Source organism: Ascidiella aspersa, chromosome 4 (assembly GCF_963924565.1).
Source record: "Ascidiella aspersa chromosome 4, kaAscAspe10.2, whole genome shotgun sequence".
Taxonomy (NCBI): Eukaryota; Metazoa; Chordata; class Ascidiacea; order Phlebobranchia; family Ascidiidae; genus Ascidiella; species Ascidiella aspersa.
This window is the reverse complement of record NC_139450.1, coordinates 25854891-25978254: the sequence shown is the minus strand read 5'-3', so window position 1 is coordinate 25978254 and position 123364 is coordinate 25854891. Positions and strand designations below refer to the sequence as shown.

Sequence of the window (123364 nt, the reverse complement as noted above, 5' to 3'; positions counted from 1 at the left end):
TCTGTTTTAATTTCAAGCAATACTGAAATGTCAAAAAGCTACCAAAATATTATACTATCGAATTGATAGTACAGTATTCCTCAGCCTTTTCTAGGTGGCTACCCGAATACCCGTAAAATAAGTAATTTTGTAATGAGTTAAGTTCCAGTCAAGTTGCAAAATGAATTGGGTCATAGACAAGTCATTTGCTAAATAACTCGCATTCACGTTAAGTCATTTGCAACAAATAGCAAGTCCAAGTACAAACCATTATATTCATTAATTTACCCAAGTCAGGGGTAGGCACTTATTTTTGACAGCGGGCCGCATGAGACGCAGCAAATTTCATTGCGGGCCGGAAAAAAAAAACTGGGGTCTGAAATGCACATAATAGAAAGCGTGATGCCTCTTAAAATATTCTTCTAAAATCTTTGTTTTGCAAGCTGGTAAGAGTAGGAATACGTTAAGATGCTTTACAAGAGTATTGTTTTAAACAAAATATTCTGAAATATAAAACAAATGCTAAGGCCTAATATTATCTTAAAAAGTTGTATTAAAATGAGCCGCGGGCAGAATATATTTCTTGGCGGGCCTCAGGCAAATCCAAGTCATAGCATTGTGATAAAAATAATACTAACGCATAAATTTTTTTCAAGGCGAGTGTTTCGCATAGCAAACCCCCAAAAATGTAACAAATAACAAATTAACTTTTATTACATATAAAATTTGGATTAAATAATCTAACTTTACTGAATGTTTCCAGTTAAAGCGTTTATATCTAAGTCAAGTCGTTTGCGTAAATGACTTACGTCCAAGTCGAGGCATTTCCATTAAGACTTAGTCAAGTCAAGTCAATCGAAAAGAGTGTACAAGACTACCAAATACTAAGCGTAGGAATGACAGCGAAGCTTTAGCGACCCAATTGTTTTCACTGAAGTTTTCTTAAACGTCTTCGTACTGCTCACACCATATTCTAAAATTTGGAAACAAATCTTAATAAATCTTGTGGGGCACGAGATTAGTTTGGTTGAACTTCTGACTCTCGTTTTAAGGTTGCTTGAAGGTTGCGTGCGTATAACTCATTAGCCAACCACAATACCTCTGGTGATTATTAATTGTATTATCTGATAAGCGAAACACCCAGTTGAAACTATAGAAGGCGGACAATCAACACTGTTAACAACACAGCGCTGTGAACAACACAGCGCTGTCAACCGCACAACACGTTAACTGAGAAGAGGCCTTGTTTACAAGCGGATAGCGGCCTTAACTAGCCACAGACAATCGAACTGCTAACCGCCGAGATAATCGCGGAAGAGCACATTTAGCATTTACACTTTGGTGCGAGTAGACAATAAATCTGTGGCATAAGCCGTTACAGCGTAAATTGCACAATAAACACAAAATCTCTTAGTCGGTAAATAGCCGTGCGCTACAATCTAACCATTTTCCAACCCAACCAATCAAATATCTGACCGGCTCTCAACCAGTGGGTCATGGCTCACTGGTGGGCCATAGGAACATTTTAAGTGGGCCACAGACCAATTTGAAAAGCTAGATTTACTGAATAATTCATTTGTGTCACTATACTTAATTTTACAGGAATAATGGCTTGGGGAGGAATTTAGAAGGAATGTAAATTTATTGTTCAGCAGATAGTATCTCACTAATGCCAATTAAAGAAGTAATCTATTTTGAAACATGGTCTGTTGTGTTTTGTTCTAAACCTACTTTATAGTTTAAGAGACACAGAATTTTTGTGCAACGAAAATGGGCCACGGAAGAAAAAAGGTTGAGAACCAGTGAAATAGATCGAAAAACGCTGTGATAGGATGTGTATTCGTTCTTAACAAATAAGTTGTGCTGTGTTCAGAATAAAACGGTTACTTTCGACAGTTATACTGACCAGGCGCGGATCTAGGATTTCAGTTTGTGGAGGGCCATGCATTTTTTTCAGATATGACGTCATAATTTTTTGAGATATGACGTCACAAAAGTATACCATTGCGTGACGTCATAATTCAGGTAAAAATAACATCGGATGGCCGAATAAACTAACCCCTGCAAAATAACAGAACTTTTAAAAGCACGAAAAAGTAATAAGGTTAGCCTCTACAGTGGGCCGGTTTCCTAGTTTGACCCGGTATGAAGAATGTCGCTGAAAGACGCTGCTATGTCTATTGTCTACACATCTTGCTTTTTCCCGAAAAGGCGAGAGCAACCTCACATGCCACCGAAAAAGCGCCGAGGCCACGTCGCAATAACACCATAGCGTTGTCTGCTGCGGTCAGCTGTGGTTCTTTCATGACCCTTCTCTCAATTTTCAAGTTACTGTAGTTGTTTTTTGCCAAATAAGGTTGCTGAAATGAGCAAAACTCTATATTCAAATCCTTACACAAGGGTCGGCAACCTTTGTGTAGTAGTCGCGGGCCAAAACCAAACTCAGAAAGGTCTCTGCGGGCCGCACAACATATGTTAAATGAGATTTTGTGTTATTACAACTTTATAACAATTGTGAATCAGGTGGGCCTCGGATTTTTTGCACTTAAAAAACGTGTTTATAATTACTTTTAAGGAGGCAGGAAAGTCTTGGCGCAAATTCGCTAAAAAAAGCGTATACTTGGTTTAAAATTCGAGTCCACACGTCGTCATCCCCTATTACTATTAAAAAGTGTAATAAAACTACTTTGAGAAAAGGCGATAAATTTTATAGTTGAACTATTTTAGTGTTTGTTAACCATTTGGGGCAAACCTGGCGAGCGAAACGAGCGCGATTTTTTTGGTATACCGGTATTTCTTTTAAATTTCTTGTTTTTGTTACATTTAAAAAAAATGGTTAAAAAATGGGGGGGGGGGGGGCATGGCCATATCGACCCACCTAGATCCGCCCCTGATACTGACCTTTTATCGAAATCCCCAAACAGATGATAGCACCATCATCATCTTTTATTGAAACCCAGTAAAGCGGTCTGCACAAATCAAAACGATACAAGGGCCGCAACGTGCCAAAATTTCGCGGGACTTATACTAAGGTGGATAGAACCCTTGTAACGTGCACATAAAGTTAGCCTTTATCAGGGGTCGGCAACCCCTGGCAGGCCTGCCAAAAGTGGCACGCGAGATGATTTTTCAGGGCACGCCAAATGATTTAACGGGCACGACCCCCACGTAAAAGAAAGTGAAACCATTACATCACTATCACATCATTAACAATATTATTACATTACTTACACTAGCGCTTACTAATTGGTGGCTCACATTTCCAATTCTGAATGGTTGCACACATTTCCAAGTGTCACAAATTAGTGTCTTATTGTGGGCGTTAAACTTGCTGTTTACGACTAACCATTCGTATTACTTCACAATGCCCTAAAATTGGCGTGATGTTTATAGCGGGCATTCTACATTAAAAGTAAGCACGTGTGTTAATTTGCGACTAGGAAACAAGCTGAAAGCGAAACTGACAGTAAACACTTCTAGGTATCGGCCGGCGCTGGTCTACAATCCTACCACAATGCAAATTATTTGGGTTAGGGTGCGGGGTTAGCGTTTGGGTTAGGGTGGGTCAAGTATTATTATTAAATAATGAATATATTAATAGTTGACCCACCCTTACCCAAACACTAACCGACACCCTAACTCAAATATTGTGTGTTGTTTTAATAATGTGGTAGGATTCTAGACCAGCGCCCAGTATTGTGTTCAGTTCGTTTTTTTAGCAGGGTTTGGATATCTTTACAGAATTTAACTTTTAATGGCGTCTTCCAAGATACGTAAATTAGATGTCAGATCATTCGTAAATTAGATGTCAGATCACAGCAGGTCTGCGAAGTCGGTCTCGGGACTCGAGTAAGACTAGGTAAAACTACCCGAGTCCGACGTGTGTGCAGCAGGGCTGCGGAGTCGGTTAAAATCAACCCGAGTCCGACTCCGGACAAAAAAATACACCCGAGTCCGACTCCCGAGTCCCGAGTCCGACTCCGGCCAAATGTAAGATTTTATCGAGTCCCGAGTCGAGCTCTGACTCTACAGCCTGTAATTTACCCATTTACGCAACTAAATTAAGGTGGATTTTCTGTAATCCACTCATATTGGTGTCATAATTGATCCACCCGCATTAAATGGTTTAAAAATATTTCACATTTGCTATTACACTTTTACAACTTACATTTTGCCGCCTTAACAGTTTTAAAATTCGATACTGCGCATGCGCACGTCGGACTCGGGACTCGGGTAGTTTTACGCGATCTTACCCGAGTCCCGAGTCCGACTCCGGCAATACAAACCGACTACGTCGAGTCCCGAGTCCGACTCCGACTCCGCAGCCCTGGTGTGCAGTACCAAATTTCGAAACTGTAAATCGTTAAGGTGGAATAGCATATGGTGGCATATTTTCCATGACCTCTACGAGTGGATTGCTGAATATCCATCTTATTTACGTAAATCGGTGAAATACAGGTTGTACAGTCTGAGCCGGTCTCGGGACTAGATGAAGTTGCACACTTTTTAGTCGGGGTTGTTTTTAACCTACTCCGGGGTTGCCAGTGCAAAACCCACGCGAGTTTTTGATGTATTAAGAATATTCAAAAACTGGCACACGGCATACGAAAGGTCGCCGACCCCCTGGCCTATATACTTCAACAGGATATCGCCGAGTTAAAAAAAAAAAATTAACTGCTCTGTGTTACTAAAATGGTTGGAGTAGTATTGTATTTTATAGGCTAATTTCGCACTGACGAAGGATTGTCAACACACTGTATTGTAGCATTTTCTTGCGTCTTATAGCCAAAGCAGGATAATGCACGTTTGTGTGTTACACTTGAGTTGAAGGGCAAGGTTTATATAAACCTCAAATAATATTATCGATTAATTATTTTTGAGACAGGCGCGGTTCCAAGATTTTTATATAAAATAAATTCGTATTTTGCTCGAAATAACACCATTTAAAGTTTGTTAAAAATAACTGCACTTTGTGCCTACAGCTTATCAGTCAGGCGTCGCCATATGCCATATTATGAATAGCGCATTTGGGCTAAATATATTTCCTTAAACTAGCAAAAACAGTTAAAAATATATTACCACAGTTTAAAGCTGGTTTACAATGGCCCTGCTAGATCTATCTTTACAACCTAACAACAGACTACTCCATGTACTCTACTGTAGCAAACTTTCTTCACACGTTTTTAGTATAAATGCAGTGATTTTAAAATACGGTAACCTGTTAGCAACACTAGGCAGCGATTGGTTTTCCTAACAACTATTAAGTTTTATCCGTGGTCTAGTCGGGCCGTAACTCATGTTTATATTTTGAGGAAAGTAACAAACTTACACAAGTAGACTTAATGCATAGCATGTGCGATTGCAGGGTGAACAAACTGAACAAACCTAGTACTTTAATTAAACCTGTTTAAAAAACAGCGAACCAAATTGGTTTGATAAACCTGCTATATGAGTGATTCTCAAGCATTTTCCGAACCCTACTTTTGTTTTCAAAAAACGTCAAGTCCAACCAGACCTAATAGGTTTGGTATATGTCTTTGCTCCGTCGCAAGTAAATATCCATACCCCAAAGTTTGCTATGCCCCACATTGAGAGCCACTGAGCCATACAAAGTTTAGCTTTTCAAAATCAAATTGACGATATATTGACGAACGTAACAATTGATCGTGACTTTGACGCGAATACCTTTCTTTAACAACATTGTGGGTTTGACTTGCTACAACAGCATTCAGCTGTGACGGTTTGGTCGCAAAATGAACTGACGTGCAAACGAGCATTAAGCTTACGCCCGCCCCACAATGTAGTCAATCAATAGACTAAAGAGTTCATAAAAACGCACTGCCTACAAGTGTAAGTGCGTGTTACAACTCGTCATTTGGTGCAGTCATCACAAAATGCACGTTCCGGATATTGCAAGCTATCTAGCTTCGTTCATGCTCTGTCTAATGCAGCTAGTGCTTAGCTTTTGTGTACACTGAGCCTTTAACAGCGGTAGTAGTCTGTCAACCAATTAGATTGTACGTACGCAGTCACGTGATGTTTTGGTAATCAGCTGATATGTGTAAACACTTCTAAACAGTCTTCAAGGTTGCATTTAAGTTTGAGTGCAATTTAACCTTGGAAAAATTCAGCGTTAGTTTACAATTTACAAAGATGATTTATTGGTGACAAAACCTTTCTGATGCACGCAAGTTCTGTTACATGGTTGCATCGGCATTCTGTTGGAATCAATGCGTGGTGTAAACTGATTGACGAAACTTGAAGTATTTGAGGCAGATTGATCCTTTAATTAGAGATTGATAGCTAGTTACTCGCTTTATATGCTATACAATACTTTAGCTGAAAGATGGAGATGAAATTGTGGATCATTTATGGTTTATTGCTGTTGCCATTGTTATAGTAGATAGATCAAGCTGCCACATTTGAATATGTTTTTACTTTAAATTATGTTTAAACTGTTAATTTCAAACGGGCATTTTACCTTATATTATTTTTCAAAAAGGCAGTTAGATATATCAGGGTATTTATTTCATTTCTTGATATACAAACTGTAACAGCTTGAAGTAAAATTATACATAGCCTACAGGTAAAACTACAATTGCAAAGTTTACACAGAATTTTACAATATTTATATTTGTTTAGGTGCTGGTCTAGAATCCTACCACTTTTTTGTAGACTAACGAAACGAGATTGTCAAAATTGAAATTGCGAAAAGAAATAATTATGTTAGTATTAATATCAATGAAAGTAGCTATTTGACTGGACGGCCCTTTTATGCTTGCACCAATGTGTAATTATTTATTGATTTGGGTTTGGGTGGTGGTAGTATTAAATTTAAAATTCAGATTTTTGCATAATTAAAATCACTTTGTTATCTGGTAAATAGTCTCACGAGTGTCTGGCCAGCCTGAAAAGTATGGCAGATCTTGACGAGATCTTGCAGGTGCACGACGAAAAAATCCGGATGAACTGGTGCAACAAAGGTCAAAAAAGTTCACCTCGGGTGAACTTTATGATTTTTTGATGTACTCTGTATTGCATACCTTGCACTGTGCACGTATGCCACACAAGCATTTTACATATTTTGGGTACAGTTCAGATTTTTTTCGGGGTGCAATTTTACAAGTTGAAAAAAATTTGCTGATGCACTTGCTATACTTTCCACAGTGACCTACAGGTTATTTGACCAGATCGCTCTTTTATGCTTGCAAATTCTGTTAGTGATTTTATGTCAATTTGAATTACTTCGGTGGCTGGGTAGGGGCATTTAACTCTATTTTTCCTAATTTTACCATTGAATGTTTTTTTAGAGAGAATAAACTCTGTATGGCTCTTCTGACATTGAATTTCTGTATCTTAAAATCGACTGGGCACCTGTTTTCCCAAAGTAAAAGGCAGTCAACTAATCAAAATGACAAGTTACCAACATTCACTTTTCTTGTGCTGTAAAAGTGGCGATTTGCAACAGTTGAAGTAAGTGAAAAAAATACTTTTATAGTGTAACGATTGTCACTTTATTTTCCAACATTAATTTTTTAATATTAAAACACTTCATACAATAATTTATATAAAACTAAATCATACTGAAGTGGTGTGGCCAGTAACATTTGTATTTAATTGTGATAGTTTGAATTGAAATCCTGTAATGTTTGGATTTTTTGTATGTAATTTTAGTGTGAAAGCTTGTTTGTTACCATACCACCAATGTATTGCCAAAACATTGTTTAATTTTAGGAACCTCTATGAGGAAAAAAATGTTGAGTTGAATGTTCATGATCATTGGGACACCTCACCATTGTAAGTAAAACACTGCAAATGTTACATTTCCCTGTTGTTTTACTGAAACCTGACACATGTGTCATTGTGTTTAGGGTTACTCTCCAGGAAATTCTCGGGATTTCCCGTGAAATAACGATCCCGAATCCCGGGAAATTTTTTTTACAATCCCGGTTATTCGGCAACAAAGCGAAACTTAAAAAAAACATTGTCATTTTTGACTAATATAAAGAAAAAAATATTACCAAACCTATTAAAGTTGTTGCCTAAGTTTCTTTAGTTGCGATTACCAGCGGAAAAATCCTAATTAAATTTATTTTACTGATAAAAATGCGCCCTGCATGCTTGTGTTTTTTAAATAAAAGCAAATAAGGGTCCAGCCTTCAATACGACAAAGTCTTGTAAGATTGCAGAAGCAATACTACAGAACATAAACGAGCTTAATTAAATGTTTAGAGCTAATATAAAGTAATTTTAAACATCATAATGACGTAAATAGGACACGAAAATTGCGTCAAGATTTCCGGGAATTTTTATTTTTCCCGTTTCCCGGGAGTGAAAAAATCTGAGAAAAAGAGGAACCCTAATTGTGTTACGGTGAAGTAGTAATTGGATATCAATTTTTTAACAGCCTATGTTGCTTATATGATGTCAGCTCATTTCTGGTCTCCAGTGAGGGCCATTTTAAGTGATTTCAAGGTCAAATGACAATTATTTGTTTTATTTTAATAGATATGTTGTTTGCAAACTTTCAAACAGTCATAATATTTTCCCTAAGTCAAATATTGGACTTAGAATAGCCTGGTCATAAAATTGAGTGCAATAACTCATTACTGAATTTGTTTGCAGATATTACGCTTGTCTATGTGGGCACTACAAAATAGTGGAGTATCTGCTGCAGAATGGTTTGTCATTTTTTATGTTTTGGTGTAATTCCTTTGCTTGCATGCTTATAATCTATGAACCATTATTTCTACAATAAAATATCATTACTCTCTCTATAACTAAACTATTAACTTTGGAAATTTGAATCTAGGATTGCACAGTTTTAAACAATACATTATTGGTAGTCATTACTGTCTAGTTTTCCTAAAAAAACTTGAGTGGGCAAATGATCTAATGTATTACTCAAACAGTCCATCTTTATTATGATATTCGGTTTAGGTCATAGTGGTGTAATATGACTGTGGAATGTTTAAGCCTCTGCAATTGAGTAATACTTTGTGCGTAAAGTATGTCTCATTGAGTTAACATTGCAAATTTAATATTTTGTTGTAGTTGTTAGATAGTGAAAGATTTATACACATGCACATACAACAACTATTTCCTAACCTTCTAAAGTAGCATTTAGATTCGCAGTAATAGCTTTTGTATACTAGTACAACAGAAATATTCAATAGACTAACCGAATCAGTCATCAATGATGCAAGCAAGAATTGCTAGAAAAAAACACCACCATGTGGTGAGGTTCGAACTCACAACCACCGGAATTGTAACTCGACAAACTGAGCTATACAGGTTCAGAGGAAAGAGAGCTGACAAACAACCATGACACCATTGCTTGCTGCATCCTGTTAGTACAAACAATTTCATATTGAAGGGAATCTACAGTACCTGTTGTTAGATAATAACATTATATACTATTCGTTTTAGGTGCAAAGTGCCCTGAAAATACTTTTGATGGGGAAAGGTGTATATACGGTGCATTGACAAATGAAATCAAAAATCTGCTCAAAAATTGGAAGCAGTTTAATACCTCGGGGTCAAACAATAAGCATTATGAAATGCTCACAATGTAAGAATTAATCTGAAACATAAGCTAGTTGGTTTTATTTATATGACGTATTTTGCATCATATTTAAGTTACAATATTTTTATTTGGCTGTTTTAATCTGTAACACACAAAGTGATTGTGTTAAACTTTATAATTTGAGAACTAGCGATAGAAGTTTGCTATTTTTAATTACAAAGACTTTAGCTATTACTATACTACTAGTGATGTCTAATAATGTCGTATCAGGACTGATTCTCGATCCCAAATTAATATAGAAATTTCAGCCATGATTTCCAATCCAACATAGCCATAATTCCCTTAAAGGTGAATTTTTTTATATAATTAATTAGATAACAACTGGAGGTAACTAAATTTCCTAATTCTAATGCAAATTTGAGCCTAATATCGGGTAAATATTGCATTGAAGTTTGATTTTTTCCAATTTGTTAGTTTGAGCATAGTAATGACATCATTTGGCACTTGATCGGACCATGTTACTTTTAATCCACAATATTGATATTGGACATCCCTAACGACTAATCGATTGTTGTTTTTTCTACCAACCTTAAAATTGTGTAGCACTGAATATGTGATATTGGAAATCACCTTGACCCTTGCAAGATAAATAAAAATTCCGAATTATTAACTTTGGTAGATTATTCTACTGTAATTCAGTGTACATTTATTATTTGTACGTAGCTTGTTGGAAAAAGGACATTTCAGCGATGTGACGATCATTGTTCACGGAAAGTCATTTAACTTGCATCGCTTCATCCTAGCAGCCCGTTCACCCTATTTCTCTGACGCATTTTGCAACAAGTGGAAAGGAAAATCTACAATCATAATAAACAATCCAATGGTATGCAGAAGAACATATCTGCCAAAATTCAGTCCAGATAATTTTAAATAATTAAAGAATAATAATTTCCAGTTTGAATGAACAGTAATATTTTTTATCGAAACTTTTAGATTAGATTTTATAACTTAGGCTAAAGATGAACAAAAAAGGTTAGGCTATATTTTCAGATTTTTATTTATTATTACCTCTGTAAATTGTCATAGTTAAGATGTACAGTGTTAGAAAATTAGCCAATCACTCCAATTTTTAGACAATTTTTTTGCCATTACAAAAAATGAACTTTATCATTTCAGCTTATTTTTTTAGAATTTAGTCTATAGATTTAACTAATTTAACAAATTGCTTTTTGTAATGCAGTGGTTTTTCAATTAGAGTCCATGGGCTCTTAGAGGTTATTGAGGAAGTTTAAAGCTTTTTTTTTTAATTCACTGCCCTGATAAATCTTATTAATAGAAGCACATATTTTTTTAAGTTAATATATTGACCGCCATTGCAATGTAGGAGTTTGTATAAATACTGATATAACATAGCCTAATAGGGGTAAATTGTGCCAGTTTGATACATCTACATCGAAAATGATTAGGACCCCTCCCAATGTAGAAACCTAAACGGGTGCGCCTCTAAAAATTTAGGAAGCCCAGTTGTATATTGGGATGTCCTGAATTAGGGGTGTCCTATAATTTCGGATTAGAGTAACACCCCATGGCAATTGACAGAATTGGTGTTTGTCTGGTACTGGGATGCTATTTAGAAAACTTGAGCCATAATTTGGAATCCAATGCAGCGATTCTATCTTGTAACTAAACTTCTCAACACTAATGAAGGTTTAATTGACCTAATAACTTGGAAAATATTTCCATTGGGTATGGGTATCACAAGTAAATGTCAAGTATTGGACAAGAGAAAAATTACGAATCATTTAAATTTATGTTGATAAATATGTATTTTTTCCAGGTTTCAGTGAATGGCTTTTCGTCGGTGGTACAATACATCTACACCGGACGAATGAGTATGCAGAGCAGTGCCGTAGCGGACGTACAACGATTAGCACGCAACTGTCAACTCACATTGCTTCTCCATGAAATCTCCCGAGTCTTGGGCACAGCTAAAGAGCTATGTAAGAAACTGGATATGGCCGACACTTAATTTATTTTTCCATAAAGTGTGGTATGCTATACGCTTCATAGTTTAGTTTACGCACGCATTATACACTCTGTGTCTTACCGGCAACAAAACCCCTGTCTTGAGGTGTGTTTACTATTTTATGTAAAAAAATTAAACCATAGTGGGAGTTTATTTCTGATAATTTAGTGACCATTTTACGCTTTGAGTATGTGTTGCTTTCTAATAATTTTAGTGACCTTTTTACAGTGTTGTAATGGTGTCAGTTCACTGCCTTCGAATGGCTTGACTTGACTTTCATATTTTGGACAAATGACTTAACTTGAATTAAATGGTTGAAGTTATATGTTTTTATTACGCATTTTTTTAAAATTTTTGCACATAAACAGGTTTCTTGGTATATGTTGTTCTTGTGTCATTTTTATTACTTCGGTTATTGCTCATAATTGAATGAGTATGCCAATTTTAAGAGTTTAAACTTCAAAGTTTTTCCTTTGTGACAAGGACTTGGCTGGAAATTGACTTGCACAACCGATGACTTGGACTGAATTAGTATTTAGTTGAATCGATTTACCTTGGACTTATACGATTTAAGTCAAGTCATTTGAAAACGGGACTTGAGCACACTTAGGTCGAGTCATGCAAAAAAAAAAAACACATCATTCACATATTTTTCAGCCATGCGGTTATACACAAAACTAACTATATAGGCTTATACATCGCAAAAACCAAAACATAACTTATGTGCGTTGTTCCGGTGCGCGACAGGGAACCTGAAGCCGACCTTCCGCAACCGCGTCAACGTGCTGACCGTAGAAAGCGAAGAGTGCCGTCGTCGCTTGCTGACCGACCTACGTCTGCTCGCCGACCACGTGGTACCCCCGGCGGTGCGAGATTGGGTTCCCGACGGCATCTTGCCCTTCACAAGAATGTGGCGCCTGGTCGATCTTTTTCCCGACGTCAGTTTCGTGGTAGAGGGCTACTACTTCTTGGCGCACCGGGTAAGGATTTTTTTGACGTGATTTTCGAGGGTGTCCTTTTCTGAGGTAGAACGTCACAATTTAAAGTTTCCCATTGCCGAACGAATTTTTTGTATTAATAAGTAGAACTCATAGTTAAAACATGAGTTAAAACAGACGTTTTTTATTCATTCTTTCGAATTAAAGAACGATGCCACTTGGCGAAATGTATTTACCTTCTAAACAAAACGTCTGAATCTGTTTTTACTCATGTTTGTAACTATGATTTTTACTTGTTAATATACGCGTTAGCGAGGCAGTGATTGACTGACTAAAACCTGCCGCCGATGGTCCTGGATTGTATAAAGATACACCATAATGTTATATTGTTTAGAACTTGGTACTATACCTCTATGATAACAGCCTAAATGCAGAAAGTTGGACTCCAACTTCTTGGCGCACCGGGTTAGGATTTTCTATATGATTTTTAAAGGTGTGTTTTTATAAAGGTTGAATGTCAAAATAGACAGTTGCCCGTTGCGGATCGAACAAACGTTTTTTTAAATTGAAAATAACTTGGTATACTATACTTCTATGATTACAGTCTAAATGCAGAATGTTGGGCTCCTACTTCTTGATACCCCCGGGTTAGGATTGTCGATGTGATTTTTGAGGGTGTGCTTTCTGAGTTAGAACGTCAAAATAGACAGTTTCCCTTTTCCGGTCGAACACAATATTTTTTTTTAATTAAAAAAAATTGGTACTATACTTCTATGATAACAACCTAAATGCAGAATGTTGGGAGAACAAATGAACCATAATAAACGGAAACGGTCCCAAAAGTTCATTTTTTAGATTTCTACTCATATTTAATGTTTTGTTTGCTTCGAGACCATGTTCTATTAAAAACCAGCCTTTGCTATATTTCTCGAAAGCGTGCAAAAATCAGCCCCTGGCTATATTTCTCAATAGCGTGCAATTGGCCGAGCAAAGAGTCACACCTTGTGCAATTGAATCCCACTTCGCTTCCATATCCTTGTTTGTTGCTGTTTGTGTCACGCTTTGTGAAGCCACGGCTAAACGAAGTATTCGTGTCCTTCCAAGCAATTCGGCGCAAGCTTTGTAGAGCCATTGGATCGTACGAGTATTGTAAAGGCAAAACGTACACGCCCAACCTTTTGAGATACATGCGCGCTCGCCATGAGGCTAATATAGATGGCTTTCAACACTTTGCAAGAAATTGTCTTTAGTATTTTACACAGTAAATTCACGACTTTTAAAATTGGCACGGGGTTTGGCAACTTATTTTTGGTACTACTCATTTATAAAGTTATTGTCAACAGGTATTTAAAAGAGCAAAAACATATAGGCAATTTTCAATCGGTGCTAAATTATAATTGCCAGAAGACTATACTATTGGTTTGAAGATGGTAATCTTTCCAAGAAAACTTTGCCTGTAGGCCACTAAGCAAAATTTTAGGTTAGTGTGACAGCCTTGAAAGAATTAGGCCATGAAAATACATAACTTCCAAAGAAGTTTGATAATCAGTCACAAAGCCAAAAGGAAAGGAAATCGACATCATATTGATAAAGACGTTTTGAAACGCAATTGTATCATCATCAGTTGATGAAACGTCTTGTTAACCGCTCAAAAATGATTACACTGTACACCAAATTCGCGTAGTTGAACAACGCCTTTACATTGCAGGCCTTCTTCTGTGTGGCCAGCGACTATTTCCGAGCCATCTTGGACGACCACTTCCATGAGAACCCAGATCCCGAGGACCCGAGTTCGATTCCCGTCTACGCAATCAAGCAGATCGGACACGAAGCTTTCGAGAACATTGTGATCTACATCTACACCGGGCAATTCGATGTGGGTTAAACGTGTTAAACCTTGTTAGAAATAGGCCTACGTACGCACAGTATATAACTAACAGTGTTGCAATGAATTGTTTTCAATTGACTTAACTTGAGTCTTATAATTTGACTGACTTAAGCCTATCAGACAAATAAATTGTAAAATTGGGTTATTTTCCTCAAATTGTCCACGCAAAAATATTAACTTACTGTATATTTCGCGTTTTTTGTTATTTTTCAGTTAAGTTATTGCTAATACAATGGTAACAATTTAGCATTCTATTTTTATGGATTGGAATTGACTTGGTCTAATTTATGAAATGACTGGGACTTGACTTGCTATTTATTCAAAAACTAGAACTTAACTTATTTTACAAATTACTTGACTGGGGCTGAAATCAATTAAAAAATGACTTGTCTACAACACTGATAGCTGGTATATGCCAATTGGAATTTGAATAATAGTACCAATTCTATTTGACCATGCTGTTAGAATAACTTAAAATTCATCGCCTTATCGCATTCAAAATATTATCTATTTGTTTGCACTTTATAATAGTGACTCAGCAAGAAAATGCTGTTTATTTTTATGTGTTTTGTATTTTGTACGTCTATAAAGAACGTACTGAAGGCCATTAGATGGAAAGTAATTTGTGTAGAATGGCATAACGTTGAAATTAAGTGTTCTAACCTGAGGTATGTTTGATAAAATTGCGGTTTATACTCAATTATTACGCGTAATACAGTTTGGTTGCTATCGCATGACTTGACTTGCCTTGCCATGACATTGACTTATACTATAGGACTTGACTTGGGGGAAACTTTAAGTGACACTTGTCTTGGAAATCACAGGACTTGGACTTAATTATTTTGCAACTTAATCCATTAAAAATGACTTGTTTACAACACTGCGACCACGTTGCATTTATTTTTTAATATATATCCAGTCAAACGACCAGTCAGTTGTTCTGGACACTCTCTGTACCTCTCACATGCTTCTACTAAACCAGCTGACCAGGAGATGTAGCCAGGTGCTGTCAAGGTATATGCTGTTATAATCGTTTTTTTTTTGTTGCATTTTCGGTCATTAGACAACACACAATGCCCGAATAAGTTTAACGTTAAAGCGTAGTGTAAATTTAAGAATCCACGCGACTTTACTGCCTTTCCATGTAAATATAGCGCTTATGTTATACTTATCCCCAAAAATGCACTTCAAACAACGACTATTCAGGTCGTAGTTTCGGTCTTTCTTGGACTTTTGTAGTTTTCTGTCATTGGTGATTGAACTTGAAACAAAATAATAATCAACTAACAGATACGAGAGTAGGTAAAATAGCATTACTAGTATTACACTGGTCAACAGAATTTTTTTGCACGGGGTTTTCCAACTTATTCTGGTGTATTTGGCCACTGATGAAATCTGTCTTTATTTTTTTCCTATTACATCAAGTTTTGGAGTTTAAACTATTTTAGCGAAAACTGCTATTTTACCCTCTGAATAAAAAAACTGCTTCTGGATACCAATATTGTAATTCTGAAATAATATATAATATATCAGCCTATTTCTCGTTGAATTTCCTGATCAGCATTAAATTCCTGTTTAAATATGTTTTGTAGCTATTATTCTTGCTTCATCCTGTATGCTATAGATACATGCTATAGATACACACCCTGGATGAAGTTGGCGTTGCTGCGTATTTGAGGTGCTTGAGTGATGACTCCGCCTCCCCCCACTGCGTTTTAACAGCTCACAATTTTTTAAGTTTGTCGAGCTCTATCATGGGCCTATTACAATCAATTTATAACGTCCTGCAAGGATAAAATCTTGTGTTGTAGTGGTAATATAGATTATTGTCCATTGCATTCCTAAACAAATTGGCGTACTTGAACTCTTAGAAGGTCAATTCCGTTACCATTTTGCAAAAATGGCACATACGAGTGCCAAAACTTTATGTAATAGAGAAAAGCTGACAACAGATTTAAAATGAGCTCTCCAAGCTTACCTTAAAACGCTTCTCAAAGTTTATGCAAGAACGAAAGATTACTTTTTTGTTGACCAGTGTTATCGGTTAAGGAACAGTAGGCCTATGGTGCAATATTGCTTATGGCGTAAATATTGAAAAGGTTTGACAAATGTTTATTAGATAAATACAATAAGATAATAAAGTGAATAAATCCAAATGTTTTTTATTTAGATGCGTTGTTTTTAAGACTACATATTTCATTGTAGATTCCTAGACGAAGGCAATGTGGTGGATTACTATACAATGGCGAAAAACTTAGATCTGGCCAAGCTCGAGTCGAACTGCGTGCAATATATGGCTCAGGTGAGTGGTGACTAAAGCTCCTAGCAGTGTTGTAAACAAGTATTTTTCGAAGACTTGAGGCCAAGACAATTTATTTGCTAAATAACTGTTGTCCAAGTCAAGACGTTTTCAACGAATAACGAGTCAAGTCCCAGTCAATTTATTTGCAAAATAGTTTTTGTCTAAGTCAAGTTACAGTCCAGATCATTGCCACAATCAATTATAATTTACACAATTGGCATACATTTTCTATTTATAAAACTGCTGAACGCGTTTAGTCATGAGCAATATTTCGCAAAAAACATCAAAAACGAAATATATAGCAAGTTAAGATTTTTACATTTACCAATTGACGTTAACGACAAAAGTCCAATTAAATATATGTTTCAACGTACTTAGTGTACGGTATATATCGGTCATGTTCAAATGGCTAATCGCGATCCGGTTCCGGATCTTTTCAGCGTTTTGTTCGGATCTTCCAATGTAGTCTTGAAAACATGAACTTTCTACAGTGTTTTCATGTGAATACCAATTGCCAGTGTTGATGAATTTTGTAAAAAATCAAGCATAGTGCGAGACTTCCAAATGCTAATCTTTGTGAGCGTTTGAGGATATCAGTAAGCCACGGAAAGTCCCAATTCGATGCTATTGTAAGACCTAAAGTCTAAAACAGGGGTCGGCAACCTACGGCCCGCGGGCCGGATGCGCCCCGCCAATGTAATTTATTAGGTCCGCCGCCTCTTTGACAAACTGGATACGAGTCCATTTCAAATACTTTTTGACTATTTTAACTACGTAAGTGCGAAAAAATTTCCCGCTTCGCGCGAATGATCTTTCTACGTCCAACTTGTTTACTTTTTGATGCGGTCTTTTGAACTAGATCAGCGCTTCTTTACCGTTAACGGAAAACGTATTATATTTTTAACCTATTTATTTTCGGCAATGTAATAAAAACTTGCCAGAAATTTAAAAGAAATGCTGGTATATCTAAAAAATCGCGCTCGCTTCGCTGGCCATGTGCGCCTGGAAGTTATCGCGTTTCTTAAAACTATTTTATTATATTTTTCATTTGTAGTATGGATAACAACGTTTGGGCTCGAATTTTAAATCAAACAACGCTTTTTTTCGCGTTGTGCGCCAATACTTACTGCCTTATTAAATGTATTTAAACACGTTTTTAAGTGAAAAAACACAATTTTTCTCAGTTAACATTTTGTGCGGCCCACAAAGACCTTTCTGAGTTTGGTTTTGGCCCGCGACTAGAAAAAGGTTGCCGACCTTGGTCTAAACCAACCTATCATTGTTCTCACTAAAACCTTAGTGCTGTATAGCACACTTCACTTATGGGTTTTACAAAGTTATCAATATTTTGTAGGGTACATTTACATAAATAAAGCACCATAATAATTAAAGCGTGTCCAATATGTTTACTATTCGTATTTGGTGGATCATCATGTTGTCAGGTTTGGCTGTGATGGATCATGGCAGAAATAATTTGAACACCCCTGGTATATATCATTGAGCTAAAAGTATCGCGATTCGATCGGATACCAAATGACGTCATTACAATAGTCTAACCTAACAAGCAAAAATTAACCAAATTGCGAAGTGCAATGGTAATGATTTATCTAAGTTGTATCGCAAAACATGACTGTAATGCGCAAATAAATTTGTTATCGGACCGGCATCGTTACCATCCTAGTATCGGACAAATACCGATGGCTCAGAGCCACACAATAGGGGCCAGCCCGAAGCAGCGCACCAAGAAGTAAAGGCAGCGAAAAATTTTGCATAATCTTTTAAAATAAAGATAGATTAGGATTCCTTGATATTTATTTCAAACTATTGATGAAATCTCTAGGTATTATACTCTCGTTTTACTTCGGGTCACATTGATGTTCATTCCACGGGTTACTATCTCACTTGTCATCGGGTAACGGCTCTGATCCGGTACCAACGGACATTCCCTATCAGTGAAAATCGGAAAACTCCGCACACTGCGGTTGGCCACCCCTGATGTACAGCAAACGAAACACAATCATCCGAAACAAAACAAAAACGCAAAACGATAAATCCCGCTTACCCCCAATGACCGATTTTCCGTCTCCCGCCAGGATCTAGAAAAGATGGCAACGCGAGAGGACTTCGCGGCCCTCGTGGAAGCTGACGCGAAGGCAGTGAACGATCGACAAGCAGTCGACTCCATCCCTCTAGTGGACGACATACGTCACCACGTGACCAACTCGGTCGGATCGATTTCGCAACTGGACGAAGCCAGCGACAAGATGGCGGCACTGGACGTACTATTGTCCAGACTTGGCTGCGAATGCTAGTTTTTTTTAGCTCTATCAACCCTAGCTGTCTATGCCCGATACGTTGCGAACGCAATACTGTGGTGTGTACCCCAGGATTATTACGCATCATGCCTTGCCGTTTTATTAAGTTGTGCCGATCAATCTACAAGCCTAATCGTGCCTTTTTTGTTGTAATGTTGTTTTACGAACCTAGCTAAAGCGATCAAATAAATTAAGCAAAATTAAGCGCCCTTTGCTCTTCTAAATTTTTTTGTGATTTACAAGAGCATAAGGGCGCTCTTAGCCACAATAAAAAATATTGTTGTGCTTCTGCCTAATCTAATTTTCACAAAACCGCCGTTTATCCACTTAAGTGAAAATTGCCGCTGTAACAATTCTTAAGTCATCCCAAATAATAACCGTTTATTTTAACCTTGGCGTGCGTAGTCTTTTATGCAAGTATCTTCGGAAAAAAAATGCTTTAAAAGCTTGGATAGTTTCTTTTGTGGTGTGGTCAACAGGGATTTCTAAATGTTTAGCTTTTTACATTTGCTCGCCCCTGAATCATTGTCGTCCATCAGCGTGTGTAAAATGGCATAGCGCAATACGGTTTCATAGCGCAATACGGTTTTGATATTTGTGAAACTTGATTTCGAAAAAAAAACGTTAAACAGATTAGCGTGGATATACGGCATTTAAATGTTCGTGAAATTTGATTTTGCAAGAATGTTGGCCGTTTGCTTTTGCAAATCCGGTGTTGAATATCTGTAAAATTGAAGTTTGCTTTTTTAAACAATTCTTTGCAAATAGGGTGTTTACTGACGGACCTGCCATTCACAAAAAAATCTTTAAAATTTGTTTCAGAAAACAAGTAAACTTTTATTTTTCTCATAATCTGCTATTCTGTCACACTTGCGTTTTCCTGACATTTTTGGGTAACAATAAATTATTTCGAATATTTGAGGGATCCTTTTGACTGCTGTTGGTATTGCGCCTTTGATACTCTGAGTCAAATTTAGCTAAAGTAACACTTTTGGCTTTAGATTTTGTTTCCAAATGAAACAAATTGTTGTATTTGGCGCATATTGTGTTTCTTCATTAAGATTGCGGAAAATTTGTTTTTCAACAAACTGTTAGTTTATGTACATTTATTCAAATCGAAATGCTTTTTTATTAGCAGGTTCTCGCAACATCTTGGTGGTTTTTTTTTCGAGAAATCTCTCAATTGTACCTAACCTCCCTTTTCATTAACTCAGAGTGGAATGTATTTACGTTGTTTGCACTTATATATTTTATTTTTATCAGTTATCACTTCATCCAACAGTTACAAACTCGTTCCCTTCCCTTATATTTGTTCCTTTTTGTACGTGTCGTTATTATTTGTAAAATAAACCTAGCGATACTATTAAGCACTTTTGTTCACCCCAAATAGGTTTCGTATTAATCCGTATTTAGTTAGTTGTTGTGTTATATATCATTCACTTTTTCGAAAGTCGATAAAAACTAAAAAGTTGATAAAAAACGCTTTGAAAATTGAAAAGTCAACCACGGTTTTAAACCTTAAAGTTATAGTCTTAACGTAGCTCAGAGCAAGCCTAGGTGTTTTTATCGTTGCTAAAGGTATTTAAAATGCCCATACCAAGATAGGTTACTCCCTATAAAATTTGCCATAAATTAGCCCATTTCGGGTAAAAGATCATTTCGACAATATTTCAAAAAAAATTTGAATTTTTTATACAAATAGTTAACGAAGGATTTTCAAATAAATTAAAACACACTACGGGCTTATCAAAGACAAAAAGTGATAGATAATTTAGCCCGTTTTATTTTACCATGCTTAGGCCTACCTAATATTCTTTCTTAAGCTTGTTTTCCTTTTTTTTACTGAAAAATGTAGAAATTCATTAAGGCAAATTTGACCTTATTCTTCAGCTCCTTGTTGTGGCGTAGCGGAAACGCACTCTGGTTAGAAACCGCTACGCCCGAGTTCGAACCCGGTTAAAGGTAAAATCTTTCCCCGGTAGCCGATAGAATTCTATGGGTTCGAACCTGATAAAGTAACTTTAACTTCTCAATCTCTGCTAAAAATAAAACTAACCAAAAATAATAGTAAGGAGTCGCCGAATCCCGTCCCAGCCTGTGGCGAGATTCGGTTAGCCCGGTAAAGTTTCTTGTATTTTACGTTAAACCCCCAAAATGCACACAGGTCAGAACACTGGTTAGGTAGCCACAAGGTTCCTATGTCAGCTTAGTCAGACAAGAAGTCACTCCCTCGGGCTGGCAACAGTGTTCGAAAAACTTGGGCCCCCAGAGGGCGTGGCTCAGAGCCACACAATAGGGGCCAGCCCGAAGCAGCGCACCAAGAAGTAAAGGCAGCGAAAAATTTTGCATAATTTTTCAAAATAAAGATAGATTAGGATTCCTTGATATTTTTTTCAAACTATTGATGAAATCTCTAGGTATTATACTCTCGTTTTACTTCGGGTCACATTGATGTTCATTCCACGGGTTAGGGCGTATTGCCACAAGCAATTAGGGGGTTTAATGATTTTATAGTTAAGTTTTTTTAATAGCATTCTGGTAATAGGCGTTTTGAATTCCGATTCAGTCAAGTTTGAATATATAATACCGAATGTAGAATACTTAATATCGATATATAGTTTGATATACTCATATGTCTAACAGTTAATCGGTTTGATGGCAGAGCAATGGATGAAATCGAACCATCTACCAATGAAACACAATGCCAAGAAGTTTACATGAAAGTTTGTATAATCACCTGACTTTGTGTTTGCCTTTTTTAGACATTTCCTATTGTTTAAGTTAATGTGAATGTTCCCCAGTTCGACAAATTTGATACCGGTACTAAAAAATAAAGTTCGATTCATCCTTCTCGAAAAACATGTTCTCCTTTGTTAATATTCTTTAAAAGCTTTTTCAGCCATCGTTCAGTCAGATGATTAAACGCCCTTTTTTAATTTCTTTTTACCCACGAATTTTCGGCGATTTTCGTTTGGAGCACATAAGGTTAACTCTTTTAAACAGTTTCATGTGCCTTTTCCCGAGAGCGGCATACCTTCTGTTTCCTTTTCAAATTTACTCATCTCGTTGTTTCACACCTAATGAAAAATTTAGTGACAACGCCTACGCCATTCTTGATGAACTGTTAAAATTTCAGACGAGACAAAATTATATTTTGTATAATGATCCTTTAACACCGACACACCTCAATAAATCTTAGTGATATTCGATTTCGAACAAGCCATACCATTTTAATAACGATTTCTACGGTACGCCAACTCGTATGTTGGGTTATGAGAATTGTCGAACGTCATCGATGTCTACCATCGGTAAATTGTTTTGCCTGTTAGCGGGGGTAAAGGTAGAAGAATATTCCTAGCGAAACGATAAAAAATTTTTACCTAAACGCTTGACATATGTTAAACCTTTTTTTATGAAGGCACAGCAGAACCCACTTAGTGGAATAGCTGCTTTTTAAAAAATCGAGGACCGCTTTAAAAACTTAAAGAATCATTATTTGTATCAGATTAAAGGGGCCCTTGCCGTTCTAAAACACAATTCCGCCCTATTGTATTTAGGGCTTCCAATTATCTACTCATACGTCTATTAGTCCAAGCATAGGAGGACAGTTTATCAACCTTTTTCATGTAGGGCCACTTTTTGATAACCTTTTTACGGGTTGTAGCCAAATTTTTGTTGTTGCATTCTAACAATCTGATATAAAAAAGATACAAGAAAAGACTCGAACTTGAAAAAAACGTAAATTTACGTAAAACAAATTAAATTCTTCGTTCTAAAATGTTGTTATTTTTGTTCCCCAACTAAAATTTAATTAGTTCAGTCAGAAGTGCATGCATGAACCATCTCAAAGAGCTTCGTGGTCCACCAGTTGCGAAGCTCTGTTAATAGAACGTTTAATCATTCTCGTTTATAGTTATTGTAGTCAAGAGTCCGAATCCGGCATAGGAAACAAGGTGGAGTCCTGAGTCTGACTTTAGCCACGTAATTTGACGTTGTCGAGTCCCGAATCCGGTTCAGACTTTCTCAGCCCTGTATTCCACATATAGGGGTGTCAAATACCTTACCCAACAACAATACGTGGGTTGAAAACATTCCAATCTATATGCTTTTCTACCTTTCGCTTTTTAGGTTCGAAATTTGCCATCGAAGAGCAAAAAAGTGTAAAAATAAAATTATAACGTATGATAATCGACTTTTATTGCAAAAATATAATCTAAAAAGAAATCTCAGTTAAACAAAAACGCCATCATCAGTGCGGACAATATCACTGGGTGAATCGGACAACGAAAAGTATTCAAGCTTTCTCGATAAAAGTCCAGTTTTTTTACCCTTCGTTGGAGTGACGTCATTCGTTGATGACGTAGACAGCGATGGAGACGACGTGACGTAAACAGCGCGCGATTTTTCCTCGCTTTTCGGCGACCTGCCCTTCGCTCTCCGACTTTTAACCGGATTAGTCTTGTCGCGATTCACCCTTTTGAGTTCGGAGGACAGTCGTGACATAACGCTGCTGATTGACGTCACGCCCGACGATGACGTTTCGTTCGAGGAGCTCTCGCAATCGGTCATGGTCCGTTCGGCGAAGCGCGCCGCTTCTTTGGCGCCGCGAAAATTTGATGAATCACGTTGAACGTGAAGCAAGACCACGTTCAGGTCGTGGTCACGTGTCCGCCAGCGCAGATCGCTGATTGGCTGGCAGGTGTGCGGCAACAGCGGCACCAGGTGGCCGACGTCGCGCACCTTGAACTGAACCACTGTCGTGTGGAGCGCGCGCGGGCGCAGGCTACGCGGCAGCTTCTTGAGCGCGAACTGTACCTCTGTGACGTCACTGACGTAGACGCGATAAAAGCAAAAGTCGTCGCGCACCGGCGTCTCGTCGCGACGCAAAATCAGGCGGTAGAGCGCGATCTGGTGCTCCCAGTTGGCGGCCGACACGAACAGGCTCACGCGAAGGATCTGCCGGCCGTAGTGCACCTTGCGCACGCCCCAGATCGGATATGAACCCGCGACCCCGGGAACTTGCTTGCGCGGAAGCGGCATCGGAGTGGCGCGGCCCTGATCCCGGGTCTGGGGCGTTGGCGCGTAGCTGAAGTAGTCCTGTGCATTGGAGTCGCACGACATTAGCTTGCCGCTGATTGCGACGCGGTGGTGAAACGTCCACGGTGGGCGCGTGAAGATTTGGCGGACTTGCGTGAAGTGTCCGCCCGACGTTCGGCGTTTTTGCGCCATGTCGTCGCTCTTGTCGCTCGAATCCGGCTCGTAAAAAAAGAGCAGGACGCCGACCGCCGGGACTTGCGGCTCGCCCTGTGAAGGAACAAATAACAGAGTGCGTTAGTTGTTTGTCCCATCAGATAGAAATGACGTTATGCTTTACAATTCTACTTAATTTCGAACACAAATATTTCGCAAAATTGCATCAAATAGATTAAACGAAAGTTGAACAAAACGTCGACGATTTTTCTAGGAATTAACCAGCGTAATTTGCTAGTCAACTACTCACGCCAAACATTGGTTCCTGCTTAACACCCTGTCGCTGACCTCGCGCAGAACACAACTTTATACAAAACTTTATTATAACAGGCCGTGTGGCGCAAACGCTTAGCACTTTCCTAAGCATATTAAGCTAGCGCACACGCCAGCACGCTTGCTTCTAACAATCGACAATCTCACAACACGCCAAAAAAAGACCGTCCTTCTGGCCTACCACCGTTTGTGTGTGCTTTGAATATTACTCCTCGAGGGCCAAAACAAAAGTGTAGAACGGTCATGTTCAAATGGCGGATCGCGATCCGGTTCCGGATCTTTTCAACGTTTTGTGCGGATCTTCTAATGTAGTCTTGAAAAAATATAATACTTACTTTTTGACTATTTTAACTATACGTAAGTGCAAAAAAATTTCCCGCTTCGCGCGACTGATCTTTCTACGTCCAACTTGTTTACATTTTAATGCTGTCTTTTGAACTTCATCGGCGCTTCGTTGCCGTTAACGGAAAACGTATTCAAAAATATTGGTTATATATTTTTTATTTTTGGCAATGTAATAAAAACTTACAGGAAATTCAAAAGAAATGCTGGTAGGCCTATACCTAAAAAAATCGCGCTCGCTTCGCTCGTCACGTGCGCCCTCACTTAGAAAGGTTAACAAAAACTAAACAAGATTAACTATTAAAGTTATCGCGTTTCTTCAAAGTAGTTTTATTACACTTTTCATTAGTAGTATGGATGACGACGTTTGGACTCGAATTTTAAACCAAACAAACGCATTTTTTCGCGCTTTGCGCCAACACTTCACTGCCTCCTTAAATGTAATTAAACACGCTTTTAAGTGAATAAAAAGATCCGAGGTCCGCCTGATTAAAAGTTGTTTTAACATTTTAATGACACAATTCTCAGTTAACATTTTGTGCGGCCCACAAAGACCTTTCTGAGTTAGGTGTTGGCCCGCGACTCGAAAAAGGTTGCCGACCCCTGGTCTACCCCAACTCATCATTTTTCTCACTGAAACAATCTTGGTGCTGTAGCACACTTCACTTTTGACTTTTACAAAGTTATCAATATGTTGTAGGGTACATTTACATAAATAAAGCACCATAAAAATTAAAGCTTGACCAATATGTTTACTATTCGCATTTGGTGGATCATGGCAGAAATCATTTGAACACCCCTGATGTAGAACAAGGAGTGATTACCTGAGAAAACGTAAATGTGTAAAGGCAATAAGCGAACTAAGGTGAAAACTGAACTGAAGCGAAGCATACTAAAAATCAAATCAAATCAAATCAAATGGTACAAGTAAAACCAACAAAACATTAACACAAAAAAACTTACAAAAAACACTGTACGTTTGGTTTGATGCGGCGAACTCAAATTATCGTTTAACACCAGTGTTTAGACAAAGAAAACGCCAATTTTCTCTCAAACGACGCACCAGACCAAAGGAATAAAAAGCAAAATTTTAAGAGAAAGTTTTTTAAGACAACTATAGAATAATAGGTCTTGCTGAACTAACAGATTACCACCATTTTTGTGCAATTTTTTTTTTTCAGAAACCTTTATTGATGATTCTTTAAGGGTATTTTTAAATTAATTATAAACGTTCAATTTGTGTTTTCTTGATTTTGTTCAGCGTTAGATGTTGTTTTTGTCAAAAGTGCTCATATAATTTAAAAAAAATACCCAATGTATTTCCTACTTCATATAAAGTAAAGCGACGACAAAATCAACTTTTGAAATCACTTTTAGGTTTTTGAAAAGCATTTTGAAAAATGAAATTTACCAATTGTGTTGTTTTCCTACATCGATTTCTAAAGTCATGGTTTTGGGTTTGCATTAAACTTGCTCGACAAGAGAAAATTAAACCGCTAAAGATCTGCATTTTTATTTTACCTTGGAAATAATCTCAAGGTAAATCCAAAACAATATATTTCTTGTGTGACCAAAACGATGGGGGTTGCATGGTAGTGAATTATGAAATTAATGTATTTCTGCAGCATGAATTCTTAATTGGCTGAATACGACAATTTAACACAAACATTTGGGTACACTACACGTAAGAATTTGTCATGTAGCTTGATAATGAATTGCAAAGCCAAAAAGGTCAAGTAAATCGACATCATCTTGTTTCAAAAGATTACAAAGTAACAGCCTATACTTACTTTTGTTTCGTTATTTTGGTCTAAACGACTCGGGTTCCCACTTTCCGAAACGCAAATGACGTCTTCGAGTTTCGGGTCCAGGCGACGAATCAGTCCCCGGAAGGAGGATTTCAAGGCTTCTGATTGGCCAGGTTCGGCGATCACGTGCAAAGTCAGGCAGCTATGATTGGCTGTCTCGGGATGTTGATTGTCGTCGCCTGTGTTTGTTTATGAACAGCGGTAAATGCTGAGAGATCGTTTTAAATAAGAATGATAAAAGTATAACCAGTGTTTTTAAACCTGTGGTTAATTACGACCAAGGGATAATAATTTGACAATTTTAAGGGCGTAAATTTGTACAATGATGTGAAATGGTATCTTTGAAAGGCAAAACGTAAAAAATTATAGCCAATCTAAAAATTGTTTTAATTTGCAAACAAAGATAACCATTTAAAAAACAACGCAACAATTTGACATCAAATGTTTTAGGTCTTTTAATGTTGTTTAATCATGAATCTTTGTCGCTCACAAGTTCATAAATTAAAAAAAAAAACAGGCAATTAAAATCTTATGAAGGTGTAATTTACTGGTTGAAACGAAAAAGTTGCCTTTATTTGGTTTAAATTGGTAATTTCAACGTTAAAAGGATACGTGACGCGGCTGACGCCTTAGACATGCCAAGTTTTAGTATTGGTGTTCGTCCAATACCAGGACGATATCGGTACCGACCGATACCCAATTAATATAGAATTTCAGTATTTGTGATCAAACGCAGCTATTTTCACTTTAAAAGATGAAGTGCCAAAAAAAGAACAGCAACCGAACAAAAATTACGTTTTAATTATTGAACATTTTAATTTCATCTATATTTTTGTTTAGGCATAGTGATGACGTCATTTGGTACCGGGTCAAGAGTCAAGACGCAATTCCTTTTTGTCCAAAATATCGTATATCGGAATAGAATGTTGAAGTATCGGACATCCCTATTGTGATGGATATAAAGAGCGTCAATATCAGATATCTAGTGGTACACACCATAATTCGAATATATTTGGTACACTTACTCTCTGTAGAACTTGCTGCCGAATTGCTAGCGCCAGAATGTAGGACCGAACGCACACCTGCCTTTTTTCTAAAAAAGAAGTCAGCATTTAAACAAATTTTTCGTTTTCCAGCCAGCTAGGTCTCACAAAAGCTTTTAGATGGCTATTTTTACGATACTCGGGGACCTTAGTATTCCTTAAGTAATTACTAACGGCTAAAGATGTTGCAAGACCGCAACAGCTATCTTGTAAATAATGTTGGTAGACAAAATTACCAAAAAAACTGTGGTGTTTTTTATTTGATCACTGCCATTATTCGATTACTGCAAAGTAACCTTTAATAAAGCACTTTACTTTAAGGGTGAGGGACAACAGACCCATTTCGCTTTCCGACAAAACCTGTTACAGATCTGGAACTAAACATTTGGGTAAACGGTTTTCAAACCTTAATTTAATTCAGGGTTCATAACTGGGATCCATGGACCCCTTGGGGGTCCGTTGACTAGTCTTATGATATCAATGAAGTGAGTGAAATATTAGTATATATTTAAAAAGTAATAATATTTTCAAAAACAGTGTTGAATTAAAAATAAAACGGTTTTGCACTGAATGCATTTAGACTCCATTTCGCTTTTACATTTATTTGGAGTAATATCAGCAGATATCTGAGATGTTTTTGTATTGTTACTTCAATTATAAAACGTCATCTAAAATTTCTTGCCTTCCGTTGTCCCGGCGAAGCCAAAAAATAGGGGTCTGCGATAAAAAAGTTTAATAACCCCTGATTTGATTAAATGCAGTACTTAAGCCTCCCAAAACTTCGAGAAATGCTTAAATCGATATTTTACCTTATGGTGCCTTGAAGGAAGATTGCCAAATCTATACCCCTTTAAATACTGGATAACAGGTAAAGCGATACACCACAACTAGCTGTGTAACGGCTCATATGTGTCTTCTCGCCTTTGTTTTACGTCATTCGAACTGTAGCCAAGCTTTACTCTGAGGCACTTTAATATAAAACAATACACACAAACGCAATGGTATAACGGGTTGGATACAATTACCAATTCAACTACTCGAAAATTCTAGAGTTATTGTGTGCTGATAAACATTTACACCGCACAGCTCATAGTATCGTGTGTCCCAAGTAGCAGTTCTACATTGTTTAGCAAGCATATGCGGCGCGTATTCATACGAATTCTTGTCACAATAAAGGGGAACGTTGCGTCACAATTCGGTTTGAACTTGTGTTTATATTTGAAAATATTTAAACCTAGCGCAAGCACTTTTCAAGTGTGCTCAGGGTCGTTCGCCAAGTCTGGCACAGTGAAGGTTAATATTGTCCTTGAAAGCTTGTCAATATCTACTTGTTGGCCGTTGGGTAAATATTGATTTAGAAGTTAAACAAGGTGTTGTCAGTTTATCCCTAACATCTGCCCCAACAGTCGACTGTCGACTGTACTACACCGTTTGCGGTAATTCCACAGCACTACAAACTGTAGCGGAATTACTTTTGATTCACAAACTTTAATAACCACTTTGCTTACAACTATACAGATAAATCGTTTTCTCTACAACAAATTGACGGAAATCTATTGTTTACCATGGCGTCTGTCTTTGTTAGAGAGTTATTAATAGATTTTATGTCTGAAGAAACGTCTTTAAAACACCAAGTGGTCCTTATCCGGTAAACATTCTTCGAAGCTAAAGAATCAGTTTAATACAAAATTCGCAGAGCATGAAATATGCACAAAGCCAAGTTTTCAATATAACTTATTTGTTGCGGATATCCTAGCGCAACCTGTAAGAATTACCTAGGATGGAATTTTAGTGGCAGGCGAAAAAGCTTTCGGAATATTTATTTAGCTTTTATAGTTTTTTGTGAGCCACCTAAAACGACAATCTGAAAAACAGCGTGTGGCCGCATCCTAGTTCAACGTTCTACCTCCTGTTTTGCACAACGTATTGATAAAAACAGCAGGGACGTGTTATTGTTGAAAATACACATTTCAACACGACAATGTCACGAAAAGTTGTCGAAACGTTATTGACGCGACAATAAATGAACAGACCTAACCCAGTGGACACACCGGAAGGCCAGTGTATACATAGTCGTTTTAGTTTTTTTATTGCTTCAAAGCAATCTTGTCAAATCGTGAAGAGCATATCAAAAGCCTATTATATTGCGATTTTTGCAACAGGCTTCTACAATCACACATGCTAGATTTAGTGACGGATTAAAATTTTGCAAACGTATATCGTTTGGAATTTATCGACCGATCAGACTATTAATAACGTTCCTAGTCTGACACGGTTTTGGCTCCCGCAGAGGTGTACACAACAGGGGCGCTGAGCGGACAATAGCAGAAAATAACAATCGGCACATAGCGAAATAATAACCAATAGCCGTAATATCGGGATAAATCGTTCCCTTTAAAATGCCAGCAGCCTATGCGACCTAAAATAGATACAAAAGAGAGAAAGTTACGTTGGCTGCATCTTACTTATATGGGTTTGTTAAAGTCCTTTTTTAAAATGGCAGTTTAAAATACAAACTACTGCACTCACTTCGTTAAAAATAAACACATTTTTATATGCACTAAGTTGGTATTTGATAGGCGCTGTTAGGATATGTATTGGATCAGTGTTTCACGAATAAACAAAAAACGACCAACAATATTAATATGGAAATATAAGACTAAACATTGTGGCCTAAAGAACGATAAGGTCCTCTGCAAACTGCATTATGGGTAATTGTATCAAATGAATCAGCATTCCACACCAGTGTTTCTTAATCAGGTGAATGTTTCACCCCAGGGTGAATAAAATTTTTGCAGTGGTGAACCAACCAAAAGGCGTGAATAAGGGTGAACCGTCAGAAATAGATGATAGCTTGCGAGCAGGGCAGATATTCCGTGTGTTAAATTTGTGCTGTTATATATAGACGAGATAGTTTTATCATATCATGTAACAGGGTGAATGAAATCTGGAGATAGATGCTAGGGGTGAACAAAACTAAAAGAGTTTAAGAAGAACTGTTCTACACCATGGTTTCCCGCAACCAAGTATCGACAAAAAAGCGCAAGACAGAAAAAAAACAGGCCAACGAGTTGGTAGCGCTATTCCAAGAGTCCATCCAACGTAATTACTCTTCATTTGAAGTCTGCAAACATTCCAGCACGCGAAGTGTTTTTGTCGAGGGTGGCCGCAAGCACCCCTCTTGTCGTTTTGCTGAATTCAAAATTGGACCGCGCGCTCACGGGTTGGAATTCGGCAAGTCTCATTAAAACAAGATTATTTAAATCCTTGGCCTATTAATGGCATTTAAGTTCACAATCTCGACCGAGATCCGTGCTTAACTGGACACGGCAAAACAAGAACTGCGACAATCAACTCATAAGACAAAAAAATAACTGACAGAACGAGCGAAAAACGGGTTAAAAGAAGATTTCGATTAACCATGATTAAACTGCGTAATTTCGCTACAAGTCGGCTAACAACTTAACATTGGTATAGGTAATGGTTTTAATGTACATATTCGTACAAGCAAAACTAATTTTAATAGAAACAACGGTTACTGCTCACTATATTATTAGTCAAAAATGCTATATTAAAAAACATACTTGATAAAAATAGAGGTTTGATGTTTTAAGGAAGATATAAATGCAAGTACGAATCTCTTTACAAACGGGAAAAGGCAAGCCAGGCTGATTCACTGCTTTGCAAAGCAATACTCGGTAGTAAAACGAATACAATAAAGTTAGTGGCCTTCATAGCTCGGGTAACGCATACACCCATTAGTAATTGTACATCGAGTTCGGATTTTTGCCCATCGTTTATATAATTCTAAAAACATTGCATCGTTTAGTTAAATTTAACATTTTCTAAGCCATTCAAATTACTTTTGTCAGCCGAAGCCGAAAAAACAACGTCTTCATAATGTAAATTTCTTGCGGCTTTCCATCTGCCAAGTAAATCGACGCAAAATCGTCGTAGTTTTCTGCGGGAGGTAGAAATTTTGCGGCTAGAACGATTTGTCGTCGCCTCGTGGTTGGGACAATGCAAGTGACGCGCGATTGCCGCTGGAAATGCCCCCTGGGGCGCGGAATGAAACGAAACCCGACAGGAGAATCGCTTCGGCTAAGGAGTGTATTAAATTCAGTACGACACCTGCTTTACTTGGCAACTAATGGGCGTTTTCGGGTATCATACAAAATCGCTTTCTCACGTTGTTAGAATAAAAAAAACACTTAAAAATTCTAGTGAAGAAATTGTGTTAATAACACTGCCTAATCCCAAAACAGACCTTTATATTTGGACACAAGGTTTTACGACAAACATAGTTACGTATCTAGCGACAAGCCAATATGCCTTACTATACTTATTTGATTCTAAACATTATGTTTCAATCGCTGACAAAATTTCTAAATAAATTAATAAATTTACTTAACCAACAGACGAACGCATACTACATGGCGGTTTCTAAACGCTTTCTTAAAAAGTTACAAGCTGACAGCAATTAAACCCAACAGATCATTAGGGATGGTTAAAGATGGATCAAAACCGATTATGGGGTTAAAAAAACTATTTTACATTTATTTGCCACCATATGCTAGGTTAAAGGCGGTATTATAAGTTAAGCGTCGCCACCTATCACTCTTGTGAGTCGTTAATGACATTGCCCTACAAAGTGAAAATTACGTAGAAGCTGAACAAACGAACCTGAACATAAAAAACACGATCGGCCTAGATCTCGCTTGACGGTGAACAATTTACGATTTCTTCAGATATAACCGACGCAGATTAAGTTTACAGAAAGCTACTCACGTCAACTAAAGCAACGTCACTCACCTGAAGTAGTACTTATTCGCGGCGGCCATTTCCAGACTTTTTGAGGCCGTCATTGCGGCACATTCACCTCAACTTAGCAGCAGCAACAGTAGTAGTTTGAGCCACACGCATAACTGGCAAGAGTCCGAAAGTCTGAACGCGCAGACGCGCAGACGCGCAAGGCGCAAGCCAAATAAGCGTCTCTACTTTCAATTCCACTCGCCCGGTCAAAAAAGCAAGCCGGAAAAAACAACAGCTGATCCCTTGTAGCGCCTAGGGCCAACGACGCGCTGCCAGTAACCCTAGAAAGCTCCGCTGTTTGTTTTTACAAGGGTCTCGACGTCGGCTTCCAAGTAAGCTTCTAGAGCGTCGGTCGCACAGCCTTCGCAATAGACACAGAAAGGCCTCCTGAGCTGGTGAATTGCCAGTCCGCTCTCTAAACGCGTGTTGTGAAATTCAAGCAGCCCGCCCCGGCACGCCGCGCTGACAATACCCGTTTGTTTCGCGCGTGTCTCATCCGAGCGCAAGCCGGCCAGTACTCAAGCACAATGGAACGCTGCTCGAGTGCTGGTTTCGAGCATTATGACGTCACTGCGGCGATGCGCGCGCGCTTGGCGTTAACGATTTGGTTTTGCTACTCGGATTTTTTCAATGCAGCATGGTTGTGTTTTCTTGTTCGCAATTGCCCGTGTTTTTGCTAAATATTCGTTTTTTAATAAGGTTTCTTTTTATTAATTTCCTTTAGAAACAAAAACAGCATTCGAAAATTTCTTAAAAAGTGATTTTCCGTTTCAATTGTAAAGTTGTTCTATTGGCAATTTTTTTTCTATTGTACCGATGTTTTCGATAACTTATACAGGAAATTCTTCATCAGGGATATTAATGCAACTGGGCTAAAAATATATATGTAAAACAATAGAAAAACACAATCGACACGGTTTATAATTTTCCGTTTATTTCTTAAACCAAACATGCACAGAGATCATTTCTGTGAAACATTTATATTCATATTGGTATGAAGTGTTGGAAATATTCTTCGCTGCGACAGAAAACATTACAAAACACACAAACAGTCGGTTATAAAAGGTGTAAATGGCTAGCCTACAGCAAACCGATGACGGCTTTTTTCGGCAGAGCAAATCTTTTTTTGCGAGATTAGGTATTCGAGCTGCGTAACTGGGCGTTTAATCCAGCTTGTGAAAGTAATCTCGATAAATCGTTATTATTACGGTATCATCCAGGATTGACCAAAATGCACCGGCAAAAATCTATAATCGCGATAATGCAATACGCAGTTGGTAGAATGCTGAACGAAACGGCCTGGTATTGTTACTTGAAACAAATAATATGGGTCTTGTAGATTCTGGTAAGACCGAAATTGTTTTAGTTTCTAAAACTGCTCAATAGTTACAAAACAAGGCTGCAACCGTTTGTGTAAGCTAAGATACTGTTTCGGACCCTCAAACCCATTAACAAAATTGTGCCATTTATGGCCAAAATGCTGCTCACAGAAATTAACAAGTACAGAAAAACAGTACAGAAACAAATCAAAATTATACCGAATTTATAACATTGCCTAAATTGCATTGGCCAAACAAGATAAGTTTGCAGCTCCGCAACAAATTATAACAATATTGCCCAAACAAGACAAGTTTGCTTAATTTAGGCTTGTTTTTAAATTTCAAGTTGTGTTTGCAGGCAACCATCCAGAAATACAAAAAATACATGTATGAAGATCATTAATAATTTATTGTTATAAACATAACGAGGACGGTATCAGGACCGACTCAACCTGGTATTTCACGCAAAACCTACTCCGCTATTGGTAGAAGATACGTATGAAAAATGTATGAACTTGCAGAGAAAACGGCATGTTTTGAACTGAAATGCATATCCTGATTATGACCCTGAACAATATTTCAAACATACGTTTTAAAAATACATTCTGAAGAGTATTAATAGTAATTTAACTGCTCATATAAAGCAATCAATTTCGCCTTGCTGCGAATTTGCATTTAGTGTTTGAAAAAGTTTTTCAAAAGGTGCCTTTATTTTTTGTTTGTACCTTGCCAGTGAAACAAAGTAATTCAAGTCTTTTAACCTGCGGTTACAACAATCCTTGGCCAGACTATGCAAAAAGTCACGTAAGGAACTACTGAAAGCACTCAATAAAATTAAAAAATGTTTACTTACAGCGATAGTTCGAGGGGTGTTGTTTAGTTCACTGGCTGTGCTTGAAATACATTGATTTCGACAAAGAACAATTAGGTTTGCAGTAATTTGTAGTGTTGTAATGGTTTAAGTCAATGCCTTGATTCAATTGCACTTAAGTCACTATGTCCAAAAGACTTCACACTTAGGGCTTTGGATTAAAATGACTTAAAATGACTCGACTTGTCGTCCTGCCAAATAACTTAAGTAAATTAAGTGATTTCATTAAATATTTTTGTAATAAAGCTTGGTTATTTATGTTAATTTTTGCACGCAAAACAATTTGCTTGCTGTAGATTGTGTTTTTGTTACTTTCAGTTTAGTTATTTTTCATAATCGCCAGATTTCACCAATTTTATTAGCCTTACTTTATATTTTTATGTCAATAGCTTGTTAGTTTTTGCAAACGACTTAACTGGGCTTAAGATTTTTTTTATCACTTGAGTGCGACTAAAGTCATTTCAAAATGACTCGCTTACAAAACTGGTGTTTAAAAAACTTCAATTTTGAAAAAAATTAAAGACTTACCTAAATACGTCCATATTCGATGATAAGTTCAACTTAGCCTTAGTTGGCGATGAAATCTTCCATACATTCGTCACGGATACATGAGGTACAACGCCCAGTATTGCTAATCCTTTCTAAATTTAAATAAACAAAACTAAAAACTACGATGGTATACATATAAATTACAACAAAATTGAGCAAAAACTTAACCGTCATAGTCTAATCTTCTATCAGTAATTATCAAGACGTCCCTTGTTAGGCATGTTAGACTAAACCACGGCCCAGCGCATTTCGAGCGCAAAGCCACATGTGAGGCCAATAGGCCATCCTGTACATGGCCGACTGGCCGTTGAAAAATAGCCAGCACTTTTTATTTCCACTTTTTTCCCCGCGGCACAACGGGGCGACAGGTGGAAAAAATTAGGCTTACTCGTTCAAAAGACGTTAACTGGCGAAAGGGTGAAAAAAGGGATAATGGGAACCTATTACATTGGTCTCGTAAACTGGATTGTGAAAGCTAAGTTTGGCGAGTGCCAAGGGTACTTATCACGCGCACTAAAGACTTAACGCGCACTTAAGACGCCTGCTGGTTTTATCTATCAATCTTCTTCGTTTTGTACCTAAGGTTTTACCCTTTTAGGGTGCTGGTGTTTTATTTAAGTATGGTAAATCATCAAATAACTAGTTTATTTTATGGCGTGGCATTGATTACCAGATGATATCAACTATTATATTCAAAGTTTAATTGATCACCAATCTCACAGGTACTTATGACCAGTGGTGGAATTCAAATTTTTTGTCAGACGGTTCTATCACAAAAGTCATATATTTCAGCCGGTTCTGTTACAAAAGCCATATTTTCCGGAAAATAATTAAAGTAGTTGCAAGAACAGGATGCAAGCCCAGGTCCACCGAATGTTGCGAACTGCGAACCGGCGGAATCCCATCACTTCTAACAGCCACACTAAAAAGCAGCAGTCGTCGCATGACTTGCACTTATAACAATTACATTTTCAGACAAACAGTCACTAAAGGAAAACTACTCAATTACAAAAATTAACACAGTGTATAACTGTTACGTGCGACCTTGGCCATTGCACATTTAAAAAAAAAAACTAACACGTGAGCTACTTGGATCTCAAAAATCAATGTATGAAATAAGAAGCAAAAATCTATTGACAGTAACCAGTAATGCTAACCGGTTCTCTGATCCTACAAAATTCCGTCAAAACGGTTCTATAGAACCGGTGCGAACCGGCTAAATCCCACCATTGCTTATGACTCAGCGTAGCGCAAACGAATTTCGATTTTTTTTAATTCTTTACACCTTCCTTTATATCTGTTTACATTAATTTATGTCAACAAAATATCGGGCATTATAACGTAAAGAAGGCTATTTGAGAAGCAGCTTCACGTTGTAAAAATACATAGGATTTGATTATATCGATGCTAGCGATTTCAAGGCAGGTTAGCTACATTTACTGCAAGGGCAATATATTTCATAAAAGCTTCACTATAGGCCTAATAGACAAGGGCAACACAGCTGTAGAGCAGACATTACTGTATTATTCCTATTTGTACGTAAACTTACCAGGTGTCCTGCACCGCGTAAAGCTACTGCAGTTCTTTCAGCCTTTTGTACTGTAACTCAGTATTTTTGAAAAAAATCGTTTTCACGGTACAAAAATATTGCTACAACATAAAAAGTAATAATAAATTGACAAAATGAATACCTATTTAAGTCATGACGATATGGAGCCAAGTTGTCCAATGACTACAAAAGCATGTATGTTTGTTTGTATTCGCTTGTGTAATTTGTTATGTTTTAGGTAAAAAGTAAACTTAGACAGAGTTACCAGGTTCTTTGAAAGGGACTTTAAAGGGTTAGATCGACAAAAGCACAAAAGCTTATGTTAAAACACTCAACTATTTGTTTCCTTTTTAACAATAGGATGTCAGATGCTTTGTATTTTGCTCCGTGACTGATGCATGATATTTGAAAAAAAGGAGGCTGTTCAATACGATATATATATCGTAAATCAATGCTCAAAAAAAGAATGCAATGGCTATTTTACCAAGTTGTTAATTTGTTTAGAAGAATAATAAACTTTTCGTAAACCTGCAATTTTCGATAGAAAATACTGCGTTTCGTCGGAAATGACGTAAATACGTAAATCAATTCGATCGCAAAAAAAGCTAGACAAAATCAAATTCCACAACGGCCCGCAAACAGCGGATCGCTTTTTAATCGAGTTTGTGCGACAAACTTTCGCAGCCAACTGCCAATGAAGCCACGGAAGTGTGAAAAAGTCGCCGCTGCCACAGTCTCGTGTCTCGAATAGATCCCAAACACTTGAAGAGAGCTCGCAAGATGGAACAAGCGGACTCGGGTAATTACGGTTTTGGTTTTACGGCAGATCGAAAGTGTTGGAATTCATGTTAGCGATTAGGTTCCTGTATACTTTTGAAGTGTGATCTGTTTTCTAGCAAAAATAATTTGGAATCGTGGACAATTACCTAATTCCATCATTTTTGCAGCTTTACTAAACTTGACTTGTTTACTTTTAATATCATGGGTGTAAGCTCTAGTCTAGCGCATTGTTTCCCAAACTGTGTGCCGCGGTACATTAATGTGCCTCGAGAGATTGTCAAGTGTGCCGCGAAACTTTTTGTAATTTCGGAAAAGAGATTATTTGTATTACCAATAGACACACACGCAAGTATTTAGACTTAAATACGCACTATTTATTTCAAATTAATAAGTTTGGGACATTTTCATATAGTTTTTGTGTGTTAAGGGCGATTGTAAAATTACTCTATTGGTGCTTTGTTAAAGCTGTGCCTCAAAAAAAAAAAAAAATTTTTTAGTGTGCGGCAAGCCAAAAAAGTTTGGGAACCACTGCTCTAGCGTATATGCAGGTTAACCATCGTAAAACCGATTTAGACTAAACATGTAAGGCATAAAATCCTAATGGTTAAGTCTTTATAGTCAATACAGTAAAGTATAGATACGTGTACCAGAAATCAAATAACTGATTTAGTAAACTTTTTTTTCTGAATTTTCTGTTTAGTTCAAAAAATCACTTCAAAGTTCGAAAAAATGAAGGAAAGCTCAGTGCCACAGGATTACAGTGAAGCGAATACACTCGTAATGAAGAAAGGTAACGTTTATTTACTTAAAATATTTTTCTTGTTTCAGCGGTAGCCCAAATAAATTTGTAGTTGCGTTTTGAGATCCGATGAAATTTAGTTGTCATACCTTATATTTTATGTTGAAATAGATCAATCTAACTCCATCCCAAATTATCTTTTATTCTCTCTATGTTGAAAATGAATAAAGACTTATTCGAAACGTTCAAAATGATACCTACTTCTGTATGGGATTTGATATTCTTATTACGTCTGACTACAACCTCCAACCATTATGCTCGAAACCTTTTAATGAAATTAGTATAAAGACGAAACTTGGCTCTTTACCTTTAACTGGTGGTTAAAGATTGAGTCAAATAAATGCACAAATAGATTTTTACTTTATTACTGTTATTACTCATCAAAATAGTTGATTTTATTTTAATTAACCCTTTTAGAAATGGACAAATTATGACCTTAAATTAATTAATAAAAGGGCATCTAAATATGGTGTTATGATTTGGATTAAAATGCCCGACAAATATTAAAAAAGGTATTGCCAAAACTATTTTTGCTAAGACTACGACACACATAGCATTTTATTTCCTTGTCAAAGTTGCCCTCTTAAAACATCGAATTTCATTTTGGGGTAATTAGCTACAGTTGAGGCAATTTAAAACAAACCTTCGCAAGGTAATAATTAAAAGTAAGTTATGAGCAAACTTAAAGCAAAAACGTATTAAGGCAACCCAGATTTACCATACTTAAAAAAAACTCATCTTCACGTCATAAGGCGTCTTACGTCCGATACGTGTGGCAGGAATTCAGGCCCGAACGTTGCCAATGACGTCATTACCGCCGGCTAGGTCGGATGAGTGGAGCTCGTCGGATGAGAGCGACTTCGAGGACGAGCTGTTCGCCGATGACGAGAACAACAGCGATCAGCTGGTCGGCTCGATGGCGGGCGCGATTCAGCGCGAATTCCTGCGAAGACTACCGAACAGCGGCTCGGGAATTGTCGGGCGGGCTGGCTCGGGACACACGTCATCGTCTGCCTTTCGAAACTTGCCGCTGCTCACCGCCGGGGTGGGCTGCAACAAGGAACAACGGGGCTTCCCCGAGGGCAGGGGACGCCTAGCTCGCCAGGAAGCAGTGTACGAGCCGATGGACTGTAAAGCTCCCTCAGGTTGTACTTGTTAAAGTGTTTCAACTAGTGTTATTGCTTCTACGGAGGTATTTCTTATATAGTTTTATCTTTGCCTTACATACCATTTAAGTGGTTATCAAACTTTAGAGAAATACGCTGTAGGCCCTTGGCATTTCTTTTTTATTTTCGCGGTCTCTTGCAAACAATATATTTTGTAAGGGAAAAACGTCACTATACAACTAAATTAAAAATAAATTCAAACACTACATAGCGCAATTTAAATTTTAATTAATGGCCATAATTTAGTTTTAGGATTGACATCACAAAGTTACGTCAAAACGTGGCGTCACAACGAAAAAGTTTTAAGAACACCACAGAGTGTGTTTAATTGCTACAATTTGGGTTACCATATAATAGGCTACGAAATTCATACTAAGTAGTTCGCGAAACTACGAACAAATTTCTCGCAGATGTGATCAAATTGCTTTATGGACAAATTCAGAAATTGCATTTTATAAAAAAAGTGAGAGAAAAATGTTATCATTTATCTAATTTAACCTGATAAAAAATGTAGTTTGAAAATGCCTGTTATTTAAAATTATATAATCGTTTACAAAACTGTGAACATAGACTCAATAAGAGGGTGCGAATAGACGCATAGCGATTTATCAATATGGGTTCTGGGGGTTCATGACCTCGTGCTCCCAATGGATCCCGGATAGTTTTCTTGCTTCTCTGCATTCTGTTTACTTGACACCAATTTGTCCGCGACCCCATTTGTGAAACACTGGTCTACCGTGATTTAAAGTTTGGCTGACATCTTTCGCCAACTCGCATGCAATTTACCATGTTTCATTGCATATTTTCCTAAACCATCTATTCATCAGTCTGCATCGCTCCAGCTCCCGTCTCGTCCTCTTCCGATCTTCCCGGCAACGCGCTGGTGGTCTTTCGCGGAGGAGTGCAGATGAGCGCCCAGGAGCTGCGCGAGCTCAACTTGGAGCAGTGCATCCGGAGGCTCTGCCACCAGGGTCCTCCATCTTCCAGGGGCTTCTCTCTCTTGCGGCTCCAAGCCAGCGCCTTCACCGTGTCCGACTGCGATCTTGGGTCCCCATCTGGAGGAGAGATCACGCAGAAGAAGAAGCGGAGCCCACGGAGGAACGGAAGGCTCCCTGCTCCCTTGACGACCATCCGGGAAGGCGAGGGCGATAAGGGAGGCAGGCAAGGGAAGAAGAGCGCTGGAAGCTGCCTCCTCTCCTGCGTCAAGTGCGCTCCTTCATCGTCATCCAATTACCAACAGCTGCTACAGCACAACGACTCCCTGAATCTCAAGTCCTACGACCAGATGCGCAAGAGTCGCAAACGTCTGCTCGAGTTCGAGTACAGCAGGGTAATTTTCAGCGGCAGCGAGGTGTCCGGTGCGCCGGACAACTACCTCTGGTGGATCTACCACGTGGTCAAGGGCAAGTTTAACGCTGTCGAGTGCTACGCGGCCGAGTGTGACGACCGACAGCACGCCAACCTGCTGGCGAGGTCGCTGGGAAGGAAAATCGTGCAGGCTTCCGGACGGTAGGAGCTGCGGTGGCTGTTTGACTCTCTTTTGTGTTTAGGTTTGTTGGCGATTCTTCGAGCAAAAGAAAAATCTGCAAAACTCACTTGGAATTTTTTTCTCTTGGACAAAATAACCTGCTTAGAATGGCGATAAATAATTTTGTTCTTAAACAAATAATTTGAAGTACGTGTTTCAACAATGAAGCTCAGTTGAGAAAAAAAAATGCTTGTAATGCGGCTTGGCATATATTATCATACGTTCTTGACATTGTACAGTGATAACCTAAACTGTTTATATTAAATAAACACTTTTACCCCAAATTTAAACAAAATTTGTGCTGATGGGCTTTTTGGTCGGCGTACAACATAGAGGCGGAAAGTTTATACACATAAATGTACAGAACCTGTCTGCTTTACTGTACAGTTTTATGCTTTAATTATTTCGATGTGGTTTTTTTATAAAGTGACCCAAAATGCGATGCTTGTTTATATTAGTAAAAAAGGCTGTTCACGAAACGTACGCCAGTACGGTTTCATAAGCGATGTATGATGTATTTTTTTGTAATGAATGACGCAACAAAAATGCAAATTATCTGCCGCGTAATGTATTTATTGAAACGGCACAAAAGAAACAATTAAAATTAACACACTAAACTTATAATTTGCAAAAGTGAAATGTTAAGAACAAACCGAACACATGCTCACAAATCTCACAGTGCAAACTATATAACTCTACTGTACAAAGTGTACAGTATCATAAAATATACAGAACTCTGGTAAGATGTTGCTAGAGTTGTTGCCAATTAGTGTTTCATTTACAAACGCAGTACGGTAAATGTCGCCTAATTAAGGCTACAACAAAAATGCAGCTAAAACAGGAAATTTCAAACGTGAAATTAACAACAAACGTGCAGAAACTAAGAAACGGACGCAACATAGACTGGTCAGTGTGATGAGAGTTAGAAAAACACTGATGGTCCCAAATCATCACATGGCTCCGAATATTGAACCGCAGAGAAGAAGTCACAAAACTTTTCGCATAAAGGGCCGGATGTACGATTTTGGCAGTGACCAATTGCACTTGTAATCATTTCAACTGTACTTTATCTTCATTAGGAAAATAGGTCGCGGGCCGGTAGAATTAATTTTAGGCCGGCGTCTGGCTCTATTGTCGTTGTTCGGTGACTCCCGCCTAAGGCCTGTTTACACTACAGCTGTACTGAGCTGAGCAAAGCGTAATTCGCATTTAAATTCTATTTTGGCGAGCTTTGCTAAACTAAACCCGTGCAGCTGAAAAAAATACGCTTTGGAGCGATTTTCACGCTTTGCTCAACTTAAGCCCAGTGCAGCTATAGAAAAACGTTATGTTTTGGAGCGATTTTTACGCCCAGCTCAGCTGTAGTGTAAAGAGGACCATTAGAGTCACGGATTCACTGCGACAGTCCAGGCCAGCGGGATATTTCGCTCCTCAATGTGACGGCTTCTCTTCTGTCCAGTATCTTCTGCACAGCCGAATAGGCCAGGCGCACGTCGTCTCAAGTCCGACTTACACCGACTGCACAGTCGTACAGCTGCGTAGTTTCGGGGCAAGTCACCAGAAGAATCAGCCTCTAAAAACGTAGCTTGAAGCGTGGAAAGGTCCTCTTGTTCTTCGCAGTAGGGAGCGATCTTCTTGGAGGAAGACAGCCTCTTGATCTTGGTGGACAGCGAACGGTTCTCCGCTGCTAGGCGCCTCTCAACATGTCGGTGCAGTTCGTCCAGTTGAGTGGCGAGGATATGAAGCGTTTCGGCTCGCTCACTGCCGCACCCCGAACACTTTGACGACTTTTCGGTAACCGGCAGCCGTGGCTGTCTGCCGGTTCCCGAAGCCGAGCGTTTTGCCTAAAAAGAATAACGGTTTCAATCACTAAACATTGTTTTTTGATTTGCTGTGGCGTCGAGTGTAAAACTATCACAACATCAACGCGAGTCTATGAATTTTAATTATTCCTTTCCCATTTTTGTTTAGTGGCTCCCGCATGAACTGGTTCTATATGTGAAAGTAGACTACACCCTAAGGATTTACAAGTGAACTTACTAGTAGAAAAAAACAAGCGTAGCTTTTTGATGTGGTCATGAATAGTTTAGGCCCCCCAACATATTTACAAAACCTCGTAAGTTTTTATAAGGCTCTAGCAATGACATTTTTAAATTTAAACTGTTGGTTTTGCTCCTAGAATATATGGCGTTTATTTATAAATTAGTAGCGTAAATAGGCCACTTTAAAATGACTGAAGCTGAAAGAGATTTTTAACAAATATTAAATCAAGTGCCAGTCCAAGTCAAGTTTAAAAAAATATGGCGCAATTCAATTACAAATATGGTCAATATTGGCAACGTTGAACACTACGCCGGCGACATTTTATCTAGAAACCTACCTTTAAAGCAATCCTTACGAGAAGAACTAAAACCGAAGCCATATCTGATTTATTTTTGCAAAAAAGCAAACATATTTAAGCAAATGCTCTTTTCAAACCAGCATCAACTAGCATCGTTATTAAATAACAAACGCCACGTATAAAACGAACAATGCGCCATTGTGACGGAGTTTATTGTGCTGTGCACCCGCTAACCAAAAACATGAAACTATTGCAAATCAATAAAGTTGTAAGATAAAACGAATAAAGTTCATACATGTACATAAAGAAACACCCTTTTAAGCAATGTAATTTAAGTTGTTTATAAAACAGAAATACTCTTGCGAAAAAAGGCACCAACACAATAAAACAGTAGCCTTATTTCTGAACAAGGTTAAAACAGGCTTTGCACCATAAATCATAAACCAGGTTTATCGATTTCACAGATAAAGTTTTTTAGTCAGCAATCCAGATACTTTGTACCTTGTACCGTGTTTAAGAGAAGAACACAAACACTCTGAATATGCACAAGTATCGCTATTTAAAATAATTGTGCAAATTATTCATTTTTTATAAAAAGGACTTCTTATTTGCATAAAAAGACCCCTTTTAAAACTGCAAAAACTTTGTGAAATTATGTTCAAGTTTAGTTTACAAAAAGGTAAAATGCTTTCCGCCTTGAAGGCCACTTAATAGTTTCTATTGCACTGGAACATTAAATCGCTAGTTGTCTCATAAAGTGGAAAGAAATGTCAAACAAGCAAATAAAAGGGAAAGTGTTAAGCGGAAAATAAGTAAAATACCATCACCAGCTTAAAAGCGCGAAGCAGCAACAGCAGAAACCAAACAGCTGTCGTAATTTCCTCTGACAAACCACATTTTAGCGATGACTGCACATGATGTCGTCGTGTCGTGACGTCAGCTTGACGTCAGAGCTGATGACGTAATGTCCTTGAAAATACTAACGAAGCCCTGGGCGTAGACGGGCGCGTGCAGGGTGCTGATCACTTGCCAGCTGTTGTTTAGTTGGTCGTAGACTTCAACTGTTCCGTTTATGAAACTGTTCCCGTGGAGACCTCCTAATATCAATAAGCAAATAGTGCTTCGCTACCAGACTTGGACAGTTAGATTTATTTTATCTTTCAAAAATTAGATTAGAATTGAACCTAGAGCATTTTATATATTTTTCAAATTTAATTATAATTGAAACTAAAGCATTTTCGTTTTGTTCAAACTAGAATTCACAAGTTTGATTATATTTAGCATTAGCCGTATTTTATCTTATTCTTTGATTTAGACAACTTGAATTATCTAGTTGTCCAAGTCTGCTCGCAAGTTTATGAAAACTAAACGTTTTTCGAACAAACCGCCAAATATATAGGCTACTAAGAAAAACAATTACACATATTTTGGTCGCGCCCCCACAGAAATATTTATGCCCCCTTCCTTTAGTTTAAAAATCAATGTTTTTTTAGACTGGTAACGTCAATATTGACCAAATTTGTTTCCCCTGACAATTAAAAATACTTACCTTGAAAAAACTAAATAACATTTATTGAGCATCAGAAAATTTTGCATTGTTTCCCAACTATTTTATTCTACAAAAAACTTTGTGCCAGTTGGTATTGTACAGAATACGCCACATTTGGGTTTTTGTAAGTTCAAGGTCTTACCGGCAATGTAGAGTTTTCCTTTGTGGACGGTAGCAGCTCCATGAAGATGGCCGCCTTGCGAAGGTCGCATCGAAACCCAAACGTTGCTTTTTCTGCAGATACATTGATCATTCATTAAATACCTTATCTGTCGCATGCTTCAGGCAGGATTGTGGGGTCGGTTAGAGATAACCTGAGTTTGACTCGGTCGAAAAATAAATTCGAGTTCGACCCCCGAGCCCGATTCTGACTCAAGTCTCAAGTCCGCAGCCGATTTTCATTCCTGTATTCCATCTATTCAAGTAACTAAACTATATATAGGGTGGATATATAGCAATCCACTCATAGGGGTATTATACAACTGACCAACACATAATGCGTGGTTAAAAAATATTCCACTATAAGGTATCCACCCTTTACAACTTACAGTTTGCGGCATTAACAGTTTTAAAATTTAGTACTGCACGCACAAGCACACGTTGAATTTGGAAGTCGGGTATAGTCTTACAAAAGTCCGACTTTGCAGCCCTGGTTTTGGAAGGCTGAAAATCCTAAAGCATTACTAACAGTCAAGTTAGCCGCCTTTCGTTGCAATCGCAACACACTTGATTTGGTGCACTATTATGAACTGCTATGATCCTGAACTGGCATACACATTCTGCAGCACTTTCTAACCGGTGTTCCATTAAAAGGTTGCTAAGTCAAAAAAATGTCTGTTTTATAATACTTACTCTTTCTGCTTAGGTAATTGGTCCGACAGTACTTTTAAGATAAGCAACTGAAGCCTACAGTAATTAAAACTCGCAGGCAACAAAAGTCCGGTATACCAAAAACACTCGCGCTAGCTTTGCTCGCCCGGTGCACAGCCAAATAGTTAGAGGTCTACAGGTGCGCCCTGATGTACAAAATGGAAACACTAATACCTTAGTGCGATAGCCAAGGGTTTTTTTTAATTAGGAGAATGCTGTATAAGACCGACAGATTTGAAGTCATGCGCTTAAACTTGTTTGATTACTGCATTTGTTTCACTAAAAAAAAAATGACAACATAATTATATGTTTCATCAGTCGGCCTATCAGCAATGTTTCAGTCTGTTAGCAAATGGATTTGTTTCAGTGCAACACGTTAAAGCAGTACAGACCAAGACTGGCGAAAGCACACCGTAACACTGAACAGACCGCCTCCACCAAAACGTCATGTCGGCTCCGATACCACAGACTTGCCCCGATCATCATTAATGCCACGCAGGACATAAAGGGCTTTTGAGTCCGAGCCTTACATGTGACTATATACAGAGTCGTTAATTTGGCTGATGGAGACTCAACTTTAGGTTTTGACCGTCGTCGTCTTGGGGTAGGCAGGGCTGCGGAGTCGGCTAAGAAGAACCGGAGTGCCGAGTCCCGAGCAGGACTCTGGCCAAATCTTGCGAATGACTCTACAGCCTGTTTTCCACCCACTTATGTAACTTAGTAAAGTTTTTTAATTACCAATCCACTCATAGGGGTGTAAAATAACTCGCCTACCCACGCTACTTTGTTTGAGAAAACACACTACGTGAACACTTGCTTTTCAAGCTTTACAATTTGCAGTTTTCGGCCTCGTCGAACTTGAGTTTGGTATTTCGTATGCGCACGTCGAACTCGGGACTCGGGTACTCCTACAAATTCTTACTCGAATCCCGAGTTCCAAGTCCAACTCCAGCCAATTAAATCGACCCCTTCGAGTAATTTTAGAAGTCATACTCGCGTTGTATTAAACCGACTTTGTTATAGGCTTCGAAAATTTGGCTCATCGTCATAAATATCTCATTTGCTGCCAATTAAAATAGATGGCTATGGCTCGGGACAAGGCAGTTTACTTCGACCAGAAAACGCTTGCCCCACAAAAGACTTGCGATCTCACCTGTTGTACGCGCTTACGCTGCACTGCTGGCCCATGACGTATATGGTTCCGTTCAGGTTGGCGGCCAGCGCACCCCTCTCGGGCTGGGGCAGGGAGGCTGCGGTTTTCCAGACGTTGGTCTTGGGACTGTACAGTTGTACGTCACACACGATGTCGTCGGGCAGTGACCCCTTGGCACCACCTGGATGCATAAATTTAAGGCAAATTTCAACAATGCAGGTTTCAAAGCAGAGGTCTTCAACCTTTTGGGGCTTACGGTTGTGGTCAATTTCGGATCAGAACACTTATGGCTGAAAACTGTTTTTGTTTTTCTAGGTAAAATTCTAACATGGGCCTACATATATTTAGGCTAGATAATTTGCACAAATATTCAAAAATTTAGCTACTGGTGTACTAAATAATAAATTAAATTAGATATATTAATAGCAATGGCGACCTAGTTAAAGAAAATAAACTTGTGTAAATAGGAAGAAAGTAAAGGTAAAATGTGGTGCTATTTACCCTGGCAAATGTAAACAACGATTTTAGTAATAGGCTTTATTGTTTACCTCTTCAATATAAGTACAACTCTTTTCATATTACGCACATGTTTACATATTTAACATTATTTACTTTCTACGTATTGAAAAGCTAAGGGTTTCGAAGGCTCATGCCGGAAAAAATATATTTTCGAAAACCCAACAATACCTTGCGTCCTACTCGCTTCACGCGACAAGCGACACGCCGATGTATCAACTAACGACATAAAACCTTAAAAGGGCTTTTCTGACAAAAAATCTTTACAGGAAACGCACGTGAAGCGTCGCGTTCATTTCCCGCAGCGCTTCACGCGACCGGCGACACGCGACACGCCGTATATATCAACTAACGACATAAAACCTGAAAATGCCTTTGTCTGACAAAAAAATATTTACAGGAAACGTACGTAAAGCATCGCTTCACGCGACTAGCGACACGCGACAAGCCATATACCAACCGATCACGTAGAGCAGTCCGTCGCAGGCGACCACACAAGGAGAGCTGAGCTCTTTGAGCATGGGCTCGACTGTTTTCCACGTGTTGGAATCGGGCTGGTACTTTTCCACACTTTTCAGCCTTGAGCTGCCGTCGTGCCCGCCCACCACGTACAAGTGCTGATCCAAACCAGTAGAGGCGTGCAGGTAGCGGGCCTCCAGCATCGGTGCCACCTGCGTCAAGAAGGGCAACGACCCCTGGGGTTAAACAATTTAGTATTGGAGACTAAATTAGATTATGAGGGAACGTTTAGCAAGTTTTAAACCATAAGTGGACAAAGCGATGATAAAGCTGCAAAACAAAAAAGATTTAAATGTAAAAAGTGTTTTTAGTAAAAACATATAACATATTTAATGATGACTTGGAATTAGACTTGACCTATTAATTTAACAAAAGACTGAGTTATTTTTCAAATGATTCGACTGGGACATAAATCATTTTAAATCGATTTATTTACAACACTGGAGGAATTAATCGGTATTTTTCGTCTCTTCCGGAATTCAATTTAACAATGAAATAGGCAAAAAATTCTCTCCGTTATACTTCCACTTGAAATTCAGCAGTATTTTGTTTTAAAAACACGTGATGGGGGCAAGTACAACAACACGCTCATTAACACCCCCTTCAAATAGGCATTAGGGTACACCTGATGTATATTTGACGCCTATTACTCGCGACCAAGGACCACTCGAGTATATGACCCGCACAGGACATCCTGTTAATCCAGCTTAATGCTTTAACACGGTATGCGAGTAGGAGGTGGATGACAGTTTCGAGAGATGTGACTGACAGCTTCGAGATGGTGGCAAATACAACATAAAGAACTACAAAAGTTGCGCAACTTGTGAAACATTTTGGAAGCAACGAATCACAACAAACCGACGTCTGTGTGTTTTTAGTCTCTCAAGTGCAACTTTCAAGTTGATTTGCTTTAGTCATGAACGTCGGCCTTATTAGTATTATTTTAAACGTGCAGCAATAGATTGCACAATTTTATTCGTTTGATTATGAGCAGTGAATACTAAAAACAAGGCACGAAGTAATTATTTTCTACTTGAAGTTGAAATTACACAAATACATAACAAATGGTGTACTCATTTATTTTGGTGTGGCATTTCAAGAGTCATCCCATTCAACTAGTTCTCATTGGCGATTTTTTTGGTTTAAAGAAAGGTTTTGAAACACACATTGCCATTTGGTAAGGATATTGTTAACTTTTTTTCGGTAGGAGTTAAACTATTTTCATTTGAAAAACGTATTTAATTTTTTAAATTATACACCAATATTTTTATTTGGCCTTGATGGATCCCCCAAAGCTTGTCCACGCACCTCAAGGCGTCAGCCAATTTTTAAGAAAAAGTTTAAGAAAATTCTGCCCTTAGTGGGACGTAAGCATCTTTCAGATTTTGAAGAGTTCTCAAACTTGACGTAAGGAGTGTTATTTTTTTGCTGCTGCATTTTGCACATTAAACCAACCTTATCATCACAATCCTGCCGCTGGCGATTGAGGCGAGGTTTTTAATTTATTTTTTGAATTTAATGAACTGGTTTAAAAGCTGCTAAAAATGAACCCTAGTCCGACTCCAGAGTCCTGAGAGTTCGACTCCGGCGCTATATCCTGTATTCACTCAGTTACGCAATGAAGTTAATTCATCCACCTATACTATACAATACATGGTTGGAAAATATTAACCAATATATGCTATCCACCTTTACAAATTACTGTTTGCGGCTCAGCTTAAAACCAGGGAGTCGAACCGGAACCGAACCGGAACTTTATGAACCGGTTTTGGATCAATTTTATCCGAACCGTAACCGAACCTGAACCGGTTTTTATAAGATTTTAAGGAGCCGAACCGGAACTGAACCGAATAATTTGAAAGTACCTGAACCTTAACCGAACCCGAACCTGTAAATAAAAGCGGTTCGCTCCTGCATGACGTCACAACTTCTATTTTACAGAGTCAAGTTACGCCATATTCGAAATTTTATGAAAAAAATATGAATATTGAATGGAAAAATCGTTGATTTTTATTTTTTAGATATTTCAATAATGAGTTGCTGTTTTTTTAATACGTCACGTAACTTAGATTAAATGACTTACAATTCAAACATTATTCTCTACATTTATCGACCCACATTTTGAGATTTAACGCAAATTATATTGTATCTGAACCGGAACTTTATGAACCGGTTTTGAAATAGCGATGGTCGAACCGGAGCTGAACCGGAACTTTTAAATTCCTCCGAACCGAAACCGGAACTGAACCGGTTTCCGAAAAAATTCTTGAACCCGAACCGAACCTGAACCGGAAAAGTCAAACGGTTCGACTCCCTGCTTAAAACCCGATACTGCGAGTCCGACTCCAGCACAACAAACCGACTCCGAGTCCCGAATTCCAAGTCCGACTCTGTAGCTCTGCTTGTTAAAAATACAAATGGCCTACCCTCAGTTACTAATCAAGTTTAAATGACTTATTTTTAGTTAAAATATTGAGTCTAACAATTTTAATAATTTAACGTTTTATTTTATGTAAATGACTTGACTTGAAGTTGACTTGCTTTAACAATGACTTTGACGAGACTTGACTTGATATATATTTTTTTAAAAGACTAGATTGCAACTTGAATCATTTCAAAATGACCTATTTACAAAACTGATGGGCCTACCTGTTGCCACGTGTTCAGGCTGGGTATATACATCCACACGTCCTTGTAAGGAGAGTGAAAGGCACCACCGGTTACGAATATGTTGTTGTTGATGGTTGCAACGCTGTAGGCTGTTTGGTTTACTAAAAACAAAATTGCAGCAAATGATGCAGGCAAAAAAACGTAAAATGTTTAACTGAAAAGTGTTTCTATTCGTTGTCTTTTTAGGTCTAGGGTTATCATTGCGTATTTAAAAAAATAAACGGTTAACATAGACTATAGAATAGATAGAACGCTTTTTAACAGTAATATAGAGTTTCTGTTGCAATTGTCTGCCATTTTGGATTAATTGAATTATGGCATCTATGAGCTTGATTTTGGAACACCTAATGGAAAATAGTGTGAAAAATCTGCTGAAAAATCAAGGTTCACACAAGTTGCCATTAGCCTATTTGGCTATGATAAATACTGTGAAAAATATTGTAGAAAACTAACATTTTGTGTTTTGTTGCTGATAGAGTCAATTAATTTGCACATGACTGTATAAAAAAAAAACAGTTTAGAGCAACTCACGTTGAAGGGGTGTCATTTGCATCACGTTAGGTGAAGGGTAGTTGTAATATACGCAGTCGTGCACCGGTACCTTGTCTTTGTTCAGCCCGCCAACCACCACCAGAACCTCGCACCTCTGCATACAGAGTCATATGTAGATAGTAAATAAAACGATTGTTACGTCACAAAGTTGTGCAAACTTTTACAGTTTAAAAACAAACAAAAGTCTCGACTTTAACACGGGAAGTAAGAAAAACCAACTGTAAACGGATAAGTAAACTTTGGCAAATACCTTTGGTAATGAAAAATAATACATTTTCGCCCGAAAAACGCATTAAATGTAAATAATTTAAGTAGGACAAAATATTATTAGAGTCTAGATCTAGACAGATTTGAAACAGTGACTAATAAGTGTACCTCAAAGTCTAAGGATTCTGAATTGTGCCGCGAAACTTTTTGTAATTTAGAAACATAACCTATTTGTATTATAAATAGACATATCCAAGCATGGTAAACTTGAATGCTTAAGTTATCATATTAATTAAGATATCTTACGATTGTTTTTCCGTGGAACAACGGAGTTGTCAAGTTAAGATTGTTGTTTTGTGGAAAAGTGTTGCAAAATTTTGTTTATTTTATTAGTGTGCAAGCTAAACAGAAGGATTGAGAACAACTGATTTAGAGATACAAAAACATTATCCCATGGTTTAATTGATCGTAAGAACATCAACACAATCCAAAATAATATACATTTCTGAACAATAACCCACAAAGCAACCACACATTCTTTGATATTTGAGTTGATAATAATATCTTTAATCGAGTCCTGCTGGATATTTTGTTGTGTTTTCTTTTAATTTAAAATCAAGTGTTTTGCTTAATTTTGGAACAATTTTATGTATAATTAAATGATCGACGGACTGCGAAATACTCTTTTGCATAGCTGATTTGACGTAATTGTTTTACTACTATACTTTAGTAGCCTACAGTGATTATAGTATATATACTACGAATTTGTAAACAGTTTCTTTGAAAATAGACTGTAATTACTAATTACAGAAATTTCATACGACGAATACGTCACCATAGATAAGTTGGCCAATGCATAAATCTAAGTTTATTTCCTACCTGGGTGGAATAGGCCGACCTTGGCTGCGTTCGGCAACTTTGCATTAAGGGTCTTTGGTCTGCCAATAGCTGAAAACGCCGCGCCTCGTCCAAACAGCTTTCGCAGTCCTATAGAGATGCGAAAACATGGGTCGTTACACCCTGCTGTAATACCTTAAGGCTTAAGTCAATGACTGGAAATAAGTGCAAGTATTTGTTTTCCCCTTTGCGTAGTCTTAAAAATTGCCTTAATTGGTTGAACATATTTTATGTAAGTTAAATAACTGTATATGTATTGTTTCTTGGTGAGTTGTTTAATCACACTTTTATTTCGTTAAATTGTTTGTTGTAATTAAAAAAATGATTTAGCCTAGTGATAATATTGTTTAATTCAGAAATATGATTATTAACGAAAGATCTAAATCACGCAGTTTACTGTAAAGGTAGCTTATTCCTTCGCGGTTTATTTGTTGATAAAAAAATAAGTTTTTGGTAACAGCTTAAATCTTCGGGAAATCTAAATTTTAGAACTCACTTGTAAGAAACGTGAGCTTTAAAAAAGAAACTTTGGCCAGGGGAAATGTAAATTCTAAAAGAATGACGTTTTAAAGCTACGAATGTAACATTTTTCAGAAGAACTTTATATAGAACGACCAATTCATATGTTTTAGAGAATCAACTTATCGTTACAAAAAGTTTAGTTTTTCGTAAGAATAAGGATTTCGGATGCAGTTTTACCAATTAGCACCGAAAATGTACATTTTACTGTAGCACTTAACGTAGGGAATTCCGGACAACTTTAAAAGGCATGTCATTTTAAACAATAAATAGTCATGTGCATGGCTTGCCTTGTTTCCGCTGATAAGAGGGTCGGTCTGTACCACGTCCAATAGAAATTGGGGTTTCACCAGCGGAAGACGGACGTGGCGTAGTACCTGGCCCACGTGACCCTTTCGCCCTGTGACGTCATGTCGTATCCACGTCATGGCTGCCTCGTAAACCTGCAAATTAGCCGCAAAGCTTAGCGCGGAGACTGGCGTGGACAAGTTGCCGAATTACAATTTATTCACCGGGCGAGATTTTTTTCTGACATGCTTTCGCGACAAAAATTAACAGTGCTTTAAAACTCGGCACTCATTTTAAAAGAAAACTTTATCTTTGTGTAGATTTTCTTTATAAACAATTAAGTCTTAATGATGATTAAACGTTAGCAATAACTTGATCAAAGTTGCGGCTGCCAAAATAAAGCTGCTTTGTAAACCTATTTATGATGAACAAATTGTCTTAATGTGAAAATGTGTTGGTGAATAATTTTATGAAAGACACAGTCAGAACAAGGGTTTGTTAATCATTAACATCTTACTTTCCGTATAATGTGAATTGCCCATATAAATAAAGAAGAGAAATCAGGTGGCACTGTATAAAGACAAATTGTATTTGATTCTCGACAAGCTTTCGCACAACCGTGCTTCATCAGGTCAAAGTATAAATAACAATCTGCTTACCAATTTGAACTGGGATTATATATTGGCCAGCACGGGACTACAACTATAACTAAATCACGAGGGGTTCCTCGGTGTAAAATACAAAAAAAAGCGACACGTACACTCTCCTCGTCTTTGACTGCAAGGCTTGATGACGATAGCAAGCTGGCGAGCTCCTTTAGGCTCATCGAGAGAAACACGTCACTAGCACTGACGTCATCGAATCGCTTGCAGGCGAATTGGTGAGCGCATTCTGCCAGTTCTCGACAACCCTGTGTTGAAATGTTGGCACTATACTTACTTCCAGTGTTGTAATGACTGAAGCCAAATTTGACTTAAGAGAGCACTTAAGTCACTATTTTAAAACTATATAGCCATTTGGGGAAGACATGATCAGACTTAAGTATTTTGGACAAATGATATGACTTGGACTTATATCATAAGGGCAAACGCTTTGGAGCCTATTGGTTGAAGGTTGTAGGAGGACAACATTATGTTGAAAATGATCAAAATGACACCTACTTCTGTATGGGATTTGATATTCTTATTACGACGTAGGCTTAGTTTTCGGTATTTTTAAATAATTTTCTACAAAGACTTAATGAGTAGGAAAAGCCACGCAAGACTCCCCGATTATGTCGACCAATGATGTAAGCAGGGCAGGCTAGAAAAACAATTAACCTGCAGTGAGGTTCGAACTCACGACCTTCGGTCAGACCGAGATCAAAAGGGCTAGATCACATTTGTTAACACACATATGTGCGTGCATCTTTCATCGAAGCTTTAATAAGTGTGCCATTTCTTATTAGCCGTTATATAGACATTTGCGTGGCTTATAGGTAAATATAGGTCTATAATTAAAAATTTGGTAATGCGGTAAAATGGAAAAACGGTTTACAAGCGGTAAACTAGAACAGAGCCCCGTAACAGTTGTGTACGACGTTCAGCGAATGGAATACCCCAAGCTAGGCCAGTGTTTCTCAATCTTTTACGGCTAACGGCACCGCTCAGAAATAATAAATACATTGCGGCACCCCGACAAGAATTTTCCGTGGGTAACCAACTAGAATCGCAAATAAACGGAACTGGAACAAAACCTTTTAAACGCAATGCAGTAAAATATAATTTGATTTATTGGACTATATTCTTACACAAAACGTAGTAAAAGCTGGAAAAAAATCAGATTTTTAAAGATTCATAAATATCTCTCGGCACTCTTGAGCATAAGAATTAGCACTCCAGGGAGACCCCGGTGGCGAACCTCTGCCCCAGGCGAAGACGAAATAACTTTTTACAGAAACAGCACCCAAACCTCACCTGAGCGTTGGCGAATCTCTTAATGGCGATGCAAGTCTGTGGGTTGAGTCGTTGCTTGAGCACACTCATGCATGCCTCGCACACCGAGCTGAACTGGAAGAACATGGCGGCGGACAAAAGATGGCCGATGTTGGAACCTTAACGCGTAACATTGGGTTCACTTTAAGGTACAGAAGGGCTCCAGACCCTCAGTTTTTCAGATTAAACTTTTGATTGAAAATGATACCGGTCCAGTCCCAGCTACAGTTAAGTTTTTGCTTAAAAACGAATGACTGAGTCGAATCAAGATGTGCCTTGTGTGTGAGTTTTGTAGCTTGGTTTGCAAAATTAGGCCCTTCACTAGTAAACAGTCTTAGGCCTACAGTACCCTTAATCCTCCAGCCTAACACGGCAACTTTTTAAAGGCAATTTCCAATCTTTTTTGTTTTTGAGGTTTTTGTATCGTAAGAATGTAAGTGACATTTCTCCAGCCTAAACCTTTAACTTAACAAACGCCCTATGTGGTGTTCTTAAGGGTACTTCTTTAAGACGTCACGCGGAGAAGTAACCGCTAGACATCAAGTTTTGGCGCAACTTTGTGAAGTAATATTAGAAAAAAAATCCTTCCAAATAAATTTCTGGATCTGCCCCTGTATGGTGGCAACCTTTTAAACCGACAGGCCAAACAAGTGTATCTGCTGGGTCAGCCCAGGGCTAATAGGTATAAGTGGATAAGACCACTGGGACGATGAGAAACACCTTCTCATAGACCAGATGCATTATAACTGAAGTTGTGGCAAACTAAAGTCCATTCTCAACGTGTTGTTCATTAGCATGTACCGATCGATTAATAAGGGATTTCGAGTCCTATAGTTGAATAAAGCTTAGTCACGGAAGTTGTCAAGGCCAGTTACATAAGCAGCTTTAAGTGGGCGGCAACAAATCAAACAGACTTATACAGGGATGTTATTCTTGTTGCAGACAAAAAGCTTGACTCATTTTACAGTGTAATTGACAGGTGTTATTTATTCCTATACCAGGACTGGCGAAACAGTAAAATGTGCCGCGGGCTCATATCTTCCACTGCGTGTCGCAGGTTGCACACCCCTGAGCTACAGGCAAATGTAAGGAGGTATGAAATTCTGACGGATTCCTATTCACGCTGTTCGCTAATATTTTGTATGCCATTCCGGCGATTCACATGTATGTTAACCTAACTAAAGTAACAAAAATCACTAGATCATACGCTCAGTAAAGGGGTCGCCGCATAAAATAACATCAGTAATAAAATAGGTTTTGAGTAACTACGAAAAACGCCTGAGAGATAGAGAACTGACCCGAAGAACACCACAGGACAAAATCAAATACAACCAGTTTAACCCGAAAGTCTCAGCCGCCATTTTGTTTTGATCTGGAACTTATTTTATTTGCACTGATGGGCTAAAGAGAAAATGAGGCATAGAACATTAGGGATTAGGGAATATTGTGTGTTCAAAACCGCAAAGAAACGACAGTTACCTGGTAAAAGTATATAGTATCGAATTGCGGAGTCTCCCTCTTTAATTTGTGTGAGTCTTTCATGATTGTTTTTGAAAACTATGTTTAACAAAAATGCAATTAACAAAAGGCAAAACTAAATTGTGTAGTAATGACTTACTACAGTGGTATGGCGACCTATACTGTAAGTGCAAAATGGACTATCGTTTTGTTAAAACCTGTTTTTTGCGAAAACTTGACTCATTATATTTGATTGTTTAATAAAAATTGTGTTATTTTCCAAATCAATCAGTGTCTTAAAAACATCAGTGTCCCAAAAACCTGAAATCAAATCAGTGTTCCAATTAATGAGTTGGCGTTTTTTATGCTATTGAACTGTAATGGATTTGACTTATCTAAGAATGATGCACTTCACTAGCTAATTTTTAAAACGACTTGATCATAGGGCTCAAGCTATTCTCCAAATAACTTGACGTATAAACTTTTGCCTGAACTTTGTAAAGTTTAATGGCTGGGTGGACACGTCTATGTATGCGCTTTCGCAAGTCGGGTTTGTGATTTCCGAAAAATCAAATTTCAATCGCAGCGTTCCGGGTACTGACAGGCAGAAAGCCAGCGACCCAAAAGTGGGCGCTCTGTCGACTTTTAATCAATAGAAGCGCAAGTCGTTTACCTGGATCAGCGCACCGAAAAGCAAAGTTGGCCTGAAGTGACGGGCCAGAGAGTTTATTCGATCAAACCATGGGATGGTTAGGATAATGCTGATTTTTTATAGTTTTTTTAATAACGGATGTAAAAGGTTTTTTCTTCAGGCTAACATTTTGCGCGTGTAGTTTTAGATAGACGTATATTAGGAATAATAAAGCCCATATAGTAGAATACAACATGTTAAAAAAGAGTTTGTTGAAATATGCAAAAAACTTACCAACTTCTACATTGGATTTGGTATTTCTATAGTATGTCTAAACCAGCGTTTTTCAACCAGTGGGCCATGTGGCTTACTGGTGGGCCATGAAAACATTTGAGGTGGATCACAGACCAATTTAAAAAGGCTAGATTTAATTATTTAGTTTCATTGGTGTCACTATACTTAATTTTACAGCAATAATGGCTTGGGATGGAATTGAGAAGGAGTGTGAATGAAACGTAAATTTATTGTTCAAAAGCAAGTACCTTACGAATGCATGGTTGAATAAATAAATAATCTGTTTTGATATATGCTCTACTATTTTTATTGTATACCTTTTTCATAGTTTGTTCTTTCATAAAAGTTTATTGGGCCACAGAATTATTTGTGCAACGAAAATGGGCCACGAAAGAAAAAAGGTTGAGAACCACTGGTCTAAACAATTACTTGAAAAATGTATTTGTATTTCCATCTCTTTAAATACACATGTCGTCCTCTTGGTAACCACGCCACTTCCCCGGACAATCTAAAGTTCGAGTTTCCAATTTAAACTTACCGGTGATCCGTATGCGTGACGTGTAGGTAAAGTCGACCAGCTGGCTCATGACGTCATAACTGGTCTCGGTGACCGGCACCCTCTGCTGCTGCAAGTGACAGAAGTCGTCCCGATCGTTTGGTAGAAATAGCTGGGCGAAGTACTTACTGGCACTACACAGCACCGCCTGAAAAATCAGATGTTTTTTTGTTTGTTAAAACTTGCGTTAACAGGATTCTTTTGTGCAATGTTGGCGATCGGAATTTGCTGAGGAAATTTTGTATTTGTTTATTTCATAGCGATGCACAAACATTTAAATGTCTCTCTTGAGTTTCGCAGACAAAGTAATTATCGGCGCTGAATAAAACCGACTGAAAATGTAGGTGGTTTTGTTTGAATCGTTTTTGCTGGAAATACTTTGACAATTTGGAATTGTTTCACGTGTTAAAAATGTGCGAAGAACACCTTTGATGTTTTAGTTGAACATAATGTACGTATTTGGCATCCAATACTTTCTAGACTCCATACCGGGCACGTGTTCCATCAATAAAAGCCTATGTTATCGACGAAATAGACACTGGTCGACGATTAAGCTATAGTTTATACACCTGACCAACCTTAAAACAATAGCTAACTTTATTGTTAAAATGTAGACCAAAATTATTTCCAATAATCTTGACGCACAGAGCTCAGTTGAACTATGTGCCTTTTATCCCCAAATAGCAATCAGGCACTTCAGTCAGAAAAGCACAACGAGCGTGTGACCTCGACATACGTTTTAAGCTTACCCACTTTTATCGCCAGGTGGCGCTAAAAACCTAAATTTCCAACGTTTTAGGCAGTAAATTTGATTCCACGCATCAAGCCAAGTCCAGGTATTTGTCATTTAAATGAGTGTTTGCTATTAAACTACTATTATTAACTATCATTATAAAGTATTGTAATTGGTAATTCCGGTCTATCCCGAAAAATATTTTGCTTGGTAAACATCGAAAAACTAGCAAACCTACATGTTAAATGACATAAACATACGATGTATTCCATTAAACCGGTTCGCGTTTTTTGCCATTTACAGCAATGACATCACTTTTATCGTCAGATATTTGAAGTGATCTCAACATTGTTAGATCAAGCTTTCGTTTTATCTCTTACATGTGTTGGTTCAACTTTATTTATGGTAGATTTCCATTTTTTCAATTATACATTTATATGCTCCGGCGTGCTATTGTTACAAACTTGTTGCAACAGTGACAACGAAGTCGTGGACGAATAATAATTTGTTCAAACAACTTCAAGTCTAGTCATTTAAAAACAGAGACTTGAGTAAACCGCAAGTCCCAACTTAAGTCGTTACAACGCTGCGGTTTAAGTAACGTAAATGCCCTTAGTGAGTATCAGTGCCGGTTAAACACATTGACTCGACCCACTTTACAAGGGCACTTCACGAATCCGCGTTTCGAAGCAGCGCGATTAACATCGTTAAGGTTTGTTGCTTGGCCAAATAAGCCCGCAATCCGGTTTCCAGCGTGGACTCGCACCATCTCATCGTCGTTTGGCCACCGTCCAGAGCCCAGGGCGACGGACAAACGCTTATCAGACGCCGCTCTGCAACAAACTTTCAGCGTTCGCGATGTGTAGCGCTTTGGCTACGGGATCTTTACACAACCGGAATTTTTGGTGTTTTCGACATAGCCTTGCGGCGATCGTCTAATTAAGTTTGGTTCCTTGCACAACTGCTGTGCATTGAAATATTCCCGCGAAATACGTCGCGGTGGGATGTTGACCGTGAATGTCTCTTCAAAGTTGAATATTGAGTGGCTTTTAATGGTAAACCTATATGCGTTTTTATTTTATTTTTAATCATTACCTCATTTTGAAAATATTTTGGCCGTTCTGTGCAATCACAAAGCGTAGGCTATATTTATTTCACAAATAATAACTATTAATTACTTTGTTGAACCGTTTGCACACAACATTTTTGCTACAAAAGATGATATGAGATGCCCTTAGTGTAATAATTTCTTCCGGAGGTTTACCCAAATTACACATACACCAAATTGCAATCAGATATAGTTTTCCAAAAATTAAAACAACAGACCAATGATATTTGTAATACACATAAAAGTTGATTTATTAAATCAAATTAAATTCCTATTAAGATGGTACAAGTCGAAGTTGAAATATATACGTAAATGTTTTGTAATTACTTTTTTGATGATAACTTGTCCCGACTAAAAAGCACCCGTTGGCCGAAAAAAGCACCCAAGCAAAGTTTGTTTTATACAAGCTAGTTACAAACTAGAGAAGTGGTTACCAAACTGTGAGCCATGACCCATGAGTGGGCCACAAGACTATTTTCAGTGGGCCATAGAGCTATTAAAAATATAGTGCAGCTAAATAGGATTTTTTAAATATTTGTAAGCATTTCTAAAACTATATAGGAACGGTCCATTTTCCATCTTTTGGCTTTTTTGAACTAAATACATAAAGGCAAAATCTCACGTCATGTGTTTTTTTCACTACGCAGTTCGCACGGCAGTTTACTTTAAATTCTTTTTTTTGTCATAGAGTAATTAATTTTAATCTAAATGTGAACCGGAAGTAAAACGAATTATTTAGATGTTGTTGGAATCAATGCATTCATTGAGAAATTGTCCGACTATGTAGTGTAGGCGTGAAGTGCAGACATGCAATTTCGTTACGGAACATGGTGGGCCACAAACTATTTTTATAAAAAAACTGTAGGCCACGGAATATAAAAGTTTGGGAACCACTGAACTAGAGTAACAAAAACAAAGTAGACAGCCTGAATTATTGTTTTTCCTCCAAAGCAACAGCGCCTGTTTCTATTTACGATTCCGTCCAATCAGTCAGCCGGCGGTGCCTGGCGGTCAGGTTGGTATCTTACAGTTACGAAGCGCTTCTTCACAGAGTTTCACATTTTCGTAGCAGGCCCAATTCGCCGACAATACGCTGAATCAGCCGCACCTGGCGAAAAATATTTTGCACTAAAAAGTCGAAAACAGGTGCGTGGCTATATTTGGTCGATTACGAAAAAAATGCGGTTTATTGGGTTGATATAATATGAGCCAGTCGCCATTTTTACCGCTGCTTAATAGTTGACATTGGCGTGTCTCAGATTCGGTTTTACGTTTACGATAACGTTTTATTCTGTTTGCGGTAACCGAAAATATCCTGACATAAATTTCGGAAATATGCATAAATGTATAGTGTAGGTCGGCGAACTGACACTAACGCGCATTAAAAAGAGTATTTACACGGCCCAGGTAAGAGTCCCGAAGCCTTTTAATGAATTTAATACGGTAATTATATATTTCATATATACATGTGTGTATAATGCGGACTTGAACAACTATATTAGTTTTTTTTTAATAGATTAGAATCAAAATTTTTGCATTTCAGTTTTCCGAATTAGATTAGAATTAGAATTACCATATTCTTGATAACCAGAATTTAAACTCTAACTTGAACTAAAATTACATTATTTTTTTCAATCGATCTAGTTCAAATCGCAGTTAATTGTCATAAGAATGTGAATGGTAAATATATTTATACGTTTAAGCGTAACCTATATGCTTTTCAGACAGAAAAATTCATCTATAAGGCGTTCCGACCAAAACGAGAATTAAACCAAATTCTATGTTTCGACTGAGTCACTAAAAATGTCGTTGGGAAACGTAGAAATAGAACGTACAAGCAAGCAATTAAAAAATATTAGAATTAGAATTGCTCGCATTTTGCTCCAATTGATTAAATTGAAAAACTGAGTTATCTGGTTGCCCAAGTTTGGTATAATGTCCAGTTGCATAGACCTGCTGTCTCATTCTTGAGAATAAACTTTCCATCTAAGAATTACGCTCAAACTTTCTATCTAAGAATTACGCTTAAGTTGTTTTAGGTGCAATCAGGCGGTGAATTAGCATCTGTCGCAACATTACGACTTGAAGTAGCTTACCTGGCCTAAAATAACATCGACGTAGCTATCGTGCGTCAATGGAACTTACCAGTAATACACGCTGGTCCCTGGTAATGGGGAATACAGGACATCAATTTCCCCCCTACCTATCCCTTGAAATGACAAAATGCAAGCATTATAAGTCTGATTCACTTTAGAATATAATTTGGTAGTTGCAACGAATACTTTTACCGTTGTACAAACCAAGTTCTACAGCGTCGTGGATTAAACGTAATTTAAAAGAGGGTATTTGCAATAATGCGGAGCTTTATTGGTACCTAAAGTGTCCCCCGAGAATTGTTTTATATGTTGCATAAAATTAGATTTCGCATAACAATTTTGCGTACGATACTCGTGCTAGACTAGAGCAAGCTTATAGTTCTCCACATTAGTATGATATCTGTAATACACACATAATTGGGTTTATTTAATAAAAGCGTAAACAAAACCATATCTAGTATTTTTAGGGTGTATTGATCTTTGTGTATTCCACTATTGCAGGGATGGCGATCCACTGACCCGCGGGTTACAAAATGACCCATCACAGATTTTGAATAACCCACTTGTCTCCCTAGAAATACCGAAAGGTCGTCAATCATTCTCAGGAAAAAATAAATGTAAAAAAATAATTCTTCCTTAGATAGTACTATATACTGTTAAAATCAGGGCTGCCCAATCTGTGGGTCGTGCAAAAGTGTTTTAGGGGTGACGAGTATGCCTACATTAACTGCACTTCAACAAATGCGTGCAGAAAAGCAGACAACTAAAAACATTTTGTTTATCGCTGTAAAACAAATAAGGGAAATTATTAGCTCGCAGACTAAAAATTCTGAAAACCATTTTTCAACCAATATCCATGCTTAAAAGCTTTCTGCTGAACTCCTGTAATCCCATAAAAAATTCTGAAGCATTTGTTAACTATTTAGGACTTTAGGTTCTTAATATTCGAGGGAATCTGAATTTGAAAATCGGCCAAAAACCTTGATTTACCAAGCCCAAAAATAAAACTTAAATAGGCGCAGCAGCAAAGTTTCGCATAAAATAAGCATACACGGTAATTAAATATATGACCCACTTGTGCATTTTGCAAGGATTAAGGTCATGTTTGTGACTCGCGCGATAAAAAGGTTCGCCATCCCTGCAGGACCGCATTAAGGTTTTCATGGACCTGGGGCTGTATGGTAGTCAGTGGCCTATGGGTCTATTTTTGTTCTGTTTACTGTTCCAGCCACAATTAATATTAAATAACAGTGCTTTATTCACCTATCAAACAGTTTCAATTAACATGTTTTCTAGCTTTAGATAAAGCATAGCTATGGAAAACCTGCGATTTTGTTTTCCAAAATCTTGTTTTTTTTTTAATTGGAGCTAATGAATGCAACCTATTTTGAACCGCATATACCAACGCACTTCGTTCTACTCTTTTAAGGACTGAAAATGAACGTTTGCCTGAACAATTGGTAATTAATAGACCAAGATGCATCCTTAATACAACAGATACATTAGAAAACGTATACATGAACTCATTTTAGCTAACAAATCTAAATATTTGAGCTTATTTGCTACTTTCAACGTTAAAATGGTGTTCTTTTAGCAGTGAAGAAAAATGAATCATCTCATCAGGAAGTGATTTTTCTAGATCATCTGCTGGGTAAAATACTGAAGCAAAGTTTTAGCACTCTCTTTATTATTACGGTTATGTAGGCACTGGTTAGACTTGGTATCTAGTTCCGCCAAAAACTTCTCCTCGCTTACCAATTGCACTTTTTCTCTTTTCTAAGTTCTTGCTTTTCATAACCACTTGTGTATTTTTTCATATATTAGTCTTATATGTAATTTAGCATGAAACATGAAGATTAGTCCAACCGTATTACTTGAATCATATTCTAACATGTTTTTGTAACACTCCTCTGCACAAAAAAAGGCTGGTTACCTTAAGACATGCTCGCACACCACCGCAATTATTATTCGAAACATTCACGATTTTTATGTATTGTAACAATCTGGCTGAGCTAAACATAAGTTAGCTCACTAAGGTTTGTTATATGATTCTCACTAAGGTTTGTTATATAATTGTTTTCGCATAGTAGCTTAATTTGTGTAGTAACAAACACGCATAGACGTAACAAGTTCACGGGTCTGACGGCCTCAAAATAGACAAGGTGTGGTAAAATCTCTAGAATATAACTTTTTATACAATGATAACTTCAGCTATGGTCAAATTAAGTTGTTAGCGGTGGGCCTGGACTCCAGCCAAAAGACCGAGATAAGAACAACACCAACGTCAGAATAAAACACATTCCGGAATAAGTCCTAAATCCGTCGGAATAAGACCTAAAAGGTCAGAATCAGGCCTAAACAACACTTTAACTAACCCTAAAACCCACCCCTAAGTACATCACTAACTCCCCTAATAATTTCAGCCCTAACTCATTTTCTAACCCCACCCATTTCCCACCAATAGCCCCAAACAGGACCAAAAATTCGGTGCCAAAACAGCGGCGCCCTGACGTTGCCGGTGAGACTTGGGCGTCCAAACGCAATCACCAAAACGGCCAATGCCAGACCGATGCCAGACCGATGGCCCACGATCGTCCCATACCCTCTACCCACAGATTCGGGCGTTTTTTGGCTATTTAGGCCTTCTTCCGATGACTTTAGAACTTATTCCGATGAATTTAGGCCTTATTCCGATGAATTTAGGCCTTATTCCAAAGAATTTAGGACCCATTCCGATGAATTTAGGACTTATTCCGATGAATTTAATTGGGCCTTATTTTGATGAACTTAGGACATATTCCGATAAATTTAGGCCATATTCCGTTGAATTTAGGCCTTATTCTGATAAATTTAGAACTAATTCCGATGAATTTAGGCCTTATTCAGATGAATTTAGGACTAATTTATTTTATGGTTTTATAGATTTTTTATGCTTTAGGTATTGTTGCTTTTTAGGTCTTATTGTGTTTTCCCGTGGGCTTATTTTTTTGGTGGGCCTGGTGCTGCAGCCCCATCAGCCCCCGCCTTAATCCGCCCCTGCATCCCTGCCCTATAGGTAAAAAACACTTTAACCGGTCGGATTAATAAAATCGGCGTGGACAACGACGAATTCCACTTGACAAAGTTTATATAAGATCCTATGCATGCCGTGCTTGACTAAATGCCATCATGTGACAGCACTTGGCGTGGCGCTTTACGTTATTCAGCTTTAAACACCACCCACTCTATACCCTCAAGCGACGGCCAACGACCGCTTGGTCGTTGGCATTACGCGATTAGTTGTGATAAGGTGTCTGTGGGCGTCCCAGACAACCTTGTGCACTTTGACAAAACCAACCGCTGCACTTAGTTAACCTCATGTATGTACGAAGCAAAATGGTGCACGCGGTTGATGACTGCCAAGTGAGACTTGAATGTAGGTATTTCCGATAGTTGACATTTTCATAAGATACCGATAACCGATATTTTAGACTAAATATATCGTGACGCTATCCGATATCAAAGGACGTCATTAAATAATTCGACTACTTGAACTTGGGTCATTTAAGTTTATTTTGTAATTTATCCAAACGGTGTCATAATTTTAACTGTTTAATACGTAAATTAATTTCCCGGCTTTAGGTTTAATTTGGATATCTGCTTTTCGAAAAAATGCTCGTAACGAAATGAGTTTGACAAATTTAATTTTCAACGGTTGCGAATTTGTTCTTTATTGCAATTAGTTTTACCTGAATGACTTAAACTTAATTTTGACTTAGAAAACCGTTGATTCGGACTACATTCCAATTTTATTAAAAAAAAACGACTTGGAAAGAGTCGAATGCTCAAAACACCGGTACCTATTCTCTGTAGGTGACAAAAACGCATTTGATAGTTGGCGGCGACCCTGACAATGTCCGCCAGCAAATTGAAACGCCGTAACGACTCAAGTAGGCGACGATAGGGGCTTTAGAAAACCACCTGGAAAAATCCAACTGTATATGGCGGTAAGCTGCGAGAGCCAGCATCCAGTAGACAAAAAGAGACCCTTTTGCACGGCTTGTAACACGAGATGCGTGTAAAGCGGGGAAATAAGCATTTCGGCGGTTGGGTGAGTGGCTAAGTGGGTGGGTGGGCGTCGGGGTGAAGCGGGGGGTTTGCGTGAACTCCAGTCAATCTGCGCGCCATTGATCCCAGGCCAAAGAACGCGACACCTTAGACCCCGGGCTGCTGTAGGCACTGCTTGGATTTCATATGTGTATAGGCCTACGACTCGTTGGGCGGTGTATTGCTTTTCGTTCGAAGATCGGCTAGTTTAGGTGTTTTAAATTGCTCGGTTGGTGAAATAAACGAAATTGATAGTGAAACACGTTGCAAAATCGCCAAACAAATTGAGTGAGTTTAAAATAAGCTTCTCATAACTTGCGCTCATTTGAATTCATGTATAAACAACTACTTATTGGTTTGATCTTGTTTGTAGATCAGTTGATCTACTGTGGCACCTTGGGAAAACTAAAAAAGGCTTATAAGGAGATCACAAAGTTTTGAATCAAAATTAAAGCATACATAATTTAAAACCACAAAATCGCACAAAAATAGGCGAATCGCCATTCGGCGGTATATAGTTTTCAAAGCTGTCTGCATAATGAATTGTAAATCGAGCAGACATAGATAACTATTTTCTAGTGTTGTAATTTAATGAATTAGAGCCAAATGCAACTAATTCCAATTCTAATCTGTCAATTGCTTGTGCGTGCTCTATTTCTAGTTCTAATTTTATATAGATTTTACCAAAAATGCTACTTTGACCAACAGCATTTTTAATCTCTCGGTTAAAACAAAGAATTTCAATAAAAATGAAAAACTCTTTGTTTGGAACGACTTGTATGTAATTTTTACAGTCTAAAAGACTTAACAATTAGCACACACATATTTATCATTCACTTCCTTTTTAGAATAATTTGCGATTTAAATTAAACTGATTGTAAATAGTAATTAAATGTAAGTTCAAACTCAATATGATTTTTTAGGAATTCGGTAATTCTAATTCTAATCTAATTTGGAAAAACCTTAATGCTCTGATTTAAATTCTAATTTAATTTTAAAAAGCTAAAATAAATCTAGTTGCCCGAGTCTGCTAACGAGCACGACACAATTGTGTATGAAGTTGTTTAGCGCAGTCGGACGATAGCATTCCAAACAAAGTCGAGTTTTCTGCACTACAAACGAAAACCCTTTAAATCTAATACAAAACCTCTTTCGCCTGAAGAAAAAACATTAAATGTCTCGACATCTATTTGACCCGGTTCTCCAAAATATTATTCTGTTCTCAAGCTACCCCCTATAACAAACCCCCACCTCTATATTTGATAATAATAAGGCCAGTTAGGGTACCCCACCCTCGTGCTAATGAGCCGGTTTCCTAATCTTTTTGACCTCACGCGCACCTGTAGATCTCTTATAACCTGGTGGCGCACCTGGCAGGTAATGCTATAGCTTTAATTTTTAGTTAGACCTATGTTTCTCTTGAAATGCTAGCATATTTGTATTTTAGTTCCCATAGTTGCTTTATCTTCAAATAACTGTGGGATGAATTTACTAACCAGCGGTTCTCAACCAGAGGGCCATGGCTCACTGATGGGCCATGAAAACTTTTTAGGTGGGCCACAGACCAATTAAAAAAAGATAGATTTATTGAAGAAGTTAGTTTCAATTGTGTCACTATAACTAATTTTACAGGAGTAATGGCTTGGGGAGAAATTGAGAAGGAATGCAAATAAACGTAAATTTGTTCAGAAGCAAGTATGCTACCTCACTAATGAACGGTTGAATAAATAGTCTGTTTTGATAGAATGCTCCGCTATTTTTTGTTCTCTAAACCTCTTTATAGTTTGTTCTTTCATAAAATTTTATTGGGCCACATAATTTTTGTGCAACGAAAATGGGCCGCGAAAGAAAAAAGGTTGAGAACCAATACTAAGACAAATCAGAAAATTATAAATGGTGAACAAATGTATGCTTTATATTTTAGAATAGTTTGTTTAACTCTCCCGCGGCTAACCTGGCAACCTTCCATTGCGCACCGGGTAAAAAGCGTTGCCAGAGGGTCAAGCAGTACATTGGCTTGACCATCGTTTTCTGGCAAACGACACGAGCTCAATCGTCGGCGAATGGTATACGGCAGGGATTCTTAAACTGGGGTCCATGGACCCATTGGGGGTCCGTGAACTAGTTTTAGGGGGTCCATGGAGGTATAATTGAAATATTAGTGTATATTTAAAAAGTAATCAATTTATTAAAGAAAACACTTTAATTAAAAATTAAACGGTTTTGCAGTGAATGTATAGTTTCACTTAACTTTCACATTTTTCGGACCGAAATAAACAGAGTTATGAAGTCTATTTGTATTGTGACGTCAATTTATGACGTCATTTTTGAACATTTCTTGCCTACCGGGGTTCATGCAAAGCAACAAAAAAAATTCGGGGTCCGCGGTAAAAAAAGTTTAAGAACCCCTGGTATACGGCATAAAGTGCGGGAATAAACAACAGCCCGGGCCGAATGTATGCCGTGCAAGTTGCAAAACCGCCGCCATACAACAACGCTACAGACGCGAGCCGATGCAGTCGGAGAAAAACAAAAGCGTTTTGGTTTCACGCTGTTTAAATCCAGGCTCGGCAGCTAACGATGAGCGCTCAATGTTTTGCAAGAAATTATTTTGACGCAGTGTTTTATAGATTTAAGTTAACGACTTGACTTGAATGCACTTAAGCCACTGTACGCAAATGACCCGATTTGAATTAAGCATTTGGGGCAAAATGTCTTGACTTGGACTTCAGTCATTTAAGCCAAAGACTTACTTTCAAGTGTTTGAAGGCAATTTTTGAAAAATGGGATATTTATCAAACTTTGGTCGTAAATATTTTTTCGCTGTGTATTTTTTTCCTTTGTTTGCTATGAGAAATATTGATTGAAATCGAATAACTTTAATAACTTTAATATAGTTTAACTTTTATGTTTGCTAAGGACTTGGCTTGTTATGGCCAAGACTCGGGCTGGGCCTGGAGTTTTATTTGCGAATGACTGGACTTGAACTTCAGTCATTATTTTGAAATAACATCTTTACAAAACTGCTTGGATAAGCTGGAGACAAACGGTCCTTGGACATTTGAAATCTTCGTTGCAACTCGAAAACAATTTGATGGGTTTGAATTCGAGAAAAATATACTACAAGCAACGAAGTGGTCAAAATCTGTTTTTTCATGTTACTCGATTGCATTTCTATTTGCGAAGGTTCAGTGGGACTTAACTCCAAAAGATCTTGCCCCAATAGTTCAGCTAAGAGAAACAATGAATGGCGTTTTGTGGTTATTTGAAAACAACGTTGTCGTTTTTGCAGCAATAGCAATCATATAGATGCGAAGAAAAAAAAACATTGCGATTTAAACAACTACGAAAAGTTGTCCAGGAATTCGCCAGACCACAAAATAAGTATCTAAATAAAAGCAAGCAATATGCTAAAAAGCATTCAAACTCTGCTTTTTATGTTATAAAAAGCCTTTTTCTAAAGTTTTCTGCTTGTCGATCACGGTTCCTGAAAGTTTAGGTCAATAAGACTAAAAGACATTAAAAGTTCAAGTTCATTCTATAAATAAATAAATGATGATGCATCTTGGGCGATTTAAAAAAATCATTTAAACAAATGTCTATATCTGCATTTTATTTTAAAACCTAAAATGTGGACTACTGATTTATATGTCAGAACCAGCGGCGCCATAACCAATCCCCGAAATAAAGAAAAAACAAGCTTAACGAGTGTCACCTTGTGGCAGGTTATCTCCTTGCCGTCCACGACCAGCACGACGTCGGTGTTGTGCTTGTTGCCACGCAACGCGGCCAGCCCTTCCAGCACCGAGTGCGCATGCGCGGCCTCGTAGTGCTCGTAGTTGCTGGGCATTCCGAGGTCGTCGCTCAGTTCAGAAGACTGCTTTTTTTGCTGCTGTTGCTTTTGTTGTTGGTGATGGTGCTCAAGTGCGGAACGAAGGCGGCCATTTTGGAAGTTCTGCTGTAAACGCCGGAATGAATTGCGATATTCAAAGTTTCACAGTGCAAATCTCGGCTAGTCTAGAATCCTATTGCATTATCGTCCGGGTGTTTATATTGCAAACTTTTTTTGGGTTTTGTTACTGTAAACAAAACTGGTAGGATTCTAAAACAGCGCCCAAATCTGATATGCGTTTTTGCAGGCATTTTAGTCATAGTTGTCCATGGAATAAACGTGGGAAAATAATAAGATCTTGTTCTGTAACACAACTTCACTCAGTTTACACCCAAATAGTGCTTATTTTCGATTTTTAAAGTAGCTTTGGAAAGTAAAGGCGCCGGGATATTTCTAATGGTCTCTATTGATTGGAAAAATGTTTAGCGAAATGTTTTTAATCACATGCTAAACCACTCAAGTCCTGCTTTCTGTAACAGACACGCCTAGTTCTTTTTGATTTAATTTTTGCACATCTTTGGATTAATGCACCATGCGACCCGGCTGTTTTTTTTGGTGATCGTATAATCTAAAATTTACTTGAAAAAACTTAACGGCCGTTTCAAAATCAGGTCACGAATCTTTCGTTTTAAATCAGGGTAAAAAATAAAGCAACACGTGTTACACAAAAAGTGTTTCATATCTGGATAATGTCGTGCAGAATCGCAACCATTTTCGAACAAATCGGTTTTACAGGCAATTTTTTGCGGATAAATCTTGAACAATATATAAATTGTCAGCCATCTTTATTCAGTTTCAAAAAGCTGGGGCAGCTTTTACCAAGTATACACTAACTTGATTAACTTCACGCAGCTAATCGAAGGCTATAAGAAACATGGTTACTCGAGCATCACAAAACTGTTGGAAAACCTATACACAAACCAACGGCCATAATTTGTCTTCTAAAACGAAACTAGAATTTTTGTTCTTTGAATTGAGTATTTTAAGGAGAAAAAAAAATTATCTTGAAAATAAAATTTACAGAAATTCTATAGAAATGAGTATTAGCCTACCCGATGTAAAAAATAAAATTTTACGAAATCCTCTTTTGTTTGGTTTAAGTATAACTGACAGAAAAAGAAATCTTTGGTTTAAGTATTACTGACAGAAAGGAAATCTTTGGTTTAAGTATTACTGGCAGAAAGGAAATAAAATCTTTGCGCGCGTTTTTGTCAAAAATTGCAATTGTACGAGCAATTTGGCGACGGTTTCACGCAACGGTAATAAATTTGCATAAAAGGGCAACACTGTGCCAAAGTCAATTGGTTGTCGAACGCTGGTATATAAGACGAATAATAGCATTATCAGCACATAAATATGTTTTCGACATGGAAATCAAAAAATGTATTTGAGATAGCAATCTAAATATTATTAAGTATACCGTGAAGGGTTGCGACATGGCCTCTATCCGTTATTGTCATTTATTTTAAGCATCTTTTTTTCATTGAATCAACTTTACCTGGGGCACAAAGAATTTTAAGAATTAATCAAGATCTTGATTTTACGCAATGTGCAACCGGAACGAAAATATGGATGTAAACAAATTAAACGGATAGAACACGATTTAGTGCACACGTATAGTTTGTTTAAAAGTGAACTAATGGGCCAAACAGTAAAATGGTTAGATAGGAAATTTAGCCAGCAATATGAAATTAAAATCCATTACTTGTATAAAATTACGAAATGTTTTAAGTACAATAGACGGGTATTCTTGGCATTTTTGATACAAATATAATAGCCATGCACTTGGATAAAATCTAGACATTTCTATTTGTGTTTAGACATTTCAGAAATAGCTCATGCTATGGTAAAAATAAAACAACGATGCTGAGTTATTGCCGAAGCGTATGTCGATTTTGTCGAGTGTTACTGCTTTATACATTTTTATTGAAATAAAAAAAGGTATTTTAAAACAAAAATTTCTCCAAACAAAAAAATTATTGTAGTTAAACAAACTAAAATGTTTAAAAAACTTACTGTTTGTTCACTCTCGTAGCGCATTCTCTTCAGAGGAGGCATAATGTCCGGTGTAGGGGTGGTCGTGCTGTCTACCCCCGTTGGCGATGACGTCATCGGGGTCCCATATCGAGCGTACGTCGCATAACTGCGCATGCGCAGAGAAAGGCAACGTTAATGGAATGGTATCAACATGTGGCACAACACCCACAACAAACTGCGGGAATTTTAAACTGCTGGTAATTAGCTTCAGCTATAATTTATTTAAAAACTGAAAAAAAATCCTATTTTTAATTTTCTGTTGATTGAATTCTGCAGACATCAAGGATTAGCATCGCTAGGAGTATAGCTTTTACTTTGTTGAACCGTTTTTTGACAAAAAAACTCGTTGTTTTTATGGCACGTGGTACTTTGAGGTTTTTTGCACAATTACTACCAGCCCACACGCCTATGCGTGATAAAAACATTTAATTCTCACACATCTAGGAGCGGCAAAAATATTCAGTTCAGTATAGTCAAGACCATCGGTAAAGTTTGCCAATAAATTAAAAAGCGACAAAAAGAATCCGGTGAAGAATAATTGCCATACAAGAATCTTGTATAACTGCACTACCCGCTCACTCAAATGTAGCCTACGCGAAGCAACAACTGGGGCCAGATTGACTAAAAGGCATATGACTATTTGTTTGCCAAAAGCTCGCGGGAAAATTTGGGCAGAAACTTAGAGTCATTAAATGCCAAATAAAAATGAAATGGGAAGATGACGTATTGGCAAGTATATCTGGGCCCATTAGCTATACTGCATTTATGATAGTACAAAACCTAAATGGATAAATCGTGACAACGGCTTATTTCAACAAATAAAAATTACAATACAAATATTTTAATGCAAAGTTATCATTGGCCAGTTCCTCGTTCGTATTGGCTAATATTAAAACGTGTATAGACAGTGCAACAGTTAACTATAATGTGAACATTTTTGAATATAAACAATATTAGACTTTATTTTATCATCCCTCATGTTTTAATTTGAACAATTTTATATTGCAAAAAATAGTGTGTGGTAGCGGTGTATGTTGCTTCCATGCCTCGCTAAAATTAAGTCAAACTTTTTTTTTTTTTTTTGGCAAAGCATGTTTACTCTATCTCATATCGTGTTTTGGACGTCGTCCAGTTTTAACCTGCTAAATGTAAAGTACGCAGCGCCATTTCTCTAGATTTTGAATTTTCTTATCGCGGTCAAATGATAAAACAAAGCGCTTTTTCTCTCAAGGTTTATTAGGAAAACGTGCAACAGATAAGAACACGTTTGGCGGCCAAAAGCCCAGACGCGTGTTAAATTTATGAAGGTTTTGGCCGCAATTAAAGTTTAACGCTGCTTGTAACGTGGGAAAAGTTTATTTTGAGAAAATAGAACTAACAAATCTTTGAAGTACAATTAGTTTTCAAAATAAAAAATAAAGGAATCGGAGATTCTTTATTGGCACAAAAAACTACATAATAAAAATAATAGATACTGCAAATAGCATAACGATCAACGTGTTACAGCAGGCGTCGTTTTAATTCACCAGAAGCATCGCACATTGATTCCACCTTGTTTCTAAGTTTATTTGTGGTAATAAAATGCTTCTAAACCTATTACTAATATTCGCTGACATGTTCATTCTAAATCACTTTTAGGAAAACGCTACAGCGATTGACTTTTATGTATAAATTAGTAAATTGCCTATCGCTGGTTAATTCGTTTTGGGTATTAAATTATATTTAAAGAGAAATGGCAAATTAATTTCCACGTGGCTATACGACAAGTCAAAGTACAAGACAGTCAGAACGTTATTTGCTTTTTGAGAAAACTACAAAATTAGCCCATTCATAAAAAGTTAATGCTCATTTTGATAAGTCGTATAGCGCGACAAAGTGTTACAGTTTGTTAAGCTGCCAAACATACAAACGTTGCCATATCACTACGTTTGTCATACTTCTAGTCATTATGCTTTGCGGAGTATAATCTGTTTAAGTGCCTACAGGGAAATAGCAAAACGCTGAACCATTAGTCTCAACGCATTCCAATAAAGGCGTTCAGTAACCCAAAAGCCAGATAGGCAAGGCTTCCAAGTTAGAAACCACTACAATTTTACTTTAGACCCGACAAAAACTGTCGACTTAATGGACCGATAATGCCTGAACAAAAGCAAAATGTCAAAATCTAAACAAACGGAAATAAGTTGGTTTTAGTGGAGCGTTGTACGACCATTGCTAACCTGCTGTTGTACATTTAGATATGGAAGGGAGGTATTGATGGGTTGTAAGCTACAGTGACATTATGGCTATGATTAAATTGAGCAGTATAATTTGATTATGTAACACGTTAATATATTTGTTGGCCTTGGGTTTTTGGGAAACTTTGAGGAAAATATGCGGGACATACGCGTGCGTCATAAGTTAACTAAGCTTGGAAGTTGGATGCTTGAATGGGTTTTAGGTGATTTAAAACTATATTAGTAACAGGGCTAATAGTTACTTGAGCAGTTGATTAAGTATCCAGCCAATGCGTCTTTAGGCAACAAAATTTTTCAAGAATGTCATGCTGCGTTCGCATAAGGTATGAAAATCAAAGAGTCAGTGAAGCAAAAAAGCCAAAAAAAAAACGATACACATTTTTTTGCTCACCCGGGCGACCTTTCGTCTTCGTAACCGTTGTCGATTTTCTCTTGCTTCACAATGGTGGTCGAGGAAGCCATCATGTCATATCAACAGGCCGTTAACGGTCAGCCGCATTTCCCGGCGCACGAGTGTCAGAGACGGATAATCCGGCTAATGCAAAGCCCTTAACTATCGCACGTCCTAGGCCGACCTATACTGCTGCAATCACAAAGGCGGGCCATTACCAACAACGACGGCCCCCGGAACGACCGCAAGTTTAAGTGGCGCCGGTCACCCTCTCGTTGTTTTAACTCGCTGTAACGGTGAGAGCCGCCCCTATAGGTACGTGACTCTTGTCAGCTGTAGGTGAGAGTGCACAATCACACATTTGCGACCACGCGCTAGCCGCTGTGTACACTCGGTCGATGGATAAACAGTTGTTACCTTTTTACTGCCTTAGATGCGACAAGCACAGGCCGAAATACCAACGTTTTTCGCTCGTTTAACTGCCTTAAAACGTAAGTACGAAATATGTACACTCTAGCCGCTAAACGCCGCCTCTACAACGCACTACGGAAGCTCAGCACGGCTCCATTTTTACCGCGTTACTCGTCAATAAAATCGACTCGACCTTTTCTGGAAACGCGCGCGAATCAATATCGAGCCCAACACCGCGATGCTGCCAATACACATCAGCCCAAACGCGAGAGGGCCGCTCTAGCCAGCAGTGCAAGAACATATAGCTGCTGAAGGTCGGAGCGCGTGTGTACTATACAGTCGTGCATGGCGAGGCAGCTCCTTTCCAGCCAAACACTAGCGGCGATACTCGAAATCTCACTGGCTCGAACGCGCTTGGCAAACCACAAGATTTCGGCGCGGCCTCTCTCGGTGCCAAGAAAACCGCCCGAAACCGGTTTGGACCGCTCCTGCGGGCGCTCATTTGCATTAGCTGCGCCTCGCCGTGGAAATAAAGCGCTGCTCCGGCTGCTTTTCATGATGATGCTCTGCAGCAGACCGCGGGCGGATTTTGTGGGAGCAAGCTTTATCTTCATGATCTACAGATAGAACGGTTGCGGTAATTTCTGTGTTAAAGGCATTTAGTTGCTTCTAAATCACAAAAGGGTCTTTCCAAAATGCCGAAATATGAGTTTTGGTGGATAGGGATTAAAAGACTGCATTATTGGATATATACAGACAAAGCAACGAACTCACCGACTGTATGGGGTGCGGGGTTACACAGAGCCTGTGATACACAACACACTAAAGGGGCCACACAAGCCCCACCGCCGCAGTCCACCTGCGTATTTGCGGGCGTCCTTCAGAGAGCGCGAGAAAAAAACCCCGAAAGATTCGTCTTTGGCCCAGCGACCGCGAGAAATGTGCCGAGTTCTGCTGGCGCCCCCGGAGAGAAAGAGAACCAGCCTATACTACCGCCTCCTACCTGTGAGGATACGTGCCGCTGAGGTCGCTGGTGTGGTGCCAAGCGCCCCGCCACAGACGAGACTTGCTGGCAGTGCGCGACGCCTCATTGTGACGTCAGCCGGCTTGGCTCGGGCCGCGGGCGGCCTCCAATCGACGCTGCTGAGTGCTGGTTGGTGGCGCTAGCTGCGGGTGAAGTGTATATTTGATTCGCATCTCAGCAAAAACCTGGAACGCATATCGCTCGACTGGCGCTTCCGCGGAGAAAATGACTGGTGGAAGACGGAATTAACGAAGAAGCTTCTGTGGAAGGCGTCCGCTTCTGTTGTGCAATGGAGCCAATCTGTTCCATTCAATTCACGCGGGTTGGCCGCGTGCCCACATGACGTCAGGCCATTGTGGCCGACTCGGGGAATGACTTTGTCACAACGTTTAATCTTTGTAATCACTAAACAGTATGTTAATGCTAAAAAAACGCTTCGATCATGGGTTAAAAACTTGTTGAAAAAGGTGGTAGTTAATGAAAAAACAGCTCCTCAAATTATATTTCTTTTCCAACGTTTCCAAGTCGCCTTCTTCAAAGCAAATGACGTCGAAAGATCAATTTGCGATAAGAAATGACTGATATGTAGCCTCTAATCCTCTTACCCAGGAGGTAGCTGTTAACATGTAGCGTGCAGTTCCCTTAGAATTGTTTCACAATTTTTTGCCCAAATGTCTTTATGAGATGTTAAGCTTAACCAATGATGTAAATTGTACCTTTAGGCAACGGTCTTTCGCTGCTTCCTGGGAACCTGCTTCCCAAACAATAAACATATCTATATATCTATCTTACTGACAAATCAATCCCAGGAAAAATTAATCAGCTGAAAACAAAAATACGTTTCACATTTCTTAATGTTGTAAGAACCCAGCTTTTGGGTGGGCCCAATAAGATAATGGGCTTTTATCCCTGAAGGGAAATCCGTCCATTAACAACAAGTGATAAGCACATACTGACGACAATCTAAATAGAGAGAGCGATCATTGGACCCAGTGCGTTCTGGTATCTGTCGAATATCATCATTGTGCTACGTAGCCTATATTTCTGTGGTTAGAGAGGCCTTTAGGACAAGTTTTGACAGATTGCTCGCTACACCACAGAGCGTACGCATTTGCTGTGTAGCCGCGCGAGCGAAATTGAGTAACAGTTGTGTATAAACAGATAAACGGCGCCTCAGGGCTTTTCGCTGATTTGCAAGTTAACGGGAAGTCGAACGTTAAAGGGTCCAGTGCAGCGATTGGCAATCTATGTGCCTAGAGAGAGAAAGGGTGCCACAAATGTTTTTTGAAACAAATCACCTTTTTGTGGTACGCATGCAGGACTTGAATGCACATTATCCATATTTCATAACATTATAGTATTTACCCATACCTTGTTAAGGTGAATTTCAAGTAAAATATAATTGTGATAAATATGTCGCGATTTTTTTGGTTTTCTTAGTGTATGGCAAGCTGAAAAGTTTGTGAAGTACTGTTGTAAGGCAAAACACAATGGCATATATATGCCACACGAAGTTCGCAAAAAGATAGACGGTGTGGTCAAAATTCACTACTTGTACAGCAACACCGAAGTACAGCTTATGGTCGACCACACGACCAGTGTATATTTCAACAGGTGAGACATGACCACCGAGCTATCTGACTCCACTAAATCGAAACTAAAACAAGCTGCCATTGTAATTTAAGGAGCATACTGTCAGGTCGCTTATAAATTTATTGAACATTCACATAATTTAGTATAGCTCGCTTTCAATAAAATGGCTTACAGCGCAGTAAAAACACGTGTTGCCAGTAAGGAGCGCATCGTCGACTGTTTTGCAGTAGAAAGGACACGACTAACGTTGCATTCAAAGCGAATGCGTTGAGGATCAAAACTGGCCAGTTAACGAGCAGGATGCAGGGAAAGGAAATATACCAGAATGACTTAACCAGGCATTTAGCACACGCACAACGAACACAGTAAATAACCAATATAGACGGTGGGACCTCTACACCAGTTTAATTCCAGTTACAGAAGCAGAAAAATGCTCTAAGAAAGCCCTCCGACGTGGCCTAAAATGGAAATCTGGGGATCACTGGTAAAATAATCAAGCTTTTCCAAAACCATCCACTCAGCCGGGCAAACACGTGCATTGTGCAATTTTGCCTTTGCAAATTCAGCAGGGCAAACCGCGAATCAACGCGTGGTTAGCGCTCAGCGCACCACCGCCACTTGAACAAATAACCAGGCGAGCAAGGTTTGTTGTCTTTCGCGGTGTAAACTGCGACCGTGGCTGTCAGACGCTGAACCCAATATGGATTAGCAGTGTTGTAATGACTTGACTTGGCTTGAGTGTGGCTTTACATAAGTGCACTTAAATCACTGTTTTCAAATGAGTGACCAAAATGACTTGACTCTACTGAAGTCTTTTGGACAAATGACTTGACTCGTGGTTGAGTCATTCCGTCAAGTAACTTGGGTTACAATTAAATGATTTCATTAACTATTTTTTTGAGTTGTTGCACATAGTCGTACGAGTTTACCAATTTTAATAGATAAACGTTTATTTTATGCCAATTGGTTGACTTGAAGTTTACTTAAATGCTTGCCCGAAACTTGACTTGTGATATTTTGCAACAGACTTGACTTGGACTTTAGTCGATTCAAAAAGAATTGTTTACTACACTGCGGATTAGTTATCTTGATGGACACCAGATAGGTTTCCCTCGTTCAAGATACCTTAACGCTAAAGTTATTTTCGACTGTTAAATCTACTAATCTTTTAGAAATTTTCATTTGACGACAGGAAACTTTGCGTTGAATCTCAATTTTTGCTGAAATTAACCAATAAAGTTGGTGTCGGATTGGCACCAACAATACACTATAGTCTCGGATGAGGACCAATACTATGACACTTTGCGACCAGTTTTTCGGTTACGATCCAAAATGATAAGGGGGTGTCCGATAGATAATGTCGGATCAGACCCGACACTTGACGCCAACAACTGAAGGTATCTCAACCGTAGCGCCTAATATAATTTTGTCTATTAAATTGAAGTAACGACTTTCATCGTTCCAGTTTTATTATTTTGCTTGTTAAAGCATATTAATTACGCTGTTTGGCATAGGATCGAAGCGTGATATTTTTTGTATAAACTGTCAAGTGTAGGACTTCCCTATTTATCAGGAATGCCTACACTAACGGCGGCAAACTCTGGGTTGATTTGGGCGTGTAGCTCCAAATTTCCCAAGGTTAGAAGAAGTTAAAACTGGTAAATGGAAAAATGGAAATCGTTAAATTAAAAATTGTACCGCGCTAAACCCGCTCAAAGAGGTTATAGGTTTGACTGTTTAGAAAGGCCTATGTACGAAAGCCAATAATCACAAACAAGCGCGAACTACGCTCTTGAAATGTGTCACTCAAAAACTTAAAGCACAGTTACCATTTACAATGGCGAACTATAGTAGAAAGGGGCTGTGTCCAAAAAAGCACTTTTTCTGCTAAAGTTAAAAGCCCCCTACTTATAGCGTAGAGTGTATGCCCTCGAGGATTTCTCACTGTCACAAATTCTAATACATATTTGTTCATTTGGCGAGATGTGTGCAGTTGTGTAGCGACGACTTGGTATAATAAACTGTAATACTTATTTTCGGAAGCCGTTAATCAGGTGACACCGTTAAAAGACGTATTGTAAAATGATAAATTTACGCCCAGCCGTACTTCACCCAGGTCAAGGAACAAATAAAATAAACAAACCTAATTCGCATAAAATCACGCGTTCTTAATTTGAAAGATGTTACTTGTGTTACGGTTTACTTTCTACTAGTTTTATTCCGGCTCTTACTTGTCAATTTTTTAAATACAACTTGTCACCAGCGCAAGCTGAAGACATTTTGACTTGTAAAAACATTTTGAGTTCCAACCACGATATGATTGTTTTATCGCCAGAACAACCTGATCCCTAAGAAGGTCACTTCACTGATAGGAAAATATACGGTATTACCATCGGGCCGTAGCTGATACCCTAGGTTGTATGATAGTAACAATACTTAGTAGTAACGATACTGGTAATGGTGACGATATTCATTTCAGCTATGGATTGCCATCTAACGCAACGTTTTCTACATGAAAGGTAAATTTCTCAAAATAGTGAATTAATAGTTAAAAAAAAACTATAACGGCAATTCACACGTTTTGATTTTAATGAATTGGCTATTTTGTTTTAGTCTTGACGTCGATTTGTATAGAAGGCTCCACTTTTCGCTTAAAATCAAATCTGATGTGTATCGGACATCTCTATTCGCTCTAAGGTGATAAATAACCAATACAAGAAAATTCGTATATCAATGTAGTACTTATTCACAGTAATAATAATAGTAGTAGTGTTGGTGGTGAGGGTTTCCGCCTTAAAACGCACGCACGAAATATGCGCGAGCCAGTTTTACGCGCCAAGACAAAATACAAAAAACAGCAACGGACCATCGGACGCTCAGAAGCAACGGTAAACGGTGACGGGGAAACAGCCAAGCACAACCACATAAACAAAATTTCTCGGGTGCGTTTGGAAAACAAATTACGAACAAACAACTATGGGAACATGCGAAAAAAGTCGACGGAGCGGGGAATCCCCTTTCAGGAAGGCTGCTTGCCGAAAAGGTCCTCGACCAATGAGTGGTAGGCGACACGCTCGACCGCCGATGACTTGGTGATGTCACCCGCACTCCAGGACGGATCCAACTGTGACGAAACAAGAGCGCGTCAGCCAAAAAACTCGGGCCGGTTTTGAGGAGGACTTGAAGTTGGGAATTTCTAGTTTTTTGTTTTATTTACTCAGACCTACCGCGAGGTTAACGAGAGCAACGCAGAGTGTACAGCAGTGTTTGTCAACCTTTTTACCAGGGCTGCGAAGTCGGTTAAAAATACCTCGAGTCCGACTCTCGATTCCGACTCCGGCCAAAAAAATAAACCCGATTCTGGAGTCCGACTCCAGCCAAAATGTACAGAGTCCGACTTTATAACCTGTATTTTGCGTATTTACGTAACCTACTTAAGGCGGATGTACAGCAATCCACTCATAGGGGTGTCATAAAATTCATCCACCCATAACACATGGATGAAAAATATTCTAACATTTATTCTATTCCACCTTTACAATTTACAGATTGCGGCAATATCAGTTTCGAAATTTCGTACTGCGCACGTCGGACTCGGGTAGTTTTACGTGGTCTTAGTCAAGTCCCGAGTCCGACTCTACGCAGCCCTGCTTTTAACACGGCGACCCAAACACTATAAGCGTTGATATAACAGCCAAGCTTTAGCGACCCATTTCTTTCACTTTTTTTGAGCTTAAAGCGAATAAAACACACAAAAAAAAAAAAAAAAAAAAAAAAAAAAAAAAAAAACGAATTCAGTTAATATGAGCTATGTCTTCGCATAGTTTTCGTAAGTTTTCCAAATTACCAAGAATTAAGAATAAATATCAATAAATCTAACCATGTAAACTATATACTGCAGTTGGTGATTCAACAAAATCAACCCAAACCACTAGTTTAAGAAACACTGCTATATAGAGTATAGACTTCAAAGTATTCCATTTTCAACGTGCCTTTGTTTATAATAGATATTTTGAATTTCATATTTTGAAGCATATTAGTAAAAAAAATCGCTTTTGTACTATATATATTTCTGTTCAGTGAGAGTTGAAAGTTCAGTGCAATGTTTTTGCGTTTTATTTGGCAAATGAAAATAACGCAAAAAACGGCATCATGCCTTAAAGAGTTACTCAAAGCTTGGTCCGATGGGTTTACAGCGTGTTCTATTCAACGATTAACGATGCCAAGTTTTCAACCGCGCGGCGCCGGATTAGGGCTGTTTATAAAGACCCTTAATAGGCTTACCGCACGCAAGGCCAATTTAGCTGTAGGATTGTTGTACCTACTGAAAGCCTCCCGCGGAACTTCATACAGTCCGTTCGGCTCCCTTAATGGGCTTATTTCGTAACTTGCACTACTTTTCATAGCGATGTTTTTGTTTTTAAGCTCATTTAGCTTGCGGCCAACCCAGAAAAATAATTCTGACACACTTTTAGGAATAAAGGTACATTTAAACCATTATTGAATTGGTTGTGTCTGCTTTGTAAGACCTTAACTATACACGGTAAGCCAATAGACAAACGTCATTATAGTATGAGCCATCTTATAGATAGTGTTTATTCCAGTGTCGTGTGCCTATTGGTATATATTACGTAGGGGTAATTTAAAAAAAATGCAAAATCCGGCGTGTTTAAAAAATTTCTTAAAACAGATAGAGAACCGCTGGTATAATGGTACGTCTAGTAAACAAAAAGTCATTTTCACCTAAAAACGATCGTCAAAATCACGGCATACGTAAGTGTTGACAAACCTTGATTGGTAGTCGTTGATACTGAACAGCTTCCACCGGGTTTTCTCGCCAATTCAGCTTCCTTACGAGCTCCTTGTAGTCCACCATTCCCTTTTCAGCCAATCTGCAACAGACAAGAAATAAATTTAACACGAAGATGGCAGCCTCACGGAGTTGGAATCAGGACTCGACGGGGCGGCCCATTCGATACCAAATGACGTTATATTAAATAAGCAAATAAATGAAAGTAAAAAGGTTAAAGGTATTTTGCCAGGTGAACTTGCTTTACCATTAATAACGTACTACTTTTATAATAAATTAAAACCTCATGGTGGTAATCACTGCGAGCGATAGGGCGCAAACCATGGATAAATCGCAGAATTTGATATCGGATCGGCACCGATGTCACTCTAGAATCGGATCGGCACCGATACCATCCGAGTATCGGACGAGCAACAATACTATCACATGATTTCGGGTATCAGCTTCGATCCATGATTTCCGGGGCCTCCCTAACTCACTAGGGACAGTTAACAAGAAAAAAGCTCGACCCCTTTAATAAGTAATATCAAACGTTTTTGTTCCAAAAACATATGCCTTTTTGTCAGTTTTTGAAAACACGAAAAATATTTATGTCGTCAATTAAATCGACTCACTTGGACATGAAGACCTGCAGCACTTCTTCGGGCAGGGGCAGCTTGAACGCCCTGCAAACCGTACGTAACTCTGACATGCTCAGCTTGCCCGTGTTAGACGTGTCTTCGTACGTCAGGGCTTCCTGGAGCCGGACAAAGTCCTGGAAATCGTAATTGGTAACTCTGTTTTTGATTTGGTGAAAAATTGTTGATCAGTAAATTGTTTTGTTTTTACAAGATTAGTTTTTTTCACTTTTGAAAAACCGATGCAGGAAACTGAGGCGCCCGCAGAAAATTTTCTAGGGGGAAATATGAATATCTACACATAATTTACCTTCAGTATCTATGGTATTAATATGTATATACAGTTTTATATCAGTAGAAATTTAAATACAAATCAATATTAGTTCATTAGTAACTTGGTAAAACTGATAAACAATAATAAATTTATAAAAAATTTAAGGCATATTTCAGCTCAGTGGGAAACACCGAACAAACAATTATATATATATTTTTTTTTATTTTTTTACGAAGGAAAAAAATTAGGTGTTTGATGCAAGTTTAGTGATTTCTATTTTTTTTATTAACATACCAACTATATAAAAAAGACCTAAAAAAATAATAAAAAGTACCAAATATAAAACCAGTATTAGCACAGGATTGAAAGTCCCTGTTTAGTCCTCATGTCGTATAGTAAAGGTTCTAAAAATGTTTTCACGTGCATAATAGGGTTTACCCATATTTAACGGCACTAATTTAGAAAAATTACCGAAATGGATAACAAGCGAAGCAGCGAAGGCGAAAAAATGTCATGTTGTATATTCTTTCAATTAGGCGCTTTGGTGAAACACTGAAAAAGTCCTTGATACCCCTTACGACAGTGGTTCACGACACTTTGAGGGCGTCTAAATGGCATATAGAAAACAAATTTGAAAATTGTTCCGTTCATCAATAATTGCATTTACGTTTTTTCCTAAGATTGGCGAATAAAAAAATAAGATAAACTAATACAAGAGTTTAATCGGGATTCCCTGGCATGCAACAGGGGACGTGGCGTTGTTTTGCACAATTTAAAGGCAAATTGCGCACATTGTGCAAAAAATGTTCGCATCCCCGTCTCCTGGCATGGTCTTTTATAGCATTAGTTGCGGAGTTCTAGTTGGTGGTCAATATAATGTATGCAAGGTACTTACCTCGAAGTTCTTCTTCCTTAGCTTTTCCTGGGCAACGGCCAAAACGAGATTCATGTCGACTTCCTCGGGCTGTTTGTGGGCGTACTGCCTTCCCAACGTCATAATCTCGTGCTCAGACAAGTTCTTTATTTGCGCCAACAGGTTTCTGTGCAAAAAATGCGAATATTCCTCTTAGTTTTAAAGCAGTTTAAGATAAGTGCAAAACTTAGTAGACCGAAAATCAGTTTGTTCGATAGTTGTGCAAAAGATATATTTTACTCTATTGTGCTGTTTTTTTAGATACTGATGATGCTCATAGAAGTGAAATATATTTATCGCATAACATCAAAACAAACTGTTTATCGGTTTACTAAGTGTTGTAGTTAGCCTAAATTGTATTATTGATGTGCAAAAAGAATTCTTTGTTTTTCACCAGTTGGATTCAGGCAGATTATTTTACTCGATAGAAAAATCTGAATTTTTTAGTCGCTGGCTTAAAACCATGCATTCACAAGATTATTATCAAATCCTGATTTTTATTATTTTAAACGCATTATCAAATTTATTTGCAATTTTTAATATTTTAACGGTTTCCGTCGTTCAGCATTTTGAATCCAGGTTTGTTTTGATTTTTTTTGTTATTTTATGTAATACTGATAAAGCCAGAACAGTTTTGTATACGTTAAGTGAAAAGGCAAAGAGTCAGGCCCAAAACCCATATCCTTCAACAGACCAATTAAAAAAACGTACAAGGCAACTTAAATTTGTCAAGAGAACTTAAATTATTACGGCGAATTGGCAATAACTATAGTAAAACAATCGAATTATGCAGTGTTGCAGTTAAACACAACCTTATATAGAATCAATTCAATTTAAAATCTCATCTTATTCTATACCATTCTATACCCGAACATTTTAGCATATTTGGAAAATTAGAACATTTGTTGTACTCTCGTCACTTTTTTCGAATATATGATAAATTATAAAGCAGTTCCGATAACATTCCTGAAACTCCTGTAATCAAAGCAGGTTGCCAAGTCAGTGTCAAAAAATAAAGTGTACAAGTTATATTTTTCAGTACCGTAATTCGTTTAAAGTCGCAACTTTCAGTATAACGTTAAAAATTTTTTCTGAAGTTTATGAAAACCAGTTCAGAACTGACATCTTTGACATTTTGTGGTTTTATAAATATTTTTAAAAAGGTTGGAATAGACGTTTGTTTGGCCCTAAACCGAGTTAGCAAGCTTTTAACCTGTGGCTCCCATAGCTGATTGTTCCGGTGTTATCCGGGTCGTTCATCAGCAGATACTCCTTGATCTCCTTGCTCCGATCCTTGCAATCCTTCTTCATTTTTTCCAGGATGAGAGCGCAGTTGGCGTGCGGGAACTGGATGAGAGCAGAGTAAAGGTAAGCGATTGCACTCAACTTTGTTTTACAAGAAACTATAGAGTATTACATAGAGCTTTGTTATTTTGCGCGCAAGTATATTGTTGCCATATAACGCTAATTTATTTTTCCCAAAACGTTCACTCAAGTTAAGGCACTTGATAACATCGACTTGAGTCCACTTAAGTCAAGTCATCGATTTCGGCCTCACGTCGTTAACATGTGGCCGAAGTCGATGTATCAGTGGATTCATGTAGCAGTGGCTTAAATGACTCAAGTCCAAGTCAAGGCATATGTCCAAAAGAGTTAATTCAATTCAAGTTATTGAATAACATTAACTCAAGTGGACTTAAAACAGGTTACCTTAAAGAGTCAACTCAAGGCAAATCATTTTTACCGAAAGAGTTACATCAAGTTAAGTCATTTTGACAGAATGAGCTAACACAAGTCTAGTAATTTGAAAACAGTGATTTACCGGCCCTGAAATCAAGTCATATTTCTCGTCTAACCTCGTCGCGTGTTCCAGCGGTGGCCTAACTGACTTAAGTCCAAGTTGTATCGATGATTTACCACAAGGCAAGTCAATTAAAAACAGTGCCTAAGAGAACTCAAGTCAGAGTAATCGACTTTAGCCGCACCTTATTTGTGTGTTGGAAATTCTGAAAATTGAGTTTGTTTGAACGTATGCCGTGGGTATTGATTTTTAAACCAATGTAAAAATACCTGCATTGGTGTAAACTTCTCAAATGGTTTCAACTGTGATGAAACAAAACTTAATAGTCTCTTTAGAATACCAATCATTACAGTTAAATACGCTTTAATGCATATCAAACAACACCTTTTTTAATCTAATTTTCCCCCTCAGTTCCTCCCTGGAACAAATTTCCTCATCAATTTTAAAATTTCTCCCAAAGGGAGCGGTCAATTCAAAACCGTGCCCAAGAGAACTTAAGTCAAGCCATCGACTTTAGCCGCACTTTATTTGAATATTGCCCCATGTAGCGGTGGCCAAAATGACAAGTCCAAGTGAAGCTATTTGAAAACAATAACTTGAGATCACTTAAGTTAAGTCATCGACTCGGTCTAACCTCATTCGCGTGTTGCTCCATATAGTGGTGGCCTTAACGCCTTAATGCCAACTTCTATCGAAGAGTTAACTCAAGTCAAGTCAATCAAAAACAGTGCCTAAGAGAACTTCAGTTAAGCCATCGACTTTAGCCGCACCATATTTGCGTATTGCTCCATGGAAGTCAAAGTGGAGCCATTGAAAAACTATAACTTAACAGTGTTGCGCTGATTATTTAATCGTTTGTGTGTGCGTTATTGTTCTCTGTTTTATGTTAATACACGTGTTGTTATCTTTCCTCTCTCCTTCTCACTCACGCAAATTATATCGCTTTCCACTTTTGCACCTCACCTTACACGCTTCATTTCTTATCTTATCACGTTTACTTTTTGCTTATATTAATACATTTTAATACAGTTGAAAGACACGTCGTGTAGCGCTTGGCATCCGACAGGCCATAAAGTAGAGATCCTGCAGTTTAGCGTAACAACAGCACTTCAGTGAAGTCGACTTGGTCTAACCTCATTGGCGTGCTGCTCCATGTAGCGGAAGGCGTACTCGTCGGCGTCGGTGATCACGAAATCGAAGTTGTTGAAGACAACCTTGGCTCCGACGAAGAGATCTCCGGCGAGGAAGTACTCGCTCATCTCGCTCTTGAAGAGGTCCTTGCTCGGCTTCTTGATGCGGCCGCGCTCCAGAAACTTTCCGCCGATTATTCCTGTCGATTAGAAGGGGGGAAGAAGTGTAAAAGACTTTTAACTGATTTGACTAAAGTGCACTTAAATCTAACGAATAATTTGACTAAAGTGCAAGGTTTTTAAAAGACTGGGCTTGACTTTCTCCGTTTTGGTAAAATGACTTGACCTGAATTTAGTATCTTGGACAAATGACTTGGATTTAAGTCAGTGAATCAAGTGACTTGGGTTACAATTAAGTGTTTTCATTGAACATTTTATTATGAAATTGGGTTATTTATTTAAATGTTTGCACGTAAAATAATTAGATTGCTACATGTTAATGACTTGAAGTTGACTTGCTCATTTGTAAAATAACTTAAGTCCAAGTTCAAGTGTTCAGTTGCTCAAGTTAAGTCCCAGTCAAAGTCATAGTCAATGACTTGGTTACAACAATGTCGACCATTTGTGCTAATTTTGCATCCTAAATTTTAATGTCGCCGCTCTAGATCAGTACTGGATTTTTTGACAGTTTTTTATACAATGCACATAATACAACGTGTGATTCATTTTAAAACAATCTTTAAATGTCCTTGTTTTGACAAGCTGGTAAGAGTAGGAACAGGCGAGGATGCATTCCAAGAGTAATGTATTTAATAAAAAAATGTTAAGGCTTATTTTTTCCTAAAAAATGTAAAATGAGCCGCGGGCCTGATTCTATTTGCCAAGTACTTTCCAGCTATAGGGTACTTCCATCTAAATAAAAACTTTCCAGCCTTAAAATGTAATTAAAGGCTAGTCTATTTCCTATAGAGCTAACACGTTCAGTAATTCAAGCGATGGCGTACCCGAGTTTCTAAATTATTGCTCGAGATGATTTCCTGAAATAATGACTTGAACTAGACTTTGCTCATATGTGAAATAACTTAATTCCAAGTCATCAGTTTCTCAAGACAAGTCCCACTCCAGTCACAGTGTATGACTTGTTTACAACAATAGTACACCGAAAAGCCATCGCAGACTCGCCGAATCTGTCGATATATGATGCAAGCAGAGCAAGCCAGAAAAACAACTGGCCTGCAGTGAGGTTCGAACTCACGACCTCCGGTCAGATCGACAGATTCGGCGAGTCTGCGATGGCTTTTCGGTGTACTATTGATACGGAAGCCGTAATCGTTGTTCATAAAGCAACTTCCGAGGGGCTAGATCACAGATGTTATTAAACACATATGTTTGTGTGTGTCTTTCATTTCATTGTTTACAACAACGTCGATCATCTGTACCAATTCTGCATCCTGCGTTTTATCGCGCTGCTCTAAAGCCTACTACCCTGAAGTGTGGGGGCCTTATGTATGAGTTACTCTGGCCAGTATTTTGCTCGCGTCCCTAAAGTGCAGTTATTGTTGTTTTACTTTAGAATGGCGATAGATAGGTATTTGTTGAAGTATAATTTAAAACTAACAACCAAGGGTTTCTTGTCTTATGTTTTTGTATTTTAAACAAACCAAATTTTTCGTTTTAAAGTTTGAATTCAATTTGATCTTTTTACCGAATGTGTGACGAGTATAGATTGTTTCCAACATTTGTTTAACAGGCAGTTTCTCTCTTTTTCATTTTTATTAATATACATTTAAAAACATTATTAAATTACATACTGTTAACAGGTCAATCTCTCAACTTAACTGGCTTACAAAATTACAAGTGAAGATTTTAGGCTTATTAAATAAAAAAAATGAAAATAGACAAGATGGGTGGTATAGCAAGCTATACTCTGCCTTTTTGTAGCTTTAACAGTCTACTAGAGTTAGACTATACCTATGTCCCTATATACACCGTCCATATACGCTAGGGCAGTGGTTCTCAAATGGGGTCCGCGGTCCTTTTGGGTCCGCGGGACAATTTTCTGGGACCGCGAAGCACCAAACAAAAATCAACAGGACGCTCCTAAAGAAGAAATTTTTCTGTTCATTAAAATTTTCAGGCAACTTACTTTTCCAAATCAAGCTGATTAGTTGTTTATTCAAGTTATTGTACGTTTCGAGTTAAATTGTGCATTGTGACGTCATAGTGTTGCATTGTGCTAATGGGAATTACGTTTTTACAGCTGCTGCGTTGCCAGTGTGAGCTGTACGGTAATGGTTTTAAAATTGTACATGATTGCTTTACTTAAATAACGTGATTCGTTAGAGGTTAACAAAGCCGAGCTGATAGCAAAGAAGCAAGTGCACCAATCCCATTGAAACCATTAAAAACAACGTGTTATTTTGTGTTTATTTGTTTATATTTTCAATGGACCGTGAGCAATTTTAAAATATTTTGGGGGACCGTTGCGTAAGTTTTTTAAAAAAGTTTGAGAACCACTGCGCTAGGGCTATAAAATATAAATAAAATTATTGGTATGAAAACTTTAGGTCTATAAAAAAAAACTAAAACAGGAAATACCTAAAATTTGAAGGATAATAATAGAGTACTTTCCAGCTAGGGTACTTTCAGAAAAAACTTTTCAGCCTTAAAATTTAATTAAAGGCTAGCCAGATTCCCATATAGCTTTAAGTATTCGCGTACCCGAGTTTCTCTGCGGCGGCTCGAAGAAGGAGATGGTATCGTCCGAGAGGAAGTAGGACACGATGAACTTGCGGTCCTTGTCGATCGGGTTGTCGGTTGCCATGTAAGCCACGAAGCGAAGCACGTTGCTGTCTAGGCCGTGTCTGCGGGGTTGAAGAGACAGCAACGTTGTAAGTTATGTAATGTAATCTAAAGTTCATTCTCTAATTACGCCGGCCAAAAAATGATACACAAAACATGTACGAAGAGAATTAATATGGCGTGAGCAGCGTTGGGTTACAAAGAGCTTCCAGTCACCTGCACCGAGAAAGGATTATTTATTAAGACAAACATTTTAGCTGGCAACAATATACATAAAATAGAAGAGATTTTGTCTATTTAACGTCCAATCTTTAAAATAGTTTTACTTTTAGTAAAACTCGATCTGTAAAAGGGCAAAACCCTTTTTCACACGAAGGTCAATTAGAAAGGGAAAAACTGAGCAACGATTTTTGTTTTTATGTAGCTAAGTGCGTTGAAGGGCAACGTTACATAGCAGCAAACTTGGGACTGATTTGCCAAAGCTTATCACTTTTTGTCGTAATCTAAACTAAATTTCATTAAAATTCGAAACTAACAAAAGTTTCACGAAAAAACAAGAATTTTCATGGTATTTTATATGTTTTCTTCGTTTAAAAATAATGGTAATAAAATGGGGCACAAAATTTAAGCCCGGACTGGGACTACACACGTCAATTCTCGCTATGACAATATAATCCTTTAGACTTACAGAGTAGGGGGATCTAAAAATTTGTTTTTATCTCTTTTTAAAACCGTAGCATCGTCTAGTCGCCAAAATATTTACCACTGAAAAGAAAGACTATATGCGCGGTATGATAGCTTATCAGGAAGCGTACCTGTCCTTCTCCATGAACTTGATGAAGTCCCTCTGCGGAGGTTTCGGGATGAGACCCATGCATGAGCACAAAGAGTCCTCCTCTGATCCGAATCCGTTGTAGGGAGGAATAGGACGCGGGACCTGCATGGCCGGGTCGTCCTTGTACTTAATGGCGTCAAAGTTGTCTGAGGAGCAAGATTCGTTGAGGTTTATTTTACTTGGCACCTAGTGTCAATAGGTTAGTTTAAACGATAAAACTCAAAGTTTAAAACCAGAGTAAAAGCAGGATCAGACATTTTTTAAAGGAATATATCTTTCGCCTATACTGGCATCGTCAGTTCCTTATTCAAATAGAATCTTGGATTCCATAAAGATACGCCCTTCTATAGGTTAGTTTATTTAGTTATTGAAATCGTAGCACTGTTTGATGATAAGATTTATTGTAATGTTGACAAGCTTTAGCTCAACAGTGCTTCATCAGGTCAAAGTAAGAAGATTTTTTTTTTGTTTTGATCTGATGAAGCGCAATTGTGCAAAAGCTTGTCAAATTACGTTAAAAATTTGTCGTTCCCCAGTGCCACCTGATTTCGAGATTTTGAATCAGAAAATAAACAAATGTTTTATATAATCATATTATATATATATAATATATTTGCATTTATTTTGCAGGTAGAAAGCTCTTACACGGATAAAATGGTTTGTCTAGTAGTATTGGCTGTACATTCTAAATTTTGGACTTATTAGGCTGTCAAATTGACTGAATTTCGTGTTTTATACATATTTCTGGCAAGTTTACAGGCTCTAATAGGTCGGTTTATACACCTCGAAATCCCTAAAAGGAAACTTATGACACTTTACCTTGTGACAAAGTGGCTTACAGTTCAAATGAAGTTGATAGATCCCCCGTTTTTGGCCTTTCCAATATTTTTATAATTTATTTTCTAGATTTACGGTCGGTGATACCCAGTCAATACCAAAATTTACCCAACATATTTCCATTAGCTAGAAAGTTATGGCAATAAACACAGATGGCTTTAGATAGATCATTCTTATAGTTCATTCTGCAACAAAGCGGCTTATAGGTGAACGGAAATTGTAGCCTCGTTTTTATAGTCTATCCACTATTTTAATGATTTATTTGTCAGTGTTTACGGTCTCCGATATTTTACCAAAATATTTTCCTCAGCTAGAAAGCCGAAAGTTGGCAAAAAAGACACACACGCACCTAAGCTGAACACAGAAACTGACGATGCCTTATAGGCGTAATATATATTTCTGAAAGATTTTAAGAAAATATTTTATGTTTTATCTGTTTTAATAAATAAACAGTCTTAAGACACGCGCACCTATTCCGAACTTGGTGCGGTAGTACTCCTTAGTGAAGTCGTCGCAATCACACATCACCAGCTTACGACCCCACACGTTCACTACAGCACCCAAAACCAGGTCAGCACTTGTGTAGTAGTCCTCGTACACAGCTCCAGTCTAAAGGAATAAACCAATCACTTTAAGTCGCAAGTTTTGTTGCCCTTTTTACTGTCAAAAACGGGCGGCTTCGGTCAAATCCTGTCGTTGATAATTATATATATCCTTGTTTCGTTAAAACATAGAAAATAATAATCAAGATTCCAGAGTTTAATAAGTAAAGGGTAACATTCGGCTTGACTTTTTTAGCGTTTTATGTCATACTTAAACCACTATTATTTTTACTTTGAACTGAACACTGTCAACTGACTAAGGTATTCTTTTGTTTTATAAAAAAAAAGACTGTAGCAGGGCCTAGCATACTAGCTTTTCTTAATCGGGCAGACAAGATGATTTTCTAGTTGTAATTAAAACCTATTGCAATGTGAAAAAACTTAATAATTAGGCAAAACGTACGATACGTTTAGGGTTATTTTTAGAATTGTACCTTCAGACTGTCGAGGATGTATCTGCCGCCGTGTCCCATCGGCCCGAAAACATTGAGCACAGTTCGGTCTGTCTTCTCACCAGGTTGGCGCAGCGGAAGAGGTGCGCTCTGCGAAAACACAGGTTAACAGAAAAAGGTGTAGCTCGGTAAGGTTTCTTTTAACTCGTTTCTGAACATCAAATGGTGTTGCTCACGAACATAGCTCTGTACCTAAGTCTAAAAATATTTTTCAAAAGTATAAATAAAAAAAAACATTCATACATATAAAGCCTATATCTCAAATAATTCAAATAGCGGATATAACCATCAATAAATCACCTTGGAAACCTTTCTGGGCTAAAGGTTACTAAAATAGCCAGAAAGCTACAAGAGCGAAGCGGCGAAAAAATCCACTCACCTTGGGCAATCTGGCCCTCTTAAGGAACACTGGCACCGCGTCTCTTCCCGCGTTCGGTTGAATAACCTCGCGAATTTCGATCGTATCGTCGGCCAAGAAGTAGTGGAGCACCTGGTGAGAGAAAAAAAAATTGTTGTTTTCATTAGGATATGAACGAAACTTGGTTTTCTATTTCAATATTTTTGACAAAGGTATCGCGATCTGATGTTTTCTCGGAAGTTTACTTTTCAAAACACAGAATTCTACGTTCGGTTGTAAGGCTTGGCAGAAATATACAAAATGATTAGGCATCTGACGTTTACCGATGCTAACACATTATCGTACGAATTGTAATTTTTAGCACTCGTTGACGAAAAGCTGTCGACAATTGGCAAACTTGTAAGCGCTTTCAGGTGGTCTAGAAAGCGTAATTTCAATTTCATACTCCACACTTATTTAAGTCGCACTGTTAAGGAAAAAACGATACACATTGAGTTTGAAGCAGCTTTCTACAGACACAAATCCCTTGATAAACTTCCTTCAAAAAGTAACAACAGGCTTCTCAACTAAATCTGGCATTTATCGTGATTTATCATTTCAATTAGATATGACCGACTGATTGATGGATTGAGGACGGCACCTGACGCGAAAATGCAACCTAAAATACTTAAGCCAGTGGCGCGTTTAAAACAGCACACAAAGTGTCTCACCATTGCCCTCATGTCGCCGAACATTGAGTCAGCGTCGTCCCAGTAGCAGTCGAACCTGAGCACATGGCGGTCGTGGTCCAAGAACTGCTTGAGTGTATCGGTTCGTTCGTACGGACGCAGCGCCTGCATGCTCTCTTCCATCTGTGTGTTAAGTTTTTTTTATCAACCAATAAACTCGTGCTGTAACAAAACGTAATGTGTTGTGAAGAATGCGCTCTGGAAGATAGGCGTCGTTGAACACCCGATGTTATGTCCATGTTTAAAAAGACACACAGTGAATTCGTTCGAAGCGGAATAAAACGAATACAGAAATAATTGTTGATAACTCCAGGAAACGCATGGCGCAAAAGACGATACGTAAAAACACGGAAACAATACATACTGTATAGTAGCAGATTTCACCTGCAGCGCGAAAAACATAATTACATTCACGTAGTTAAAATAGCCAAAAAGTATGGGGAATGTCTCGTGACCAGTTTGGAAAAGGGGCGGCCGGCTGAAAAATTTACATAGGCGGGCCGGGCCGGGCCGTAGGTTGCCGATGACTGCTAATAATAACGAAATCGTTTTACTACAGAAATTAGTTGACAGTAAAAGATTCCTAATACATTCCAGTTTCCAGTATATAACATGATTTTTATGCATAACAATGTACAAAACATTCAGCCTACCTCATTTCTGAGGTTTGAGTAAGGGTCCTTTGGTACGTTGTCAGGGGTATTCACCCTTACACCCAGTTTTCGGAGGAAGTTCTTGGTGAACTGATCACAGTCGGTCAGCTTAAACTTTCTAAGAAAATAAATTCACGTTTATTAAAATAACTTACTAGTAAGCAGTATTGTAATGACTGAAGTCATTGACTTGACTAAAGGGCACTTCAGTCATTGTTTCCAAATGACTTGACTTAAGTATTTTGACCAAAATGATTTGACTTGACTCATGTCTTTTTGGACAAATGACTTGACTTGGACATTTTGTCAAATAACTTGGGATAAAATTAAGTGTTTTTCATTAAAATTTATCTTGGGTTTTGCACATTAAACACTTTTAGTGCTGCATATTGCGCTTGTGTTATTTTTTTAGTTAAATAGTTGCTTATAATCGGACGAGTTTACCAGTTTTAATAGTTTAACAGTTTACTTATATGTCAATGAAGTGACTTGAAATTGACTTGCTCTCATAATGACTTGACTGGGACTTAAGTCATTTTAAATAGACCTATTTAAAACGCTGCTAGTAAGAGCATTTGCAAGAATTAAAACAGAGAAAAAAATCATGCAATGATTAAACTGACAGTGGTAAGATATTTTAACATGTTCAGATTATCAAATTAAGTTTCAAAAGTTTAGATAAACAATTTAAAGTAAGCTGATCAGTCTGTGCTGTTATATATTACATACTTAGTCATCATCCAAAAAGTACTAGTAATTATTAAAGAAAGGAGAAAATACAACTTTAGAAACACAAAATATTAGGCAAAACTAACACTGGTCTGACACTACCTTCCGTAAAGAACAAGTTCATTTCCAACATTGAATTGCTCAACGGTGTAATACTCATCATCTCTGGGTGCCGGAAGTGGTATTCGGTGCCGGCGGATTAGAGTTCCTTGTGGGATTCCTGAGTTTTTCACCTGGACAATTAGAAAGCAACTTCAGTTTCAATTTGCCTTAATTTTAATTTTAGTAAAATTGTTTTTTGGGTAAACCTGTTAGCATGTTTTAGTGGCAAAAAAATCTTTTAAACAGAGTAAATATTCTAGGTACTTAACAATACTTAAAAAATGTTACACATGAGAAAGGTATTTAATTTTTACAATCAGAAAATTCAACAAATTAAGTCTGTTAGATAAAAAAAACTTTTACCATTGGTTCATTAACTTGGATGGAATCGTCTTCAAGATAAAAGTATATTTTGCAACCCCTTATCCTGTATTGTTCTTCCCGCTTTTCATGGACTGCTTCTTGGAAATAGGCTTGGAAGCACAAGACCTAAAAGGGAACGGTCGCTATTTTAAGCTAACAAATATTAAGTTCATCATTGGTTATCTCTAAATTTTGAGTCAAATTGTAATTTTTCAGTGTTTATTTTGTGTATGGTGAATGTAAAAAGATAAAAAAAAAATAGAAATGGATTTGAGAGATGTGGTTACAGTTACGATTAGAATGCACCAAATACTAAAATTGCAAGCAATGCTTTGAAAACTTTTCAATGCAGTACAATATTATTTTTTTTAACCATTGCAACGCACAATTATTTTTGGCAATAGTTCACATATATAAAAACAAAACAGCACAATTTTTATGTCTCTTGAGTGCTATTGTGCTGCAGTGCTAACCACTTTTCAATGCTTTAATTCATGTCACCACATCCTCAAATGAAACTTTCATGTAATTTAAAAAAAGTAAAGTTATACAACTGTAATTGCACTTAATTTAATTTTAAGGTGCAAATATTACACAATAAAAAATGCACTGGATACAAAATGAATAAATTGTAATAATGTGCACTAAGTGGCACAATCATATACACAATGTTAATAATCTGTAATCAAACCCTTCCGTAGTCGTACTGACCAACAACAATGGCACACATTATGTAGTACACATGATGCTTCGAAAAGATTTGCTGAAGTCTGCCCAATCAGGATTTTTGTGCAAGCAAGGCCAAGCTAGTTTGCACAAATCCTGATTAGGTCGTCTGATTTCGGTAAGCCTTTCCGAAGGCATCATGTGTATAGGATGCACCAGTTTGAATTTCATCTAAACCACAAATACCTGGCGATCAAATGCAACCCACGCCGGAGCACTGCTGCCTTCTCCCCTTGGAAAGATGCTGTGCTTTGGCTTTATCTTTTGTCCACGAAGAACCTCTCCCCCAATGCCTGGCTTCTCTTCACCCACAAGCATTGAAACGTCATTGCGGTAATCAAAGTGGTGCGACTTGTGGAATTTCTCCTTTCCGAGCTTCAATAAAACATACAGATATATATATATATATATATATATATATGAAATAAGCTATTGCTGCCAGGCATAATGTAAAACCTAGTGTTGCTCATCAAGCAGTATAGGACGTCGAACCGTCAATTGATTATAATAAAACTTTTAAATGAGCAACACCCGGTTATACATATATATATACTTATCATTTTATTGGGTTGCTTAAAAAAATCAATAATGTTTTAGAACCAGTTATTTGACAACACGGGGTGATTTGTTTTAACAACATGTTATGACACCTAGTTGAAATTAACTGATTATTTGGTGACATGGTTAAATGTCCTGTAACGAACTTTTTCACTGTGCATAAAAAAATATTAACATAATTAACAATTTTACGAATTATAGTTTGTTGTACAGAACCTTAAGTACTTAGTTCAACAGATTTGATAAATAATTATCTTGCTGAGAATCAAGAAATCAAATTCGAGTAAAGTAGTAATAATCCAATCTGCATTTTATGGAACTTTATGTGGGATCTTGGGAATGTAGTGCCAAATTTTCAGGTGAGCCCAGGTGTGCAATCAAGATTTTTAGCACACCTTAAGTTGGGCATCTCACCAAAAAGCAACCTGTTGTTAAAAATTTAGGTGTTCAATTTACTCATTCAGGTGTGAAACTGTGCATGTTAAGTGTTTTTTCAAAAACCTCGGATTGGACCTGCCACAGAATAGGCTAAAGACTATAGGTAATAAACTGTCAAAACTATATTACAGGCTTGAACTTTTGTTAAAAATTAAAATAAATTTGCCAGAAAACTTAAGGTGGTCATCCAGGTATACAACATTTGGTGCAGATATCATGAGCATCAGTGAGCACACTGCTCAAATTTCAGTTAAAAATTCAAAAATCCACACCACAGTTGAGTTTGATACAAAATATATACTGTTCATTTATAGAATTTTAAAAATACGTATTTCAATAAGATTTTAAACTTAAACACAATTAAAACCACCTCCAAATAAAAGGTCATGTTTTCCTGGTGTGTCAAATGTTCCTTAAAACAGAAAATAAAAACTAACAACAGCACTGTACAACTTTAAAACGATTCCATACTGTAAAAGTGTTGAATTTTTTTTATAATGGAAACCTAATGGTTTGGCATTTATACGATAAGGCTACATGACAGAGCGAGATTTTGTCTTTCAACAATACAGTTTGCTAAAACCCTTTACTAGTTTAGCGGCTTAGTCTGTTACATTGAAATAATAAAACGAAACGGTACTCACACTTGGGTTGAAAGAGTTTCCAGGTAAATACGGCAACGCCATCTTAATCGAATTTACTTGAGACGACGCTCAAAATAAGATTATCTAGTAGCAGACAATTCGGTAAGGTTACCGGATATCCAAGCACCAACTCTCAGTTGTTATCGGCGTTTGCTTTACTAATTGTTGTCATAGGGACGGCAGCCTGCCTACAACAACCACTTACGACGCAATTTAACGTATTTATTTTAAGTAGGGTAATGTTAGATATTTTCCAATTCAAATTGAGGCATTTCGTATGAGGATTAAAATCATCAACATATAAAAAATTAAAAATATATTTCTGTGATTTTATAGCAGGTATTTTTTTGAAAATATGTTGAGCAGTTCGCTTATATGCTAAATCTGTGTTTCACAACCTTTTTTGGCTTGTGGCACCCTACATAAATTATAAATAGTTCGCGACACTCTTGCTCTATTTTTTCAGTAGTTAACTGTAACGTTACCATAAACGAGATTGAAACAGCGCATTAACTGTGCAACAAGGTTGAAAAAAACTTTTTAATTTTTGGCAATTTTTTCGTAGGCAAAAATTTGTTTGGTAAAAACAGAGAGCTAAACTTTACACGAAACAAAAGTGTAGCCTACATTATTAAAAATTGTTTCTTGTTAAACGCCATTTTTTAAGTTTTAACTTTAAATTTCGAATTTCAAGTCAAAATGCATTGTGGTGAAAACTGGTGCATACTAAAGAAGCGTTTGATTCGACTTCTCTTCAACCGTCTCATAGTCCTAATTATTATTTTCTGATAAAAAATGACAAGCTTTGTTTTCAAATTAAAAAGATGTGACAAGCAACTGATGCTACACCCTACGCAAAGCACGTCAAGCCCTGGACGTCGGGCTCATCAATTTCAGTCAAATCCGCGTAAATTTACACCTGTTGACGCGTGTCTTGCTGTATATAAAACACCATTTCTTCAAACAGATCACCTAAAAGCGAAGAGATAGAAAGGAGCCTTTCGAAGGAGTCCTTTAACTTCGTCACTGTCAAAATCGACGAAGGCTTTAGCATAGATATTGCAGAAGCGAGCAGTCCAAAACGGACCATGTCCAAGGTAAGCGAGCCGCACGGCGTTTTCAGCACCCTGATGCCAAGCGAGGTGAGATTCACGCGCGAATTCATTGCACCCCGGTTCAAGGACGGCCTGGAGATTTCCCATACAGCTTTGGCCATCGCCACCGGCCGACAGGCGATCGAGCCCTACGAACCCCTTAAGGTTTTCCGGCGCGACGGCGGTTGGTACACCTGGTACAACCAGAAGCTTTACATGATGAGGCTGCTCGAGCAGCAAGAATTTCTGGATTTTGTGGTGGTACGGGAAGTGAAGGAGAAAAGCACCAAGGACGACAGACAGATGACCACCAGGAACGGCGGATCGACTGTCCTGTTTCGCTACGAGGAGATCTTGCCGCACGGGTACAGTGTTCTGTTTAGTTAGACAGTAGGCTACCGCTCACCAAAATGGCGTCAGTAATGCTTCCATTGTTTTATGAGAACGTTCGAAAAATATCCAATTGTTCAGGATTTTAAGTGGAGATAATATTGAGAATGGTTTATGATAAAAGTATATAAGATGTAAGCGGGGCGGCTGAGCAAGCAAGTTTGCTAATTGATAAAATAAAAAATAAAAATAATAAAATTATTCTTTGAGGAAATAAAACAAACCTTTCTAAAGCAGAAAAGTTTTCTCGTTTTTCCCGAGTTTTCAAGAATGTTTCAACATGGCAGACCGTGAATTTATATTTATTTCGCAATTGAACCCACGACATGTTTATTTTATGGACAGCATATGAGCAAACAAGCATAAATATCTTGAATAAATTTAAACTAATTATTCTAAGTTGCACGGTTTTTCTGAGATATCATTAAAAATTATATTTTGATTTATGTAAAGATGAACATGTAAAAATGTTTTTTTCTTTGGGAGGGGGGGGGACTAAATATACGATTAACCTCAATATATATCGTTGGTGACCATGCGTTACACCCCAGTAGTCACATCATATTTTATATACCGGCAACAGTCTCTTCAACACAACGAACATGATCGTTAAACAGTCTTCTGTATAGCGAATACCTACATCCTACGTAGACATGTAAACTATAACTACTTATTATATTCTTACAAGGCCTATAATTGAATTACCGGAAGTAACCGATGATCCGACACAGCTTCCGGATGATGACGTGACGAGCTGTAGCGTCACTGCTGACGTAGGGGAAACGACAATGGATGAGCGGTAAGCAAAGAGCATGCACACCGAGCGACGTCGCAAACAAGTTACTGTACGACAAACAACGCAACAATGCGATATAGCAGTGGTTCTCAAAGTATGGGTCGCGACCCAAACATGGGTCGCGTAGGGTCAAAAAATGGGTCGCTCTAAACCGGGGATGTCCAACCTTTTAGCAGAATGGGCCGCATTGCCACTTAAAAATTCGATAGACGGCAAAACCTATTAAATTAAATGGGTGACGTCATAAGTTACGTCATATCTTGACGTCATGAAACATCTTAACTTATAAACACCCGCTCTTTGAGAGTGAACTCGTGCGTAAATATGCAAGTAAATATCGGTCCTATCGCGTTTACATGCCTATCATGTCATGGTAACACACCTTTGGGCTGATATATTTCCTTAAAAAGGTCCGCAAAACACACACACATTTAAAAAAACACCAATCTTGTTTAGCAATAATGGTGCACAAAAGTGTTCGACGGATGTTGAAATGCGATATTAGACTCGATTATAGTCTTAAAAAATGTAAGATTAGGCCTAAATCAAACACTGCGAGTTCTACACTTTTTGATAATAGTAAAAATAATTGTTTTAATAAAGGCTACTGAAAGTGAGAATAAGTGGTGGGCCGCACGTAAACATCAGGCGGGCCGCGGGTTGGACATCCCTGCTCTAAACTAAGGTGATGCAATCCTGCGCAGACTAACTTTTTTAGTTTTAATTTTCAAGTATTTTCAATTCAATCATGACCGAAATTTTGTATCATTAGCATTTCATGTGGCAATCTGGATTATTGCATCATAAGTGGGTTTCTGAACGGTTTGATGGCAGCCAGCTACAGTAGCTGCTAAGACTGGTGTAAGCGGTAGCCGGACAGTTACTTTATTACTTTTTTTTAGAAGATTATTCGGCACTGGTCTAGAATCCTACCACAGCGTTCAAACAATTACTAAATTGCCGAACAGTGTTTGAGTTATGGTGAGGGTTCGTTTCTTTTGATGTGAGCTATAGTTTCGTTTCTTTTGGTGTTAGCTATTATTCGTTTCTTATGATGCGAGCTATAGGTTCGTTTCTTATGATGCGAGCTATAGGTTCGTTTCTTTCGATGGGAGCTATAGGTTCGTTTCTTTCGATGCGAGCAATAGGAATAGGTTCGTTTCTTTCGATGCGAGCTATAGGAATAGGTTCGTTTCTTTTGATGCGAGCTATAGGTTCGTTTCGTTTGATGCGAGCTATAGTTTCGTTTCTTTTGATGCGAGCTATAGTTTCGTTTCTTATGATGCGAGCTATAGGTTCGTTTCTTTTGATGCGAGCTATAGGTTCGTTTCTTTCGATGCGAGCAATAGGAATAGGTTCGTTTCTTTCGATGCGAGCTATAGCTATAGTTTCGTTTCTTATGATGCGAGCTATAGGTTCGTTTCTTTTGATGCGAGCTATAGGTTCGTTTCTTTCGATGCGAGCAATAGGAATAGGTTCGTTTCTTTCGATGCGAGCTATAGCTATAGTTTCGTTTCTTATGATGCGAGCTATAGGTTCGTTTCTTTTGATGCGAGCTATAGGTTCGTTTCTTTTGATGCGAGCTATAGGTTCGTTTCTTTCGATGCGAGCAATAGGAATAGGTTCGTTTCTTTCGATGCGAGCTATAGCTATAGTTTCGTTTCTTATGATGCGAGCTATAGGTTCGTTTCTTTTGATGCGAGCTATAGTTTCGTTTCTTATGATGCGAGCTATAGGTTCGTTTCTTTCGATGCGAGCTATAGGTTCGTTTCTTTCGATGCGAGCAATAGGAATAGGTTCGTTTCTTTCGATGCGAGCTATAGCTATAGTTTCGTTTCTTAAAAAAAATTCTTTGTTAGATAGCATTATTTTGTTTAAATCAGGGCTGCCCAATCTGTTGGTTGTGCAAAAGAGTTTTAGGTGTGACGAGTAGGCCTACATTAATTGCACTTCAACAAATACGTGCAGAAAAGCAGATATCTAAAATAAATTCGTTTATCGCTGTAAAATGGTGGCGATCCTTTAAGGGCTCGCAGACTAAAAATTCTGAAAACCCTGGTTAAACCAATAAACCTTGCTAAAAAGCTTTCTGCTAAACTCCTGTAACCCCATAAAAATGTTGCAGCATTTGTTAACTATTTAGATTAGTAATATTTGTGTGAATCCGAATTTGAATATTGTCCAAAAAGTAGCATATAATTAAATATATGACTCACTTGTGCATTTTGAAGGAAAAAGGTCGTGTTTGTGACCCGCGCAATGAAAAGGTTCGCCATCCCTGAACTAGGTCATTAAAAGTTGCAGGTAGTATTGTTAAAAGTTAAAATCAATCCTTTGTTTGTAATAATAAATCATTGTTTCATAGAACTGTGTAGACTGTAGACTACTACATCTGGTTGTCTGTGACTTTTTCTATTTCATCAAAGAGATTATAACCTATAATCTCTTTGATTTCATGCATGTTAGAAAAATACATTTTTTTATGTTTGAGGCTTAGGTCGTGAAATGTTCATAAAACTCAGATTTGGGTCGCACTCAAAAAAGTTTGAGAACCACTGCGATAGGTTATAATCTCTTTGATGAAATAGAAAAAGAAGTTTTTTTGAGAACCACTGCTTTAGTCTTAATTTGTTATCAGTTTTTATGGACACTTTAGTGCAGTAGTTCTTAATGTTTTCTTTGCTGCAACCCTTTGAAACCACCAAACTTGTCTCTCACCACTTTAAAATTACCACCCATTCTCGCACTACCTTCTAGAATTGCCTAATTAACAAAACCATTATAATGTTATTTTTAAACAAGTAACTGATAACACATTACCATAATACCAAAATGTAAGTTAGTTTTACATTTAACTGAGCAAAGAAATAAATTACAGTAAAATATTTTCTGTGTCTGATTCAGCATCCACATACCCTTGGAACAGTTGTCGCACCCCTGGTTAAGAAACCCTGCTTTAGTGTGTAAAGCGCTGTATTCTATTTTATTTATTTTTTGCCTTTTGTCAACCCCTGACTTATTGCCTGGCATCTACAAGAAAAACAAATTATGTTGTTTTAGACCAGTTGTGCCATCAAACAGGTAGAAGACAGAAACCTATAGGGAAGGGAAATTTTATACTTTATTACAGACTTTGTTTTTATGATAAACTTGCTGAACTCTGAAGGCCATAAACGTAACAAAACACCTTCATTCTAATGCTTTATCAAGCGAAGAGTTAAAATAATTGCATGCCTTGGTTTATTAGATATAAACATATTTCTGTTTCAGGCCGATGATTCGTATCGCTCAAATCTACGAGGAACTCGAAAAGAAGAATGACGAGCAAATCGATCTAGAAGGGCAGCAGCCTAATGACGAAACGATTTGTGACGTCACGCCCAACACTGCGGAAGCAACGTCGGATAAAATGTAAATACGCGGTGTACAGCGACTGCGGCTGATCCGTAGCTCGTTAGGTTTAGTTGAGTAACTACTTAGTGGTGTCAAGGATGTTTTTCTTTAATGTTTGTTTGGTATTAGGTAATAGGACTCCCCAAAAAGTTGTAGCAGCAGATTTAAGAGTGGGCCAGAACAGTCGAAAACGGCGTTTCGGTAAAATAATTAGCACCGGAACGCCAAAAAATAGATTATTTTGACATTTCCTAATAATTTAACGCCATTATAATTATTTTGTTGCCATAAATTGCTTTGTGACAATCTCCTGAAATGTATGGGACTAATATTTCAGTCGCATCGTTGCGCACGAGATTGAACAATAACCTCATGTTTTATTGATGTTACTAATTTTGAGATGTCCTGCTAGGACGTAATTTGTGACGTCATCTTTAAAAAAGGTCATGCGTTTTGGTCAGAAAATTTTTCAGCGTTCCGCCAAGAAACTTACTTTACTTTCACCTCTGAACGGCAGTCAGTGTGTAAACAATTCCGAGACGGATTTTAAGTACAGTAATCACTGGTAGCAGTAGCTCGTTTGTGATAGTGTATGGTCATAGGCCATGTAAACGTTTTAACAAAGACGACAACATACCGTAAACATTGCGACAAGACATTTTCGTATCGCTACGATGCGAAGCAGTCTGTTATCATTTATACCTGGAATGTTCAGAAAAAGTGCCATACAATTAACCTGTAGACTTTTGTCGGAAGAACTTAGCCTACAAAAGTGAATATTGTGGAGTCCAACAGTCAACACAACAACGAAAATGTTACTAGTGCAGAATATGGCTCTATTCATCACAAATGTTTTATTTTAATAATTGTTTTTTTTGAATAAATGTTTAATTGCCTATTGCCGTGGTCGGCAAACGCCGGTCCGCGGACCGGTACCGGTTCGCGAGGAGTTGGTTACCGGTCCGTAGCAGGGTTGTAAGATTAAAATTTTGTTGAAAACGAGCTTAAATATTCTTATTTTGAGAAGCTGGTAAGAATATAGGAATTGGTAATTATGTTATACCAGTGTAATTTAAGAAAAAAACGTAAAGGCCTAAAAGTTTTATTGACATGCGCCGCGGGCTGGGTTAAACTAAATTGTTTGGCTGGCCTGATGCCGCTCGCGGGTTTCAGTAAGTTCAATAATTCTTAGACGGGAGCATCTCTTTGCGGCAAAACAAGCATAACGTTCGTATTGAAAGTTGTAATTAATTTTTCTTTCCTGAACATTTGTTGTTTTTTTGAAGGCCGGTCCGCGACAAAATTTTAGTTTTAAACCGGCCCGCAGTGCAAAAAAGGTTGCCGACCCCTGGCCTATTGTACTCAGATAAAATCTAAATTTTACCACCGTTTAAAGAAAAAATGATAGTTTTGACCCAATAAATAAAACCTATACTGCATTTTTAGAATCTTCTAGAATGCTTTCCTAAACGTTAAACTTTGATTTTAAAAACGTTAAGAAAAAAAATTAGCACCGTTATGCAGCGCATCCACTTTGTAATATTTCCTCAAGCGGTAAGTGATTTTAACATAAACTTGTTTGCAACACATTAATTAATGTTCAAATTATTGCCATTTCCACTAATTGCTTTTTGCCAAAGATAAGCCCTAGTAATTTTTCATTATGAAATATAATATTTTACACTAAAATACCAACCATTCGACCAAATGGTTTGAATAGTAGGCTGACTTTTATTTTGCCTAAGCCTGATGATAAACTAAAAACATTTTAGCAAAAAAAAAATCTTTAGCGTAAAGCAGAGTTTCTCAACCATTTTACGCGTCGAACCAAATTAAGTAAGTATAACTGCAAAGCTTTGGCGACCCGATTCTCTTCACTTGTAATAGCGAACAAAGCAAAAAACAATAGCATAAATAAGTTTCAATTTAACTAATAGGAAGCATGTCTTCGTATTGCTTCCGCAATTATAAAAAAGTATGGAGTAATCCTGCTTAAAACCTATCTCACTCGATCTAACGATGCGAACTACTAAAATAGGCGACCCAACCATATGGGCTACCCATATGTTGATAAACACTGACGTAAAGTGTTGAAATTTTCAGATCCGACGCTAATAACGAAATGTGGAACAGCGGACCTCTTGTGCCCTTCAACGACCAGTTAGAAGACGCTCCGGATTTCCCGCCCGCATTGGAAATTACCCAGGCCGAAAGAGTACTCACTTCACGGCTAGCCTCGGTTCTTGCCGGTAACGATGACAATATGCCAATAGACGAGGCAGAGACCTTTGTTTTGCTGCTCTTGCTTTCGATTTTGATTCAGTTAGTCATTATTATGATTGTGTGACCGGCCCGCTGCGTTTTCTCTTTGGAGGAGGCTATTTACCCGGACACCAATTTACTTCAAATCGACATATAATCAGTAAGGTGTGCAAGCGGAAAAATGCGATACGGCCAAATTTAAGCATTTTCTAAGGCTATATTTACGCGGCTAACAAAGCCATTTAACTCGATTTCAGAATATTGTATGCAATTATGCAAAAATTCAAAATTAATACTACCACCACTCAAACCCAAACGTTAACCCTAACCCCAACCTTAATCAATGCATAATAACGTATGGGTGAAAGGGTAAAAAAGGGGATCCGGACAAATAGTCACACTTACTATTATTTTTTGGCTGCGACAACTTTGTTTTTTTGCGTCCTATTCGGAGAGTTTATTATCGCTTTCAATTAAAAAAAATCAACCGCACATTGCGCACTTGCATTCTAACCTGATAGAGCCTCACATTTTATATACGTTCAACAAGATTCTAGTGTTTTTTTTATTTTAAATAAAACGAGAGAGTGATCGCCTAATTGGATTTCGATGCAGTGTTGACTTTATTTGCAAAAACAGCTTACACAGGTCAGGTCAACACAAAATGTTTTTATTCCGGTAGTTAAAGTTATTAGAAATATGTAGTAGTTTTTAAGGCACGTGTTGGCCCCTTTAGCCAAAATAGAGATATCGCTGACAAAAAAAAATGCCTAAACGGTAACCCTCGAAGGAAAGTACTACCAATACTTTGGTGATATTATGCAAAGTATATAAGAAAGTTCAAGCTCTCATCCAACAAACGGGATAAATTATTTACTACGTCTTTAAAAACAGAATGTTCTGAGGGCTTTATTCTGGCTAAGATATCGCTTTAACTAAATAGTTGAAGTTATGAATTTGGCGAAAGTTTTTCTTTTGCCGAACCTGTACCAACGTTGACTAAAATGGTTAATGGCTTTGGGGCTATAACCCTTTATCATTTGTTCTCTATTTTGACTTACAAAAATCGAAACAACCGAAATCATTTTGTGCTGTTATTTATAGACGAGATAGGTTTATCATATCATGAGACAAGGGTGAATGAAATCTGGAGATAGATGCTAGGGGTGAACAAAGCAAAAAAAGTTTAAGAAGCACTGCCCTAATACACGGCTAGGGAATAGCTAAATGTCATAATGTCATTAGTTGTAGAATGGATACTCTGGATAGTGTGCATTCAGTCCCGCATTTCTGGCGACATTCCAATAGGCTTATCCGATCATTCGAGACGTGCAAACAAAATCATTGAACCGAAACGAAACGAACGCAATCGTGCGAATAAAGTCATTCAAGAATAGAGACTTGCTATCAACAAACAACCTATTCACAAACAACCTATTCACAAACAACCTATTCAAGGCCGTAGGGTGCGTGCAAAACTGGAACATTTTTAACCGAATTTTGAAGAAATCTAATCTGAAAAGCTGAAGGCTACTTCAAGTACCATTTTCTATAGGTGCTAAATGCCGTTTGGTAATCCGCATACCGATTAAACTTTATTGGTAGGTCCATCAAAATTTATCGGCATGAAACACATTTGACAACTAAAGTGTCAACTTATTATGTGCATAAATAAATTTTACGGCCACTGTCGTCAACTCAAAAACAAAAACTAGCAGTTTCGCCTGGCCTAAACAAGTAGAAACATTCATTTAAAAGTTTAAATATCCTAATGCCCTAAACAAAACATGGGCAACACACAGTTTTTAGGCGCTGCTTTTTTATTATTTACAAACAGAAATCATAACGGTTAAGGCACTGTGATTAATAACACTTACAGCATAACGTTAGTATGAGCCCTAAGTAACATGGTACAACAGATATATGGTAAACACGCGGATTTTTCAAAGGATTCCAGCAACAAGACTTAACTTAGTCGTGGTAAAATCGAACAAAAATGTTAGCGGCAACCCTTGTCATTCAATTCTCGTAGCAGAAACAGGGCACGCGTTTAAAAGAGTCGCAAACGAGTAATGCACTTTATCCAATCCAGTGGTAACGGCTGGCTAGCTTAAGTTTGTTAAAGAAATACTAAACTCACAAATTACTATTTTGCCGCACAGGCACGTAATATACGATTCGAAGAGTTCCGTTAATATGTAAGTAGTGATAGTTGACCAGGGAGAAAATCAAAATGTGTATGTGGCGATCCTTGGTGCCCCCTACTGGACGTCCTGCACTGCTGCGCTGTAACGCAACTCCGAGTTCAGAAAATCGGAATCCTGTCGGAAAGAAAAAATCGAATGTAAGCGAATGTTACTACGTAACGGATATCTGTTGAAATTTCTCGACAGATGGACCGAGCAGTTCTTTAATACCACACACAGAGTTTTTCGATAAATTTCACAGAAAATGAAACGAAGAATGTTATTTGAACTGGGTGCTGCTAATATATAACACATAATTACGTCACAGAAAAAAAATGATATAGAGCAAGTCAATTGCAAGTTAATCCCTTGTCATAAAAAATACCCGCCAGCTATTGGTAAACTCGTCGGAATATGAGCAATGCCTCAACTAACAAACACCAAAAGCGCAATATGCAGCAAGCAAATTGATTTATGCGCAAAAATTAGAATTAACAACCCTATTGTATATGAAAAAAGCCTACAGAAAACACTTCATTTCACCCCAGTTCTCCTAAAGACAAGTCATGTCAAATCATTTAAAAATAATTAAGTCAAGTCATGTAAAAACAGTGAGTTAAGTGCACTTAAATCATTGACCTAAATAATTACAACACTCTGGACCGATAACGAACTTCTCGCGACAGTCACCATACCGCGGCCATTTGTTTGCAGACAACTGTTGTAGCCTACATATACTAAAAAGTACCTTCATAACGAAAAAGAGAACCCCGGCGCAAAAGGAAGGCAACACTGCACACCAAAGCAGGGCGTAGCTGTATCCGTAGGACACATCCGCCGGCCTCTGCTGCAGCATGAATATGATGATGGCCACGATAAACACCAAACCTGAAAAATGTAGAAATACGGCTAAAATTACCTTTCAAGTAAATGTTAAAAATGTAAAACAGATAACTTTAATAAAAAACATACACATTTTAAGGAATATTGGTAAATTTATCACAGAAATCAATTTGGGCTATTGTCACTTCAGCGTTAATTTATAGTGACTTCAGTTTATTTCACGAACTCAAGATATGGGGAAATTGACTTGAAATGTAACAGTTTGACTTAAAATTAAACAATTTGTCGAAGACAAATCTGTGCACCTAAGTCCAGTCATTTACTTAGTCAGGTCAATTAATGTTGCTCAAAATACTTATGCGAAGGCAAAATATTCTAACTTAGTCAGGTCAATTAATGTTGCCTAAAATACTTAAGTGCAGCCAAGTCAAGCCAATCAATTAATGTTGCTTAAATACGTGCGAAGTCGAATAATTTAAATACAGTTAGGCCTACTTAGGTGTAAGTTAAGTTATTGTCAAGTCATTGACTTAGTCAATTCAAGTGATGTTGCTTCAAATACCTATGTGAAGTCGAATCATTTAAATGCAGTGACTAGTCCAGTTAATTAATCTCTCCTAAAATCCTTAGGTGGAGTCTTATTATTTGACGCCAAGTCTAATCATTTGACGTTAAGTGCACATAAGTCAAGTCATTGGCAAGTCTAAATCAAGTCATTAATGTTTCTCAAAATACCTTTATGAAGTCGCATTATTTAAAGGCAGTGACTTAAGTGCACCTACGTCAAGTAATTGGCAAGTCTAAGTCATTGCAAAGTCAATCACTTAGTCAAGTCAATTAATCTTGCTCAAAATCTTAAGGCGAAGTCGATTCATTCTAAGACAGCGATTTAAGTGCACTAAGTCAAGTTGTTGACTCAGGTCATTTTAAGACTGGGCCATACTGACGAACCTGCGAAGACCGACATGACACCACCGAGCTTTGCTCTTCCCTTTCCGTGGTTGAAGAAACGAGCCAGGACGATCATGGCTGAGATGCTGTTGCAGATGATGCCGAGAATGATGAGGACCACGCAACCGACCACCCAAACTGAAACCGAAGGGTTAGAAAAGTCAAAAGAAATTCCGAAATCGGTAATCTGTAGTGTTTTTTTTTTCGAATATTACTCAACAGAGTATTTTTAGCTGGAGTCGGATTTGAACTTGAGGCTCGAGAAAGACTTCATAAGACCAACCGAGTACCGAGTCCGATATACCAAGTTAACAGTCAATAAGGGCGCACACTGTGCTTATAGTAAATAAGTGGATTACTGTATCTTCCCTATTTTGGTTTCGTAAAAGTGTTGAATACTGGCTGGGCAGAGTCGGGTCGGACTCTGGACTTGACGGCTTTGACAAATTCGACTGGACTTTTAATTTGCTTTTTATCAAACTCAGCATCCCTGCTTGTAGGTAACTTTCTAAAGTTTGCTTTAGCCCATTAGAGTTCCGTTACCGTCGGGTATTACCAAATTTATTTCGAAAAAACTTAATCATTTTGGGTAGAAATCGCCGTACTGGATCTAAAAGCATAATAATTGAAATACCATATAAATTAGGCATAGCACCAACACTTGCCATTAGTATCAGACGACTATGCAATACCACCACTCATAGGGTTTCGGATCTAGTTAAAACCAACTAAACTTCAGATCCAAAAGAATCACAAAGTTAAATACGAACTAAAACAACTTTATTAAAATTAAAAGACTGAGAACTGTAGTTACGCCAAAAAGGCATCATCAGTTCCGCTAAAAACTTAATTCAAATAATTTCATGCCGCTTTTTGTGTAACCGCATTATTCTGTCTTTTATTTAATATGTTTTAGATCTTTTGCAACCTTTGTGGCTATTTTGGATCTTATGACATGTATAAAAGATAGCAGTGTTGGAACAGGCTTAGATCTGACATTAAATAATAAAAATAGCATCTTTATTATGTTTATACCACTTAACTCTACAGGTTTAACGTTAAACTGTTGAAAGCCTTGAGTCAAAGCAACAACACCAACACAACTTGAACTTACGAAGGTTCTTCTGGCGACTGTATTCCTCCATCAAGGTGTTGGTGAGCTGGTTGCTCCAGCCGTTAGTGGCCACTGAGACAACTGCGAAAACGAATGAGCAGAAGAGAGAAGCCGAGATAATGATCAGGTGAATAAGTTTGTCGTCGGTCTTCATTTTTTTAGGTAAATTTCGGTCTTGCTTTCTTTACCAACTTACACGCTAAAAGGTAAAAAAGTTTAGGTGGATTTTGGGATTGAAGCACGAAAACGGGATAACAACAACGCCGAAATAAAATTCAGTTCGGAAAAAGACTATGATAGGACTAATAGCTCATAGACGGAAATCGAAAATAAAACCTAAACCAGTTAAAATATGATCCGAGCTGCAACAAGGGCCAAATTTAAACAACATTTTATCAACAGTCGTTCCTGACCTCATTACCACTAGGGAAATGAGGTAATCCGATACCGATTACCAATATTTTTGCAAAAGTATCACGGGCCGATCTGATACTAAATGACGTCATTACTGTGTTTAAACAAGCAAAGTATATGAATTTAAAACGCTTAAAGGGATTTTATTAACCAGGTTATAAACCAAAATTTGCCTTAGCGTTATATAAGTTTTAAGCTACCAACCGTCAGTTGTTTAACATGGTAATTTTCTAAATTAATTTATATCTCAAAAAAAAATACCCGTCAGCTATTGGTAAACTCGTCGGAATATGAGCAATGCCTTAACTAACAAACACCGAAAACGCAATACGCAGCAAGCAAATTGATTTTTGCGCAAAAATTAGAACAAACAACCCTTTATATGTCAAAGTAGAATCGCTGCGTTAAATCAAATCATGACTAATGTTGCAATATGAATTGGTATGGGATCGGCACCGATAGTACACTTGTATCGGTCGAGTACCAAACTTATATATGGTCTAGGGTAGGCCCTGATCCGAAATTATCGGTAATCCCTAATCACCACCTCCGACAATAATTCTAACCCTGCAACCGAAATTATAACCCACCTATGAACTAGCGAAAAAGGGTCCGCAAGCTGTTTCTGAAAGGTAATGAAAACCGGTCTAATATGCACGTAAGATAGGTGAAATTGACGAGTAATATCAATGATGTGATTCTGTCGAGAGTGCAAGAAGTTAAGGATAGGTATTTTTAGCGGCCTCCGCCTTTACAAATTTGATCAAAAAACTAGGCAGACATCACTCCAATCGCTAAACTAATGAAAAACTCTATCCATTAAATCTCAGAAATGAGTACGAACTTATATCTCTAAGAAGATGCAGGTGAAACTCGAGTGGCCATGTACTTAACAAAAAAACATCTCTAAAAAGATATCTACACTACACAGATCCTGCTACGTCATATGCTTCTAAATACAAAAGTTAAGTGACAAATTTCGTGATGAATATCGAATGGAAAAATAACCTGCAAAACGACTTGTTTACAGCCAACTATGAAACCACCTTAATCATACACAACTGCGGCTTCTTATTTAACCAATATTATTTTCTAAGAAAAACAGCATCAGTGTATGGTATATTAATAGCAAGTAAGAACAATTTTGCTGCCTTACGCTAATGCTCCACCGACAAAGTTTATTACCAAGTGTTGCCCATAACTTTTCTCGCCCGATTCACAAACTGCTTTTTAAAAAAGTCCCAATAGTGAAGGGTTTAAACACAAAAAACAATCGAAAATACCTAAAAAAATCACAGCTACTGTAGATTTCGGCGATCTGTACAAAAAGCTTGCCGCCAACCTACTGTTGTACAACAAAAACACCTTGCCGACCACTCCCTGCCCTCACAAACCGGCCAAGCGTCTTAACACGGTTCTCTTTCAACCCAAAGCACCACGCACCGCTAATTTCTCGAGCCGCGACCAACGTTTGAGCTCGAAAATGCTCGCCCTGAGGCATTCAAAGCGGATTGAGTGAATCAGAGGGCCTTCACGCAACAGCGATTTCTTCTGCCCCGCGGAGCTGTAGTTGTTTCGCGTTTTTTCTGTGAAGAAGCGGTTTTGTACCTAGGCGAGGTTTGAAAGAGACTCCATCGCCAAATCCAAATAAGCTTGCTCGACGTTTGCGTTGTGTTCGCTGTGTTGTCAAGGACTTTTGTCAATCGTCGCGAGATTTAACAATAGAATCTATCCAATAAACTTTAAGCGTCCATTTGGAAACTTGTTGTTTCTGTGTCATGCTTTGTGCGCCTTCGCCCTCACAAATTATTTTCACATTTGCTGCAGTCGTATAGACATAAAAAAATAATCTTAAGGCTCTTTTATCTTCGAAGTATAAGTGTGATAAAAAGGTTACCAAAAAAAAACTGACGCCAGACATCTTTTATTTTTTACTAAAATAACTTTTGGGCCATAGTGTTGTGAAAATTATAATAAAAATTGTACATACCAGAATAAGCTAGAAAGTATTACCAAACGTTAAAAACGCCTTTATTCAAAAATGTCCAAGAAGAACCTGTAATCTGAATAATATAGCTTTTCTAAACTAAATGTTTGTTAACATATTTTAGGCGGGAAATTGTAAAGCACTAAAGTAATTTTCGCTAAATTATAAAGGGATTAATCTAACGTACTATTACAAGTTTATTCAGAGATCTGTTCGTTTGGCAGATTGTGTAAAAATATAAATACTATTCACACGAAAGCGAAACCGTGCATACATTTTTCGCACTTATTTATTAAAACATACAAAAAAGTTGGCGAACAATAAAATGATAGACTTCGATAAGTTAATGCACAAAAATTGGGGTTAAAGTCGATGGTTGTTCAAGCCAAATTGTTTCAAATCGTCGAGTGGGGTTGTTTATCAAAATAATTAAGTGCAGAACAGTTTGAAAGGCCATCATACCGAAAATGTACATTACTTCACCTTTTAAAATTTTTAAATGATATTTGCTTTTGGGGCGGGCCTTATGAACACAAAAAAGGCAGTGCTAACATTTTTGTTTTATTTTTCAGAAAACTTATCTAGATTTGACTTAATCGAAAAAGGAACTTAAAGTCTCTATAAAACAGCAAACGAGTTTACAGAAATGTTCACAGTGAGGATAAATTTGTTCATTTCACAATGCTGAAACTTAAGAACTTTTCGGTGGCAAAAATGCATTATCCAAAAATAATGTACAAAATAAATCGACAATTATAGGTTATAGACTGTTCCGGAAAAAAACACCAATAAAATAAGGCTGACCAAAATAAATTTAGAAGAAAAGAAAAGGCCGTCGAGCATTTTAGAGGTCTTATACAATTTTTACTGGGTAACAGCGGTTATTTTTACTGAGCAAGATTGCAGAATTTCTTTCAATCTCAGTTTGACATATAGGTTCAAAAGGTTGAATAGCAGGTTTTTACTTAGAATAGGAAATAATTGCACAAACCGTTATTTCCTATCTAACGACTTTGGTCGTGGCACAAAGCATTATATTTAGAAGAAATAAACAAACGGTAAAAAAGCAAACAATAAACAAGGGTTCAAGTCGACTTTTGTTAGCACGCTGATGTAATGGTCGGTCGCCTTTTTTATCAAACTGAATATAAAAAATTAATACCAGATTTAAAAAAAAAAATTCAAGAAAGTTATCTGGAATACTAAAATTGTTTTGGTTTGTGAGCAGAAAAAAATGCTTGGTGCTTGCTGTCTGTTCAAATAAGCACAACGTTTTTGGAACGCTTTGAAAAACGGCAGAAAAATTCCATCAGGTTTACAACAAAGATAACAGGAAATCTTAAAGCGCTGTAAGAAAAAAAAAATTTAACAAAAAACTACAAAACAGCTGCGACCTCCGATAACATCTGTGAGTAGTCCTGTGCGATAGACAGCTGTGGCAGGGCGATCAGGTCCTGACGCGTGCCGCTCGATGACGTCACGTCCATTGCCACGTCAGCGGTGTCGACGTCATCGAAGTACGTCACGCGGGACACCACGCCGCCGTGGCTGTCAAGGGAATTACCCGACACCGGATGGTTGAACGTCACCAAGTTTTCGAGTTCCGGGGCCAGGCCGAGCCTTGATGACGTCACCGCGTCGTTGGTGACGTAGGAGGCGGCGCAAGAGGGCGCCCGAGAGACGGTGGTGGTTGACGCGAAACTGCGTCGGTCGATTTGCAGCTTGGGAAAGAGCTTCTCGGTGATGGACTCCATGATGCACGGGTTGTCGTCCAGCTTGAGACGGGGTGGGGGCATGACACGTGGGGTGCGCTTTGGCCTGTGAAAAAGAAGGCGACACTTTATAGTTGCAATATTTCAATCGATTTCAACCAAAAACGGGAGTTTTAGCGTAAACTTCGATCACTTTAAAACAGGGTTCATAACTTTTTTACTAAAAAAACGTGTTATGTTGGGCAGGATAACTAAAAGGATTGAAGTTCGTGGGTAGCGTATAAAATATTGTGTCGAAATTCATTAAGTTGATTAATCGTTAAAAATAGAATTTGCTCCACTAGGAAATTGTCCAAAAGACTCAAGTCAAATCTAGTCATTTTAAATGAGTTAAATCAAGTCAAGTCATTCAAAAAATAAATACTTAATACCCCTTAAGTCAAGTCATTGACTTAACTCATTACAACCCTGCTTATGGGCATTAAAGCTTTCGCTTTTTTGCGCTGTAAAGTTCGAAGTCATGCGTTTCGAAACGAAATTTATTTGGAAGCGTCGACAGGACAAATAGCGGGTTTGCCGCTGAACTATAGTGGGGCGCTGGCGTTTTAAGGTTGAAGCGAAAAAGGCAAACTGTAAGACGCAACCAAGACTTAACGGTGTGGCCCAACCCACTGTAGAAATCGCTGCACGCTATTCGTACGTATAACTAATACGTATTTGAACAAAACGAATCAAACAAACCTGAACAGAAATCTTGAACGCCCCAAACACTTTCTAAATCAACATAGTAACGTCACGGGAACAATACGAAGACAATAGATGGACGGTGTTTTTGTGCGGCGGCGGGTAATAATTAACGAGCTTAGCGCTCGTGGGCGAATGGTCTGTTTGAACATTGACTGGCTGCGATGTTTCGCTGGGATTTATCGACTGTTTTTTTTTTATTACGAGCGATTTCTTATGTTGAAGATATAAAGAGGTCGATGTATGGGATTAAAAAAATAAGCGATTTTTAACGTAACATAGGTATCTGACTGACTGGGAGTGTGCATTTACTTTAAAATTACATTTTTAAAATGTTTTTATTTTCTGATGTGCGTTATCCCGAAAGGGTACCATTTCCAAAAAATAATACGTACAAACCGTTCTTGATTTTATCAACTTCTATTGATATTTAAACAGCTTAAATAAATTTGTTGACATGTTGATTTAAATGGAAAAGTCTGGGATTAATTCTGGGGAGCCATCACCTTGAGACTACACATTCCGGGTTAGACGAATTGTCTAGAGAATTTCGCACGAAACCGAAAAACTGATAATATTTGTTGTAATTTTACCTATGACAAATTCGTATGAAACGAAAGCTGATTTGGAGGCCAAGTATTTTTAAACAGGGTAATGTTTAAATGAATACAGTATAATACTACTTTGTTTATAAAAAGTAAAACGAAAGGTGTATGCCAGAAAAGGAGAACTAAATGTGTTTTTAAAAAGAATCTTAGATGCCTATACCTGGTCAGGAAGATAAATAATTAAAAGAAATAGAGGGGAGAGAGGTATAATGGGGGAGAAAACTTCAGGTGAGAATAAAAGAAATTGAAGAAAGGAAATAAAGAAAGATAAAATGAGACACATAGAGAACAAGAGAGAAAAATAGGAAAAACACCAAGTACATGTAAGTCGAAAGAGAAGAAAAGAAAGAAAGGATGGAGACGAAAGAAATAAAAAAATACATAGTGAGTGCGAAGTCTGTACTCAACCGGAATACAAAAATCGGAAAACAACTCAATGAAGACCTTACCTTCCTCGCCGCACGCGGATGCCCTTGGGTTTGTTCTGGGACTCGAGAGGTTCGAAGAGCCTGAGAAGCAGATCGGGATCATTCGTGTGGATCACGGAGCCCGAATCTGCTCCTGTCCTGTCCTCCTGATGGACATTCGGGGAAGAGGCGGACCTCGTGTCCTCTTCCGGAGGAGTGACGGGACGGATATCTGCTCAGTTAAGAGGATAATGTGAGAATAGGTTTGTAGCCACTAAAATTAAATTATTTAGTTGATCGATGAGATTACATGACGTGGTGGTGTGTTTGTAACCGGTTATAACTTTATGAGAAAGGTGCACTCGTTTGAATATGCTGTTGCTTCCAGGCGTTTTCGCATTGTCCAGTTATCGGGTGCTTATCTTGTGCTTCGCACCTCGTGGTTTAGACTTTAGAACGTGGTTCATTGTTGTTTTTCTTTTATTCTTTGTCCAGTACAGTGGTTCTCAACCACTTTTTCTTTCGTGGCCCATTTTCGTTGCACAAAAATTATGTGGCCCAATAAAATTTTATGAAAGAACAAACTATAAAGAGGTTTAGAGAAAAAAAATAGCGGAGCATACTATCAAAACAGACTATTTATTCAACCGTTCATTAGTGAGGTAGCCTACTTGCTTCTGAACAAATTTACGTTTATTTGCATTCCTTCTTAATTTCTCCCCAAGCCATTACTTCTGTAAAATTAGGTATAATGACACAAATAGAACTAAATTCTTCAATAAATCTATCTTTTTTTGAATTGGTCTGTGGCCTATCTAAAACGTTTCCACAGCCCACCAGTGAGTTATGGCCCACTGGTTGAGAACCGCTGGTCTAGTAATATATATATATATATATATATTCACCTATAGTTGCAATTATGTTGCCCTGAAGAAAATTGCCCGAATAGGTGATCGAAACGTTGGCACTTTAATAAAATTTTGAAGAAACAATTTTAAAGTTGTTCACTCGTTTTTTGTTAGGATAATTTTGAAGCAACGACAGGTTATAAAAACGAAAAGTATTGGAGAAATCTTGCTCAGAACCAATCGCAATAAATCTAACCATATAAACTACAGCATTTGACGACCCGAGCAAATAAAATGGCGAAACACTGACCAAGAAGAAAGGTTCAATTAATAACGTGTGAACATGGCAGCGAATATTCACCCACAAAATGTGATCCACAACTAGAGTCAGCTCTTTACTGAGAGAAACACACACAAACGTACCGGCAATGTCGTCGAGTGTCCCCTGACGGAAGAGGGGCAGAGGGGGCAACACGCTGTAGGGTGAGGGGTTCAGCTTGTTTGGCTCCTGCCAGAAGGAGATGGGCAGCGCGCGAAGCCGCATCGGGAGTGGTTCTGTGACGAAACAATGCCAGATGTTAGGTCGACGAAAACGAATGCACACAAATCCAGCGCAACTGGCGTGTAGCAAGTTACGCGATAAGCATGTGCGGTTTATCCAACGGTGCATTCAGGTTTTATAGGTTAGAGGGGGTATAAACAATTAATGATATGACGTCACGCCATTGTTTCTTCTGATATATTCTATTTCCATTCTAATTTAAGCGCGCATGTGCACATGAAGTTGAGTTTAAATCATTTGACTTACTTAATTCAAAGTTTTTAGCGAAAATTGATTTCATAAAATTAAACTTAAAAAACTACGCCTTACTACAAACTTAAAAAAGTTTACGATTGGTTCCATCAAAACTTTTCCTTTACGCCCTGGGTGGCGTACTCACTCGTTTTTGTAGATTTTGATCGTTTTTTTTTTACCTGATACCGACAAGGCCAAGTATTTTAAACAGGGTAATGTTTGCAAAATACCACCATACAATAGGACTTTGTTTATAAAGAGTAAGCAGAAACTTGGAAATCAATCATGGTTTGGTTGAATTTGTTATGGTATGTTAAAGAAAAAAACCTCCATACCAAAAAGAAAAGACTAAACAAACAACCCTCGCGTAACCTATCTATTTACGTTTCGCAATTGAATCGGCAATGCGAATTACACAAAAGCGCACGACGTCACCCTTAAGGTACGCGACGCAACGCTGAAATATTCAATGGACCAACTTTTACACAATACAATCAGTACAAATAACGTGGGACTGTGTGGAGCAAATGACTCATACGAGATGGTGCAACGCGATACAGTGGCGGCGTTTGTGCCTTGCGCAGTCGAGCGTGGCGGCCGTACGAAGGCGTCGGCGTGACGAGACTTGCTTCGCTTAAACGTTTTTACTAAAAATTGAGGCCTTGGCTGGCACTAATGCAGGTCTACCATATGTTCATCTTTCAAGGGCATTTGTCCTCTTTTTTTAAGAAAAAAATGAATGGTCCTTCGAGGACACAATAAAAACGACCAATCTTTCCGTTTTGTATTTTATAATTTCTGATAATCTTTTAAACAAATATTGTTTTATTTGTCTTTATATGCATGAATCAACTCAAAATGACATTTCGGCCATAGAGTGAAATCTAATCCTTTAGGAGTTTAGGTTATCAATGCTAATCAGTGAAAAAATTTTTGGAACCAAGCAAATATAATTTCCTACAGATGCCAAATAGGGTTTTGATGTTCCAAAATAAACTGCCAGTGATCACCAATTTTTTTGAAAGTCCCGGTACCGATTTTTAATCATTACCTAGGCATACCCACCAAAAAGGAAAAAGTTTTAAGATGTACCAACACTTCATTACTCAGAAACCAATTTTTTTTTTTTTTTTTTTTTAATAATGTAAGTACTTGAAGAGTCGTTTAATCAATATGCATCAATGGTTCTAGTGTGGCAGTAAGGTTTTTTACATAAAAAATCGAAGTGTTATAATTACAAACCACAATTGGAACAATCTTTATTTTTCTTAAAAATACGACAGAATATAATAATCCATTTGAAACAAATGGTTGAAGGCATTAAAACAAGTTGTTCAGTTGCTGAACTGTATAGCGACATCAGTTTAGCAAACCATCTCAAAAATCACTTATGGTCACTAGTAAAGATGTGACTGAAATGCGAGACAAAAATTCCATTGGAACCCCGACAGGTATTAATGGTGCTGAATAGGTTCAACAGGTAAAACGAATCATGTAACTTGCATGTCTGCAAATATATGAGTATATGACTGTGTAGTGTATGTGTCCAGGTAAAGATGTGCTCCTCCCCAAAAGCAAACACAGACTAAGAACCAGAAAATATTGATTTCAATTCCTAAAGTAGATTATACACCGCCATATGTCCTTATAATTTAACTCTATTTGTCCTCACTACGAAGCCATTGGGCGATCTATAGTTTGTACAGAAACAATTCATAAAAAAACGGTAATTTCGTCGAACTTGACTTTATCGAGCGTATAATTAATATAAAAAAATTAACTAAGAAATAATTTACACTCTAAATACTGTAGGCCTGTCTTAGGCCCGCATACCTATTTTCTGTGGCACTTATCTTTGTTTTATTTTTAGAAATCAAGGTGCAGTTAATACGTTTTTAAACTGCCAACCACAACGACTAGAAAGGTTAAGTCGGATTCGGGTCAAGCATCCACAAGATAAAAAATGAAAACAAACTTTCATAGGTAAATCAATTAGCATTTTGCCAAGTCTTGCTTTTTTATCTCTTTAATACAATTGCCTTAAATCACCAGCCCTACAAAATGCCTAGGATTATATTAAAGACTGGACTGCGTTTCACAATTATATAGCAAAGCGTTAGGATCTAAAATAAAGATCTATCTGTTTACCCCTTTTCGGGTGGGGCTTGCGGGGTGGGGCGGGAACGACTGGGGGCTTGACGACCGGCTTCTTGGCCGTCGGGGCCTCGCGGTGCCGCAGGAACTTTTTGCCCTTCTTTGTGGTGACCACCCGGTGACCGCGATGACCTTGGGACGATTTGCCGCTGGACGACCTATAACCGAAAGGAAAGGTGAAATTTTTTGTCAAGTTTTAGCAAAATTCAGTTAATATACAGTATATTTAATCTTACCAGGTATTTCTATATAACCGTAGATTTTAACAGGTGTGTAGTTGACGGACGCAGTGTTATGAGAGGGAAACAGAGTTTAAAGGCCCGTTTACACTACCGCTGCTCTTAGCTGGGCGTAAAAAATCGCTCCAAAACATAACGTTTTTCTATTGCTGAACTGGGCTTGAGTTTAGCAAAGCGTGAAACGCTCGCCACAATAGACTTTAAATGTAAATTACGTTTTGCTCAGCTCAGTGCAGCTGTAGTGTAAACGGGCCTTTAAACATAGTCCATTTTTTGTATTGTGTAAGTTTTGTTAAAAGAAAGTTTACCTACATTCAGCTTTGGTGAACTTTGAAGACAGCTATAATAGAAAGATGGTGTACCCACAGGGAGCCCTATGAAGTCAGAGCCTAATTTTAACTGTCATCGAACTTTAGTCGGGATAAGTTCAAAAATAGTCTCTCCTTACCTGGAGGAGGCGCTCTTCTTCCCACTCCCGGAACGCTTTTCTTCCGTCGCTCCGTTCTCCTCGTTCTCCTTGTCACCTCCTCCGATCCCGTTCGAATCAAGAGATTCCGGTTCTGAGTCTTCCTCGTCGCCGGAGGTCGTGCAAGTCGAGGAAGACGGGGAGGATAATGTGGAGGCAGCGACGCGCTTCCCTCCGGAGGGCGGACGACTTCCGGACGCGGTCCTGGCTCCGGACACGGGTCGGGAGCCGGAGCCGGGTCGACTCTCACAGCTGGTCGGAGGAGGAGGACTGATGAGCGAAGAGCCGAGAGAAAAGTAAGCGGAGTCATCGATCGAGTCTTCCGGCTCTCGGAGGTTGGCGGACTCTCCGGGAGCGCCGATCAACGGCGTGTCCGCTCCCGGACGTGGAGAGGTAAAAGACAGCTCGAGCTTATCCTCCGAAGATCCGCCGATTGGAGTGGAGTGCCGCGGGAGGTTTTCCCCTTTGTCTTCTTCACCTTCTTCCGACCCCTTCTGATGGTGCTTCTTTTGCCTCCTAACCTCGTCGACCAAGGTGAGCCAGGCGGCGGTCAGTTCGTCGGTAGCAACGTCGAACTTGCGCCCGTCTTTTTGCGTAGTAAGTCCCTTGCAGAGATCTAAGTTGTCCTGGGCAGCGTTTTGAATCTTAAATTCGGCGTGATTTTCAGTTTTTGACGCGCTGTTCTTGTCAGCTATCGGTTCTGCCACGACGGGTTTTGGGGGTTCTTGCTTGGCACGCCCTCTCGGCACCCTGCCGGCGTCGGCCGTCCGGCCCGTGCTCACAAACACGAACTTGCCGTCTGGCCTCGCGCGACCCTTCGCGTCGTCGGGGCGCTGGTCAACTCTGACGTAACGGCGCCGCATCAGCTTGCTACTTGCAACTCGGGGCGGCTTGGCGTCGCGCGGCGAATTGGGCGGCAACGGTTTGGGCGGCGCCGGAAGGCAGCGCGGGGACACGATGACGTCACCTTGGTCGGCGGTTCCCTTTGGCCGAGCGCGCGTCACGATTTGCGCCTTGCCGATGGCCTTGGAGCCCTCCACAGCCGTCGCTGCGACAGAGGCGACCACGTAGTCGTGATCGTGGCTGCACGCGTTCGCCATGGCCGCGTAGGCTGGCGACACGCCGCTGGCGGGCGATAGAGGGAGCGTCACGTGATCGGGCTGCGGATCGCGGACGCTCAACTTGGTCGGGGCCTTTTTCTCCTCGATGGGCGGACACTTGCACTTTGCCACGGCAAGCACGTTTTCCTGGCAGAGCTTAAGCGGGAGTTTTATTGGTGGAGGGGGCGGGGGGTCCTGCTGGCTGGAATGGTGACGTCGGTGCAGTTTGGGCGTCGTGAGCACTCGGGCGCGACCGCCGGCGACGATGACGTCAGACGCACTCATACTTGAGTGACTTTAAAAAGTAGAGGATGGAAAGCTGGTGCAACTGCGCAGCGGAACCTATAGTTTTACTCTAAACACCTGCGAACAGCAATTGCAACTTTACCTGCAGGCGTAAAATTCATGAGGTCAAAAACAAGGATATTAATGCAAAGAACGCGAAAGGAAAATACTACCAAACGCTTTTTTATAATTTTTTAAAGCCAATTTTCTGTTAAAATTATGTCGAACGCTTTGGCTTATTTTGCTATGCACTTTGGTAGTTCCAACCAATGTTTTATAAGAGGTAATAGATAACGAGTAATAAACCTTTATTTGTGAATGTGTCCTTTTCGTCGCTGAACGTAGGTCATATTCTGTTTTAATATGCCTAAATGTTGAAAAGTTAACATTTATAACAGGTCACAGAACTTAAATTAATGTACAATACTAGGATTCGGTTGAACGGCTTTAAAATGGCCTGTCGCTCAAAAGAAGTGTGTTTTGCCAAAACGCGTAGCCTACTCAATTTTTTTTCACTAGGTTATTTCTATGTGTGTTGA

The 123364-nt window shown here is 38.2% G+C and overlaps 10 protein-coding genes across 12 annotated transcripts; 4 read left to right on the top strand and 6 right to left on the bottom strand.

Annotated features, from left to right (window-relative positions):
* The first annotated feature begins 6898 nt into the window (after positions 1-6898).
* Positions 6899-20341, top strand: LOC146157179 (ankyrin repeat and BTB/POZ domain-containing protein 1-like). 2 transcript variants are annotated; one of them, XM_083386540.1, is made up of 11 exons: positions 6899-7452; positions 7714-7776; positions 8605-8660; positions 9409-9550; positions 10229-10388; positions 11343-11505; positions 12279-12511; positions 14178-14345; positions 15277-15371; positions 16563-16659; positions 18500-18745. In XM_083386540.1, exons 1-11 carry the CDS (start codon positions 7391-7393, stop codon positions 18653-18655), a joined length of 1395 nt encoding a protein of 464 aa, XP_083242666.1. In that variant the 5' UTR covers positions 6899-7390; the 3' UTR covers positions 18656-18745. The 2 variants fall into 2 exon arrangements, with proteins under 2 accessions (XP_083242666.1, XP_083242665.1); XM_083386539.1 differs by lacking the exon at positions 18500-18745 and adding an exon at positions 18753-20341 and having other exon boundaries at positions 6902-7452.
* Positions 20342-23160: 2819 nt separating this feature from the next.
* Positions 23161-32751, bottom strand: LOC146157178 (protein FAM124A-like). Its single transcript, XM_083387369.1, has 4 exons — positions 32503-32751; positions 27673-27740; positions 26630-26826; positions 23161-24278 (listed from the first exon to the last, which is right to left on the bottom strand). Exons 1-4 carry the CDS (start codon positions 32553-32555, stop codon positions 23205-23207), a joined length of 1392 nt encoding a protein of 463 aa, XP_083243495.1. The 5' UTR covers positions 32556-32751; the 3' UTR covers positions 23161-23204.
* Positions 32752-39171: 6420 nt separating this feature from the next.
* On the top strand, positions 39172-41048 carry LOC146157177 (uncharacterized). Its single transcript, XM_083388110.1, has 2 exons — positions 39172-39514; positions 40363-41048. The coding sequence occupies exons 1-2, from the start codon at positions 39172-39174 to the stop codon at positions 41046-41048; spliced, it is 1029 nt and encodes a 342-aa protein (XP_083244236.1).
* Positions 41049-41805: 757 nt separating this feature from the next.
* Positions 41806-43485, bottom strand: LOC146157176 (uncharacterized). Its single transcript, XM_083388109.1, has 2 exons — positions 43444-43485; positions 41806-42907 (listed from the first exon to the last, which is right to left on the bottom strand). Exons 1-2 carry the CDS (start codon positions 43483-43485, stop codon positions 42449-42451), a joined length of 501 nt encoding a protein of 166 aa, XP_083244235.1. The 3' UTR covers positions 41806-42448.
* On the bottom strand, positions 42851-75186 carry LOC146157175 (kelch-like protein 24). Of its 2 annotated transcripts, none has more exons than XM_083387426.1 (14): positions 74637-75186; positions 71988-72114; positions 69795-70037; positions 58039-58204; positions 55100-55236; positions 53905-54054; positions 53147-53299; positions 52320-52427; positions 51213-51327; positions 50661-50782; positions 47953-48163; positions 46977-47157; positions 45096-45187; positions 42851-44501 (listed from the first exon to the last, which is right to left on the bottom strand). In XM_083387426.1, exons 1-14 carry the CDS (start codon positions 74708-74710, stop codon positions 44341-44343), a joined length of 2040 nt encoding a protein of 679 aa, XP_083243552.1. In that variant the 5' UTR covers positions 74711-75186; the 3' UTR covers positions 42851-44340. The 2 variants fall into 2 exon arrangements, with proteins under 2 accessions (XP_083243552.1, XP_083243553.1); XM_083387427.1 differs by having other exon boundaries at positions 69795-70034.
* A 3193-nt stretch (positions 75187-78379) lies between these two features.
* LOC146157174 (EF-hand domain-containing family member C2-like) lies at positions 78380-98179 on the bottom strand. Its single transcript, XM_083386576.1, has 17 exons — positions 98037-98179; positions 96583-96771; positions 95671-95796; positions 95308-95438; positions 94477-94594; positions 93806-93946; positions 93117-93227; positions 92720-92827; positions 92154-92292; positions 90827-90992; positions 89931-90073; positions 87213-87409; positions 85492-85625; positions 84261-84405; positions 83089-83228; positions 82454-82556; positions 78380-80788 (listed from the first exon to the last, which is right to left on the bottom strand). Exons 1-17 carry the CDS (start codon positions 98076-98078, stop codon positions 80684-80686), a joined length of 2238 nt encoding a protein of 745 aa, XP_083242702.1. The 5' UTR covers positions 98079-98179; the 3' UTR covers positions 78380-80683.
* Positions 98180-99166: 987 nt separating this feature from the next.
* LOC146157173 (uncharacterized) lies at positions 99167-100323 on the top strand. The gene is made up of 2 exons (XM_083388108.1): positions 99167-99495; positions 100209-100323. The coding sequence occupies exons 1-2, from the start codon at positions 99167-99169 to the stop codon at positions 100321-100323; spliced, it is 444 nt and encodes a 147-aa protein (XP_083244234.1).
* A 2167-nt stretch (positions 100324-102490) lies between these two features.
* Positions 102491-106208, top strand: LOC146157172 (uncharacterized). Its single transcript, XM_083388550.1, has 3 exons — positions 102491-102620; positions 103587-103727; positions 105813-106208. Exons 2-3 carry the CDS (start codon positions 103591-103593, stop codon positions 106054-106056), a joined length of 381 nt encoding a protein of 126 aa, XP_083244676.1. The 5' UTR covers positions 102491-102620; positions 103587-103590; the 3' UTR covers positions 106057-106208.
* A 1571-nt stretch (positions 106209-107779) lies between these two features.
* On the bottom strand, positions 107780-111285 carry LOC146157171 (uncharacterized). The gene is made up of 4 exons (XM_083387480.1): positions 111066-111285; positions 109952-110089; positions 108906-109045; positions 107780-108292 (listed from the first exon to the last, which is right to left on the bottom strand). The coding sequence occupies exons 1-4, from the start codon at positions 111217-111219 to the stop codon at positions 108233-108235; spliced, it is 492 nt and encodes a 163-aa protein (XP_083243606.1). The 5' UTR covers positions 111220-111285; the 3' UTR covers positions 107780-108232.
* A 3034-nt stretch (positions 111286-114319) lies between these two features.
* LOC146157170 (uncharacterized) lies at positions 114320-122895 on the bottom strand. Its single transcript, XM_083387728.1, has 5 exons — positions 121423-122895; positions 120730-120893; positions 118209-118340; positions 116980-117169; positions 114320-115284 (listed from the first exon to the last, which is right to left on the bottom strand). Exons 1-5 carry the CDS (start codon positions 122823-122825, stop codon positions 114843-114845), a joined length of 2331 nt encoding a protein of 776 aa, XP_083243854.1. The 5' UTR covers positions 122826-122895; the 3' UTR covers positions 114320-114842.
* Positions 122896-123364: the final 469 nt, after the last annotated feature.

Bases quoted from the DNA above. Each gene is read 5' to 3' on its own strand.
- LOC146157179 (XM_083386539.1), top strand. From the start codon at position 7,391: ATGACAAGTTACCAACATTCACTTTTCTTGTGCTGTAAAAGTGGCGAT. The intron at 10,389-11,342 runs GTATGCAGAAGA...TATTTTTTCCAG, and splicing joins TCATAATAAACAATCCAATG to GTTTCAGTGAATGGCTTTTC. The intron at 16,660-18,752 runs GTGAGTGGTGAC...GTCTCCCGCCAG, and splicing joins GCGTGCAATATATGGCTCAG to GATCTAGAAAAGATGGCAAC.
- LOC146157178 (XM_083387369.1), bottom strand. From the start codon at position 32,555: ATGACGGCCTCAAAAAGTCTGGAAATGGCCGCCGCGAATAAGTACTAC. The intron at 27,741-32,502 runs GTGAGTGACGTT...CTTCTTTTTTAG, and splicing joins GCGAATAAGTACTACTTCAG to AAAAAAGGCAGGTGTGCGTT. The intron at 24,279-26,629 runs GTAAGTATAGGC...GTTCCTTCACAG, and splicing joins ACCAAAATAACGAAACAAAA to GGCGAGCCGCAAGTCCCGGC.
- LOC146157177 (XM_083388110.1), top strand. From the start codon at position 39,172: ATGACGTCATTACCGCCGGCTAGGTCGGATGAGTGGAGCTCGTCGGAT. The intron at 39,515-40,362 runs GTTGTACTTGTT...TCTATTCATCAG, and splicing joins GGACTGTAAAGCTCCCTCAG to TCTGCATCGCTCCAGCTCCC.
- LOC146157176 (XM_083388109.1), bottom strand. From the start codon at position 43,485: ATGGCTTCGGTTTTAGTTCTTCTCGTAAGGATTGCTTTAAAG. The intron at 42,908-43,443 runs GTAGGTTTCTAG...TATTCTTTTTAG, and splicing joins TCGTAAGGATTGCTTTAAAG to GCAAAACGCTCGGCTTCGGG.
- LOC146157175 (XM_083387426.1), bottom strand. From the start codon at position 74,710: ATGATGGCTTCCTCGACCACCATTGTGAAGCAAGAGAAAATCGACAAC. The intron at 54,055-55,099 runs GTGAGGTTTGGG...ATTTCAACACAG, and splicing joins AGAGATTCGCCAACGCTCAG to GGTTGTCGAGAACTGGCAGA. The intron at 44,502-45,095 runs GTAAGACCTTGA...TATTGATATTAG, and splicing joins AGGAAAACTCTACATTGCCG to GAGGTCTCCACGGGAACAGT.
- LOC146157174 (XM_083386576.1), bottom strand. From the start codon at position 98,078: ATGGCGTTGCCGTATTTACCTGGAAACTCTTTCAACCCAAGT. The intron at 95,797-96,582 runs GTATTTGTGGTT...GTTCCCTTTTAG, and splicing joins GGGTTGCATTTGATCGCCAG to GTCTTGTGCTTCCAAGCCTA. The intron at 80,789-82,453 runs GTTTGTCAACAC...GTTTCGTCACAG, and splicing joins ATCAACGACTACCAATCAAG to TTGGATCCGTCCTGGAGTGC.
- LOC146157173 (XM_083388108.1), top strand. From the start codon at position 99,167: ATGCCAAGCGAGGTGAGATTCACGCGCGAATTCATTGCACCCCGGTTC. The intron at 99,496-100,208 runs GTACAGTGTTCT...TATTCTTACAAG, and splicing joins GAGGAGATCTTGCCGCACGG to GCCTATAATTGAATTACCGG.
- LOC146157172 (XM_083388550.1), top strand. From the start codon at position 103,591: ATGATTCGTATCGCTCAAATCTACGAGGAACTCGAAAAGAAGAATGAC. The intron at 103,728-105,812 runs GTAAATACGCGG...TGAAATTTTCAG, and splicing joins GAAGCAACGTCGGATAAAAT to ATCCGACGCTAATAACGAAA.
- LOC146157171 (XM_083387480.1), bottom strand. From the start codon at position 111,219: ATGAAGACCGACGACAAACTTATTCACCTGATCATTATCTCGGCTTCT. The intron at 109,046-109,951 runs GTTCGTCAGTAT...TACATTTTTCAG, and splicing joins TGTCATGTCGGTCTTCGCAG to GTTTGGTGTTTATCGTGGCC. The intron at 108,293-108,905 runs GTACTTTTTAGT...TCTTTCCGACAG, and splicing joins TTCTCTTTTTCGTTATGAAG to GATTCCGATTTTCTGAACTC.
- LOC146157170 (XM_083387728.1), bottom strand. From the start codon at position 122,825: ATGAGTGCGTCTGACGTCATCGTCGCCGGCGGTCGCGCCCGAGTGCTC. The intron at 117,170-118,208 runs GTACGTTTGTGT...TTAACTGAGCAG, and splicing joins GACACTCGACGACATTGCCG to ATATCCGTCCCGTCACTCCT. The intron at 115,285-116,979 runs GTAAGGTCTTCA...TCTTTTTCACAG, and splicing joins ATCCGCGTGCGGCGAGGAAG to GCCAAAGCGCACCCCACGTG.